The sequence below is a fragment of the Pristiophorus japonicus genome, unplaced genomic scaffold (assembly GCF_044704955.1).
Source record: "Pristiophorus japonicus isolate sPriJap1 unplaced genomic scaffold, sPriJap1.hap1 HAP1_SCAFFOLD_270, whole genome shotgun sequence".
NCBI classification, from domain to species: domain Eukaryota; kingdom Metazoa; phylum Chordata; class Chondrichthyes; family Pristiophoridae; genus Pristiophorus; species Pristiophorus japonicus.
Window position 1 is genome coordinate 721,307 of NW_027252450.1, and position 116,098 is coordinate 837,404.

The following is a 116,098-nucleotide window of genomic DNA, read 5'->3' on the forward strand; positions in this document are numbered from 1 at the left end:
CTATTGCGTGTTATTAGGGGTAATTGAGTGTTATTGGGGGTCAATCTTCTTCGTCTCCAGACCAGATCCAAGACCGTCCCAAACTCTGTCGTTGAGCTACAATACGTGGATGACGTTTGCGTCTGCACACATTCAGAGGTTGAACTCCAAGTCATTGTCAACATCTTCACTGAGGCATACCAAAGCATGGGCCGTACATTAAACATCTATAAGACAAAGGTCTTTCATCAACCTGACCCTGCCACTCAGCACTGCCCCCCAGTCATCAAGATCCACGGTGCGGCCTTGGACAACCTGGACCACATTCAGGAGCCTATTATCAGCAAGGGCAGACATCGACGACAAGGTTCTTCACCATCTCCAGTGCGCCAGTGCAGCCTTCGACCACCTGAGGAAGAGAGTGTTCGAAGATCAGGCCCTCAAATCTGGCACCACGCTTGTAAAGTCCTGATCTGCAGTACAGACTTACACGAGGCACATGCTGAAGTCAAGGTCACTCTGGACCTGCACCTTTATTTCACAGCTCTCGAGTGCCACACTTGCCTGAGACCTGCCTTTATATACCTGTGTGGAACGGGTATGCAGTGTCTCCTGCAAGTGCACCCCTGGTGGTAAGGTAAGCTTGTGGTTACAAGTCATATCTAGTTAGAGTTATGTATAGCATGGCAAGATACAGTTATATACAGTAGTGTGAGATACATCACATCACCCTCCCCCAAGGTCTTATTGTCTTTATAGATTCAGTCTCTCAGGTTGTCTACGCTCTTGCATTGAGCGTCTTAGTTGTGGTTCAATTGTTTGCCTTAGTGCCTGTTTTTCTTTCGGTGTGATTGTTGGTATCTCACCTGGGCTGTGTATTTCGTTCAGTATGATTGCTGGTATCTCGCCTGGGCTGTCTGTTGAGACTGCCCTTTCCTCAGGTTGTTCCCTCTGTCTGTCCAGCAGGTGTGGTGTGAGTTCCACATTGTAGTCTGCCTCTGGTTCCGCACTGTTGTTGGTAAATCTACTTTTTACTTGGTCTACATGCCTCCGGCAGGTTTGGCCATTGTCCATTGGTGCAACCAGTAGCCTGTTTCCTTCCTTGCCTGTTACTGTCCCTGCAAGCCATTTGGGATCCCTGCCATAGTTTAGCACAAAAACGTTGTCCCCTATCTCATTCCACTTCCCCCTCGAATTTCGGTCATGGTACTCAGTTAGCTTCCGGCGCTTTGCCTCAACAATTTCATGCATGTCTGGGAGGATTACAGAGAGGGGGGGACCCCAGTCAACGAATGCGGACGGGATCTGTATGCCAGCAGCAGTCGCGACAGGCAGCTCTGCAGCGTGGGACCTTCGATTTTTAGCATGCCTTGTTTAACGATTTGCACTGCTCGCTCCGCCAAGCCATTTGAGGCCGGCTTGACCGGTGCCGTCTTAACGTGATTTACGCCGTGGTCAATTATAAAATCTTGAAATTCTGCGCTGGTGAAGCACAGATCATCATCACTGACCAATATGTCAGGAATTCCGTGCGTTGCAAAGGTTCTAAGGCTCTCCACAGTGGTGGAGGTGGTGCTCGAGGTTAAAATGGTGCACTCGATCCACTTTGAAAATGCATCGACGACTGCGAGGAACATTTTGCCCATGAATGGACCCGCATAGTCTACATGCACCTGCGACCACGGTTTGGTGGGCCAGGGCCAGGGGCTCAGGGGGGCCTCCCTGGGGGCATTACTGAGTTGGGCACAAATGGTGCACCGTCGGACGCAGAGCTCCAAGTCCGCGTCAATGCCAGGCCACCAGACATGGGCTCTGGCTATGGCCTTCATAAGGACGATCCCCGGGTGCTCGCGGTGGAGCTCCCGGACAAATGCCTCTCTGCCTCGCAAGGGCATGACTACTCGGCTGCCCCACATCAGGCAGTCTGCCTGTAGTGATAGTTAATGCATGCGCCTATGGAAATGTTTAATCTCCTCAGGGCAGGCATCGCGAGCCTCTGCCCAGTCACCAGTTAAAACACATCTTTTGACTAAGAATAACGTGGGGTCGCTGGTTGTCCAGGCTCTGATTTGGCGAGCCGTCATGGGCGAACCTGTGGATTCAAAGGCATTGATTGCCATGACCATCTCACAGTCCCGTTCGTCGGACCCTTCCGTGGTCGCCAGGGGTAGCATGCTAAGCGCGTTGGCACAGTTGTCTGTGCCTGGTCTGTGCCTTATTGTGTAGTCGTAAGATGCCAGCATGAATGCCCACCACTGAATGCGCGCCAAGGCATTGGCGTTTATTGCCTTGCACTCAGATAGCAGGGACGTGAGGGGTTTGTGGTCAGTTTCTAACGAGAACTTGGCCCCAAAAAGGTATTGGTGCATCTTTTTGACACCATACACGCATGTGAGTGCCTCCTTCTCAACCATATTGTACCCACGCTCCGCCCGCGAAAGTAACCTGGAGGCATAAGCTATGGGTTGTAATTTACCCGCATCATTGACATGCTGTAAAACTCACCCGACCCCATACGCTGACGCATCTTATGTAAGAACTAGCTTTTTACCTGGGTCAAAAAAGGCTAAAACACTGTTGTAACATAGAAGGTTGTGTGCCTTATTGAAGGCGCGTTCATGGGCGTCCCCCCAAAACCAATTACACCCCTTTCTGAGTAGCACGTTGAGAGGCTCCAGCAGCGTGCTCAAGTTCTGCATAAAGTTCCCAAAGTAATTGAGTAGCCCGAGAAAGGCGCGCAATTCCGAGACATTCCGGGGCCTGGGTGCCAGACGAATTGCTTCGGTTTTGGATTCTGATGGGAGGATTCCATCAGCGGCAATCCTTCTGCCCAAAAATTCAACCTCGGGCACGAGAAACAGACATTTGGATTTCTTAACTCTTAGGCCTACCCAATCCAATCGACTTAGTACTTCCTCCAAATTGTGGAGATGGGAGTCGGTGACCCTGCCCGTGATGAGTATGTCATCTTGAAACACAACCGTCCACGGGATGGACTTGAGCAGACTCTCCATGTTGCGCTGGAATTTAGCAGCTGCCGACCTGATGTCGAATGGGCATCTATTGTACATAAAGAGGCCTCGATTTGTGTTGATGGTGGTGAGTAGCTTAGACTGTTCAGTCAATTCTTGCATCATATACAGAGATGTGAGATCTAGTTTCGAGAAAAGCTTTCCTCCGGCCAATGTGGCAAATAGGTCCTCCGCTCTGGGCAGCGAGTATTGGTCCTGTAGGAAGACTCTGTTTATGGTAGACTTGTAATCCCCACAGATTCGTACGGATCAATCAGGCTTGATGACGGGGACGATGGGACTTGCCCAGTCACTAAATTCCACGGGTGAGATAATGCCTTCCCGGAGAAGCCGGTCCAGTTCGTGTTCAATCTTTTCCCTCATCACATAAAGCACAGCTCTAGCCTTGTGATGGACCGGTCTGGCATCCTGCGTGATGTAGATTTTAACTTTAGCCCCTTTGAAGGTGCCCACACCTGGCTGAAAGAGATGTTCAAAACGACTTAGAACTGTTGAGCAGGAGGTCCGTTCCTCTGATGCCATGGCGTGAACATCATCACATTTCCAATTTAGTTTTGCCAGACAGCTTCTCCCCAACAGTGCTGGGAGATCTCCGGGGACAATCCACAGGGGAAGTCGGTTCACTGTCCCTTTGTGTGTGACTGAGAGCATGGTGCTGCCAAGGACTGGGACGATTTCTTTGGTATAGGTCCTTAGTTTGGTGTCGATACTTGTGAGTTTTGGTCTGTTGCTTTTGTGCGGCCACAGCTGTTCAAATTGTTGGACGCACATGAGAGATTAACTAGCACCCGTGTCCAGTTCCATGTTGACGGGTATCCATTGAGTAGGACCCTCATCATTATTGGAGGCTTCTTGTTGTAAGAACAGTGGACATTGATCGTGTTGACCCGCTGTACCTCGGTGTCCCGGGCACTGTCCCCACCGTCTTCTGGTCCGCTTTCCGACCCTTCCGATTCGTATACCAGCCGAGCTGCTGTTTTTCTGCACATGCGAGCCAGATGCCCTGTATAGTTGCAGTTTCTGCAAACAGCATGCGAAATCGGCACCCCCTTGTTGAGTGCCTTTGCCCACATCTCCAGCACAGACCACTTCCATTGTTTCCAGAGGATGAGCTGCGTCTGGCTGATCTCTCTTGAGCTTCTCTCAGTCTGTAGTTGATTGCTCGCATTGTGGGTTGATGAGGTGTGAAAGGCCGTTCCTGTGGCCCTTGAAGGCTTCTAACGCCACTGCCTGCTGTTGATGGCCTGCTCTCCTGCCTTTGTCTGTGTGTGGGGGTAGCGGCTCGTTTCACGCTGTGAACCCCTTGTTCTGGTGTTACGTTAGTTGTCATACCCGCAGTATAGATCAACCTCGTTTCTTCTCCTCCTGCCAAGAATGTCTGTATGACCAGTGCTGCTGCCTCTAGGGTCAAGTTCTTGGTCTCTATAAGCTTTCGGAATATGCCTGCATGGCCTATTCCTTCAATAAAAAAGTCTCTCAGTACTTCTCTCCTTAGTTCATTGGAGAACTCACATAAACTAGCCAGCCTCCGAAGTTCCGCCACAAAGTCGGGTATGCTGTGGCCCCCACAGCGTCTGTAGTTGTAGAACCTGTGTCTGGCCATGTGTAGGCTGCTCGCTGGCTTCAGGCAGTCTCTCACCAGTGTGCTCAACTCCTCAAATGACTTGCTAGCTGGTTTCTCGGGTGCCAGCAAGTCCTTCATTAAGGCGCATGTTTTCGAGCCACAACTGGTCAAGAGATGGGCTCTTCTCTTGTCTGCCTTATCGTTGCCCAACCAGCCTTTGGTTACAAAGCTTTGCTGGAGCCTTTCTTAAAGTTCTCCCAATTGCCTCCAGCATTGTATTTCTCATTTGAGCCGTTGGTAGCCATTCTGTGGATTCTGTGATCCCATCCTCGTCGCCACTGTAAAGTCCTGACCTTGCAGTACAGACTTTCTCGAGGCACATGCTGAAGTCAAGGTCACGCTGGATCTGCACCTTTATTTCACAGCTCTCGATTGCCACACTTGCCTGAGACCTGCCTTTATATACCTGTGTGGAACAGGTATGCAGTGTCTCCTGCAAGTGCACCCCTGGTGGTAAAGTATGCTTGTGGTTACAGGTCATATCTAGTTACAGTCATGTATATAGCATGGTAAGATATAGTTATATACAGTAGTGTGAGATACATAACATCGCTCATGGTCTACAGGGCTGTAGAGGACAATATACAGTAGACACCTCAAATCGCTGGAGAAATACCACCAATGATGTATCCGCAAGATCCTGCAAATCCCCTGGGAGCACAGAAGCACCAAGGTTAGTGCCCTCGATCAGCCCAACATCCCCAGCATCGAAATACTGACCACATTCGACCAGCTCCGTTGGGCAGGCCACATTGTCCGCATGCCTGACACAAGGCTCCCAAATCAAGTGCTGTGCTCGGAACTCCGACACGGCCAGCGATCCCCAGATGGGAAGAGGAAATGTTTCAAAGACACCCTCAAAGCCGCCTTGATAAAATGCAATACCCCACTGACACCTGGGAGTCCCTGGCCAGAGACCGCCCTAAGTGGAGGAAGAGCATCCGGGAGGGCGCTGAGCACCTTAAGTCTCATCGCCGAGATGTTGCAGAAAACAAGCACTGGCAGCGGAAGGAGTGTGCAGCAAACCAGGCTCCCCACGCACCCTTTCCTTCAATGACTGTCTGTCCCACCTGTAACAGAGACTGTAATTCCTATATAGGACTGTTCAGTCACCTGAGAACTCACTTTTCGAGTGGAAGCAAATCTTTCTCGATTTCGAAGCACTGCTTATGATGATTATGGTCGTAGTTGAGTGTTATTGGGAGTAATTGAGAGTTATTGGGGGTCACTGAGACTTATTGTGCAAAATAGAGTGTTATTGGGGGAAATTGGTAGTAATTGAGTGTCATTGGGGGAAATCGAGTATACTTTGGGATAATTGAGTATTGTTGAGGTTCATTGGGAGTTATTGAGTGTTATTGGGGATAAATGAGTGTTATTGGGGTAATGGGGGTAATTGAATGTTATTGGGATAATTTGGGGTAATTGAGTGTTATTGGAGTTTAATTGAATGTTGTTGGAGGCCGTTAACTGTTTTTGGGGTAATTGAATGTTATTGGTGTCAGAGACGGTCATTGGGCGTTATTGAGAGTTGTTGGGTAATTGAGGGATATTGGGGGTCATTGAGTGATATTGAGGGTGATTGAGTGTTACTGGGAGTAATTCAATATAATTGGGGGGGTGAGGAAGTTGCGGTAGTTAAAACCCCCAATGACTTTCTATGACCCCCTAATCACTCATTTTACCCCAATAAATAAGATGGACCCCCATTAAACATATTTGACCCCAATAACACTCAATTACCCCCAAACCATCTGTGATCCCCGAAGAACCCAGTCTGACCCCCAATCACAGTCAATGATCCCCAGTGGCCCAATTTGAACCCCCATAACCCAATCTGACCCCCCTAATAACTCTCAAATACGCCCAATAACTCTCAATAACCTCCAATAGCACTCAATGACCCCAATAACTCTCAATAAACCCCAATAACCCTCATTCCCCCAATAACTCTCAATAACCCACAATAATTCACAATAACCCCAATAACTCCCAATAAACCCTAACAACCCTCAAAACACCGCAATAGCTCGAAATAACCCCCAATAGCCCTCAATAAGCCCCAATAACTCAATAATACCCAATAAACCTCAATAACCTCTAATAGCTCTCAATAATGCCCAATAACCCTCAATAAACCCTAAAAACTCTCAATAACCCCCAATAACCGTCAATAATCCCCAATGATTCTCAATAACTCGCAATTACCCCAATAACCCTCAATAACACTTAATAACGCCCAATAACGGTCAATTAACCCCAATAACACTCAATTGTCCCAATAATACTCAATGACCCCAAAAACATTAATTTACCCACAATAACACTCAATGCCACCCAATAACCCTCTCTGGCCCCCAATAATGCAATAACCCCAATAACCCTCTCTGACACCTAATAACACTCAATTACCCCAAACAAATCAGTTTGACTACCAATAACGCCCATTTACTCCCAATGACCCTCTCTGACGCCCCACAGGAGGGTTGCAGCCCCCTCAGCCTCCTCACTCCCACTCCCCAAAAATCAGACAAACAATGTGTCCATCCTGTCTGTCTGTCTGTCCATCTATCCAGTTATCTATCTACTGAAGAACACTTGTCCTGTAATTTATCGAATACATTTTTAAACTCCATCTTGATATAATAAATATACAAGTGGAGGACACGTTTCAAATTTGAAATAAACTTCACTCGTGGGGGAAATGCCAGAATCTATTATTAAAGATGTGGTAACAAGGCACTTAGAAAATAATAGGTTTTGGCAGAGTCAACACGGATTTATGAAAGGGAAATCATGCTTGACAAATCTGTTAGAGTTTCTTGAGGTTGTAACTAGTAGAATAGATAAGGGGGGACCAATAGATGTGGTACATTTGGATTTTCAGAAGGCATTCGATAAGTTGCAAAAATGAGGGCTCGCTGGATTGGGAGTAATATACGAGCATGGATTGAAGATTGGTTAATGGACAGAAAACAGAGAGAAGGATTAAACGGATCATTTTCGGGTTGGCAGGATGTAATGAGAGGGGTGACGCATGGATGGACACTTGTGCCCCAGCTATTCACAATCTATATCAATGATTTGGATGAGGGGACCAAATGTAATCATCATCATAATCATAGGCAGTCCGTCGAAATTGAGGAAGACTTGCTTCCACTCTAAAAGTGAGTTCTCAGGTGACTGTACAGTCCAATACGTGAATTACAATCTCTGTTGCAGGTGGGACAGACAGTGGTTGAAAGAAAGGGTGGGTAGGGAGTTTGGTTTGCACACACTCCGTCCGCTGCCTGTGCTTGGTTTCTGCATGCTCTCGGCGACGAGACTGAAGGAACTCAGCGCCCTCCCGGATGCTCTTCCTCCACAGGGCGGTCTTTGGTCAGGAACTCCCAGGTGTCGGTGGGGATGTCGCACTTTATCAAGGAGGCTTTGAGGGTGTCCTTGAAACGTTTCTCTGCACACCTGGGAATCGCTTGCCGTGTAGGAGTTCCACGTAGAGCGCTTGCTTTGGTAGTCTTGTGTCGGACATGGGGACAATGTAGCACGCCCAACGGAGCTGGTCAAGTGTGGTCAGTGCTGTATTGCTGGGGATGTTGGCCTGATCGAGAACACTGACGTTGGTGCATCTGTCCTCGATGTGGCCGACTCTGAAGTCTGGCAAGAACAACCAATAGACCATTGCACCTGAGCATGCGCAACAAATTTATGTCATTGGCAGCAGACGTGTCCAATTATTTGGGACCTAACACTTAGGCCTCTGGGCAGCTTCCGGTAGCTGCGGTTCGTTGGCAGTAGTCACTCCGATCTTAATGTTATGTACGTGTCCATAGAATACTTTACTCTTTATTTTGATATTCCTTGATAATTTCATTTCGTAATTCCTGCTTGACTTCCTAAACATGGTAGGCGAATTACATTTCTGTTGCTCCAGCAATGACATGGGGCGCAGAATCTATGGATTTCCTTCAGCACGTGTAGATATAAAACATTTTAAGAAATTGTAATGTAGCTAGTTTATTTCCAGCCTTACACACTTCTGTAAAGGTGACCATGGAACTACTGGATTGTCGGAAAACCCCATCTGGTTCACTAATGTCTTTTAGGGAAGGAAATCTACCGTCCTTACATGGTCTGGCCGATACGTGACTAAAGACCCACAGCGAAGCGGTTGACTCCTAGCTACCCGGTAAACTGGCCTGGCAAGCCACTTTGCTCTGCCAAACTGCTGTGGCAAAAGCAACACTTTAGGAGTGCCATCACCACATGGACTGCAGCGGATCAGGAAGGCGGCTCACCACCATCTTCTCAAGGGCAATTAGGGATGGACGATAAGTGCCGGTATTGCCAGTGACACCCCAATCCCGAGAACGAATTAAAAAAAACACAGAGGCCGCATTTATTCCGGGTGTTATTCAGCAAGCCTCAACCTCACTCGCGAAGGGAAGTCTTCAAACCTCGAATTTGCTAATTGCCTGTGCAGTCCCAGCCAGAGTACAGAGGATAAGTTCACAAAGCCATCACTCTTAGAGTTACATAGAATATACAGAACAGAACTAGGTCTTTCGGCCCAACTATTCTCTACTGGTATTTATAAACCACACGAGTCTCCTCCATTTCTTCTGCATCATCTCAACACTTTAGCATATCTGTCCATTCTTATGCTTTCATGTACACGGGCTAGTTTCCTTTTGAACGCTATATGTCGCAACTATTTCTTCTTGTAGTGTATTCCACATTCTAAGCAATCTTTGAGTAAATACATATCTCCTTAATTCCCCATTGGATTTATTAATAACTGTGTTTTATTTATGGCCCCTGGTTTTGGATTCTCCCACAAGTTGAAACATAATTTCACATTTACCCTGGATAACCGATTCAGAATTTTACTGACCTCGGCCAGGTCAACTCTAATTCTTCTTTCAAAAGACTAAAAAGCCCCCAACTTTTCAATCCTTCCAGATTTCTGTAATCCGTCATTTCTGATACCAGCCTTGTAAATAATTTTTGCACTTTCTCCAGTGCTTCTGTGCCTTTTTCATAGTTTGGAGACGAGAACTGTGCACAGTGCTCCATGTGATCTAATCAAGGTGTATGGAGACCACAACTGTGCACAATGCACCAAGTGTGATGTAACCAAGGTATATTGTGACCAGAACTGTGCATAGTGCTCCAAGTCTAGTCTAACCAAGATATATGGGGACCAGAACTGGACAAAATGCTTCGAGTGTGATCGGACCTAGTCATATAGAGACCAGAATTGTGCACATTGATCCACCTGTGGTCTAACCAAGGTATATGGAGACCAGAAATGTACACAGTGCTCCAAGTGTGGTCTAACAAGGTATATGGAGACCAGAACTGTGCACAGTGCACCTAGTACGTTCTAACCAAGTTATATGGAGTTTGGAACTCTACACAATGCTCCAAGTGTGGTCTACCCAACGTGCATGGAGACTAGAACTGTATGCTCTACGTGTGTTCTAAGCAAGCTACATGATTACGAGAAATATGCAGTGCTCTAATTGTGGACTCAGCAAGGTCCTACAAAAGTTCAACATGGCCTCACAAATGTTAAATACTATACAGCTAGACATACATTCCAGTGATTTGTTGGCATTTGTAATTGCTTTGATGGCCTGCGATGCTACCTTTAATGATTTGTTCACCTTAATCCCGAGGTGCCTTTGCTCTTCTACCTCATTTAGTTTCTTATATTCTAATGTGTAGGTGACGTTTCTATAAATGCACCCCATCACATTTATTGATATTAAAGTTGCTTTGCCACATATTTGCCCAGTCTGCAAGTTTTCTACAATAATCAGGTAACCAATTCGACTTGAAAAATAATTTCTTGTACTTCAAAGGTTTTGCACACTTCTTGTGGATGTGGAAATAAACATTGCTTGTAAAGGCAATTTCTTCCTTGAAATGTAAAGCTTCTACAACTGAGAATAATTAAAATAGACTAATTTATTCTCTGTAGATTCTGTGCTGTTTGCCTTCTTCTCTACACTTTGCTCTCGTCACCTGACCTCCAAGCTCCTCTCCCAACTCGTCTCCTATATTCTTCCTTCCTCTGCACTGGTCTGATCTCCTTCAAGACCTCGCAACTCTTATCTGCTCACCACACTTCCCTCTATTCTTTTCTGCTCCTCATCTCCTCTTTATTCCGCTGTGGCTCAGTGGGTTCCACTCTCGCCTCTGAGTCAGATACGTGGTTGGTTCAAGTCCCACTCCATGGGACTTGAGCACAATAATCTACGTTTACACTCCAGTGCAGTGTTGAGGGAGTGCTTCACTATTGGAGCTGCCATCTTTCAGACCTGAAACCGTCTATACTCTCAGGTAGAAGTAAAAGATTCTATGGCACTATTTCGAATAAGGTTAGGGCAGTTATCCCATGTGTACTGGCCAATATTTAGCTCTCAATCATCTTTAAAAAAAAACAGATGATTTCGTTATTATCACGTTGCTGTTTGTGGGAGCTTCCTGTGCGGAAATTGGCTGCCGTTTTCCTACATTACACCAGTGACTGGACTCCAAAAGTTCTTCATCAGCTGCAAAGCGCTTTGAAATGTCTGGTGATCGTGAAAAGCGCTATATAAATTCAAGTCTTTCTTTCTCTTAGCTCACACATCTCCAGCCGTCGATCCCTATCCTCACTCCTGATTTCCTCCTCCTCTTTGAGCTACCTTGTGATCTTCTGCTCTCCTTCTTCCAGTCCCCATCTGCGTCATCCCCCATTTCCAACTTGCTTACAACCGTTCTAGACCTGAAAAGTGCCCTTGATCTTCAACCTTCTCTTGTAATCGCACAAATATCTAACCCATTTTCCTAGTTCTTGGTATAAAGCTTCGAGCTGCAGTTATAGTAAGAATCAGTAACTATAAACGGCAAATGCATTATTGGCCCATAAAGTAGAATGTGCTAATATCCGAAGACTGAATATGTTCTCATTCCCTCGGATACTTGTTCAAATGTATATTCTCCCAACTTCTATTAAATAAACATTTTCAAAGGAAGATATTGTTTATTGTTCCAGCTTCATGCAACTTGACATACAAACTTTGCCTCAAATGTATTTTCAAAAAAATGGTTCTAATAATCAATGCCACATATGATAAAATACACCCACAGCGTTAACTGTGGCTCAATGGGTAACACACTCGTCCCTGAGCTGACCAAAATGTATTACATCACATTTGGCTATATATAATTTGCCAAATACAGACGCATTATGCAAGTTTATCAATTTATTCCTATATTAAGTCACAGTCCTCCTCTGTATTAACTCACTGGGTAGCACACTCGCCTCAGAGTCAGAAGATTGTGGGTTCAAGTCCATTACACAGACTTGAGCACATACATCGAGGCTGACACTGTGAGTGCTGCACTGTCGTCGGTGCTGTCTTTGGGATGATATGTTAAACCGAGGTCCCCTCTGCCCTCTCAGATGGACGTAAAGTATCCCATGGCAGTATTTCGAAGAAGAACAGGGGAGTTTTACCTGGTGTCCTGCCCAATATTTGCCCCTTAATCAACATAACGAAAACAGATTATCTGGTCATTTTGCTGTTTGTGGGAACTTGCTGTGCACGAAGTGGATGCTGCGTTTGCCACATTGCAAGAGTGACTACAATCCAAATGTAGTTCTCGGCTGTAAAGTGCTTTGAAACGTCCGGTGGCCGTGAAAGGTGCTATATAAATGCAAGTCTTTCTTTCTTCCACTCTATGTTATTAGTGAAGCAAACTACTATAAAGTATGTTGATACATGTAACTACAGCGTGTGATAAGCATGCAATGTTATATACTTTCGGAAAAAAACAAGCAAGTCATGCAGCTAAACAAAAAGGCTATATAGATGTAGCTTTCCGTCTTCAGGGAATGAAACATGCTCTCAACGTAACTTCGAATTGAAAATCCGCGAGCCTGGAAGAGTCCCCACACCAATTTCCGTTCTGATATTAACAGAAAGGAATTCTAGCTAATTGTGTTCGAGTTGCGCCAAGTTTTCTATCGGAATTCCAATCCTTAAATTCGTGAAACATAGGACCATAGAAAATAGGCGCAGGAGTAGGCCATTCGGTCCTTCGAGCCTGCACCGCCATTCAATGAGTTCATGGCTGAGCATGCAACTTCAGTACCCCCATTCCTGCTTTATCACCATACCCCTTGATCCCGCTAGTAGTAAGGACTACATCTAACTCCTTTTTGAATATATTTAGTGAATTGGCCTCAACAACTTTCTGTGGTAGAGAATTCCACAGGTTCACCACTCTCTGGGTGAAGAAGTTTCTCCTCATCTCGGTCCTAAATGGCGTACCCCTTCTCCTTAGACTGTGACCCCTGGTTCTGGACATTGGGAACATTCTTCCTGCCTCTAACCTGTCTAAATCCGTCACAATTTTAAACGTTTCTATGAGATCCCCTCTCAATCTTCTGAACTCCAGTGAATACAAGCCCAGTTAATCCAGTCTTTCTTGATATGTCAGTCCCGCCATCCCGGGAATCAGTCTGGTGAACCTTCGCTGCACTCCCTCAATAGCAAGAATGTCCTTCCTCAAGTTAAGAGACCAAAACTGTACACAAAACTCGAGGTGTGGCCTCACGAAGGCACTGTACAACTGTAGTAATACCTCCCTGCCCCTGTACTCAAATCCCCTCGCTATGAAGGCCAACATGCCATTTGCCTTCTTAACCGCCTGCTGTACCTGCATGCCAACCTTCAATGGCTGATGTACCTTGACACCCAGGTCTCGTTGCACCTCCACTTTTCCTAATCTGTCACCATTCAGATAATAGTCTGTCTCTCTGTTTTTACAACCAAAGTGGATAAACTCACATTTATCCACATTATACTTCATCTGCCATGCATTTTGCCCACTCCCCTAACCTATCCAAGTCACTCTGCACTCCTCCTCGAAGCTCACACTGCCACCCAAGTTAGTGTCATCCGCAAATTTGGAGATACTACATTTAATCCCCTGGTCTAAATCATTAATGTACAGTGTAAACAGCTGGGGGCCCAGCACAGAACCCTGCGGTACCCCACTAGTCACTGCCTGCCATTCTACAAAGTACCCATTTACTCCTATTCTTTGCTTCCTGTCTGCCAACCAGTTCTCAATCCACGTCAGCACACTACCCCCAATCCCAGTGTGCTTTAACATTGCACATTAATCTCTTGTGTGGGACCTTGTCGAAAGCCTTCTGAAAGTCCAAATACACCACACTAACTGGTTTTCCCTTGTCCACTCTACTGGAAACATCCTCGAAAAATTCCAGAAGATTTGTCAGGCATGATTTCCCTTTCACAAATCCATGCTGACTTGGACCTATCATGCCACCTCTTTCCAAATGCGCTGCTGTGACATCCTTAATAATTGATTCCATCATTTAACCCACTACCGATGTCAGGCTGACCGGTCGATAATTCCCTGTTTTCTCTCTCCCTCCTTTTTTTAAAAGTGGTGTTACATTGGCTACCCTCCACTCGATAGGAACTGATCCAGAGTCTATGGAATGTTGGAAAATGACTGTCAATGCATCCGCTATTTCCAAGGCCACCTCCTTAAGTACTCTGGGATGCAGACCATCATGCCCTGGGGATTTATCGATGGAAATTACTGTTTAATTTCCAGGTGTTAAAGGTAAATATCGCGACCCTCCTTCCTTCATGCATCCCGAGGTGGCAGTTGTGTGCACGGGCCTTGGTGAAGAACATATATCAAAGCTGCTGAGAAGTGATGGCCAACACAACCAATCATAAATGGTATTCTCATTCTGCTTATGGAGATTTCATGTATGTACAGAATATGCAATAAACTTAACAGGAATCAAGCAAAATATACATGTATGCAAAATTCAAATAAAAAAATTATCTGTTTGAAATTAATTAAAATACAATTTCATTAAACATTCAAAGTGAAAATGTAATTTTCTGAAAAATAAATTGAAACATATTTATCAGGCCAAAAGTAACAGACTTATTTTACGTGTTTTTGAATGATTTAAAACAATTTATTTTAATATTTATTTTCACCGTTACGTTGGTAAAAGAAGGCCTCATATTTTCTTTTACCAGGTGTAAGAGGTTCAATGGGATTCTCAGGAGATGCGTTAGGCAAATAGCCCAACTCTCCACCAGCAGAAGACCATTTTCCGCGGGTGCGGAGGATATGCCCAAAAAATTCTTAACAGATTGCAAGTTTAAGATTTTGCGCAAGCGCAGATGATGCATAGACCCTGAACTTGTGAGGCACTTATGGACATTGAAGTGGGATTTTTAGAAACCCACCATAGCGATATAAGTGTTGCAGTCTTGGAAATGTGTTCAGAAATGGACAAGTAGTAATATAGAATTGCAGGCTGGGTAGAACAGGGGAAAAACATGTCAAGTAGATTTTGCCCAGCAACAACTAAGTAGGTCACATGCAAGAGGATGTGGTGGCAAGCTTAACAAAGATGGACATAGAATAACATGATGCTGCCTTGCGGTTAGGCTAGGTGTTGAATAACAGGAAACCTGTCTTGTTCCATCGTAGCTGAAAAGTGTAAAGCTCCCAATATAAAAGCGCCCAATGTAATTGATGACGGATTTGGGGTTTCGTCTTTATATTCTGTATGGCTGGAAGCCAAAGTTGAGTGGGCTGGTGGAGAGTTGAGGAACTCTAAGCCATGCTCCCTTGGCCAAGCTATAGGTATTTGTAAATAAACATATCTTTGATTCGTTATCACACTTGCGTTGAACCTTAATTTTGGTTCCACAACAGGCCTGCACCTGGTCATAGGCCATGGAAATTCCAGGCCGTTATTTCTTTTTCACATCAGCATACATGCTGGTCTCTGCAGCAGTGACCAAGGCAGCTTCCTTCCGATTCACAACTCCCATATTCAAAGTAGCATAGGTGATCTCCTGATGGTCACTCTCTGGTACTTCGGAATACACTCCCTGCAATGGATAACGTGAAGAAAGTGCAAATGTAGATAATACACGTATAATATGACTCTTACCTTCTCTCAAACCCTTGCACGCTCTCTATATCAATCTCTCTCTCACTCAGTCGCTCTCACCCACATCACATTTTTTAAATTTATTCATGGACTGTGGGTGTCACAAAGCCGGCATTTATTGCCCATCCCGAATTGCCTTTAGGAAGGTGGCGGTGATCTGCCTTCTTGACCCTCTGCAGTCCTTGTGCTGAAGGTGTTCCAAAAGTGTTCACTTTGTGTAGCAGTTTGGTACAACTGAGAGGGCAGTTAAGAACCAACCACATTGCTGTGGGTCTGGAATCACATATCTGTCAGACCGGGTAAGGACGGCAAATTTATTTCTCCTAAAGAACCACTAGTGAACCAGATGGGTTTATTACAATACTCCGGTCACCATTACTGATGTCAACTTTTTATTCCAAATTTATTTAATAAACTGAATTTAAATTCCCCAGCTGCCATGAACTCATACACCTAGATCATTAGCTGCAGCCTCTGTGCATTACTAATCCAATAACATAACCACTATGCCAGAGTCTCAGCGTCGCGTTCTTCCTTGCACTCTCGATCTTTCTCTCCATCGTTATGTCCCTCTCTGGCTCACACACACACATCCCCCCCCCCCTCTCTCTCTCTCTGTTTCTGTGGCTGTCTGTCTGATGGCTGGCTGTCTCTTTCTGTTTCTCTCTCGGAGTGATTCTCGTTCCTTCTCTCTATCAATATATCCCATTATGTCGCTCTTTCTTTCCCTCGGTCTTGCCTGTCTCTCTCCTCACTCATTCTCTCTATCGCGGCCTCTATCACTTTCCCTCACTCAATCTACTTCAGGTCCACCACTTTCTCCACAGGAGGTGTTTGCAGAGCGAGAAGCTTAATGACCAGTTTTTGAAAACAGAAATATGCTTACATTTGTGTCAGGATGTGAGGGATGATTTGCGGTGTCATCTGAAAAATAGAACATGTATCTTGTATTAGTTTCTGCCTGCTTTTCCAGCGAGAGTCAATAGGGTAGAAAGTCAACTTACTGCTCTGTTGTAGGTCATTCATTTGCGATTGCCCGCCCTAATAGTATACACCTAATTGACTAATTCCATTAAAATCAGTTGATGGGCGATCAACACTGGGATCAAGCCCGTGCAGCAAGCTCAACATCATCTCCAATATTATATAAGGGCAATAAGGCCAATTTAAAAGGGCAATCCCAATGCAATATTCTCATTGATAATAATGGTAGCTCCATTTGTACCATCTCTCATTACGATCAATGAGAGTACCCCAAAAACACAGAAACTCAACACAATAATTTAAAAAAACAGCTCACATATTTAAAATTAATTAAAATTGAAATGAAAGTTTTATATATATATCATTTAAAATGTTTTAACCTTGTTTAAATGGGTTAAAAAATAAGCTTACCTTAATAGACAGGGTATATACAATAGAAATTAGTGATACAATTTAATCATTCTATCCTTTAAAACTCAGGAGTAAGAGTTTGAAGGACATTCGCTGAGCAAATGGCCTAAATCTCCATCCGTGAAGGCCCCTTTTCCAGGAGATGATTGCGATGTGCTGAAACCCAAAACTTGCATTTCGACTTCGGGCGCGTGCGCACATCGTACTAACCCGGAGAGGCTGCAGTTTCCGCCCGGAGCATCTTTGGGATTTGGAGCATTTGCAAGCAAATCCGGAAATCTCAAACTTACTGTCTGTTTCTATGGCAAAATCTTGGCCATTTCTTGTTGATTAAAGCCAGCCACTACTGCCAACACTACACTTACACGTGTTATCAGCATCTTCGGCACTTGTAACGCCACCTGCAGAGGCTCTACTTCTGTAACATAAACAAAAATGCTAAATCCTAAATGTGCCCCCAAATTAAGGTGTACCCAATGCAGATGTAATAAATCATAGTTCAATTGAGTGATTAGAGTACAATTGTATATTTTGCATCAAGTTATGAGTATCCAAATAAAGCGTGTCTCATGATATCCTTACGGAGTAATTAACTGCAAGAACATTTCTGTGGCCTTCTGAACATGCGCAAGTCAGCCACGCTCCTTTTGTGCTCATGTGTGATGTCACGGCAGTGTGGCCGCACATGCACAGTACGCCACAGTTGCGGCTGTGGTGTGGCTTTGATCAGCTCTGTGGGAGAAGGTTCTTCACTGGATCTGTGGCGAGAATGGGGGTCTAAAGGGAGATCGGAGAGAGAGGGGTATTGGAGTGAGAAAAGGTTTGGAGAGGGGGTAAGAGAGCGAGGGGAGAAAGAGGGTTTGGAGGTAGAGAGCATGGGGAGAGAGAGGCCGGAGAGAGGGTTTTGGAGAAAGTGGAGAGGAGAGAGAGAAGGGAGAGGTTCGAGAGAGAGGGGTCAGAGAGAGGTGAGCGAGAGGGGTTGGAGAGAGGTGAGAGAAGGGGAGAGAGAGAGAGGTTGGAGAGAGGGTAGAAAGGGAGGATGGAGAGGAAGAGTGGTTGGAGGTAGAAAGGATGGCGGAGAGAGAGGTCGGAGAGAGAGGGGGTCAGAGACAGAGGGTTGGGAGAAAGTGGAGAGAGAAGAGAGAGGGTAGAGAGAGAGGGGTCGCAGCGAGGGGAGAGTGAGAGGGGTCAGAGAGCGAGACAGTTTTTCAAAGAGAGAGAGAAGAGCAATGGGTGGGGAGAGCGAGAGAGGAGTTAGAGAGAAGGGAAGCAGAGAGAGCGAGAGATAGGCGCGTCAGAGACAGAGAGAGGGTGGATTGGAGTGAAGGGGCAATCGGGAGAAGAGGAACTTAGGTACTCGATGGGGGAAGGGGGTAAACCGTATGGAGAGTACAGTGATGATGGTGGAAAAACATGATCCAAGTCTAAATGGGGAGGGGGGCGTGGTTGATAGAATGATCCGAATGGAAGAAATCCAGGTCAGGACAATGTCACTATTCACGATACGCAATGAACATGTTAACATTCCATGACCCACACACAATTCCCCCTCTGTGGTGGGGTGGGGGTGGGGGGTTGGGAGGATGTCTGGATGGCAGAGGACTTGGTCATGAACTTGGGTAAGGAACTTGAGGCAGGAACATGTCTGGGAGTTGAGAGAAGATGTAAACTCGTGAGAGAGCTCTAATCTGTCTGGAGTCAGCAGTCAGAATGGTCCGAATTGCACTTTGCAACGCCACTGATTACCTAGGCAAGGCGGTTCAAATTACACAATCCATAGAAACTGCTGGGTGTGTCTTATTCTGCAATGGGACTAATCAGCAATCAGCCATGTGATCAGGAGGACCCAATCAGAGCGTTAGTGTTACAAATAAGCTCGTCTAAATTCTTACCTCTTATTATTTTGCCTCCTTCTTTGTCCTGGAAGAAAAGAATGGGGATGTATAAAATAATTGTTACATTTCCCAGTAATGTGATCTAAACTATCAAAATTTCCACTGTTCAATACTTATTATAGATCAAGCAGATTCAAAGGTTTCATAGACAGCCTTCCAAAAAGAAAACAAGGAAGGGTGATTTGTACACCCAGAATGTTGCAAGAAAATATAGAATCAGGAAAAAGCTAACATGGAAACAATTTCCTCTCAATGGGATTATAGCAACACTGCTGACTACTTGCAGTTGTAGGTCTACAAATTCGTCTTTTCCTACTCCAAAGTGTCGGTAACAAAATCATAAAATATTGCCACTTTAAAAAGTATTGCGGCGAAATTTGCCGTCAGAAGCCTACATCTGGATTATGCCTCGCACAAAAATATGCTAAAATGCTGCTGGCTCCGGGTTTTTTTAGATTGCGGATCCAGGTCCTGTCGGCCTATCGCAGCGTAAAAGCCCACGGTTCTCAGGGACGCAGGCGGTTCAGAAGCCTCGTGATCACGTGAGCGAGATCCTCCAATTGGAAAGGCGGATTCCTCAGAACCTTATCGGGATTCCATTTAAAAACTGAGTCCCCATAAGTTCATGAGGCATCCCCAAATAAATAAGCTCATGAGAAATCGCCAAATTATTAAATCATTTACATGATTCTAATAAAAATAAATATTCCCACATTCTAAAGTAATTAAAAGTTCCTTTAATGAAGCAATTACAATGAAAATTTAACGTTTTGAAAAAATAATTAAATATATGTTAATCCAAGTCAAAATATACATGACCTAATTTTAAATGTCTTTGTCTGTTTTAATCATGGGACTGCATTTGAGGGTCGATGGAATTTTCTAACCCACCACGGTTGCAGCACAGCCGGGTCGCCAATCGTCTTGGATCCCCTTGCCATTGGACCAAGACCTTGCTCTGTCATGTTTGTGTGGTAACTGGTGTGCAACGGCCACCCGGCATTAAGAGAACTCATGCACAGGCATCTTCCACCCTTTAACATGAAGTTCGGGACCTACGGGTCTGTACGAGGTGCCCATAGGGGCCCCGCAAGTTCTGGATTAATGCATGCACTGTGCATGTGCTGAAACCCGCAACTTGCAATCTGTCAAAAATCCTCTTGAACGATCATAGGAATCTGAAAGAATAGGACATTCGCTGATGGAGAGGTCGGCTATTTGCCAAACTTCTGCCTTTGAATGCATTTTCAATTCATATGCTTTGTAAAAGGACGACTAAGACTTGCATTTTACCAGCGTAAGAAACGAAAACAAATAGTTCCATTAAATTTCATCACTCATTGATACATTAAAGACCCTGTGCAATAAGGTAAGGTTATGGTTAGCCCCATTAAATTGCATTAAACAAATCAAGTAATTAAATTTGAGTTTAAAATATTTAAATAAATGGAATTTTAATTAATTTGAAACATGTAATGTTCTTGTATTTCATGTGTGTGTATTTTTTAAGTGATCCCCATTCATACTTATGTGAGCTCCATGCAAACGGAATCAAGAGATATGAGGACAGTGCAGGAAAGTCGAGTTGAGCTAGAAGATCAGCCATGATCATATTGAATGGCAGAGCAGGCTCGAGGGTCCGAATGGCGTACTCCAGCTCCTAATTCTTATTTTATTATGTTCATATGTCATTGGCCATATGAACCATCACCTTACACAACCTTGATGCTGGATTGGGGTTGCAGGTTTTTATGCACAGTGTGATCATATTTTTTACTACATTAGTTTATATGTAAATTCGTATAGTGTTTCCATGATCACTTACTTCTCTTTATGATCAAGAGGCAGATAATCGCCACAAACAGTAAAACGATGATCACAACACCACATCCCAGGCCGACGTTAAGCAATAATCCATTGTCTGCATCTACACAGTGATTAAAAAAAGAGGACATTTCTAAGAGTTCATCTGCAACGATGAAATGTCAGCATTTTTTCCAGCAGAAAATACGATACATGAAGTGGCCCCAGATGTTCTTTTTGGGTTGTCTGGCTCATTTGCGTCAGTCGCACGTTATACGCCGTGCACAAAATTAAATGCCATTGACTAGAATATGAAGCTATGGGGGTCAGATTGAACATGGGTGGTTGAGAATGAAGAAGAAAGCTGTGGACTGCAGGCAGATATCTATGAACTGGCCAGGTGGACAGAACAGTAGTAAATGGTGTTCAAACCGGAGAAGTGTGAGGTAATTCATTTGAGGAGGGCTAACAAGGGTAGGAAATAAACATTAAATGGTAGGACACTGAGAAGTGTAGAGGAAAAAAGGGACCTTGGAGTGCCGGTCCACAGATCTCTGAAGGTAGAAAAGGTAATTAAAAAAGCATACGACATATATGCCTTTATTAGCCAAGGCATAAAATACAAGAACATGGAAGTTATACTTGAACTATATAAAACACAGCTGGAGTACTGCGTGCAGTTCTGGTCACCACATTACAGGAAAGATGTGATTGCACTGGAGAGGGTACAGAAGATATTACCGAGTATGTTGCCTGGACTGGAGATTTTTAGCTGTGAGGAAAGACTTGGATAGACTGGAGTTGTTTTTTTTTGAAATAGGAGATTAGCAAAACTAATTGAGGAGTATAAAATTATGAGGGGCCTGGATAGAATGGGTAGGATGGAACTGTTTCTCTTAGCCGAGGGGCCAATAACCGGGGGGCTTATATTTAAAGTAATTGCTAGGACGTTTAGAGGGGATTTGAGGAGGTAGTGGATCAACCGTCCCTTATGCACAGTGCCTGATACTCAGAAATGTTGGGGTCATGATTCAGTAGAGAACCAAGCTGAGCACAAAAAGTACAGGGGAGAACTGAAAAAGGAAATTAGAAGGGCAAATAGATTGTAGCAGAAGAGATTAGCAGGAAACATAAAGGGAATTCAAAGATATATTATAAGCATGTTGGGCCGTAAAGTGTGGTGTCTCTGGGTGCCCGAAGAGACCCCGCAAGTTCAGGGTTAAGGTGTGCACTGCACCTGCTCCTAAATCCAGCACTTGTAATTTGTTTTGACAGATCCCACGCAGTCTGGTGAGGACGACATCCAAGGGCAGAAATTGGGGCTATTTTCCCAGCTTCTGCCCAGCGAACGTCCTTAAAACTCTTAGGCCTGTTAAAAATCAAGATATGGGTTTCTTCTCCCAAAATAATTGTTTTCAAAGACAGAAAAAAAATAATGCTATGACTAATTTTAAAATATAAAACCCTGCCCATTAATGTCAGTTCATGTTTTACACCATTAAAACATGTTAAAAAAATGTTCAACAAATATATTTTTCTCTAAAACATTTAAATTAATACCATTTCTATTAATTTTAAACAAGTGAGATTTTTTTTTTATTTCCCTAGAGTGTTTTCTTTGTTTTTGGGGTTATTCCCCTTCATAGTAATGGCAGCTTTGTACAAGAAGACTGCGAAGTTTTTAAAAAATCAGGAGCATAGAGAGGCGGAGAGGTTTAGGGAGGGAGTTCCAGAGTTTGGGGCCCAGGCAACAGAAGGCATGGCCACCGATGGGGGAGCGATTACAATCAGGGATGCTCAAGAGGGCAGAATTAGAGGAGCGCAGACATCACGGGGGGTTGTGGGGCGGGAGGAGATTACAGGAAACCGGAGGGGGTGAGGGTCATGGAGGGATTTGAACAGGTGATGAGAATTGTAGGGGGCAAGGGGCCATGGATGGATTTGAACATAAGAAAAATAATTTTGAAATCGAGAGAAAGGTTTTGACAGGAGATCAATAACAAACCACCAGTTAACTGTTGCAGGGAAACTTGTACACCTCGGTTCAATTTTAAATGGCATTGGCTACCTTTATTAACGATATATGAACGAACGAGTCAGACTTTGAGATACACGAACATACAACCTGTTTTTGATATGTTTTGGTCCCTACCTTTCTCAGTAATCGCCACGTCTTTGCTGAACGGCGAGTCTCTCGAATGTCCAACAACCTCTGTTTGATATCGGCAACTATAATTTCCTCCAGAGCCTTCGCTTCGGGTATTTATGGTGAAGGTCACAATCTGCTCACCGCCGGTCACAGTACGAGACTGTACAGGATTTCCTTTGCGATCTTTGTACAAGTGAAATGTCCCCCCTCCAGAGCGAACGTCACCTTTGCAGGAAATGGCCACATTGTTTCCATTTGAAGCAGTGCCGGAATCTGGGTCCATGTCGATAGTCGGCACCAAGAGACTCTCTGTAACAAAAGTATTGTATGCAATTGTGCTGCAAAACTCGACTGAATAACTTATGAGGATGGTTTTAGAACAATATCTGTCCGATTGCACCTCATGGCATTTCGTTATTACCTACACGTTAAGGATGGCGAGAGAGCAGTATAAACCAGGAAGTACTGATTCTTTCTTTGGTTCCAGCATATTTTGTTCATTCTGTTTTTATCTGCTTTCAATAATGAAAACTGTGTAGCCGCTCACTGCACATCTCCATTCAATCTGCACAAACTGACTTTCCTTTAGCTCAACTCTTCAACTGCCTTCCCATTCTCAGGACGATCTTTCTCTATCGGATTTCAATTGATAGATTTGAAAACTAGGGAAGTTATGCTAAACCTGCATCGATACTTGGAAAGACCACACTTGGAGTACTGCGTACACTCAGGTCTCCATATACCTTGGTTAGATGACACGAGGAGTACTGTGTATAGTTCTGGTCTCCATATACCTTGGAGAGACCACACTTGGAGCACTGCGTACAGTTCTGGTCTACATATACCTTGGAGAGACCACACTTGGAGCACTGCGTACAGTTCTGGTCTACATATACCTTGGAGAGAACACACTTGGAGTGCTGCGTACAGTTCTGGTCTACATATACCTTGGACAGACCACACTTGGGGCACAGAATACAGTTCTGGTCTACATATACCTTGGAGAGACAACACTTGGAGTGCTGCGTACAGTTCTGGTCAACATATACCTTGGACAGACCACACTTGAAGTACTGCGTACACTTCTGGTCTCGTTATACCTTGGTTAGACCACACTTGGAGTACTGCGTACAGTTATGGTCTACATATACAGTTGTTAGACCACACTTCGAGCACTGCGTATAGTTCTGGTTTCCATATACCTTGATTTGACCACGCTTGGAGCATTGCATACAATTCTGCTCTCCATATACCATGGCCAGACCACACTTAGAGCACTGCGTACAGTTCTGGTTGCCAGATTATAAATAGGATACAGAGGCACCGGAGAGGGTGCAGAGAAGATTTACAAGGCTGATACCAGAAATACGAGGGTACAAATATCAGGAAAGGATGAACATGCTGGGACTCTTTTCTCTTGAAAAACGAAGGCTGAGGGTTGACCTAATAGAGTTCTTTAAAATATAAAAAGTTTTGATAGAGTGGATACTGAGTGGATGTTTCCACTTGTGGGGAAGAGCATAACTAGAGGCTATCAACATAAAATAGTCACCAAGAAAACCAATCGGGAATTAACAAGAAAATTATTTTCCAAAGAGTGATGAGAATGTGGAACTCGCTTCCACAAGAAATGATTGAAGCGAATAGAATAGATACATTTAAGGGTAGTCTAGACAAGCATATGAGAAAGAAGTGAATAGAGGGTTATGTGGATAGATTTAGTTGAAGAAAGACGGGAGGAGACTCGAGTGGAGCATAAAGACTGGCACAGACTGGCTATATAATCCTATGATTTTTTTGGCATATGTAACTAAATTTATTAAAAACTAGGCCCATACTCACCCATCCCAAAGTACCATGATAGTTTACTTTCTTAATTGCCTTCGTCATTCGTTTGGAGATAAGGGATATGATGTGACTGTTGCTACAGTAGCTGAGATTGCAGCAACACATATAACGTTAGTTGTAGTCATCAATTAGAGCACAGTGTTAACATCAGTGTAGTGATTACAAAATGAATGAATAACATCCCTGATCTCTCAGCACGTAAATTTACTACACATTCTTTCTGAACATGAATTTGATATGTTACACCATATATATGGTGTAACATATATATATATAAATTTACAGGGAGAAATTACACAAACTAGTCGGGTATTCCCTGGAATTTAAAAGGTTAAGGGGGGATCTGATCGAAGTTTTCAGGATATTAAGGGGAACAGATAGGGTAGATAGAGAGAAACTATGTCCGCTGGTTTGGTATTCTAGGACATGTGGGCATAGTCTAAACAGTAGAGCCAGACCTTTCAGGATGGCAATTCGGAAACACTTCTACACACAAAGGACAGTAGAACTTTGGAATTCTCTTTGGCAAACGGAAATTCATGCTCGATTCATCGTTAATTTTAAAACGGATATTGAGAGCTATTTATTAACCAAAGGTACTAAGGGATATGGGCCAAAGGCAGGTATCTGGAGTTCGGTCGCAGATCAGCGTGATCTCATCGAATGGAGGAACAGGCTCGAGTGGCTGAATAGCCTAGTCGTGTTCCTATGCTCCAAATGTAACTCGGTTAATTCGGTTGCTGAAATGTGTTCATGTTTAGTTATTTCAGTGCGCAGAAAAAATGTGGTTAGCATCAGTCGAGAGAGAAAGAGAGAGCGAGAGATATATATTACACTTTGCAACTGCCAGTGCTCAAGATTGAAGTAAGGCTGACTATAGTTGGCTTACTATAAACATGTAACCACATATTATTGCAGGTGACATGAGAGGTTGTTGATGGACAAACAATGTAAATTTGTGTGGGTATGAATCGGCTGAAGGACTGTGCATTGACGGGAAACTAGCGAATCTTGATGTACGATAAATGTGTGCGTATGAATTGGTGAAGGAAAGTGCACGGCCCGGAAGCTACAAAATAAGGACAGGCCAATTCCAGTTTGATAAAAAAAAGAATACTGTATAAAAAATAATGTATTTTGTTACAGTTTGAGAAAAAGAGAGAAACTTATTTAATGTATGCCTACACTCGGAACTGCTGACAAACTCTGCTTATAAACTGCATTATACTCTGAAGAAATTATACTCTGCGTTCAGGTTATTTGTTATGTAAAAGTAGAAAACAATAAAGTGATTTATAACCATAACCATTGCTACTGAACTGAACAACAGAAAACTGTTTACAACCAGCGGATTCCTGTAACTTTCTGACACGTGAGGCACTCATTTATTCCCCTGATACTCACAGTGTAAACCCTCTCTGTAATCAGTGCATCGATATTAGCACTCACTCACCCTATAAGACCCACCGTTTCACAAACGATTCTGCCTCGTTACAAACCACACTTCCAATTGCATCTGTTGCTGGTTTTCCCTGTTTGGCATACACAGTTAAATATTAAACAGGTTGTAAAAGAGCACCATGCACAATGGTGCTCATAGAAGCAGCCCTTCCCACTCCACATTGATCGGTGGTATCCGGTAGAGGGTGAGAATTTGTACACCAGCCTCTCAAAATACTATTACAATTTGCTCCCACGTAAAGGCAGCATTTAACGTCAAACAGATATGTGGACAATTTGCGGAAACTCGCTGTAAAATTCTCACCCTTACTCCCAAAGAGCATCAAACAGTGGCAGGCTACAATGATTCCCAATGACATAGAATTAAGCAACTGTAATTGATTTCCAAATGCCATAAGGACAGGGGACCTTACAGCATCGGAAATTATACATTTAGTGATATATTTATATAGACTCTCCCAATTCAAATTCATGTCCCGCTTCAGTAGAAGGTTTGGACTCCATGCGATTGGTTTTAACTTGAAAAACACGTTTAACCAATGCTTATATTCCGCTAGACCGATCAATGTGGAGTGGGAAGGGCAGCTTCTCAGACCAGAAGCATATTGAAGGCTTTTGGCGTCGGCCAGAGGCACTCTCTGTCCATGAATGAAAAGCGCTGGATTTTTCTATAGGTTGGAAAAGGCGGGGTGACATGTCTTCGCATAAGAAGAGAAAACTGGGGGAACTTTCGAGGATATGACATGCCTCTGCCACGTACATTAAATGCTAGACTGAACTGGAGCTGGAGTTTAAACTGAACTCCACCCAAATTTACAACATCAATTTCAAATCCATGTACAGGCCTTTGGATAGTAAACCAACCTCCAATGGCCAATATGAATTCAGCCCAAGTGACCTTCACGTCTGCTGGATCGCTCGGAAATCACAAACTGATGGAAGCCCATTGTGGAGAATTGATTTTGCTAACCTACCTCGAACAACTATCTGAACAGGGTCGCTCCTTTTTGAGTGTATCCATTGTCCATTCTCCGAGAGCAGACATTCACATGTGTAACCTCCTTCATAGCCCTTTTCTGCTGTTAAATTAAAAGAGGTCTCACATTGTCCTTTCTGAGGGTCCAGTTCCATCCAAAAATGATCACTGTTGTAATAATTGTTCGTTGTGAGGGGACAGCGACAGTGGCATTTCAAATTTATGTTCTCTCCTTTTAAGAACACTCCATAGTGTGGATTCAAATGCAAGGTTGGCTTTTCTGAATCGTCTGAGGAATACAAAGTCAACTCAGTTTATACAGGGAACGCATTAATCAATCGATGTCATTGGTATCATCAGCCAAGTACTACGTGTACAATGTGGCACCAAACTGGGAGGTGAAGTTAAATAACTAGTTGCCTTTATATAGCGCCTTTCACGACCACCACACGTCTCAAAGCGCTTTACAGCCACTGAAGTTCTTTTGGAGTGTAGTCACTGGTGTAATGTGGGAAACGTGCAGGCAATTTGCGCACAGCAAGCTCCCACACACAGCAACGTGATAATGACCAGATAATCTGTTCTGGTTATGTTGTGTGAGGGACAAATATTGGCCAGGACACCGGGGATAACTGTCCTGCTCTTCTTCCAAGTATTGCCATGGGATCTTTTACGACCACCTGAGAGGGAAGATAGAGCCTCGGTTTAACGTCTCAACCGAAAGACGCCACCTCCAATAGTGCGGCGCTCTATCTGCACTGCACTGGGAGAGTCACCCTATAGTTATGTGCTCAAGTCCCAGGACTGGGATTTTAACCCACAACTGATGACTCTGGGGCGAGTGTGGTCCACATTGAATTAACACAGAGGAGGACTGTGACAAAATACAGGAAGACATTAATAAATTTGCATAATGCGCCTGTAATTGGCAATGAACTTCATTATAGACTAGTGCGATGTGATACATTTTGGTCGGAAGAATAAGGAGGTCACATATATATTGAAAAGTTAATGTATAAATAGATTTGATGAACAGAGGAATCAGTGGGTGCACAGACACACATCACTGAAAGTTGTGACCCAAGCTAATATGACAATAAGATGGCAAACAGAGCACTGGTGTTCAATTCTAGAAGGGAAGAATTGAAAAGCTAAGAAGTTCATTAAACTTGTATACAACAATTATTATACCACACTTGGAGCGCTGTGCACAGTTCTGGTCCCCATGTACCTTGGTTAGACCTCACTTGGAGCACTACGCACAGTCCTGGACTCCTTATACATTGGTTAGACCACACTTGGAGCACTGTGCACATTTCTGGACTCCTTATACCTTGGTTAGACCACATGGAGCACTTGAGCGTCAGCTTAGATATTTTGTGCTCAAGTTCCTAGTGTGGGACTTGAACCCACAACCTTACCTACCAAGTAAATACTGAAGAGCACTGTGACAACATACAGGAAGACATTAACAAACATGCAAATTGCGCCTGTAATTGGCAAACGAAATTCGATCTAAACAAGTGTGATGTAATAGATTTCGGCAAGAAGAATAAGGTCACATATTCCTTGTAAAATAAATGTCCAAATTGAGTTGAAGAACAGAGATATCTGGAGGTGCAGATACACAAATCATTGATAGTAGCGACGCATGTTAATAAAACACGAAGAAAGCAAACATAGCACTGAGGTTCATTTCTAAAGCGATAGAATTGAAAAGCAGGGAAGTTATGTCAAACTTGTATCGAACCATAGCAAGTCCAAAAGTGTGCCACTGAGAACAGTTCTGGTCTATTATTATAAAAAGGACATATGGGTAGTAAAGAGTTATCAAAAACTTAGCTCGAATGATAACATAATGGAGACGTTTTATCTATCAGGATGGATGGAGCAGGCTGGAGATCTTTTATCTAGAAAATGGAAGATTGACGGGCGACCTAATCGAGGTATATAAGATTATGAAAGGGTTTGGTATGGTAAACATAGCGAAAATGTTTTCAGCTGAGGGCAAGACCAGAAGTAAGGACCATAAACATACAATAGGCACTAATAAATCTAAGAAGAAATGAAGGAGAAACAGGTTATTCACATTAATGTCAAATACTCACGAATGTTTTGTCCAGTCAGCACCTGCATATGAACTGAAAGAGAACCAAATGGAGAAAATCAACAATTCCACCCATCAATAACCTATTGATCTGCAGCAAAATCCAGCAATTCTCAGAGCTCGGATTTTACTACTTCCTAAATAGACATCAGAATTTTCTCAGTTTCATTTGTACCATTGTAATTCAGTACAAGTAAAGTGGAATATGAAAATTGAAAGTTATCAAACAACATCAAGCATAAATATATTACTACATAAAGCAACAAATTGTATAACCCTGGAAAAAAGGAACATTTTGAAATGTCCCGTTCTGTTTCGTACTGGATACAAAATGTTCTACATTTTCAAGACTAGCACAAAAACAGATATGCATAATTTGAGACAGACACATGAACAGAAAGAAAGAGATAAAAATAAATAAGGAGAGAAAGGATTGAAAGACAGAAAGAAAGAAAGAGAGAAAGAAAGATAGAAAGAAAGAAAAAATGGAGCAAGAACGAGGGAAAGAGAGAAAGAGAGAATAAAAGAAAGAAATAAAGAGAGACAGAAAGAGGTAAAACAAAAAAGAGAGAGAGAAAGCAAGAAAGACAGAAACAAAGAAAGATATTATGGGCCGGAAATTCCAATCGAGGTCTTCCCGTGGGCAAACTACTGAAAAAAGGGGAAAAAATGCGCACTTACCTGAAGGTGCAGCACCCGTTCGAACTTCCGATCCTGAGGCCTTCACGCCCTGCGCATCGGAGCGCATGTGTTGAGCTGTCCGTATGCTGGAGCTGGAGTCACATGTCTCTGGGCAGCCAATCTAGGTACAGTATTTTCTCATTCAGAATAATGGGAACTCCGTAAGTTGGATTTCCCATTATTATGAATGAGAAACACCTCTCCCCAAACACACAAAGCACTAATAAAAAATAGAAAAATACACTACATATTTAAGATTCATTTAAATTAAATTTCTTATAAAAAAAACTAGTTTCCTGATTTTTTAAAAGTTTATAAAATTATGCCTTTAAATAAACTTACCGTAGTAGGGAGGCTTTCTAACAATAAAATATGTTTTCATATGTGTTTATTTAATTTAATTTTAATGTTTATGTATGTTTTTAAACACTTGCGCCTGTAAAAGTTAGCTGTATACCTGCTTTTTCAGGCGCAAGATTTTTGAGTACATTTGCTGGGCAAGATATGCGTAAATAGCGGAAATATTGCCCTGCAAGTGTCCTCCCTCCCGATATGCGCGAGATCTGTCCAGCCAGAAACTTGACAGATCGGAAAAGCCCGGTTTTCAGCGCATAAGCATTGCGTGCTGAAAACCGGCTTTTCCGATGCCTTCCCGGCTCCATCGAAACTTCGATCGGACCCGGGACACCGGAATTTCAGGGCCATTGATAAGCCGGATAGATAACGGAAAAACTCTATGGATGCAGAAAATCGGACATACAAACAGTAAATGCAGGAAACACTCAGCGGGTCAGGCAGCATCTGCGTGGAGTGAAGCAAACTTGCCATTTTAGTTCGAATATTTAATCAGAACTCGAAGATATTAGAGATGAAGCGCTGTTAAAAATAAGGAGGGAAAGGGGATCCCCTCCCAGAAACCTATTTTTCCACACTTCCGGCATCGCCACCACCCTCCCAGTTCCCATTTCTAACTCTCTGCGGCCCTGGGGGTCTACCTCAGTCTCTTCTGCCACATTCCCGAACCGGGGAAGCCATTCCACTTTATTCAATGTTCCAGGGTGCCTTCCCCTCTGCTGTTCTACTGCAATCATTTAAAAAATACTGGACTCAATATGTGTTTCTACACTTGATCCATTAACCCTCCCATTTTCCTGACAGCATCATCCATTCTGGCATTGAATCAGTCATATCCTTCCCCCTGTCACGAAGCTGCCCCTCGGTCCATGCAGCAGAGATGATCTCCAGTCGTCTTGGGTAATCTTACCACTGGACCAAGGCCTAGCGCTTTCAAGCCCGTGTGGTGTCTGGTGTGCAACGGTCACCACACGTTAAAAAAAAATCCACGCACAGCCATCATCCACCCTTGAGGATGTAGTTCGAGTCCTTCATTGAAACACCTGTGAACTCATCCCTTTTTTGGCGTGGAAGCAAATCATCCTTGTTTCGAGGGACCACCTATGGTCATGATTATCCTGCCACATGTATTTGCTCAAAAGCTGCCCATCGCGAACAACTCCCAGTTCTGAAGAAAGGTCAGCGACCTGAAAGGATAGCTCTGCTCCCTCTCCACAGATGATCCCTGGCCTGTTGAGTGTCACCAGCACTTTCCGTTTGACGTCACTTAGATAAATAATTTGTATTTGGATTCGTTTCTTGGCAGCCACATATTCCTGGTTCATTCTTCCTTTAATAAGCTTTTTGTAAACTCTGCGAAAAGAGTCTGCAGATCATGAGAAACATCCGTGTGGTTTCTTTAAGCGAGCAGAGCACAGTTTGTACCCTGTGAATTGCTATTTCACGTTTCCACTTCAAAATATAGTTGGAATATAATCGAATCTGCTCATTCGTTTGCGGAACTCTCTATTTGAACCTTTCCTTGACATAGAGATCTTCGAGTACAGAAATATACCAGACACTAGACCCATACTCACCCATCCCACGAATAACCGAGAGAGGAATCATGTTGTAATTAGCTTGGCACACACTATTCAGATCTTTCAATGAACCGAGATAGTTTACTCTCTCAATAGTCTTGGTACTGCGTTTGCAGATAACGGATATGACGTGGTTGTTGCCATAGCAACCAAGATTGCAAACCAGATATCACGTCAGCTGTCGTCACCAATTCGTGCACTGCATTAACATTAGTCAAGGTGTCACTAAATGAATTAATAACATCCCTTAGTTGTAATGAAGGATTGTGGTATGCATTTGTGAGGACATAGTTTCCGAGGCAGGAGAGATGAAAGGAGGAATGATGATAGGGAGAACAGTCAGGGAAGGATAGAGAGAAATCAAAAGGTGACGTCACAGCCAAGAGGGTAAGTGATTGGCTGGTGATTGGTGAGTAGTTTTTCTTTTTTCTCTTCTATATCAGTGAGTAACTTTTAACACTGTTGTTGCCAATTTAAGTGTATATAAGGGTTAAGTCATGGCAGGAGAGCTCGGTCGGGTGTTATGCTCCTCCTGTACCATGTGGGAACTCGGGGACACTTCCGGTGTCCCTGACGATTACATGTGCGGGAAGTGTATCCGCCTCCAGCTCCTGACAGACCGCGTTGCGGAGTTGGAGCTGAGGGTGGATTCACTCTGGAGCATCCACGATGCTGAGAATGACGTGAGTATCACGTGTAGCGAGTTGGTCGTACCACAGGGAAAGGGTCCACAGCCAGATAGGGAATGGAAGACCAACAGGAAGAGCAGTGCAAGGAAGGTAGTGCAGGAGTCCCCTGTGGTCATCCCCCTGCAAAACAGATACACTGCTTTGGGTACTGTTGAGGGGGATGACTCATCAGGGGAGGGCAGCAGCAGCCAAGTTCATGGCACCGTGGCTGGCTCTGCTGCACAGGAGGGCAGGAAAAAGAGTGGGAGAGCAATAGTGATTGGGGATTCAATGGTGAGGGGAATAGATAGGCGTTTCTGCGGCCGCAACCGAGACTCCAGGATGGTATGTTGCCTCCCTGGTGCAAGGGTCAAGGATGTCTCGGAGCGGGTGCAGGACATTCTAAAAAGGGAGGGAGAACAGCCAGTTGTCGTGGTGCACATTGGTACCAACGACATAGGTAAAAAGAGGGATGAGGTCCTACGAAACGAATTTAAGGAGCGAGGAGCTAAATTAAAAAGTAGGACCTCAAAAGTAGTAATCTCGGGATTGCTACCAGTGCCACGTGATAGTCAGAGTAGGAATCGCAGGATAGCGCAGATGAATACGTGGCTTGAGCAGTGGTGCAACAGGGAGGGATTCAAATTCCTGGGGCATTGGAACCGGTTCTGGGGGAGGTGGGACCAGTACAAACCGGACGGTCTGCACCTGGGCAGGACCGGAACCAATGTCCTAGGGGGAGTGTTTGCTAGTGCTGTTGGGGAGGATTTAAACTGATATGGCAGGGGGATGGGAACCAATGCAGGGAGACAGAGGGAAACAAAAAGGAGGCAAAAGCAAAAGACAGAAAGGAGATGAGGAAAAGTGGAGGGCAGAGAAACCCAAGGCAAAGAACAAAAAGGGCCACTGTACAGCAAAATTCTAAAAGGACAAAGGGTGTTAAAAGAACAAGCCTGAAGGCTTTGTGTCTTAATGCAAGGAGTATCCGCAATAAAGTGGATGAATTAACTGTGCAAATAGATGTTAAGAAATATGATGTGATTGGGATTACGGAGACGTGGCTCCAGGATGATCAGGGCTGGGAACTCAACATCCAGGGGTATTCAACATTCAGGAAAGATAGAATGAAAGGAAAAGGAGGTGGGGTAGCATTGCTGGTTAAGGAGCAAATTAAGGCAATAGTTCGGAAGGATATTAGCTTGGATGATGTGGAATCTATATGGGTAGAGCTGCAGAATACCAAAGGACAAAATACGTTAGTGGGTGTTGTGTACAGACCTCCAAACAGTAGTAGTGATGTTGGGGAGGGCATCAAACATGAAATTAGGGGTGCGTGCAATAAAGGTGCAGCAGTTATAATGGGTGACTTTAATATGCACATAGATTGGGTTAACCAAACTGGAAGCAATACGGTAGAGGAGGATTTCCTGGAGTGCATAAGGGATGGTTGTTTAGACCAATATGTCGAGGAACCAACTAGGGGGGAGGCCATCTTAGACTGGGTGTTGTGTAATGAGAGAGGATTAATTAGCAATCTCGTTGTGTGAGGCCCCTTGGGGAAGAGTGACCATAATATGGTGGAATTCTGCATTAGGATGGAGAAGGAAACAGTTAATTCAGAGACCATGGTCCAGAACTTAAAGAAGGGTAACTTTGAAGGTATGAGGCGTGAATTGGCTAGGATAGATTGGCGAATGATACTGAAGGGGTTGACTGTGGATGGGCAATGGCAGACATTTAGAGACCGCATGGATGAACTACAACAATTGTACATTCCTGTCTGTCGTAAAAATAAAAAAGGGAAGGTGGCTCAACCGTGGCTATCAAGGGAAATCAGGGATAGCATTAAAGCCAAGGAAGTGGCATACAAATTGGCCAGAAATAGCAGAGAACCCGGGGACTGGGAGAAATTTAGAACTCAGCAGAGGAGGACAAAGGGTTTGATTAGGGCAGGGAAAATGGAGTACGAGAAGAAGCTTGCAGGGAACATTAAGACGGATTGCAAAAGTTTCTATAGATATGTAAAGAGAAAAAGGTTAGTAAAGACAAACGTAGGTCCCCTGCAGTCAGAACCAGGGGAAGTCATAACGGGGAACAAAGAAATGGCGGACCAATTGAACAAGTACTTTGGTTCGGTATTCACTGAGGAGGACACAAACAACCTTCCGGATATAAAAGGGGTCGGAGGGTCTAGTAAGGAGGAGGAACAGAGGGAAATCCTTATTAGTCGGGAAATTGTGTTGGGGAAATTGATGGGATTGAAGGCCGATAAATCCCCATGGCCTGATGGACTGCATCCCAGAGTACTTAAAAAGGTGGCCTTGGAAATAGTGGATGCATTGACAGTCATTTTCCAACATTCCATTGACTCTGGATCAGTTCCTATGGAGTGGAGGGTAGCCAATGTAACCCCACTTTTTAAAAAAGGAGGGAGAGAGAAAACAGGGAATTACAGACCGGTCAGCCTGACATCGGTAGTGGGTAAAATGATGGAATCAATTATTAAGGATGTCATAGCAGTGCATTTGGAAAGAGGTAATATGATAGGTCCAAGTCAGCATGGATTTGTGAAAGGGAAATCATGCTTGACAAATCTTCTGGAATTGTTTGAGGATGTTTCCAGTAGAGTGGACAAGGGAGAACCAGTCGATGTGGTATATTTCGACTTTCAGAAGGCTTTCGACAAGGTCCCACACAAGAGATTAATGTGCAAAGTTAAAGCACATGGGATTGGGGGTAGTGTGCTGACATGGATTGAGAACTGGTTGTCAGACAGGAAGCAAAGAGTAGGAGTAAATGGGGACTTTTCAGAATGGCAGGCAATGACTAGTGGGGTACCGCAAGGTTCTGTGCTGGGGCCCCAGCTGTTTACACTGTACATTAATGATTTAGACGAGGGGATTAAATGTAGTATCTCCAAATTTGCGGATGACACTAAGTTGGGTGGCAGTGTGAGCTGCAAGGAGGATTCTATGAGGCTGCAGAGCGACTTGGATAGGTTAGGTGAGTGGGCAAATGCATGGCAGATGAAGTATAATGTGGATAAATGTGAGGTTATCCACTTTGGTGGTTAAAAACAGAGAGACAGACTATTATCTGAATGGTGACAGATTAGGAAAAGGAGAGCTGCAACGAGACCTGGGTGTCATGGTACATCAGTCATTGAAGGTTGGCATGCAGGTACAGCAGGCGGTTAAGAAAGCAAATGGCATGTTGGCCTTCATAGCGAGGGGATTTGAGTACAAGGGCAGGGAGGTGTTGCTACAATTGTACAGGGCCTTGGTGAGGCCACACCTGGAGTATTGTGTATAGTTTTGGTCTCCTAACCTGAGGAAGGACATTCTTGCTATTGAGGGAGTGCAGCGAAGGTTCACCAGACTGATTCCCGGGATGGCGGGACTGACCTATCAAGAAAGACTGGATCAACTGGGCTTGTATTCACTGGAGTTCAGAAGAATGAGAGGGGATCTCATAGAAACGTTTAAAATTCTGACGGGGTTAGACAGGTTAGATGCAGGAAGAATGTTCCCAATGTTGGGGAAGTCCAGAACCAGGGGACACAGTCTAAGGATAAGGGGGAAGCCATTTAGGACTGAGATGAGGAGGAATTTCTTCACCCAGAGAGTGCTGAACCTGTGGAATTCTCTACCACAGAACGTTGTTGAGGCCAATTCACTAAATATATTCAAAAAGGAGTTAGATGAAGTCCTTACTACTCGGGGAATCAAGGGGTATGGTGAGAAAGCAGGAATGGGGTACTGAAGTTGCATGTTCAGCCATGAACTCATTGAATGGTGGTGCAGGCTAGAAGGGCCGAATGGCCTACTCCTGCACCTATTTTCTATGTTTCTATGTTTCTAAAAGGAAAAGGAGGGAACATAAATGGAAAGAGAGATGGCCGGCTCTGGTCCGGAGCAGTAGGCAAATGGCCCATGCTCTTGGACGCAGGGAAACAGTGATGGGCTCGTGCGAATTGTATTAGATGCAAATATTAAACTAGACACATAAATGAACCGAAAGAAAGAAAGAACGAAGAAAAGAAAGAAAGAGAGAATGAAAGAAATAAAGAGAGACAGAAAGAGAAAAAGCGAAAAAGAGAGAGAGAAAGCAAGAAAGACAGAAACAAAGAAAGAAAGAAAGAAAGAAAGATATTATGTGCCTGAAATTCCGATCGAGGTCTTCCCGTGGGCAAACGACTGGTAAATAGAAAAAAAATGTGCACTTACCGGAAGGTGCTGCACCCGCTCGAACTTCCGATCCTGAGGCCTTCGTTCCCTGCGCATCGGAGCGCGTGCGCGCTGGGATATCCGTCTGCTGGAGCTGGGGTCACATGGCTCTGGGCAGCCAATCCAGGTAGAGTATTTTGTCATTCATAAGAATGGAAACTCCGTAAGTTGGAGTTCCTATTATTATGAATGAACCCCACCCCACCCCCCCTCCCCCCGCAAACGCACAAAACGCTAATATAAAATAGAAAAATACACTACATACTTAAGATTCATTTAAATTAAAGTTCTGCTATTTCATCTTTTGCTTCTCTTAACAGCCTGGGATAATTTTCATTCGTATCTGGAGAATTATTCGCTTTCAAAGCTGTTAAGTCCCTTAATACTTCCTCTCTCGCTATGTTCATCTTGCCATTATTTCACACTCCTCCTCCCTCATTGCATTGTCTGCATCACTCTCTCTTTTGTGAAAACAGATGCAAAGTATTCACAAGACTCTTCTGCCTCCACAAACATATTTACATTATGGTCCCGCTCTTTCTTTAGTTATCCTCATGCTCTTAATGTATTTATAATACATCTTTGGGGTTTCCATGATTTTACTTGCCAAAATTTTTTCCTGCTCTCTCCGCTTTCCTGATATAGTTTTTAATTGCACCACTGCACTTCTTATATTCTTGTAGAGTTTCAGCAGTGTTGAGTTCTCGGTATCTGCATAAGCTTCATTTTTATTCTTTATCTTACACTGTATGTCCCTTGACATCCAGGGGGTTCTAGATTCGTTAGCCCCACCCTTTTTATTTAATGGAACAGACTTGACCTGTACCCTGAGCATCTCCTCCTTCAATGCCTCCCACTGCTCTGACACTGATTTACCATCAAGTAGCCGATTCCAGTCCACTTTGGCCAAATCGCATCTCAGCTCAGCAAAATTGGCTTTATCGCAATTGAGAACTTTTTTTCATGGAACACCTTTGTCCTTTTCCATAAATCCTACTGAATTACGATCATTCGCACTAAAATATGTTCCCACCGATATCCCTTCCACCTGCCCATCTTCAGTCCTCAAAACCAAGTCCAGAACTGCCCTCTCCCTTGCTGGGCGTGTTACATACTGGCTAAGGAAGTTCTCCTCAATGCATTTTAGGAATTCCGCACCCTTTGTACCATTCACAGTTCTTTTCCCAGTTAATATTCGGGTAGTTCAAATCTCCCACTATTGCAGCTCTACAGTTTTGGTAATTCGCAGCAATTTGCCAACATATTTGTTCTTCTATCTTACTCTGACAGTTTCGGAGTCTATTCTTCCAATATTATGATCGCCCCTTTTCTAATCTTCAATTCGACCCAAATGGCCTCGTTTGATAACCCATCTAACATTTCAACCCATCTAACATTTCATCCCTCCTCACAGCTGTAATAATTTATTGAATCAATCGTGCGGACACGTCCTTTTTTTAACCACCTCTCTTTCCCGTCTGATAACCTGTAAACAGGAATGTTCAGCTGCCCTTCTTTCAGCCATGCCTCAGTGATAGGTATAATATCATACTCCCAAGTGTCAATCTGTGATCTCTACTCATCTGCCTTATTCCCTATACTCCTTGCATTGAAGTATATACCATTTAGTGGTGCCAAACTCCCTTGTCTATTTTCCAGCCCTTCTTTCCTCTGTCTTCCAAATTTACTTTCTACTTTTTTACTGCCCAATTCCAGCTTTGCTTCTCTCGCCACTGAATTTACTCTCCGGTTCCCATCCCCCTGCCAAGCTATTTGAAACCCTCTTCTTTTAATACACTTTTTAAAATTCTACGAAAAGGGTGTCCAGATGATCAGAAACATTTTATCTTTGTGTTCTACGTTTCAACTACCAGCGCACATCATCCAGTTTTTAAATTGCTATTTCACGTTTTTACAATTTCAAATTATACATCAAATTTGAGTGACGTTGCTCATTAGAAAAAAAGATTTGCGAGCTACGCCCTGTGCAGGCACTTCCCCAATCGCAAACAGTTTGTGGAACTCTCTATTTGAACATTTTCATAACATAATGATCATCGTATAGTGAAAGGTACCAGACACTAGACTAATACTCACCCATCCCAAGAACAACTGAGAGAGTAAACATGCTCTAAGTTTGTCACACACTGTTCCGATCCACTAAAGTACTGAGATAGTTTACTTTCTTAATTGTCTCAGTCTTTGTTCTGCAGATAACGGATATGATGTGGCAATTGCTGTAGCAACCGAGTTTGCAAACTAGATATCACGTTATCTTGAATCATTCATTGGAGCACTGTACTATCACGAGTCAAGATGTTCTTAAAGGAACGAATAACATCACTTATTCAGAAACAGAGTTAGCATTTTAGTTCGATAAATTTCAAGGGAACTGAAAGACATTAGAGAAAAAGAGATTCTAAAATAAGCACTGGAAATGGGATCCTCTCACAGACACTTCTCTTTCCGCACATCCGGCGTTACTGCTTCCCTCCCAGAACACATTTCGAACCAATATCCATACCTTGTGTGTCTACCACCCTTTCTTCCACCAAATTCACAACCAGCTCAAGCCTCTGCGCTTGGTTTGTTTTCCATTATTCCTTTCCCTGTTCTAGTGCAACCATTTATAAATATCTGGACCCAAATATGTGTCTCTAGACTTGGCCCATTATCACCCCCATTTCCCTTACACCATTATCTATTTGGTCATTGCATCAGTCAAATCCTCTCCCCTATCACAACGCTATCTATGTTTGTTGTTTCCCTATCCCGTATATCCAGCCAGATGTATTTGCTCAAAAGCTGTCCATCACTAACAACTCCCAGTTCCGATGAAAGGCCATCGACCTGAAAGTTAACTCTGCTCCCTCTCCACAGATAATGCCTGGCCTATTGAGTGTTTACAACACTTTCCATTTGAAGTAATTTAGAGAGAATGTCTTTGGATTAGTCTTATAGCAACCAAAATTTCCTTGTTCTTTCTTCCTTTAATACGCTTATTAAAACTTGATGAAAATAGTGTCCAGATCATGAGAGACATCTGTGTGATTTATTTTTTAAGCCACCAGAGCACATCATCCAGTTTCTACCCAGTGAATTGCTATTTCACACTTTCACTATTTCAAAATACAGGTCGAATTTGATCGACTATGCTCATTCGAAAAAAATGCCACACCCTGTGTTGGAAGTTCGTCAATCGCAAGCAGTTTCTGAATCACTCATTTAAACTTTCCCTGACATAAAGATTTTCGAGGAGTGAAAGGTACCAGACATTAGACCCATACTCACCCATCCCAAGGACAACTGAGAGAGTAAACATGTTTTAATTAGATTGGCGCACACTGTTCAGATACTCCGAAAAAGCGAGATAGTTTACTTCCTTAATTAGCTTAGTCCTCGGTTTGAAGAAGACGGATATGATGTGGTTGTTGTTGTCGTAACTGCGATTGCAACACAGATATCATGAAATCTGAAATAATCCGTTAGGGCAATGTTAACATTAGTGAAGTTGTCACTAAATAACACCCCTGATCTGTCAGCACATATAATTACATATAAGAACATGAGTTTGAAAAGTGTGCACTAGTGACAGCTGTGGCTCAGTGGGTACCACACACGCCTCAGAGTCACAAGGTTAAGGATTCATATCTCACTTTTAAGCACAAATATCCAGTGAAGCGTTGATGGAGTGCTGCTCTGTCGGAGGGACAGTACGGAGGAATTTCTGCACTGATGGAGGGATAGTACTGAGGGAGTGCTGCTATTTTGGAGGGGCGGAACTGAGGGAGTGCTGCTCTGTCGGAGGGACAGTACGGAGGGAGTGCTGCACTGATGGAGGGGCGGTACTGAGGGAGTGTTGCTCTGTCGGAGGTGCCGTCTTTCAGATGAGATGTTAAACCGAGGTACCTTCTGCTGATTCAAGTTCCCGTATATGATCCCCTGGCCATTATTTAGAAGAAGATTTGGGGAGTTATCCTCGTGTCCTGGGCCAATGCTTATCGCGCAACAAAAACCAATTAACTGGTTATCACATTGCTGTTGGTGTGACTCCCTGTGTGAAAATTGCTTGCCGTGTTTCTCACATTACAACAGTGACTACACTTGAAAAGTACTTCCTTGGCTGTAAAGTGCTTTGAGACGTCCGGTGATCGTACAATGCACAATATAAATGCAAGTCCTTTATTTATTTATTTGTTGGTTTGTTTGTTTATTTATTTATTATTGTTTTATTATCTATCCATCTCTCCATCTATCTATCTATCTGTCTAATATCCCTTCAGCATATAGTAAGCAGTGCCTTGAAGCAATCACATACAATAGCAGTGCAGTCTAGTGAATTACACACAAGCACAACAATAAGACTTATTGCTACATTATTCACAGGGCAGTTGATTCCAACAAATGCCGCCAACAACGCAATTAATTGGAAGCTCTTTGGCTCCTTCGCAGAGACATAATGCATTTGGTAGACGCCCCCCGCCCCGCCCCCCCCCCCCCCCCCACACACAAAAACACAACCCTCTCTCTATATATATATATATATATTATTTATATATAAGATATATATATATATATATATTTATTTATTTTACTATTTATAGAGAGAGAAGGATCTACCAAATGCATTATGTCTCTGAGACGGAGCCAAAGAGCTATGCATATAGAGATGAAAGATTTATGTGTATATATATATATATATATATATTTATAAATAGTGAGAGCAGGGAGAGATGGAGAGAGACATTCATATATGATCTACAGAGAGACGGTATGGACACGATGGGCAGAATGGGCTCCGTCTGTGCCATTGTTACTCTATGCCTATGGTGGTGTTGCTGAGGAATTGCAAGCAACAGCTTTTAGCAGAGCTTTCAATTGTCACAGGAAACAGATTAAATTTAGCAATGACGGAATCAAGCTTGCACTAACTGCACGCAGCAGATGGGTCAGCCCAGAGAAGACTTTGAGTAATTATTCTGTTGCTGTATCTAGAGGACCACGATTGCTCAGTTAATTATCTCATTCACAAATTAATCTAAGGCCTCTATCCAAAATATGTCTATTGATCAGTTATCCTCCAATCTCATAATTATTTATCCTCAAATTTGAAATTCCTTTCCAAAGGATGGTTTTCAAAAAGCTTTGTATTTAGTACTTAAAGCCTAAAGTTTCACTTCTTTTCCCAAGGACAGACATTGATTAACAACTTAACAACATTAAAGTTAGGAGCAGAAGTAGGCCATTCAGCACTTCGTATAAGCTCACGGCTGATCTTCTACCTTAACCCCACTTTCCTGCACTGTCCCCTCATCCCTTGATTCCCTTAATATCCAAAAATCGATCCATCCCTGTCTTGAATATACTGAAATACTGAGCATCCACAGCTCTCTGGGGTAGATAATTCCAAATGATTCACCATCCTCTCAGTGGAGAAATTACTCGTCATCTCTGTTTCTTATTCTGAGAGTGCGACCCTGGTTCTCCCTGTATCTACCCTGTTAAGCCTGCTCAGAATTTGGCATGTTTCAATGATATCACCTCTCATTCTCCTAAACTCTAGAATATATAGGCATAACCTGTCCAATCTCTCCTCATAGGACAATTTCCACCCGCCCCCCATCCCATAAATCAGTCTGGTGAACCTTTGTTGAATTGCCTCCTAAGGGAAGGAGAACAAAACTGTACACAATACACCAGGTGCGGTCTCACCAGGGCCTTACATAAGTGCAGTAAGATGCATTACTCTTATACTCAAATCCTCTTGCAATAAATGTCACATTAATACCTAGATGTTCTGGTTCCACGGATGCTGGAAGTCTCGCCAATCTGTAGGACCAGATGGTGAGTGTCAGCAAGATCCTGGTTAGGTTGAGGGCTAAATAGTGAGCAGCACTCTAATGGAAATCCCCTGCTCTTCTTTGAATAACTCTGTGGGATAATTTGCATCCACCTTACAGGACGGAAGGGGCCTAGGTTTAACATCTCACATTAAAGGCGGCACCTCAGATCGTGTGATCCCTCAGGAACTGCACTGAAGTGTCAGCATAAATTTCACGATTAAGTCTGTTGTGCAGGAATTCTCACATTGGGCCTCTACTCAATGGAGTTTAGAAGATTGCGAGGTGATCTTATTGAAATATATGCGATCCTGAGAGAGCTTGCCAGGGTAGAGGCTGACGTTTCTCCTCATGGGGGAAACTCAATCTCGGGGACATAGCTTCAGAATGAGGGATCGCCCAGTTAAGACGGAAATAAGGAGGAATTTCTTCTCTCAGAGGGTCATTAATCTGTGGAATTATCTGCCACTGTGGAATCTGGGTAATTGAATATATTCAAAGCTGCGACAGACAGATTGTTGACTTACAAGGAAGTCAAAAGGGAGCAGGCACAGATGTGGCATTGAGGCCAAGATCATATTGGATGGCAGAACGATCTTGAGGGGCCGCATGGCCTACTCCTGCTCTTATTTCTTAGGTTCCCATGTTCTTATATTCTAATTCACCCCACAAGTTTATGGTTAAGATACAAGAGTGCTAAGATCTAGCCAAAGCTGACACCGAGGATAGACCTAAGTTCTTCTCTTGCCTACAACTATTACGGTGTTAATATATTACTAAAGCAAAGTAAAGATGACATCCCAGGGCATAATTCTACATGAATGAAATTGGAATATGAGAATATAAAGGAGCCAATATATTATTATTATGCACAAGATTGAATGAAAACGAGAGCACAGTGTGAACAACAAAGCTACTTTATTCGGGAAAAACCAACTTGAATGAAATAAAAGGGATGGTGAAAAACGGGAAGAGAGATTGGCAGTTAAGTCGGTGAACGAACAATGGGGGATATTTGGGAGAACAAAGAGACACATTCTCAATTATGTAAAGCAAATGAAGTAAAGATTGAGCATTTTGGATTAATAGGGAAAATCAAGGACATCATGTTAAAGCTTTAGAACAATAACAAGGAAGTTATATTCATGGTGAACGTTCATAAATGACGTAAGCCTCAGCGAGGGTATTGTGTCCAATTCGGGCACCGCATTTGAGGAAGCGAGCCAAGGCCTCAGAGAATGGTTCCAGGGATGAGGGACTTCTGTTATGTGGGGAGACTGGAGAAGCTGGCATTGTTCTCCTGAGAGCAGTGAAGGTTAAGGGGAGAGTGACCAGAATGGTACCAGGGATGGGGGACTTCAGTTATATAGGGAGACTGGAGAAGTTGGGATTGTTCTCCTTAGAGCAGAGAAGGTTAAGGGGTGAGTGACCAGAATGGTACCAGGGATGGGGGACTTCAGTTACATGGGGAGACTGGAGAAGCTGGGGTTGTTCTCCTTAGAGCAGAGAAGATTAAGGGGTGACGGGGGGGCGGGGGGGGTTGGTGGTTGCTGAAGGCATTACAAATTATGAGTGGTTTTGATAGAGTAAATTAATAGAAATTGTTTCCACTGATAGTAAGGTTGATAACCAAAGCACACGGATAGACGATAATTGAGAGAAGGACCGGCAGCAGATCAGAGGAAGTTACTCGCACAAAGAGATTTAGAAACCTCGAGCCATCCCACACAAAACGCTATGGATGCTAAGTTAGTTAGGGATGTCAAGTGTATGATAGAATCATTTTTGTTGTGTAAGTGTGCTAAAAGCTGTACAGCAAAGATGGGTAAAAGGAACTGAGCTTGAGATCATCCAATGGATTGGATGTCGAAACTGTCTCGTGGGGCTGACTGGCCCCATGTTCCAAGTGTTGCAATGTTTCATTTCTTCATTTCTGTTCTATGTTTGGCACATGAACAGATCAGAGACATAACCAACGGTATTATCAGGCCCACCCAGTAATTAGCTGTAAATTTCCCTGCACCTATACATTCCTTAAGTCTTTTTTAAAGAAATAGTACTGTTTCAAGTAATAGTTTTTTGGGGATCAGCAGAAATAGTTTTCATTTTATGAAATCATATACGTGAATAAATCAACAGAGGCCATTTTATATATATATATATTTATGTATATATATATATATATCTGCCTACTCTCTCTCTCTCTCTCTCTCTCTGTCTCTCTCTCTCCCTCCCTCTCTCACTCTCTCTGTCTCCCTCTGTATATATATATATATATATATATATACAGAGAGAAAGAGAAAGAAAGAGAGAGATTCATAAAAATTTACATATATACAGAACAAGTAAAAAATTAACCCGAGAATGAATACATTGTTTAAAAGGTATCGATTGATATCGAGAATAGATTCAATGGCATTTTCTCTCAGCAACTACTTGAGTTTCTACCGCTAATTTATTAGAGGGGTGTTATTTTACAAATTACAGCTTCTGTGAAGCTGATCTATCTACAAAGAAGACAGCGGGGGAAAAGATGAGTCAATAATCTTAGCTGTTAGTTTAGGCCATGTGGGTACAGAAATTTCACGTCTCTATCTGCACTGCCCTGCACAGCGCCATTTGTATTAAAAGGAACTAGAGGTGTTTCTGAGACACTGCGAGGCAGCAGTTCCAGCAGAGCTGTCAATTACCAAGGAACCCGCCAGAATTAGCAATGACTGACTCACGCTTGCTCTCACTGCAGGCATCTGGTGAGTCAACCCAGTGAAGAGTTTGATTAATTATTCTGCCTCTGTAATTCCAGGATCACTCAGTCAATTATGTCACTTCAAGCTTTAATCTCAGACCTCTACCCAAGATATACATGTTGATAAATAATTCCCCAATGTGTTTTATCTGATAGTCATTGACAATCCCTCACCAAACAGATGGATTTTCAAAATGCTTTTATTTGTTTTGGCTGAGGGCGGAATAATGACCTGGTCATCGGTGCAACTCCCCTGCTCTTCTTCCAATAATTATGTGGAATAATTTACATCCACCTGAGGGGGAAGACAGTACCTCGGTTAAACATCTCATACTAAAGATGGAACCTCTGACAGTGCAGCGCTCCCTCTGGTGCTTTTTGCCAATTGCACTAAGTGTGGAGCCTCTTTTTATACAGGCAGACTGCCTTCTGTGGGGCAATCGAGTAATTGTCCCCAAGAAGGGCAGAGAGACCTTCATCAATGACCTCCAGATCCCACGTGTGGTGGCCCGGTATCGATGCGGACTTAAAGTCCTGCATTCACAGATGTAATACATGCTCGCAGTTAAGCAATGTACCCAGGGAAGTGCCGCTAAGTTTATGGTCTTGGCTCTCCAAACCATGGTCTAGGGTACATGTCGACTATGCAGGCCCATTCTTGGGTAAAATGTTCCTTGTGGTTGTAGACGCGTACTCCAAGTAGATGCAGAGGATATTTCCGCTCATGGGGGAAATTAAAACTAGGGACATAGTCTCAGAATAAGGGGCCGCCCATTTAAAACTGAAATGAGGAGGAATTTCTTCTCTCAGGGGGTTGTAAATCTGTGGAATTCTCTGCCCCAGAGAGCTGTGGAGGCTGGGTCATTGAATATATTTAAGGCGGAGATAGACAGATTTTTGAGCAATAAGGGAGTAAAGGGTTATGGGGAGCGGGCAGGGAAGTGGAGCTGAGTCCATGATCAGATCAGCCAAGATCCTATTAAATGGCGGAGCAGGCTCGAGGGGCCAGGTGGCCTACTCCTGTTCCTATTTCTTATGTTCTTATGTTCTTATGTTGTAGACCTCTAGCCAGTGGAAACAGTTTCTCCTGATTCACTCTATCAAACCAATTTATAATGAAGAACACTTCTATTTAAACACTTTGCCCTTCTCTGCTCCAAGGAGAATCGTTCTTGCCTGTCTAGTATGTCCACATAATTGAAGTACCTCATCTCTGTTTGCATTCTTTTAAATTTCCACTGTATCCGGCCTAAGCCCTTATAAAATCATAGAATCATAGACAATTACGACACAGAAGGAGGCCACTCGGCCCATCGTGTCCTTGACCCTGTCGAAAAAGAGCTACCCAGCTTAATCCTACCTCTTAGCACTAGGTCCGTAGCCCTGTAGGTCACAGCTCTTGAAGTGCACATCCAAGTACTTTTTAAAAGTGATGAGGGTTTCTGCATCTACCACCCTTTCAGGCAGTGAGTTCCAGACCCCCACCATCCTCTGGGTGATTTTCCCCCCACATCTCGCCTCTAATCCTTCTACCAACTACTTTAAATCTATGCACCCTGGTTATTGACCCGTCTGCTAAGGGAAATATGCCCAGTTTATCCACTCTATCGAGGCCGCTCATAATTGTATACAACTCAATTAAATCTCCCCTCTGCCTCCTCTGTTCGAAAGAAAACAAATCCAGTCTATCCAATCTTTCCTCATAGGTAATATTCTCCAGACCAGGCAACATCCTCGTAAATCTCCTCTGTACCCTCTCCACTGCAATCACATATTTCCTGTGACAAGAAATGCACGCAGTACTCCTGCTGTGGCCTAACTAGTGTTGTATACATTTCGAGCAGAACCCCACTGCTCTTACATTCTATGCCTCGACTAATAAAGAATTAAAGCATTCAATATGCCATTTTAACTTACTTGTCGACCTGTCCTGCTACCTTTAAGTATCTGTGTACATACACTCCAAAGTCCCTCTGTCACAACACACCTCGCAGGGTACTCCCATTGATTGTGTATTCTCTGCATTGTTCCCTTTCCACAAATGCATATCCTTACACTTCCTTTGCATCCTTGGTAAATTGTGTTGTCCAGACTTGGATAAAGTGCACCAGCTGAGCCCCAAACGGTGATTTGTAAAGGTTTCACATTACTTCAATATTTATGTACACTACTAATGCCACTATTTAGAATCTCTGTTATCCCGAATGCTTTTTACCTGCCTTATAAACTTATCCTGCCAACTACAAAGATGTGTGTATGTGAACCTTCAGGTCTCTCTGTTCCTCCGACCCCTTTATATTGTAGCAATTAATGTCTATCACCTCTTCTCATTGTGACTACCAACATACGTCACTTCATGGCATTAAATTTCAGCAGCCATGTGTCTGCCCATTAGAAATCATACCCAGTAATCCTGGTCGTTAATATATAATACAAAGAGCAGTGGTCTCAATAACAGACCCATGGAGAACATCACAACACACATCCCTCCAGTGTGCAACAATAAGCCTTCATCTCTTCTATTTGACCCTGAGACATTGTATCCACTCTGCCATTGCCTCCTTAGCAATATGTGAGACATGAATGATTAGCTCCCAGAACTGTGCAAGTAACATGCAATAAATAGCAACTGAATGTCGTGGGTGAAAAGGAGTGACCCGGATACAGTAACAGGATCAACATCACCCCCAAGCAATTTATATGTCTTGTTTTATGGGGTAAGCGAATACATGTTTTAAGGAGAGGTAGATACAGGGTTATGGGGAATGGGCAAGATATAGCGATCCCGTATTGCTGCAGTAAACAACCAGCAGAGAGACGGAGAGTGAGAGCGAGACAGTGAAAGAGTTAATGAGAGAGAGAGAGAGAGAGAGAGAGAGTGAATGAGAGTGAGTGAAGAGAGACAGAGTGACAGAGAGAGAGATGGGGAGAGAGTCAGAGATGGAGAAACCGAGAAAGTGAGAGACAGAGAGGCAGACAGACAGAAAGAGAGTGAGACAAAGAGGGAGTGAGAGTGAGATAGAGAAAATGAGAGAGAGAGACAGAGACAGTGTCAGAGTCAGACACCGAGAGAGATACAGAGACAGAGAGAGATAGAGACAGAAAGTGACAGAGAGACAGAAAGAAATAGATACAGAGAGGTAGACAGCGAGGGAGAGACTGAGAAACAGAGACAGAGACATATCTGAATGGCGTGCTTGAGAGCTGCACACTTCGAAATGTGCAGAAAAGACAAAAGAAGCAATATCAAACGAAATAGAAAACACCTTAAACAGATTCAATGGTGACTGTGCTCAAGAATACACTGGGGCAGTGTCACACTGGTACAGTGTGGGGGCTGTATCCTGGCAGGAGGGGAAATGCGGCAGTATCAAGCACTGAGAGACGCAGACTGTATAAACGCACTGTCAGTAAGATGTTCAGATTATTCAAACAAAACGCAATCGGATTCCATGCATGAGTATTTTTTTTTAATGCCCGTGAGTCGATTTTGTAATACAACGAACTTAAAATAAGAATATGAGTGACTGATATGATATTGGAGCACTGTATAATATCTGCTTCACTATAAAAGCCACGTTGGGCTGCTAAAGATGACAGAAATGTTCAGGCTGGGTTTCTTTCCTCTTGAACAACGAAGGCTGAGGGGGGACCTAATAAAGGTCTTTAAAATTATTAAAGGTTTTGTTAGAGTGGACACAGAGAGAATGTTTCCACTTGCGGGGAAGAGCATAACTCGAGGCCATCATTCGAGGATAGTTACCAAGAAACCTAAAAGTTCTTTACCCAGAGAGTGGGAAAAACGTGGAACTCGCTACCACAGGGAGTGGTTGAAGCGAATGGTATAGATGCATAGAAGGGGAGGCTGGACAAGTATATGAGAGAGAAGGGAATAGAGGGTTATGCTGATAGAGTTATAAGAGGAAAATCGGGAGGAGGCTCGAGTGAAGCATTAACTCCTGCATTGACTGGTTGGGCCCAATGGTCAGTTACTGTGCCGCATCTCCGATGTAATCTTATGTAATACTATACAAGTTACAGTTTACCATTCCTGTCCTTCAATGTCCTTCTCCTCCCTCCAGGCCGCTGCCCCTCGATAAATGATTCTCTCGCCTCCGATTTCTGTAGCTTTTCTGTTCCTTTCCCCTTAAAACACATCCTGGAACCGCAATGTTGCCAGTAGACTGAACTGAGGCTGAGCAAACTGCTGGAAAGCTCACGGTTAATGAGCAGGGATCATGATTAAGCTGAGGTTACATTGCGACTCACATCAGGCAGTGGTGACACTGCAGTTCGAGTGCCACCTTCTGCGTGCAGAGTGCATTAACTGTCAATATTCACAATGTTAGGTGGCATGGTCAATGGAAGGGTCACATCTCCAGGCACAAGGCGCAGGGAAACGTCAAGGTCACAGTATGATCAATTCCCTCCTGGGTAACGGCCTCTTACCACTTCCCCAGTTGCGGTTTCCAACCTTAGCACGCTTCTGTTTAACATCCTGCTATGGGTGGAGTTATCTGGCCGGTGAGGCAACAGACATGCACTCAGTCATTCCAGAAAGGACATATTGTGGTCAATGCGGTCAAACAGTTTGGATAATTCTACTGCAGACTTGCCACCTTTTGAAAAAAAACTTTCAGCAATTTAACTGTTCCACTCCCGAATTACACTTGGATTGTCCTTCTCAGTATACAGAATTAATCCAGCTGCGTCTACCCGTGATCTTACCAAAATAAAGGTGCATGCAATTCAAAAGAGTCAACTGATATACCATCCATAGCAGTTCGAACAAGTGGTCTCCTTAGAATTTATTCCAGTCACTTTAACATCCGAGTTGCCAACGAGATGGGAGCGGGTACTGTACTGTTATTGCACTGACTTAGCAACCTGAATATCATGGCAGTGGGATAAAGTCACGTTATTCGTTGCTACAGCCGGGATATTGACCAATCTGGAGCCTTTTATGTGTCGAGTGCAATCAGCGTTTCCTTGCTCACCCTTGGAGTGAATCGAATTGGCTGAGGACTGAAAAGTGTAATGGTGGGGGACCTCAGAAGGAGATCAACAATGTTCATTCACTCGGCATTTCCGGATGAAGATCATTGTGGACACTTCAGCCTTATCTTCTCTGTTCACGTGCTGACCTCCACCTTTATTGTGTTGGATGTTCATGGAGCCTTCTCTTCCCTCAGTCCCTCAATGGTCCCTCACCATTGAGAACTGGATGTTGGAGGGCTACAAATCTCCGTTGGATGTGGAATCCCTCCCCTTGTGTTCTTTCTCTCACTGCCCGTTGTGAACAGACTGGGCCTGCTCGGTCGGCGATGTAACAAGGAGCCACTCTTGCTAATGGACAATCAACCCCCGCCCCCCCAGCCAGAGTACTTTCTTTGTCCTTGCTCTCCCCAGATCTTGCTCTAAGTGGGATTAACATGGAGCAGTATTGATCCATCAGCTGATGGAGGGCAGTCGGGGGCAATCAACAGATTATTTCCTTTCGTATGTTTGACCTGAAGTGACTTCGTTGAGCTGAAGACACTGTTGATGACTCCCAGGAACACTCTCTACGACTGTATTCCGTTTTGTCCCCCTCTCTGGTTGATCCCCCCTGTTGGTGGGACAGATCATAATCAACAATAAAAAGAGCAAAGTACCATGGATGCTGGAATCTGAAATAAAGAACAGAAAATTCTGGTAATACTCAGCAGGTCATGCAGCATCTATGGAGCGAGAAACAGAGTTAATGTTGCAGGTCGATGACACCGTCAGAACTGGAAAAAATTAGAGGTGTAACAGATTTTAAGCAAATGTAGGAGCAGGGAAAGGGGGGGATGCAGGAAAGAAGAAAAGGGAAGGACTGTGATAAGGTGGAAGGCAGGAGAGTTTAAATGACAAAAGGGAATGATGGTGGGAGGCAAAGGGAGATGGTAATGGGATAAGTTAAGAAACAAAAGATGTGTCTAGTTGGGGTAAAAATGTAGATGGCAGAATCATCAACAGCTGCTGTGGGAAAAAGAGAAAAACAGAAAAATATAGTGGCAGAAGTTATGTTTTGAAATTGTTGAACTCGATATTGAGTACAGAGGCTGCCTGGTGCCTAAATGATGCATGAGGCGTGGTTACTCGTAACCAAGAATGGTGAGGGAGGAATCTAGAAAGTGTGATTCTGACGATATGACTGTGTCGGACTGATAAAGAACTATATTTTGGGAGAGTTCTTTGGTATCAGGTAGTGAGGAGGCCTTTGCGGGATCCGACTGGGCTGGGTGTGCCCTGTGTCATGTCTTGCTTCGATGCGTGTCCCAGCTGTATGTTCCATCATGCACACTTATCTGTTTGCCTTTGCTGCGCTTTTATTACGCTGTGATTTTCTCTGCCACTTCAGAGGGAAGGTCAGAGTCGATGTGGGACAGGATTTACATGTAACCCAAACCGGTGAAGGAGGCAGGTTCCCCTCCCTAATGGACACTGGGCAATCTTGCTCACGTTAGCAAACAGTTACCCGTGTCAGGATAAGGGAACATCATTTGATGTTCACCTCAGACAACAATTACATAAAATTACATGAAATTAACAGAATGAAACTGGCCCATTCGGCTCCAACAGGTTTATGCCAGAGTTTATGACCCGCACGAACCTCCTCCCACCCTACTCCATCTAACTCTGTCAGCATATCCCTCGAATCCTTTCTCTCTCATGTTCTACTCCCGCCTCCATGTCAATGCAACTTTGCTATTCGCCTCAACTGCTGCACGTGGCAGGAAGTTGAAAGTCTACAGGAAAAGATTCACGTGATGTAATTCACTCTTACTCCTAAGGGAGATGTGTTCAACTCTAGCAAACATGAGTTCATCATTTAAATTTACAACAAAGACTTAACATAGTAAAACTTTTCAAAGTACTTCACAGGAGCGTTGTCAAACGACATTTGACACCGAGCCACATAAGGAGATCTTAAAGCAGATGACCAAAAGCTTGGTCAAAGAGGTAGGTTTTAAGAACCGTCTTCAAGGGGAAAGTGAAGTAGAGAGGCGCCGATTGCTAGACAGGGAAATCCAGAGTTTTAGGGCCTAGGAAGAGCTATCAATGGTGGAGCAATTAAATTCAGGGATGCTAAAGAAGGCAGAATTAAAGGAGCACAGATATCTTGTTGGGCTTTAGGGCTGGGGGAGATTCCAGAGATAGGGAGGGGTGAGACCATGGAGGGACTTGTGAAAAAGGATGAGAATTTTAAAATCGAGGCGTTGCTTAACCAGGAGCCAATGGAGGTCAGCGAGCAGAGGGGGTGATGCGTGAGCGGGACTTGGTGCAAGTTACGACACAGCAGCCGAGTTTTGGATGAACTACGTTTACAGAGCGTAGGCCAGCCAGGAGTGCGTTGGGATAGTCAATTCTAGATGTTACAGAGTTTACCACTTCTTCCTGTTATTCAGTGATCAGCCTCCCCATGCATATTAACACTAAAATCTGTTCTTAGTGCTGACGTTTAGAAGCCGGAAACAGTTCCTGCTTTGCATATCTTACCTTAGAAAGATTGAACCGGATACAGAAATCACTCGGTGAGCAAAGGTAATTTATTTGTGAAATGTTGAGACATGACACACAGCGGAGATTATATACGTCACATGTATCATATATATCAATGCAGATTCTATTTTCATTCCATAGAAACAATTTGAAACAAATTATATTTATTTAGCAACTATCACGGCCCCATGGAGCTGCCGTGTACTACCAATTACAACGATTCTGAAATATGGTCCCGAGAGCACTGTAGAGAAACGCGACACCCCATTTGCTCACTGCAATGTCCCACAAATAGCAAAGAGATAAATGATAAGACAATCGTTTTCAGGGATGTTTGTTAAGAGATCAATGTGCACCAGAATAGCCGGGGAGAACTACCCAGCTTTTAATCGACTAGCGTGATGGCATTTATTCCCTCCAACTGAGAGAGCGACCAAGACTTTGGTTAACCGAATTCTGAAATATGCAATTATATAGGGCCCTGGTAAGACCGCACGTGGAGTATTGTGTACAGTTTTGTTCTCTTTAGCTAAAGAGGGATAGTCCTGCCATAGAGGGAGTGCGAGGAAGGCTCACCAGACTGATTCCTGGGATAGGGGGATTGTCCTATGAAGAGAGATTGAGCAGACTAGGCCTATATCCTCCAGAGTTTAAAAAAATTAAAGGTGATCTCATTGAAACAGACAACATTATTACAGGGCTTGACATGTAGATGCAGGAAGGATGTTTCCCCTGGCTGGGGAGTCTGTAGCCAGGGATCACAGTCCCAGAATAAGTGGGCCGCCATTTAGGACGGAGATGAGAATACATTTCTGCACTCACTGAGTGGTGATCCTTTGGAACGATCTACCCCAGAGGGCTGTGGTGTGGAGGCTCAGTCGTTAAATATAATCAAGAGAGAGATCGATAAATGTTTGGATATTAAGTGAATGAATGGCTATGGGGATAGTACAGGAAGGTGAAGATCAGCCATGATCTCGTTGAATGGTGGAGCAGGTTCGACCGGCCGAATGGCGTACACCTGCTCCTATTCCTTCCGTTCCTCTGTTCTCACCTCTCATTTGAAACACTGCGTCTCCAAAAGAGCATCCCCCAAGTGTCAGCCTGCATTATGTGCTGACGTCTGTGCAAGTGTTCTACCAATGAGCCCAGGCTGACACTTCAGCTCAAAGTTGATGTTCCCAAGCATCAGAATAATAAGCTCAGGGCAGGATCAAGGCAGTCCTGCAAACTATTCAGCTCAACTGCAGGAAGACACGTTAGATTTACTCCGATTATAATGTGCAAACCAACACGAATTGCTTAAGAGATGAGATAGCAATGATCATCTGAAAGGCAGTTCCAAGAAATGAAATCATTCAATGAACCTTAACCCTGCACATTTCCAGTGCTAAGATTGTTGTTCAGTATAAGCCTGTGTTAATGGTAGAATTTCTCAGAAAACTCATCAACGAAATTGCGGCAATAAGGCACATCATCAGCACTGTATCATCAGCATCAGACCGCCCTGAGAGTCCGGGTACACTCGGATCTTCTGGGCTTCTGGTAAAGTCAGTGTAAGGTGCTCAGTCAGGAATTGTCGCTGTAGCCAATATATTAGAGAGAGAACATCACCAAAGCAGACATGGCTGTCCTTTAAAAGAAACAAATACGTATTCTGCAGGCAAGTAATCTCTTCTGCGAAATTTAAAAAAAAACACCTTTGAAACAGCGAATCAACCCATGGACATAGCCACCATGCTTTGTCTGCTGCGGCGGTCTGGCGAACACATTTTATCCAATGTCTCCTTTCCTGTATACGAAGCAAACATAACATTGCATTAGTAGAATGGAGGATAATTGTTGCAGGGTTTCTTAATAGCTTGGGAAGTCCTGTAATATTGACGAAAGGGACATCTGGGGTCAGGGACACGTCAGGAACATTCCCGATCTGGTTCCTGCCCACCTGCTCCTCTATAGAAGTACAACTTCAAACTTCTCATGTAACACAACATTGGTGATTGTAGATAATACAGAGGAGGACTGCAATATATACAGGAAGATATTAATAAACTTCCACATCTGGTGTGTAATTATACACTATATATGTGTGTGGTGGTAAATAGTGTTAGAAAGCAGAAAGAGGGTACACACTCCTTGAAAAATAAGTGTCTAAATGCTGCAGAGGAGGAATAGGACATGGGGGAAATAGACAAATCATAATATGGTGGAATTCTGCATTAGGATGGAGAATGAAATAGTTAATTCAGAGACCATGGTCCAGAACTTAAAGAAGGGTAACTTTGAAGGTATGAGGCGTGAATTGGCTAGGATAGATTGGTGAATGATACTGAAGGGGTTGACTGTGGATGGGCAATGGCAGACATTTAGAGACCGCATGGATGAACTACAACAATTGTACATTCCTGTCTGTCGTAAAAATAAAAAAGGGAAGGTGGCTCAACCGTGGCTATCTAGGGAAATCAGGGATAGCATTAAAGCCAAGGAAGTGGCATACAAATTGGCCAGAAATAGCAGAGAACCCGGGGACTGGGAGAAATTTAGAACTCAGCAGAGGAGGACAAAGGGTTTGATTAGGGCAGGGAAAATGGAGTACGAGAAGAAGCTTGCAGGGAACATTAAGATGGATTGCAAAAGTTTCTATAGATATGTAAAGAGAAAAAGGTTAGTAAAGACAAACGTAAGTCACCTGCAGTCAGAATCAGGGGAAGTCATAACGGGGAACAAAGAAATGGCGGACCAATTGAACAAGTACTTTGGTTCGGTATTCACTGAGGAGGACACAAACAACCTTCCGGATATAAAAGGGGTCACAGGGTCTAGTAAGGAGGAGGAACTGAGGGAAATCCTTATTAGTCGGGAAATTGTGTTGGGGAAATTGATGGGATTGAAGGCCGATAAATCCCCAGGGCCTGATGGACTGCATCCCAGAGTACTTAAGGAGGTGGCCTTGGAAATAGTGGATGCATTGACAGTCATTTTCCAACATTCCATTGACTCTGGATCAGTTCCTATGGAGTGGAGGGTAGCCAATGTAACCCCACTTTTTAAAAAAGGAGGGAGAGAGAAAACAGGGAATTACAGACCGGTCAGCCTGACATCGGTAGTGGGTAAAATGATGGAATCAATTATTAAGGATGTCATCGCAGTGCATTTGGAAAGAGGTAATATGATAGGTCCAAGTCAGCATGGATTTGTGAAAGGGAAATCATGCTTGACAAATCTTCTGGAATTTTTTGAGTATGTTTCCAGTAGAGTGGACAAGGGAGAACCAGTTGATGTGGTATATTTGGACTTTCAGAAGGCTTTCGACAAGGTCCCACACAAGAGATTAATGTGCAAAGTTAAAGCACATGGGATTGGGGGTAGTGTGCTGACATGGATTGAGAACTGGTTGTCAGACAGGAAGCAAAGAGTAGGAGTAAATGGGGACTTTTCAGAATGGCAGGCAGTGACTAGTGGGGTACCGCAAGGTTCTGTGCTGGGGCCCCAGCTGTTTACACTGTACATTAAAGATTTAGACGAGGGGATTAAATGTATTATCTCCAAATTTGCGGATGACACTAAGTTGGGTGGCAGTGTGAGCTGCAAGGAGGATTCTATGAGGCTGCAGAGCGACTTGGATAGGTTAGGTGAGTGGGCAAATGCATGGCAGATGAAGTATAATGTGGATAAATGTGAGGTTATCCACTTTGGTGGTAAAAACAGAGAGACAGACTATTATCTGAATGGTGACAGATTAGGAAAAGGGCAGGTGCAAAGAGACCTGGGTGTCATGGTACATCAGTCATTGAAGGTTGGCATGCAGGTACAGCAGGCGGTTAAGAAAGCAAATGGCATGTTGGCCTTCATAGCGAGGGGATTTGAGTACAAGGGCAGGGAGGTGTTGCTACAATTGTACAGGGCCTTGGTGAGGCCACACCTGGAGTATTGTGTACAGTTTTGGTCTCCTAACCTGAGGAAGGACATTCTTGCTATTGAGGGAGTGCAGCGAGGGTTCACCAGACTGATTCCCGGGATGGCGGGACTGACCTATCAAGAAAGACTGGATCAACTGGGCTTGTATTCACTGGAGTTCAGAAGAATGAGAGGGGACCTCATAGAAACGTTTAAAATTCTGACGGGGTTAGACAGGTTAGATGCAGGAAGAATGTTCCCAATGTTGGGGAAGTCCAGAACCAGGGGACACAGTCTAAGGATAAGGGGGAAGCCATTTAGGACCGAGATGAGGAGGAATTTCTTCACCCAGAGAGTGGTGAACCTGTGGAATTCTCTACCACAGAAAGTTGTTGAGGCCAATTCACTAAATATATTCAAAAAGGAGTTAGATGAAGTCCTTACTACTAGGAATCAAGGGGTATGGTGAGAAAGCAGGAATGGGGTACTGAAGTTGCATGTTCAGCCATGAACTCATTGAATGGTGGTGCAGGCTAGAAGGGCCGAATGGCCTACTCCTGCACCTATTTTCTATGTTTCTATGTCTATGTTTCTAAATAGCATGACAGGTAAACAAGCGAATAAAAAGCAAACAAACAACGGCGATGTTCTTTTCCGGGGGAATAGAGTTCTGTTAAAATGGCATTGGACCTTGTTTAGAGCACACTTGGAGGACTGTGCACAGTTGTGGTCTCCATTTTATAATATTGATATAGAGGCATGCAATAGGTATTAGAATGATACCAGAACCGAGAGGTTATCAAGAATGATTGATCAGGAGATGTTTTGTCTAGAAAAGTAAAGACTGAGGGTTTACCTGATAGAGGCCTTTAAATTTATGGAATGGTTCGATAGGTTAGATGTAGACTTTGCACTTATGGATCAGAACATTATTTTGGGCATGAATATAAGATAGTCACGAATAAATCCTATAAGGAATTAAGAAGGAACTTCTTACACAAAAGAATGGTTCGAATATGGGACTCGCTATCACAGGGAGAGGTTCAGGCAAATAGCACAGTTACATTTAATGGAAGGCTAGATATAAGCAATAGGGAGAAAGGAATATAAGAATATGGTTATGGGCTGAGCTGAAGATGGGTGGGAGGAGGCTGGTGTGGATATAAACACCGGCACGGATCTGATGTACCGAATGGCCTGTTTCTGTGCTGTAAATGCCATGCAATACTACGTGACTGGGTGTGTGCTTTTATCGAGCAGGCTCTGTATTAAGGATAACGATGTGGGCATGTCCTTTCCACAGAGTTCTACACAATAAGTCAAAACACAGGTGAGAAATCTAACACCAGCAACTGTATGTAATGTCTTACCTTGGGGAGACCTTGCACTAACAAGATGTTGAACAATGAATATCACCATCACAATTACCACTAAGGCACCGAGGCAGAGCCGGATTGCGGTCACCATGAGATATTGTTCTGTGGGAGAAGCCAAGATCATTGTAGCTCGTTGTGAGCACGTCTTAACTTAGTAATTAACGCTTCCAAAGTCAACTCAAAATGGAGGTGCATCGTAACTTTAATATTTATGCCATAACATTGTTAACACCCGCTGGCAGTTTCTCTATTGTAACATGAAAATAACCCCAGTAATAACAATTTAAGTTCAGGTAATCATTGTGGGAGTTTAACAGTTTTTCCTTCAAAGTGTTTAACCCATTCCTTTCGAACATATTGATGAATGGTGGGAATCTTTATTAATGCATTTATGATGAACTTAAACATGGTCATTGAAGCAATTGCTGGTATTGTTTGTGTGTAGTAAATTTTGACGAATTTTACAGCTTGCTCAATGCTAATTAGGTTTGATTCTGTTCTCACTTATTTATAGTCTTGTTGTAACTTTGCACACGTGTGTCACCGTGGCAGTACTGGGGACACAAAGGTAAGATTTAAGGCCGTTAACTGTGCACAGATTAGGCCTGAACTCGCTCTCCACATGGGTGAGGACGAGCTGCACACATGTCCGGTTTAAGTATGTGAAGCATGTTAAGAATTCTCTTGACAGATGCACCACATCCTACACTAAAGGGCGCTTATGAACGGAGAGATGAACTTTATGCCCAGCAAATGTCATTCAATTCTTACGCTGGTAACAGCAGGTGTAAGTCCTGCTCTTATCAGTCGTAAGACTTTTAAACTACAGAAAAATACTTTAAAAAAATAATTTAAATATTCCAAATCCTGTTGAATAAGGTAAGTCTACTTTTAGACTTTAAAATAAGTACATTTATTTTTCAAAACATCCATTTTTTGTTTTAAATAATTAATTAAATTCTATTTTTATTAATTTGAAACATGTGATGGTTTTTTGAAAAGTTATTCTCAGTGTTTCTGTAATTTGGGAGGATATTCCCATTCAAACTTATGCTGGTTCGAAACGTACGGAACTCACATAAATTTGAATGGGGATTCTCACAACCCTGAGAGGTTGGTCTGGCCCACGTGATCACATCGATGACGTATTGCGACCCAGCGTGAGATATTGTTCTGTACGAAGCCCGTACACTTCTGGGCCAATAACAATATTGGTCACAAATGGAAGAGCTTCAGTCCATCCATTTAACCGCATTGACAGTTTGCAGCCAGCCGCTCCCTGGTATGTGTGCTGTCTTCGTGGACCAACGCAGAGAGGGTGGACAATGAAATCGGAAGGTACCTGGAATTTCTACACCTGTAAAGCGAGTTAAATAACCCACACAGCGCTGATAGCGTGACATGTGTCTGTGGATAACGAGCAGAGGGTTTAGCTTCTGCAGGCTATGCAACACGAAGGTAAAGATTAAGACAGGAGATCAAGAACCGGCCCCAGTTAACCATTTCAGGGAAATTCGTGAATCTCGATTGCATGTTAAATGGAATTGGCCACCTATATTAACTATATATGAGCGAAACTGTCAGACATTGAGATAGAAGAACATACAACCTGTTTTTGATATGTTTTGGTCCCTACCTTTCTCAGTAATCGCCACGTCTTTGCTGAACGGCGAGTCTGTCGAACGTCCAACAACCTCTGTTTGATATCGGCAACTATAATTTCCTCCAGAGCCTTCGCTTCGGGTATTTATGGTGAAGGTCACAATCTGCTCACCGCCGGTCACAGTACGAGACTGTACAGGGTTTCCTTTGCCATCTTTGTACAAGTGAAATGTCCCCCCTCCAGAGCGAATGTCACCTTTGCAGGAAATGGCCACATTGTTTCCATTTGAAGCAGTGCCGGAATCTGGGTCCATGTAGATAGTCGGCACCAAGAGACTCTCTGTAACAAAAGTATTGTATGCAATTGTGCTGCAAATCTCGACTGATTAACTTAATAGGATGCTTTTAGAACAAAATCTGTCCGATTGCACCTCATGTACACATGGAATTTCGTTATTACCCAAAAGTTAAGGATGGCGGGAGAGCGGTTTAAACCAGGAAGTACTGATTCTTTCTTTGGTTCCAGGATATTCCGTTCATTCTGTTTTTATCTGCTTTCAATAATGAAAATTGTGTAGCCACTTACCGCACGTCTCCATTCAATCTGCACAAACTGACCTTCCTTTAGCTCAACTCTTCAATTGCCTTCCCATTCTCAGGACGATATTTTTCTATCGGATTTCAATTGATAGATTTGAAAACTACGGAAGTTATGCTAAACCTGCATCGGTACTTGGAAAGACCACACTTGGAGTACTGCGTACACTTCAGGTCTTCATATACCTTGGTTAGACGACACGTGGAGTATTGTGTATAGTTCTGGTCTCCATATACTTTGGAGAGATCACACTTGGAGTACTGCTTACAGTTCTGGTCTACATATATCTTAGACAGACCACACTTGAAGTACTGCGTACACTTCTGGTCCCGTTATACCTTGGTTAGACCAAACTTGGAGTACTGCGTACAGTTATGGTCTACATATAGAGTTGTTAGACCACACTTAGAGCACTGCGCATAGTTCTGGATTCCGTATACCTTGGTTTGACCACACTTGGAGCACTGCGTACAGTTCTGGTTGCCAGATTATAAAAAGGATACAGAGGCACTGGAGAGGGTGCAGAGAAGAATTACAAGGTTGATACCAGAAATACAAGGGTACAAATATCAGGAAAGGATGAACAGGCTGGGACTCTTTTCTCTTGAAAAAAGAAGGCTGAGGGTTGACCTAATAGAGTTCTTTAAAATATAAGAAGTTTTGATAGAGTGGATACTGAGTGGATGTTTCCACTTGTGTGGAAGAGCATAACTAGAGGCTATCAACATAAAATAGTCACCAAGAAAACCAATCGGGAATTAACAAGAAAATTATTTTCCAAAGAGTGATGAGAATGTGGAACTCGCTTCCACAAGAAATGATTGAAGCGAATAGAATAGATACATTTAAGGGTAGTCTAGACAAGCATATGAGAAAGAAGTGAATAGAGGGTTATGTGGATAGATTTAGTTGAAGAAAGACGAGAGGAGACTCGAGTGGAGCATAAAGACTGGCACAGACTGGCTATGTAATCCTATGATTTTTTTGGCATATGTAACTAAATTTATTAAAAACTAGGCCCATACTCACCCATCCCAAAGTACCATGATAGTTTACTTTCTTAATTGCCTTAGTCATTCGTTTGGAGATAAGGGATCTGATGTGACTGTTGCTACAGTAGCTGAGATTGCAGCAACACATATAACGTTAGTTGTAGTCACCAATTAGAGCACAGTATTAACATCAGTGTAGTGATTACAAAATGAATGAATAACATCCCTGATCTCTCAGCACGTAAATTTACTACACATTCTTTCTGAACATGAATTTGATATGTTACACCATATATATGGTGTAACATATATATATATAAATTTACAGGGAGAAATTACACAAACTAGTCGGGTATTCCCTGGAATTTAAAAGGTTAAGGGGGGATCTGATCGAAGTTTTCAGGATATTAAGGGGAACAGATAGGGTAGATAGAGAGAAACTATGTCCGCTGGTTTGGTATTCTAGGACATGTGGGCATAGTCTAAACAGTAGAGCCAGACCTTTCAAGATGGCAATTCGGAAACACTTCTACACACAAAGGACAGTAGAACTTTGGAATTCTCTTTGGCAAACGGAAATTCATGCTCGATTCATCGTTAATTTTAAAACGGATATTGAGAGCTATTTATTAACCAAAGGTACTAAGGGATATGGGCCAAAGGCAGGTATCTGGAGTTCGGTCGCAGATCAGCGTGATCTCATCGAATGGAGGAACAGGCTCGAGTGGCTGAATAGCCTAGTCGTGTTCCTATGCTCCAAATGTAACTCAGTTAATTCGGTTGCTGAAATGTGTTCATGTTTAGTTATTTCAGTGCGCAGAAAAAATGTGGTTAGCATCAGTCGAGAGAGAAAGAGAGAGCGAGAGATATATATTACACTTTGCAACTGCCAGTGCTCAAGATTGAAGTAAGGCTGACTATAGTTGGCCTACTATAAACATGTAACCACATATTATTGCAGGCGACATGAGAGGTTGTTGATGGACAAACAATGTAAATTTGTGTGGGTATGAATCGGCTGAAGGACTGTGCATTGACGGGAAACTAGCGAATCTTGATGTACGATAAATGTGTGCGTATGAATTGGTGAAGGAAAGTGCACGGCCCGGAAGCTACAAAATAAGGACAGGCCAATTCCAGTTTGATAAAAAAAAGAATACTGTATAAAAAATAATGTATTTTGTTACAGTTTGAGAAAAAGAGAGAAACTTATTTAATGTATGCCTACACTCGGAACTGCTGACAAACTCTGCTTATAAACTGCATTATACTCTGAAGAAATTATACTCTGCGTTCAGGTTATTTGTTATGTAAAAGTAGAAAACAATAAAGTGATTTATAACCATAACCATTGCTACTGAACTGAACAACAGAAAACTGTTTACAACCAGCGGATTCCTGTAACTTTCTGACACGTGAGGCACTCATTTATTCCCCTGATACTCACAGTGTAAACCCTCTCTGTAATCAGTGCATCGATATTAGCACTCACTCACCCTATAAGACCCACCGTTTCACAAACGATTCTGCCTCGTTACAAACCACACTTCCAATTGCATCTGTTGCTGGTTTTCCCTGTTTGGCATACACAGTTAAATATTAAACAGGTTGTAAAAGAGCACCATGCACAATGGTGCTCATAGAAGCAGCCCTTCCCACTCCACATTGATCGGTGGTATCCGGTAGAGGGTGAGAATTTGTACACCAGCCTCTCAAAATACTATTACAATTTGCTCCCACGTAAAGGCAGCATTTAACGTCAAACAGATATGTGGACAATTTGCGGAAACTCGCTGTAAAATTCTCACCCTTACTCCCAAAGAGCATCAAACAGTGGCAGGCTACAATGATTCCCAATGACATAGAATTAAGCAACTGTAATTGATTTCCAAATGCCATAAGGACAGGGGACCTTACAGCATCGGAAATTATACATTTAGTGATATATTTATATAGACTCTCCCAATTCAAATTCATGTCCCGCTTCAGTAGAAGGTTTGGACTCCATGCGATTGGTTTTAACTTGAAAAACACGTTTAACCAATGCTTATATTCCGCTAGACCGATCAATGTGGAGTGGGAAGGGCAGCTTCTCAGACCAGAAGCATATTGAAGGCTTTTGGCGTCGGCCAGAGGCGCTCTCTGTCCATGAATGAAAAGCGCTGGATTTTTCTATAGGTTGGAAAAGGCGGGGTGACATGTCTTCGCATAAGAAGAGAAAACTGGGGGAACTTTCGAGGATATGACATGCCTCTGCCACGTACATTAAATGCTAGACTGAACTGGAGCTGGAGTTTAAACTGAACTCCACCCAAATTTACAACATCAATTTCAAATCCATGTACAGGCCTTTGGATAGTAAACCAACCTCCAATGGCCAATATGAATTCAGCCCAAGTGACCTTCGCGTCTGCTGGATCGCTCGGAAATCACAAACTGATGGAAGCCCATTGTGGAGAATTGATTTTGCTAACCTACCTCGAACAACTATCTGAACAGGGTCGCTCCTTTTTGAGTGTATCCATTGTCCATTCTCCGAGAGCAGACATTCACATGTGTAACCTCCTTCATAGCCCTTTTCTGCTGTTAAATTAAAAGAGGTCTCACATTGTCCTTTCTGAGGGTCCAGTTCCATCCAAAAATGATCACTGTTGTAATAATGGTTCATTGTGATGGGACAGCGACAGCGGCAATTCAAATTTATGTTCTCTCCTTTTAAGAACACTCCATAGTGTGGATTCAAATGCAAGATTGACTTTTCTGAATCGTCTGAGGAATATAAAGTCAACTCAGTTTATACAGGGAACACATTAATCAATCAATGTCATCAGTATCATCAGCCAAGTACTATGTGCACAATGTGGCACCAAACTGGGAGGTGAAGTTAAATAACTAGTTGCCTTTATATAGCGCCTTTCATGACCACCACACGTCTCAAAGCGCTTTACAGCCACTGAAGTTCTTTTGGAGTGTAGTCACTGGTGTAATTTGGGAAACGTGCCAGGCAATTTGCGCAAAGCCAGCTCCCACAAACAGCAACGTGATAATGACCAGATAATCTGTTCTGGTTATGTTGTGTGAGGGACAAATATTGGCCAGGATACCGGGGATAACTCCCCTGCTCTTCTTCCAAGTATTGCAATGGGATCTTTTACGACCACCTGAGAGGGAAGATAGAGCCTCGGTTTAACGTCTCAACCGAAAGACGCCACCTCCAATACTGCGGTGCTCCATCTGCACTGCACTGGGAGAGTCACCCTATAGTTATGTGCTGAAGTCCCAGGACTGGGATTTTAACCCACAACTGATGACTCTGGGGCGAGTGTGGTCCACATTGAATTAACACAGAGGAGGACTGTGACAAAATACAGGAAGACATTAATAAATTTGCATAATGCGCCTGTAATTGGCAATGAACTTCATTATAGACTAGTGCGATGTGATACATTTTGGTCGGAAGAATAAGGACGTCACATATATATTGAAAATGTAATGTATAAATAGGGTTGATGATCAGAGGAATCAGTGGGTGCACAGACACACATCACTGAAAGTTGCGACCCAAGCTAATATGACAATAAGATGGCAAACAGAGCACTGGTGTTCAATTCTAGAAGGGAAGAATTGAAAAGCTAAGAAGTTCATTAAACTTGTATACAACAATTATTATACCACACTTGGAGCGCTGTGCACAGTTCTGGTCCCCATGTACCATGGTTAGACCACACTTGGAGCACTACGCACAGTCCTGGACTCCTTATACATTGGTTAGACCACACTTGGAGCACTGTGCACATTTCTGGACTCCTTATACCTTGGTTAGACCACATGGAGCATTTGAGCGTCAGCCTAGATATTTTGTGCTCAAGTTCCTAGTGTGGGACTTGAACCCAGAACCTTACCTACCAAGTAAATACCGAAGAGCACTGTGACAACATACAGGAAGACATTAACAAACATGCAAATTGCGCCTGTAATTGGCAAACGAAATTCGATCTAAACAAGTGTGATGTAATAGATTTCGGCAAGAAGAATAAGGTCACATATTCCTTGTAAAATAAATGTCCAAATTGAGTTGAAGAACAGAGATATCTGGAGGTGCAGATACACAAATCATTGATAGTAGCGACGCACGTTAATAAAACACGAAGAAAGCAAACATAGCACTGAGGTTCATTTCTAAAGCGATAGAATTGAAAAGCAGGGAAGTTATGTCAAACTTGTATCGAACCATAGTAAGTCCAAAAGTGTGCCACTGAGAACAGTTCTGGTCTATTATTATAAAAAGGACATATGGGTAGTAAAGAGTTATCAAAAACTTAGCTCGAATGATAACATAATGGAGACGTTTTATCTATCAGGATCGATGGAGCAGGCTGGAGATCTTTTATCTAGAAAATGGAAGATTGACGGGCGACCTAATCGAGGTATATAAGATTATGAAAGGGTTTGGTATGGTAAACATAGCGGAAATGTTTTCAGCTGAGGGCAAGACCAGAAGTAAGGACCATAAACATACAATAGGCACTCATAAATCTAAGAAGAAATGAAGGAGAAACAGGTTATTCACATTAATGTCAAATACTCACGAATGTTTTGTCCAGTCAGCACCTGCATATGAACTGAAAGAGAACCAAATGGAGAAAATCAACAATTCCACCCATCAATAACCTATTGATCTGCAGCAAAATCCAGCAATTCTCAGAGCTCGGATTTTACTACTTCCTAAATAGACATCAGAATTTTCTCAGTTTCATTTGTACCATTGTAATTCAGTACAAGTAAAGTGGAATATGAAAATTGAAAGTTATCAAACAACATCAAGCATAAATATATTACTACATAAAGCAACAAATTGTATAACCCTGGAAAAAAGTAACATTTTGAAATGTCCCGTTCTGTTTCGTACTGGATACAAAATGTTCTACATTTTCAAGACTAGCACAAAAACAGATATGCATAATTTGAGACAGACACATGAACAGAAAGAAAGAGATAAAAATAAATAAGGAGAGAAAGGATTGAAAGACAGAAAGAAAGAAAGAGAGAAAGAAAGATAGAAAGAAAGAAAAAATGGAGCAAGAACGAGGGAAAGAGAGAAATAGATAATAAAGGAAAGAAATAAAGAGAGACAGAAAGAGGTAAAACGAAAAAGAGAGAGAGAAAGCAAGAAAGACAGAAACAAAGAAAGATATTATGGGCCGGAAATTCCAATCGAGGTCTTCCCGTGGGCAAACTACTGAAAAAAGGAAAAAAAAATGCGCACTTACCTGAAGGTGCTGCACCCGCTCGAACTTCCGATCCTGAGGCCTTCACGCCCTGCGCATCGGAGCGCATGTGTTGAGCTGTCCGTATGCTGGAGCTGGAATCACATGTCTCTGGGCAGCCAATCTAGGTACAGTATTTTCTCATTCAGAATAATGGGAACTCCGTAAGTTGGATTTCCCATTATCATGAATGAGAAACACCTCTCCCCAAACACATAAAGCACTAATAAAAAAAATAGAAAAATACACTACATATTTAAGATTCATTTAAATTAAAGTTCTTATATAAAAAACTAGTTTCCTGATTTTTTAAAAGTTTTTAAAATTATGCCTTTAAATAAACTTACCGTAGTAGGGAGGCTTTCTAACAATAAAATATGTTTTCATATGTGTTTCTTTAATTTAATTTTAATGTTTATGTATGTTTTTAAACACTTGCGCCTGTAAAAGTTGGCTGTATACCTGCTTTTTCAGGCGCAAGATTTTTGAGTACATTTGCTGGGCAAGATATGCGTAAATAGCGGAAAACTTGCCCTGCAAGTGTCCTCGCTCCCGATATGCGCGAGATCTGTCCAGCCAGAAACTTGACAGATCGGAAGAGCCCGGTTTTCAGTGAATACGCATTGCATTGCCGAAAACCGGCTTTTCCGATGCCTTCCCGACTCCATCGAAACTTCGATCGGACCAGGGACACCGGAATTTCAGGGCCATTGATAAGCCGGATAGATAACGGAAAAACTCTATGGATGCAGAAAATCGGACATACAAACAGTAAATGCACGAAACACTCAGCGGGTCAGGCAGCATCTGCGTGGAGAGAAGCAAACTTGCCATTTTAGTTCGAATATTTAATCAGAACTCGAAGATATTAGAGATGAAGCGCTGTTAAAAATAAGGAGGGAAAGGGGATCCCCTCCCAGAAACCTATTTTTCCACACTTCCGGCATCGCCACCACCCTCCCAGTTCCCATTTCTGACTCTCTGCGGCCCTGGGGGTCTACCTCAGTCTCTTCTGCCACATTCCCGAACCGGGGAAGCCATTCCACTTTATTCAATGTTCCATGGTGCCTTCCCCTCTGCTGTTCTACTGCAATCATTTAAAAAATACTGGACTCAATATGTGTTTCTACACTTGATCCATTATCACTCCCATTTTCCTGACAGCATCATCCATTCTGGCATTGAATCAGTCATATCCTTCCCCCTGTCACGAAGCTGCCCCTCGGTCCATGCAGCAGAGAGGATCTCCAGTCGTCTTGGGTAAACTTACCACTGGACCAAGGCCTAGCTCTTTCAAACCCGTGTGGTGTCTGGTGTGCAACGGTCACCACACGTTAAAAAAAAATCCACGCACAGCCATCATCCACCCTTGAGGATGTAGTTCAGGTCCTTCATTGAAACACCTGTGAACTCATCCTTTTTTGGCGTGGAAGCAAGTCATCCTTGTTTCGAGGGACCACCTATGGTCATGATTATCCTGCCATATGTATTTGCTCAAAAGCTGCCCATCGCTAACAACTCCCAGTTCTGAAGAAAGGTCAGCGACCTGAAAGGATAGCTCTGCTCCCTCTCCACAGATGATCCCTGGCCTGTTGAGTGTCACCAGCACTTTCCGTTTGACGTCACTTAGATAAATAATTTGTATTTGGATTCGTTTCTTGGCAGCCACATATTCCTGGTTCATTCTTCCTTTAATAAGCTTTTTGTAAATTCTGCGAAAAGAGTCTGCAGATCATGAGAAACATCCGTGTGGTTTCTTTAAGCTAGCAGAGCACAGTTTGTACCCTGTGAATTGCTATTTCACGTTTCCACTTCAAAATATAGTTGGAATATAATCGAATCTGCTCATTCGTTTGCGGAACTCTCTATTTGAACCTTTCCTTGACATAAAGATCTTCGAGTACAGAAATATACCAGACACTAGACCCATACTCACCCATCCCACGAATAACCGAGAGAGGAATCATGTTGTAATTAGCTTGGCACACACTATTCAGATCCTTCAATGAACCGAGATAGTTTACTCTCTCAATAGTCTTGGTACTGCGTTTGCAGATAACGGATATGACGTGGCTGTTGCCATAGCAACCAAGATTGCAAACCAGATATCACATCAGCTGTAGTCACCAATTCGTGCACTGCATTAACATTAGTCAAGGTGTCACTAAATGAATGAATAACATCCCTTAGTTGTAATGAAGGATTGTGGTATGCATTTGTGAGGACATAGTTTCCGAGGCAGGAGAGATGAAAGGAGGAATGATGATAGGGAGAACAGTCAGGGAAGGATAGAGAGAAAAGGAAAAGGAGGGAACAATAAATGGAAAGAGAGATGGCCGGCTCTGGTCCAGAGCAGTAGGCAAATGGCCCATGCTCTTGGACGCAGGGAAACAGTGATGGGCTCGTGCCAATTGTGTTAGATGCAAATATTAAACTAGACACATAAATGAACCGAAAGAAAGAAAGAACGAAGAAAAGAAAGAAAGAGTGAATGAAAGAAATAAAGAGAGACAGAAAGAGAAAAGGCGAAAAAGAGAGAGAGAAAGGAAGAAAGACAGAAACAAAGAAAGAAAGAAAGAAAGATATTATGTGCCTGAAATTCCGATCGAGGTCTTCCCGTGGGCAAACGACTGGAAAATAGAAAAAAAATGTGCACTTACCGGAAGGTGCTGCACCCGCTCGAACTTCCGATCCTGAGGCCTTCGTTCCCTGCGCATCGGAGCGCGTGCGCGCTGGGATATCCGTCTGCTGGAGCTGGGGTCACATGGCTCTGGGCAGCCAATCCAGGTAGAGTATTTTGTCACTCATAAGAATGGAAACTCCGTAAGTTGGAGTTCCTATTATTATGAATGAACCCCACCCCACCGCCCCCCCTCCCCCCGCAAACGCACAAAACGCTAATATAAAATAGAAAAATACACTACATACTTAAGATTCATTTAAATTAAAGTTGTGCTATTTCATCTTTTGCTTCTCTTAACAGCCTGGGATAATTTTCATTCGTATCTGGAGAATTATTCGCTTTCAAAGCTGTTAAGTCCCTTAATACTTCCTCTCTCGCTATGTTCATCTTGCCATTATTTCACACTCCTCCTCCCTCATTGCATTGTCTGCATCACTCTCTCTTTTGTGAAAACAGATGCAAAGTATTCATAAGACTCTTCTGCCTCCACAAACATATTTACATTATGGTCCCACTCTTTCTTTAGTTATCCTCATGCTCTTAATGTATTTATAAAACATCTTTGGGGTTTCCATGATTTTACTTGCCAAAATGTTTTCCTGCTCTCTCCGCTTTCCTGATATAGTTTTTAATTGCACCACTGCACTTCTTATATTCTTGTAGAGTTTCAGCAGTGTTGAGTTCTCGGTATCTGCATAAGCTTCACTTTTATTCTTTATCTTACACTGTATGTCCCTTGACATCCAGGGGGTTCTAGATTCGTTAGCCCCACCCTTTTTATTTAATGGAACAGACTTGACCTGTACCCTGAGCATCTCCTCCTTCAATGCCTCCCACTGCTCTGACACTGATTTACCATCAAGTAGCCGATTCCAGTCCACTTTGGCCAAATCGCATCTCAGCTCAGCAAAATTGGCTTTATCGCAATTGAGAACTTTTTTTCATGGAACACCTTTGTCCTTTTCCATAAATCCTACTGAATTACGATCATTCGCACTAAAATATGTTCCCACCGATATCCCTTCCACCTGCCCATCTTCAGTCCTCAAAACCAAGTCCAGAACTGCCCTCTCCCTTGCTGGGCGTGTTACATACTGGCTAAGGAAGTTCTCCTCAATGCATTTTAGGAATTCCGCACCCTTTGTACCATTCACAGTTCTTTTCCCAGTTAATATTCGGGTAGTTCAAATCTCCCACTATTGCAGCTCTACAGTTTTGGTAATTCGCAGCAATTTGCCAACATATTTGTTCTTCTATCTTACTCTGACAGTTTCGGAGTCTATTCTTCCAATATTATGATCGCCCCTTTTCTAATCTTCAATTCGACCCAAATGGCCTCGTTTGATAACCCATCTAACATTTCATCCCTCCTCACAGCTGTAATAATTTATTGAATCAATAGTGCGGACACGTCCTTTTTTTAACCACCTCTCTTTCCCGTCTGATAACCTGTAAACAGGAATGTTCAGCTGCCCTTCTTTCAGCCATGCCTCAGTGATAGGTATAATATCATACTCCCAAGTGTCAATCTGTGATCTCTACTCATCTGCCTTATTCCCTATACTCCTTGCATTGAAGTATATACCATTTAGTGGTGCCAAACTCCCTTGTCTATTTTCCAGCCCTTCTTTCCTCTGTCTTCCAAATTTACTTTCTACTTTTTTACTGCCCAATTCCAGCTTTGCTTCTCTCGCCACTGAATTTACTCTCCGGTTCCCATCCCCCTGCCAAGCTATTTGAAACTCTCTTCTTTTAATACACTTTTTAAAATTCTACGAAAAGGGTGTCCAGATGATCAGAAACATTTTATCTTTGTGTTCTACGTTTCAACTACCAGCGCACATCATCCAGTTTTTAAATTGCTATTTCACGTTTTTACAATTTCAAATTATACATCAAATTTGAGTGACGTTGCTCATTAGAAAAAAAGATTTGCGAGCTACGCCCTGTGCAGGCACTTCCCCAATCGCAAACAGTTTGTGGAACTCTCTATTTGAACATTTTCATAACATAATGATCATCGTATAGTGAAAGGTACCAGACACTAGACTAATACTCACCCATCCCAAGAACAACTGAGAGAGTAAACATGCTCTAAGTTTGTCACACACTGTTCCGATCCACTAAAGTACTGAGATAGTTTACTTTCTTAATTGTCTCAGTCTTTGTTCTGCAGATAACGGATATGATGTGGCAATTGCTGTAGCAACCGAGTTTGCAAACTAGATATCACCTTATCTTGAATCATTCATTAGAGCACTGTACTATCACGAGTCAAGATGTTCTTAAAGGAACGAATAACATCACTTATTCAGAAACAGAGTTAGCATTTTAGTTCGATAAATTTCAAGGGAACTGAAAGACATTAGAGAAAAAGAGATTCTAAAATAAGCACTGGAAATGGGATCCTCTCACAGACACTTCTCTTTCCGCACATCCGGCGTCACTGCTTCCCTCCCAGAACACATTTCGAACCAATATCCATACCTTGTGTGTCTACCACCCTTTCTTCCACCACATTCACAACCAGCTCAAGCCTCTGCGCTTGGTTTGTTTTCCATTATTCCTTTCCCTGTTCTAGTGCAACCATTTATAAATATCTGGACCCAAATATGTGTCTCTAGACTTGGCCCATTATCACCCCCATTTCCCTTACACCATTATCCATTTGGTCATTGCATCAGTCAAATCCTCTCCCCTATCACAACGCTATCTATGTTTGTTGTTTCCCTATCCCGTATATCCAGCCAGATGTATTTGCTCAAAAGCTGTCCATCACTAACAACTCCCAGTTCCGATGAAAGGCCATCGACCTGAAAGTTAACTCTGCTCCCTCTCCACAGATAATGCCTGGCCTATTGAGTGTTTACAACACTTTCCATTTGAAGTAATTTAGAGAGAATGTCTTTAGATTAGTCTTATAGCAGCCACAATTTCCTTGTTCTTTCCTCCTTTAATACGCTTATTAAAACTTGATGAAAATAGTGTCCAGATCATGAGAGACACCTGTGTGATTTATTTTTTAAGCCACCAGAGCCCATCATCCAGTTTCTACCCAGTGAATTGCTATTTCACACTTTCACTATTTCAAAATACAGGTCGAATTTGATCGACTATGCTCATTCGAAAAAAATGCCACACCCTGTGTTGGTAGTTCCTCAATCGCAAGCAGTTTCTGAATCATTCATTTAAACTTTCCCTGACATAAAGATTTTCGAGGAGTGAAAGGTACCAGACATTAGACCCATACTCACCCATCCCAAGGACAACTGAGAGAGCAAACATGTTTTAATTAGATTGGCGCACACTGTTCAGATACTCCGAAAAAGCGAGATAGTTTACTTCCTTAATTAGCTTAGTCCTCGCTTTGAAGAAGACGGATATGATGTGGTTGTTGCTGTCGTAACTGCGATTGCAACACAGAAATCATGAAAGCTGAAATAATCCGTTAGGGCAGTGTTAACATTAGTGAAGTTGTCACTAAATAACACCCCTGATCTGTCAGCACGTATAATTACATATAAGAACATGAGTTTGAAAAGTGTGCACTAGTGACAGCTGTGGCTCAGTGGGTACCACACACGCCTCAGAGTCACAAGGTTAAGGATTCATATCTCACTTTTAAGCACAAATATCCAGTGAAGCGTTGATGGAGTGCTGCTCTGTCGGAGGGGCAGTACGGAGGAATTTCTGCACTGATGGAGGGATAGTACTGAGGGAGTGCTGCTATTTTGGAGGGGCGGTACTGAGGGAGTGCTGCTCTGTCGGAGGGACAGTACGGAGGGAGTGCTGCACTGATGGAGGGGCGGTACTGAGGGAGTGTTGCTCTGTCGGAGGTGCCGTCTTTCAGATGAGATGTTAAACCGAGGTACCTTCTGCTGATTCAGGTTGCCTTATATGATCCCCTGGCCATTATTTAGAAGAAGATTTGGGGAGTTATCCTCGTGTCCTGGGCCAATGCTTATCGCGCAACAAAAACTAATTAACTGGTTATCACATTGCTGTTGGTGTGACACCCTGTGCGAAAATTGCTTGCCGTGTTTCTCACATTACAACAGTGACTACACTTGAAAAGTACTTCCTTGGCTGTAAAGTGCTTTGAGACGTCTGGTGATCGTACAATGCACAATATAAATGCAAGTCCTTTATTTATTTATTTGTTGGTTTGTTTGTTTATTTATTTATTATTGTTTTATTATCTATCCATCTCTCCATCTATCTATCTATCTGTCTAACATCCCTTCAGCATATAGTAAGCAGTGCCTTGAAGCAATCACATACAATAGCAGTGCAGTCTAGTGAATTACACACAAGCACAACAATAAGACTTATTGCTACATTATTCACAGGGCAGTTGATTCCAACAAATGCCGCCAACAACGCAATTAATTGGAAGCTCGTTGGCTCCTTCTCAGAGACATAATGATTTGGTAGACGCCCCCCGCCCCGCCCCACCCCTCCCCCCCCCCCACACACACACAAAAACACACACCCTCTCTCTCTCTATATATATATATTTATTTATTTTATTATTTATAGAGAGAGAAGGATCTACCAAATGCATTATGTCTCTGAGAAGGTGCCAAAGAGCTATGCATATAGAGATAAAAGATTTATGTGTATATATATATATATATATATATATTTATAAATATTGAGAGCAGGGAGAGATAGAGAGAGACATTCATATATGATCTACAGAGAGATGGTATGGACACGATGGGCAGAATGGGCTCCGTCTGTGCCATTGTTACTCTATGCCTATGGTGGTGTTGCTGAGGAATTGCAAGCAACAGCTTTTAGCAGAGATTTCAATTGTTACAGGAAACAGATTAAATTTAGCAATGACGGAATCAAGCTTGCACTAACTTCACGCAGCAGATGGGTCAGCCCAGAGAAGACTTTGAGTAATTATTCTGTTGCTGTATCTAGAGAACCACGATTGCTCAGTTAATTATCTCATTCACAAATTAATCTAAGGCCTCTATCCAAAATATGTCTATTGATCAGTTATCCTCCAATCTCATAATTATTTATCCTCAAATTTGAAATTCCTTTCCAAAGGATGGTTTTCAAAAAGCTTTGTATTTAGTACTTAAAGCCTAAAGTTTCACTTCTTTTCCCAAGGACAGACATTGATTAACAACTTAACAACATTAAAGTTAGGAGCAGAAGTAGGCCATTCAGCACTTCATATAAGCTCACGGCTGATCTTCTACCTTAACCCCACTTTCCTGTACTGTCCCCTCATCCCTTGATTCCCTTAATATCCAAAAATCGATCCATCCCTGTCTTGAATATACTGAAATACTGAGCATCCACAGCTCTCTGGTGTAGATAATTCAAAAAGATTCACCACCCTCTCAGTGGAGAAATTACTCGTCATCTCTGTTCCTTATTCTGAGAGTGCGACCCTGGTTCTCCCTGCATCTACCCTGTTAAGCCTGCTCAGAATTTGGCATGTTTCAATGATATCACCTCTCATTCTCCTAAACTCTAGAAAATATAGGCATAACCTGTCCAATCTCTCCTCATAGGACAATTTCCCCCCGCCCCCCATCCCATAAATCAGTCTGGTGAACCTTTGTTGAATTGCCTCTGTGGCAATTATATCCTTCTTAAGGGAAGGAGAACAAAACTGTACACAATACACCAGGTGCGGTCTCACCAGGGCCTTACATAAGTGCAGTAAAATGCATTACTCTTATACTCGAATCCTCTTGCAATAAATGTCACATTAATACCTAGATGTTCTGGTTCCACGGATGCTGGAAGTCTCGCCAATCTGTAGGACCAGATGGCGAGTGTCAGCAGGATCCTGGTTAGGTTGAGGGCTAAATAGTGAGCAGCACTCTAATGGAAATCCCCTGCTCTTCTTTGAATAACTCTGTGGGATAATTTACATCCACCTTACAGGACGGAAGGGGCGTAGGTTTAACATCTCACATTAAAGACGGCACCTCAGATCGTGTGATCCCTCAGGAACTGCACTGAAGTGTCAGCATAAATTGCACGATTAAGTCTGTTGTGCAGGAATTCTCACATTGGGCCTCTACTCAATGGAGTTTAGAAGATTGCGAGGTGATCTTATTGAAATATATGCGATCCTGAGAGAGCTTGCCAGGGTAGAGGCTGACGTTTCTCCTCGTGGGGGAAACTCAATCTCGGGGACATAGCTTCAGAATGAGGGATCGCCCAGTTAAGACGGAAATAAGGAGGAATTTCTTCTCTCAGAGGGTCATTAATCTGTGGAATTATCTGCCACTGTGGAATCTGGGTAATTGATATATTCAAAGCTGCGACAGACAGATTGTTGAATTACAAGGAAGTCAAAGGGGCGCAGGCACAGATGTGGCATTGAGGCCAAGATCATATTGGATGGCAGAACGATCTTGAGGGGCCGCATGGCCTACTCCTGCTCTTATTTCTTATGTTCCCATGTTCTTATATTCTAATTCACCCCACGAGTTTCTGGTTAAGATACAAGAGTGCTAAGATCTAGCCAAAGCTGACACCGGGGATAGACCTAAGTTCTTCTCTTGCCTGCAACTATTACGGTGTTAATATATTACTAAAGCAAAGTAAAGATGACATCCCAGGGCATAATTCTACATGAATGAAATTGGAATATGAGAATATAAAGGAGCCAATATATTATTATTATGCACAAGATTGAATGAAAACGAGAGCAGAGTGTGAACAACAAAGCTACTTTATTCGGGAAAAACCAACTTGAATGAAATAAAAGGGATGGTGAAAAACGGGAAGAGAGATTGGCAGATAAGTCGCTGAACGAACAATGGGAGATATTTGGGAGAACAAAGAGACACATTCTCAATAATGTAAAGCAAATGAAGTAAAGATTGAGCATTTTGGATTAATAGGGAAAATCAAGGACATCATGTTAAAGCTTTAGAACAATAACAAGGAAGTTATATTCATGGTAAACGTTCATAAATGACGTAAGCCTCAGCGAGGGTATTGTGTCCAATTCGGGCACCGCACTTGAGGAGGCGAGCCAAGGTCTCAGAGAATGGTTCCAGGGATGAGGGACTTCTGTTATGTGGGGAGACTGGAGAAGCTGGCATTGTTCTCCTGAGAGCAGTGAAGGTTAAGGGGAGAGTGACCAGAATGGTACCAGGGATGAGGGACTTCAGTTATATCGGGAGACTGGAGAAGTTGGGATTGTTCTCCTTAGAGCAGAGAAGATTAAGGGGTGACGGGGGAGGGGGGGGGGTTGGTGGTTGCTGAAGGCATTACAAATAATGAGTGATTTTGATAGAGTAAATTAATAGAAATTGTTTCCACTGATAGTAAGGTTGATAACCAAAGGACACGGATAGACGATAATTGAGAGAAGGACCGGCAGCAGATCAGAGGAAGTTACTCGCACAAAGAGATTTAGAAACCTCGAGCCATCCCACACAAAACGCTATGGATGCTAAGTTAGTTAGGGATGTCAAGTGTATGATAGAATCATTTTTGTTGTGTAAGTGTGCTAAAAGCTGTACAGCAAAGACGGGTAAAAGGAACTGAGCTTGAGATCATCCAATGGATTGGATGTCGAAACTGTCTCGTGGGGCTGACTGGCCCCATGTTCCAAGTGTTGCAATGTTTCATTTCTTCATTTCTGTTCTATGTTTGGCACATGAACAGATCAGAGACATAACCAACGGTATTATCAGGCCCACCCGGTAATTAGCTGTAAATTTCCCTGCACCTATACATTCCTTAAGTCTTTTTTAAAGAAATAGTACTGTTTCAAGTAATAGTTTTTTGGGGATCAGCAGAAATAGTTTTCATTTTATGAAATCATATACGTGAATAAATCAACAGAGGCCATTTTATATATATATATATTTATGTATATATATATATATCTGCCTACTCTCTCTCTCTCTCTCTCTGTCTCTCTCTCTCCCTCCCTCTCTCTCTCTCTCTGTCTCCATCTGTATATATATATATATATATATACAGAGAGAAAGAGAAAGAAAGAGAGAGATTCATAAAAATTTACATATATACAGAACAAGTAAAAAATTAACCCGAGAATGAATACATTGTTTAAAAGGTATCGATTGATATCGAGAATAGATTCAATGGCATTTTCTCTCAGCAACTACTTGAGTTTCTACCGCTAATTTATTAGAGGGGTGTTATTTTACAAATTACAGCTTCTGTGAAGCTGATCTATCTACAAAGAAGACAGCGGGGGAAAAGATGAGTCAATAATCTTAGCTGTTAGTTTAGGCCATGTGGGTACAGAAATTTCACGTCTCTATCTGCACTGCCCTGCACAGCGCCATTTGTATTAAAAGGAACTAGAGGTGTTTCTGAGACACTGCGAGGCAGCAGTTCCAGCAGAGCTGTCAATTACCAAGGAACCCGCCAGAATTAGCAATGACTGACTCACGCTTGCTCTCACTGCAGGCATCTGGTGAGTCAACCCAGTGAAGAGTTTGATTAATTATTCTGCCTCTGTAATTCCAGGATCACTCAGTCAATTATGTCACTTCAAGCTTTAATCTCAGACCTCTACCCAAGATATACATGTTGATAAATAATTTTCCAATGTGTTTTATCTGATAGTCATTGACAATCCCTCACCAAACAGATGGATTTTCAAAATGCTTTTATTTGTTTTGGCTGAGGGCGGAATAATGACCTGGTCATCGGTGCAACTCCCCTGCTCTTCTTCCAATAATTATGTGGAATAATTTACATCCACCTGAGGGGGAAGACAGTACCTCGGTTAAACATCTCATACTAAAGACGGAACCTCTGACAGTGCAGCGCTCCCTCTGGTGCTTTTTGCCAATTGCACTAAGTGTGGAGCCTCTTTTTATACAGGCAGACTGCCTTCTGTGGGGCAATCGAGTAATTGTCCCCAAGAAGGGCAGAGAGACCTTCATCAATGACCTCCAGATCCCACGTGTGGTGGCCCGGTATCGATGCGGAATTAAAGTCCTGCATTCACAGATGTAATACATGCTCGCAGTTAAGCAATGTACCCAGGGAAGTGCCGCTAAGTTTATGGTCTTGGCCCTCCAAACCATGGTCGAGGGTACATGTCGACTATGCAGGCCCATTCTTGGGTAAAATGTTCCTTGTGGTTGTAGACGCGTACTCCAAGTAGATGCAGAGGATATTTCCACTAATGGGGGAAATTAAAACTAGGGACATAGTCTCAGAATAAGGGGCCGCCCATTTAAAACTGAAATGAGGAGGAATTTCTTCTCTCACGGGGTTGTAAATCTGTGGAATTCTCTGCCCCAGAGAGCTGTGGAGGCTGGGTCATTGAATATATTTAAGGCGGAGATAGACAGATGTTTGAGCAATAAGGGAGTAAAGGGTTATGGGGAGCGGGCAGGGAAGTGGAGCTGAGTCCATAATCAGATCAGCCAAGATCCTATTAAATGGCGGAGCAGGCTCGAGGGGCCAGGTGGCCTACTCCTGTTCCTATTTCTTATGTTCTTATGTTCTTATGTTGTAGACCTCTAGCCAGTGGAAACAGTTTCTCCTGATTCACTCTATCAAACCAATTTATAATGAAGAACACTTCTATTTAAACACTTTGCCCTTCTCTGCTCCAAGGAGAATCGTTCTTGCCTGTCTAGTATGTCCACATAACTGAAGTACCTCATCTCTGTTTGCATTCTTTTAAATTTCCACTGTATCCGGCCTAAGCCCTTATAAAATCATAGAATCATAGACAATTACGACACAGAAGGAGGCCACGCGGCCCATCGTGTCCTTGACCCTGTCGAAAAAGAGCTACCCAGCTTAATCTTACCTCTTAGCACTAGGTCCGTAGCCCTGTAGGTCACAGTAAGCCTTCATCTCTTCTATTTGACCCTGAGACATTGTATCCACTCTGCCATTGCCTCCTTAGCAATATGTGAGAAATGAATGATTAGCTCCCAGAATAATATCTGCTTCACTATAAAAGCCACGTTGGGTTGCTATTTATTGCAAGTAACATGCAATAAATAGCAACTGAATGTCGTGGGTGAAAAGGAGTGACCCGGATACAGTAACAGGATCAACATCACCCCCAAGCAATTTATATGTCTTGTTTTATGGTGTAAGCGAATACATGTTTTAAGGAGAGGTAGATACAGGGTTATGGGGAATGGGCAAGATATAGCGATCCCGTATTGCTGCAGTAAACAACCAGCAGAGAGACGGAGAGTGAGAGCGAGACAGTGAAAGAGTTAATGAGAGAGAGAGAGAGAGAGAGAGAGAGAGTGAATGAGAGTGAGTGAAGAGAGACAGAGAGACAGAGAGAGAGATGGGGAGAGAGTCAGAGATGGAGAAACCGAGAAAGTGAGAGACAGAGAGGCAGACAGACAGAAAGAGAGTGAGACAAAGAGGGAGTGAGAGTGAGATAGAGAAAATGAGAGAGAGAGACAGAGACAGCGTCAGAGTCAGACACCGAGAGAGATACAGAGACAGAGAGAGATAGAGACAGAAAGTGACAGAGAGACAGAAAGAAATAGATACAGAGAGATAGACAGCGAGGGAGAGACTGAGAAACAGAGACAGAGACATATCTGAATGGCGTGCTTGGCAGCTGCACACTTCGAAATGTGCAGAAAAGACAAAAGAAGCAATATCAAACGAAATAGAAAACACCTTAAACAGATTCAATGGTGACTGTGCTCAAGAATACACTGGGCAGTGTCACACTGGTACAGTGTGGGGGCTGTATCCTGGTAGGAGGGGATATGCGGCAGTATCAAGCACTGAGAGACGCAGACTGTATAAACGCACTGTCTGTAAGATGTTCAGATTATTCAAACAAAACGCAATCGGATTCCATGCATGAGTATTTTTTTTTAATGCCCGTGAGTCGATTTTGTAATACAACGAACTTAAAATAAGAATATGAGTGACTGATATGATATTGGAGCACTGTATAATATCTGCTTCACTATAAAAGCCACGTTGGGCTGCTAAAGATGACAGAAATGTTCAGGCTGGGTTTCTTTCCTCTTGAACAACGAAGGCTGAGGAGGGACCTAATAAAGGTCTTTAAAATTATTAAAGGTTTTGTTAGAGTGGACACAGAGAGAATGTTTCCACTTGCGGGGAAGAGCATAACTCGAGGCCATCATTCGAGGATAGTTACCAAGAAACCTAAAAGTTCTTTACCCAGAGAGTGGGAAAAACGTGGAACTCGCTACCACAGGGAGTGGTTGAAGCGAATGGTATAGCTGCATAGAAGGGGAGGCTGGACAAGTATATGAGAGAGAAGGGAATAGAGGGTTATGCTGATAGAGTTATAAGAGGAAAATCGGGAGGAGGCTCGAGTGAAGCATTAACTCCTGCATTGACTGGTTGGGCCCAATGGTCAGTTACTGTGCCGTATCTCCGATGTAATCTTATGTAATACTATACAAGTTACAGTTTACCATTCCTGTCCTTCAATGTCCTTCTCCTCCCTCCAGGCCGCTGCCCCTCGATAAATGATTCTCTCGCCTCTGATTTCTGTAGCTTTTCTGGTCCTTTCCCCTTGAAACACATCCTGGAACCGCAATGTTGCCAGTAGACTGAACTGAGGCTGAGTAACCTGCTGGAAAGCTCACGGTTAATGAGCAGGGATCATGATTAAGCTGAGGTTACATTGCGACTCACATCAGGCAGTGGTGACACTGCAGTTCGAGTGCCACCTTCTGCGTGCAGAGTGCATTAACTGTCAATATTCACAATGTTAGGTGGCATGGTCAATGGAAGGGTCACATCTCCAGGCACAAGGCGCAGGGAAAGGTCAAGATCACAGTATGATAAATTCCCTCCTGGGTAACGGCCTCTTACTACTTCCCCAGTTGTGGTTTCCAACCTTAGCACGCTTCTGTTTAACATCCTGCTATGGGTGGAGTTATCTGCCGGTGAGGCAACAGACATGCACTCAGTCATTCCAGAAAGGACATATTGTGGTCAATGCGGTCAAACAGTTTGGATGATTCTACTGCAGACTTGCCACCTTTTGAAAAAAAACTTTCAGCAATTTAACTGTTCCACTCCCGAATTACACTTGGATTGTCCTTCTGAGTATACAGAATTAATCCAGCTGCGTCTACCCGTGATCTTACCAAAATAAAGGTGCATGCAATTCAAAAGAGTCAACTGATATACCATCCATAGCAGTTCGAACAAGTGGTCTCCTTAGAAGTTATTCCAGTCACTTTAACATCCGAGTTGCCAACGAGATGGGAGCGGGTACTGTACTGTTATTGCACTGACTTAGCAACCTGGATGTCATAGCAGTGGGATAAAGTCACGTTATTCGATGCTACAGCCGGGATATTGACCAATCTGGAGCCTTTTATGTGTCGAGTGCAATCAGCGTTTCCTTGCTCACCCTTGGAGTGAATCGAATTGGCTGAGGACTGGAAAGTGGGGGACCTCAGAAGGAGATCAACAATGTTCATTCACTCGGCATTTCCGGATAAAGATCATTGTGGACACTTCAGCCTTATCTTCTCTGTTCACATGCTGACCACCTTTATTTTGTTGGATGTTCATGGAGCCTCCACTTCCCTCAATCCCTCAATGGTCCCTCACCATTGAGAACTGGATGTTGGAGGGCTACAAATCTCCGTTGGATGTGGAATCCCTCCCCTTGTGTTCTTTCTCTCACTGCCCGTTGTGAACAGACTGGGCCTGCTCGGTCGGCGATGTAACAAGGAGCCACTCTTGCTAATGGACAATCAACCCCCGCCCCCCCAGCCAGAGTACTTTCTTTGTCCTTGCTCTCCCCAGATCTTGCTCTAAGTGGGATTAACATGGAGCAGTATTGATCCATCAGCTGATGGAGGGCAGTCGGGGGCAATCAACAGATTATTTCCTTTCGTATGTTTGACCTGAAGTGACTTCGTTGAGCTGAAGACACTGTTGATGACTCCCAGGAACACTCTCTACGACTGTATTCCGTTTTGACCCCCTCTCTGGTTGATCCCCCCTGTTGGTGGGACAGATCATAATCAACAATAAAAAAAGCAAAGTACCATGGATGCTGGAATCTGAAATAAAGAACAGAAAATTCTGGTAATACTCAGCAGGTCAGGCAGCATCTATGGAGCGAGAAACAGAGTTAATGTTGCAGGTCGATGACACCGTCAGAACTGGAAAAAATTAGAGGTGTAACAGATTTTAAGCAAATGTAGGAGCAGGGAAAGGGGGGGATGCAGGAAAGAAGAAAAGGGAAGGACTGTGATAAGGTGGAAGGCAGGAGAGTTTAAATGACAAAAGGGAATGATGGTGGGAGGCAAAGGTAGATGGGAATGGGATAAGTTAAGAAACAAAAGATGTGTCTAGTTGGGGTAAAAATGTAGATGGCAGAATCATCAACAGCTGGTGTGGGAAAAAGAGAAAAACAGAAAAATATAGTGGCAGAAGTTATGTTTTGAAATTGTTGAACTCGATATTGAGTACAGAGGCTGCCTGGTGCCTAAATGATGCATGAGGCGCGGTTACTCGTAACCAAGAATGGTGAAGGAGGAATCTAGAAAGTGTGATTCTGACGATATGACTGTGTCGGACTGATAAAGAACTATATTTTGGGAGAGTTCTTTGGTATCAGGTAGTGAGGAGGCCTTTGCGGGATCCGACTGGGCTGGGTGTGCCCTGTGTCATGTCTTGCTTCGATGCGTGTCCCAGCTGTATGTTCCATCATGCACACTTATCTGTTTGCCTTTGCTGCGCTTTTATTACGCTGTGATTTTCTCTGCCACTTCAGAGTGAAGGTCAGAGTCGATGTGGGACAGGATTTACATGTAACCCAAACCGGTGAAGGAGGCAGGTTCCCCTCCCTAATGAACACTGGGCAATCTTGCTCACGTTAGCAAACAGTTACCCGTGTCAGGATAAGGGAACATCATTTGATGTTCACCTCAGACAACAATTACATAAAATTACATGAAATTAACAGAATGAAACTGGCCCATTCGGCTCCAACAGGTTTATGCCAGAGTTTATGACCCGCACGAACCTCCTCCCACCCTACTCCATCTAACTCTGTCAGCATGTCCCTCGAATCCTTTCTCTCTCATGTTCTACTCCCGCCTCCATGTCAATGCAACTTTGCTATTCGCCTCAACTGCTGCACGTGGCAGGAAGTTGAAAGTCTACAGGAAAAGATTCACGTGATGTAATTCACTCTTACTCCTAAGGGAGATGTGTTCAACTCTAGCAAACATGAGTTCATCATTTAAATTTACAACAAAGACTTAACATAGTAAAACTTTTCAAAGTACTTCACAGGAGCGTTGTCAAACGACATTTGACACCGAGCCACATAAGGAGATCTTAAAGCAGATGACCAAAAGCTTGGTCAAAGAGGTAGGTTTTAAGAACCGTCTTCAAGGGGAAAGTGAAGTAGAGAGGCGCCGATTGCTAGACAGGGAAATCCAGAGGTTTAGGGCCTAGGAAGAGCTATCAATGGTGGAGCAATTAAATTCAGGGATGCTAAAGAAGGCAGAATTAAAGGAGCACAGATATCTTGGTGGGCTTTAGGGCTGGGGGAGATTCCAGAGATAGGGAGGGGTGAGACCATGGAGGGACTTGTAAAAAAGGATGAGAATTTTAAAATCGAGGCGTTGCTTAACCAGGAGCCAATGGAGGTCAGCGAGCAGAGGGGGTGATGCGTGAGCGGGACTTGGTGCAAGTTACGACACAGCAGCCGAGTTTTGGATGAACTACGTTTACAGAGCGTAGGCCAGCCAGGAGTGCGTTGGGATAGTCAATTCTAGATGTTACAGAGTTTACCACTTCTTCCTGTTATTCAGTGATCAGCCTCCCCATGCATATTAACACTAAAATCTGTTCTTAGTGCTGACGTTTAGAAGCCGGAAACAGTTCCTGCTTTGCATATCTTACCTTAGAAAGATTGAACCGGATACAGAAATCACTCGGTGAGCAAAGGTAATTTATTTGTGAAATGTTGAGACATGACACACAGCGGAGATTATATACGTCACATGTATCATATATATCAATGCAGATTCTATTTTCATTCCATAGAAACAATTTGAAACAAATTCAATTTATTTAGCAACTATCACGGCCCCATGGAGCTGCCGTGTACTACCAATTACAACGATTCTGAAATATGGTCCCGAGAGCACTGTAGAGAAACGCGACACCCCATTTGCTCACTGCAATGTCCCACAAATAGCAAAGAGATAAATGATAAGACAATCGTTTTCAGGGATGTTTGTTAAGAGATCAATGTGCACCAGAATAGCCGGGGAGAACTACCCAGCTTTTAATCGACTAGCGTGATGGCATTTATTCCCTCCAACTGAGAGAGCGACCAAGACTTTGGTTAACCGAATTCTGAAATATGCAATTATATAGGGCCCTGGTAAGACCGCACGTGGAGTATTGTGTACAGTTTTGTTCTCTTTAGCTAAAGAGGGATAGTCCTGCCATAGAGGGAGTGCGAGGAAGGCTCACCAGACTGATTCCTGGGATAGGGGGATTGTCCTATGAAGAGAGATTGAGCAGACTAGGCCTATATCCTCCAGAGTTTAAAAAAATTAAAGGTGATCTCATTGAAACAGACAACATTATTACAGGGCTTGACATGTAGATGCAGGAAGGATGTTTCCCCTGGCTGGGGAGTCTGTAGCCAGGGATCACAGTCTCAGAATAAGTGGGCCGCCATTTAGGACGGAGATGAGAATACATTTCTGCACTCACTGAGTGGTGATCCTTTGGAACGATCTACCCCAGAGGGCTGTGGTGTGGAGGCTCAGTCGTTAAATATAATCAAGAGAGAGATCGATAAATGTTTGGATATTAAGTGAATGAATGGCTATGGGGATAGTACAGGAAGGTGAAGATCAGCCATGATCTCGTTGAATGGTGGAGCAGGTTCGACCGGCCGAATGGCGTACACCTGCTCCTATTCCTTCCGTTCCTCTGTTCTCACCTCTCATTTGAAACACTGCGTCTCCAAAAGAGCATCCCCCAAGTGTCAGCCTGCATTATGTGCTGACGTCTGTGCAAGTGTTCTACCAATGAGCCCAGGCTGACACTTCAGCTCAAAGTTGATGTTCCCAAGCATCAGAATAATAAGCTCAGGGCAGGATCAAGGCAGTCCTGCAAACTATTCAGCTCAACTGCAGGAAGACACGTTAGATTTACTCCGATTATAATGTGCAAACCAACACGAATTGCTTAAGAGATGAGATAGCAATGATCATCTGAAAGGCAGTTCCAAGAAATGAAATCATTCAATGAACCTTAACCCTGCACATTTCCAATGCTAAGATTGTTGTTCAGTATAAGCCTGTGTTAATGGTAGAATTTCTCAGAAAACTCATCAACGAAATTGCGGCAATAAGGCACATCATCAGCACTGTATCATCAGCATCAGACCGCCCTGAGAGTCCGGGTACACTCGGATCTTCTGGGCTTCTGGTAAAGTCAGTGTAAGGTGCTCAGTCAGGAATTGTCGCTGTAACCAATATATTAGAGAGAGAACATCACCAAAGCAGACATGGCTGTCCTTTAAAAGAAACAAATACGTATTCTGCAGGCAAGTAATCTCTTCTGCGAAATTTTAAAAAAAACACCTTTGAAACAGCGAATCAACCCATGGACATAGCCACCATGCTTTGTCTGCTGCGGCGGTCTGGCGAACACATTTTATCCAATGTCTCCTTTCCTGTATACGAAGCAAACATAACATTGCATTAGTAGAATGGAGGATAATTGTTGCAGGGTTTCTTAATAGCTTGGGAAGTCCTGTAATATTGACGAAAGGGACATCTGGGGTCAGGGACACGTCAGGAACATTCCCGATCTGGTTCCTGCCCACCTGCTCCTCTATAGAAGTACAACTTCAAACTTCTCATGTAACACAACATTGGTGATTGTAGATAATACAGAGGAGGACTGCAATATATACAGGAAGATATTAATAAACTTCCACATCTGGTGTGTAATTATACACTATATATGTGTGTGGTGGTAAATAGTGTTAGAAAGCAGAAAGAGGGTACACACTCCTTGAAAAATAAGTGTCTAAATGCTGCAGAGGAGGAATAGGACATGGGGGAAATAGACAAATCATAATATGGTGGAATTCTGCATTAGGATGGAGAATGAAATAGTTAATTCAGAGACCATGGTCCAGAACTTAAAGAAGGGTAACTTTGAAGGTATGAGGCGTGAATTGGCTAGGATAGATTGGTGAATGATACTGAAGGGGTTGACTGTGGATGGGCAATGGCAGACATTTAGAGACCGCATGGATGAACTACAACAATTGTACATTCCTGTCTGTCGTAAAAATAAAAAAGGGAAGGTGGCTCAACCGTGGCTATCTAGGGAAATCAGGGATAGCATTAAAGCCAAGGAAGTGGCATACAAATTGGCCAGAAATAGCAGAGAACCCGGGGACTGGGAGAAATTTAGAACTCAGCAGAGGAGGACAAAGGGTTTGATTAGGGCAGGGAAAATGGAGTACGAGAAGAAGCTTGCAGGGAACATTAAGATGGATTGCAAAAGTTTCTATAGATATGTAAAGAGAAAAAGGTTAGTAAAGACAAACGTAAGTCCCCTGCAGTCAGAATCAGGGGAAGTCATAACGGGGAACAAAGAAATGGCGGACCAATTGAACAAGTACTTTGGTTCGGTATTCACTGAGGAGGACACAAACAACCTTCCGGATATAAAAGGGGTCACAGGGTCTAGTAAGGAGGAGGAACTGAGGGAAATCCTTATTAGTCGGGAAATTGTGTTGGGGAAATTGATGGGATTGAAGGCCGATAAATCCCCAGGGCCTGATGGACTGCATCCCAGAGTACTTAAGGAGGTGGCCTTGGAAATAGTGGATGCATTGACAGTCATTTTCCAACATTCCATTGACTCTGGATCAGTTCCTATGGAGTGGAGGGTAGCCAATGTAACCCCACTTTTTAAAAAAGGAGGGAGAGAGAAAACAGGGAATTACAGACCGGTCAGCCTGACATCGGTAGTGGGTAAAATGATGGAATCAATTATTAAGGATGTCATCGCAGTGCATTTGGAAAGAGGTAATATGATAGGTCCAAGTCAGCATGGATTTGTGAAAGGGAAATCATGCTTGACAAATCTTCTGGAATTTTTTGAGGATGTTTCCAGCAGAGTGGACAAGGGAGAACCAGTTGATGTGGTATATTTGGACTTTCAGAAGGCTTTCGACAAGGTCCCACACAAGAGATTAATGTGCAAAGTTAAAGCACATGGGATTGGGGGTAGTGTGCTGACATGGATTGAGAACTGGTTGTCAGACAGGAAGCAAAGAGTAGGAGTAAATGGGGACTTTTCAGAATGGCAGGCAGTGACTAGTGGGGTACCGCAAGGTTCTGTGCTGGGGCCCCAGCTGTTTACACTGTACATTAAAGATTTAGACGAGGGGATTAAATGTAGTATCTCCAAATTTGCGGATGACACTAAGTTGGGTGGCAGTGTGAGCTGCAAGGAGGATTCTATGAGGCTGCAGAGCGACTTGGATAGGTTAGGTGAGTGGGCAAATGCATGGCAGATGAAGTATAATGTGGATAAATGTGAGGTTATCCACTTTGGTGGTAAAAACAGAGAGACAGACTATTATCTGAATGGTGACAGATTAGGAAAAGGGCAGGTGCAAAGAGACCTGGGTGTCATGGTACATCAGTCATTGAAGGTTGGCATGCAGGTACAGCAGGCGGTTAAGAAAGCAAATGGCATGTTGGCCTTCATAGCGAGGGGATTTGAGTACAAGGGCAGGGAGGTGTTGCTACAATTGTACAGGGCCTTGGTGAGGCCACACCTGGAGTATTGTGTACAGTTTTGGTCTCCTAACCTGAGGAAGGACATTCTTGCTATTGAGGGAGTGCAGCGAGGGTTCACCAGACTGATTCCCGGGATGGCGGGACTGACCTATCAAGAAAGACTGGATCAACTGGGCTTGTATTCACTGGAGTTCAGAAGAATGAGAGGGGACCTCATAGAAACGTTTAAAATTCTGACGGGGTTAGACAGGTTAGATGCAGGAAGAATGTTCCCAATGTTGGGGAAGTCCAGAACCAGGGGACACAGTCTAAGGATAAGGGGGAAGCCATTTAGGACCGAGATGAGGAGGAATTTCTTCACCCAGAGAGTGGTGAACCTGTGGAATTCTCTACCACAGAAAGTTGTTGAGGCCAATTCACTAAATATATTCAAAAAGGAGTTAGATGAAGTCCTTACTACTAGGAATCAAGGGGTATGGTGAGAAAGCAGGAATGGGGTACTGAAGTTGCATGTTCAGCCATGAACTCATTGAATGGCGGTGCAGGCTACAACGGCCGAATGGCCTACTCCTGCACCTATTTTCTATGTTTCTATGTTTATGTTTCTAAATAGCATGACAGGTAAACAAGCGAATAAAAAGCAAACAAACAACGGCGATGTTCTTTTCCGGGGGAATAGAGTTCTGTTAAAATGGCATTGGACCTTGTTTAGAGCACACTTGGAGGACTGTGCACAGTTGTGGTCTCCATTTTATAATATTGATATAGAGGCATGCAATAGGTACTAGAATGATACCAGAACCGAGAGGTTATCAAGAATGATTGATCAGGAGATGTTTTGTCTAGAAAAGTAAAGACTGAGGGTTTACCTGATAGAGGCCTTTAAATTTATGGAATGGTTCGATAGGTTAGATGTAGACTTTGCACTTATGGATCAGAACATTATTTTGGGCATGAATATAAGATAGTCACGAATAAATCCTGTAAGGAATTAAGAAGGAACTTCTTACACAAAAGAATGGTTCGAATATGGGACTCGCTATCACAGGGAGAGGTTCAGGCAAATAGCACAGTTACATTTAATGGAAGGCTAGATATAAGCAATAAGGAGAAAGAATATAAGAATATGGTTATGGGCTGAGCTGAAGATGGGTGGGAGGAGGCTGGTGTGGATATAAACACCGGCACGGATCTGATGTACCGAATGGCCTGTTTCTGTGCTGTAAATGCCATGCAATACTACGTGACTGGGTGTGTGCTTTTATCGAGCAGGCTCTGTATTAAGGATAACGATGTGGGCATGTCCTTTCCACAGAGTTCTACACAATAAGTCAAAACACAGGTGAGAAATCTAACACCAGCAACTGTATGTAATGTCTTACCTTGGGGAGACCTTGCACTAACAAGATGTTGAACAATGAATATCACCATCACAATTACCACTAAGGCACCGAGGCAGAGCCGGATTGCGGTCACCATGAGATATTGTTCTGTGGGAGAAGCCAAGATCATTGTAGCTCGTTGTGAGCACGTCTTAACTTAGTAATTAACGCTTCCAAAGTCAACTCAAAATGGAGGTGCATCGTAACTTTAATATTTATGCCATAACATTGTTAACACCCGCTGGCAGTTTCTCTATTGTAACATGAAAATAACCCCAGTAATAACAATTTAAGTTCAGGTAATCATTGTGGGAGTTTAACAGTTTTTCCTTCAAAGTGTTTAACCCATTCCTTTCGAACATATTGATGAATGGTGGGAATCTTTATTAATGCATTTATGATGAACTTAAACATGGTCATTGAAGCAATTGCTGGTATTGTTTGTGTGTAGTAAATTTTGACGAATTTTACAGCTTGCTCAATGCTAATTAGGTTTGATTCTGTTCTCACTTATTTATAGTCTTGTTGTAACTTTGCACACGTGTGTCACCGTGGCAGTACTGGGGACACAAAGGTAAGATTTAAGGCCGTTAACTGTGCACAGATTAGGCCTGAACTCGCTCTCCACATGGGTGAGGATGAGCTGCACACATGTCCGGTTTAAGTATGTGAAGCATGTTAAGAATTCTCTTGACAGATGCACCACATCCTACACTAAAGGGCGCTTATGAACGGAGAGATGAACTTTATGCCCAGCAAATGTCATTCAATTCTTACGCTGGTAACAGCAGGTGTAAGTCCTGCTCTTATCAGTAGTAAGACTTTTAAACTACAGAAAAATACTTTAAAAAAATAATTTAAATATTCCAAATCCTGTTGAATAAGGTAAGTCTACTTTTAGACTTTAAAATAAGTACATTTATTTTTCAAAACATCCATTTTTTGTTTTAAATAATTAATTAAATTCTATTTTTATTAATTTGAAACATGTGATGGTTTTTTGAAAAGTTATTCTCAGTGTTTCTGTAATTTGGGAGGATATTCCCATTCAAACTTATGCTGGTTCGAAACGTACGGAACTCACATAAATTTGAATGGGGATTCTCACAACCCTGAGAGGTTGGTCTGGCCCACGTGATCACATCGATGACGTATTGCGACCCAGCGTGAGATATTGTTCTGTACGAAGCCCGTACACTTCTGGGCCAATAACAATATTGGTCACAAATGGAAGAGCTTCAGTCCATCCATTTAACCGCATTGACAGTTTGCAGCCAGCCGCTCCCTGGTATGTGTGCTGTCTTCGTGGACCAACGCAGAGAGGGTGGACAATGAAATCGGAAGGTACCTGGAATTTCTACACCTGTAAAGCGAGTTAAATAACCCACCCAGCGCTGATAGCGTGACATGTGTCTATGGATAACGAGCAGAGGGTTTAGCTTCTGCAGGCTATGCAACACGAAGGTAAAGATTAAGACAGGAGATCAAGAACCGGCCCCAGTTAACCATTTCAGGGAAATTCGTGAATCTCGATTGCATGTTAAATGGAATTGGCCACCTATATTAACTATATATGAGCGAAACTGTCAGACATTGAGATAGAAGAACATACAACCTGTTTTTGATATGTTTTGGTCCCTACCTTTCTCAGTAATCGCCACGTCTTTGCTGAACGGCGAGTCTGTCGAACGTCCAACAACCTCTGTTTGATATCGGCAACTATAATTTCCTCCAGAGCCTTCGCTTCGGGTATTTATGGTGAAGGTCACAATCTGCTCACCGCCGGTCACAGTACGAGACTGTACAGGGTTTCCTTTGCCATCTTTGTACAAGTGAAATGTCCCCCCTCCAGAGCGAATGTCACCTTTGCAGGAAATGGCCACATTGTCTCCATTTGAAGCAGCGCCAGAATCTGGATCCATGTAGATAGTTGGCTCCAAGAGTCTATCTGTAACAAAAGTATTGTATGCAATTGTGCTGCAAATCTCGACTGATTAACTTAATAGGATGCTTTTAGAACAAAATCTGTCCGATTGCACCTCATGTACACATGGAATTTCGTTATTACCCAAAAGTTAAGGATGGCGGGAGAGCGGTTTAAACCAGGAAGTACTGATTCTTTCTTTGGTTCCAGGATATTCCGTTCATTCTGTTTTTATCTGCTTTCAATAATGAAAATTGTGTAGCCACTTACCGCACGTCTCCATTCAATCTGCACAAACTGACCTTCCTTTAGCTCAACTCTTCAATTGCCTTCCCATTCTCAGGACGATATTTTTCTATCGGATTTCAATTGATAGATTTGAAAACTACGGAAGTTATGCTAAACCTGCATCGGTACTTGGAAAGACCACACTTGGAGTACTGCGTACACTTCAGGTCTTCATATACCTTGGTTAGACGACACGTGGAGTATTGTGTATAGTTCTGGTCTCCATATACTTTGGAGAGATCACACTTGGAGTACTGCTTACAGTTCTGGTCTACATATATCTTGGACAGACCACAGTTGGAGTGCTGCGTACAGTTCTGGTCCACATGTACCTTAGACAGACCACACTTGAAGTACTGCGTACACTTCTGGTCCCGTTATACCTTGGTTAGACCAAACTTGGAGTACTGCGTACAGTTATGGTCTACATATAGAGTTGTTAGACCACACTTAGAGCACTGCGCATAGTTCTGGATTCCGTATACCTTGGTTTGACCACACTTGGAGCACTGCGTACAGTTCTGGTTGCCAGATTATAAAAAGGATACAGAGGCACTGGAGAGGGTGCAGAGAAGAATTACAAGGTTGATACCAGAAATACAAGGGTACAAATATCAGGAAAGGATGAACAGGCTGGGACTCTTTTCTCTTGAAAAAAGAAGGCTGAGGGTTGACCTAATAGAGTTCTTTAAAATATAAAAAGTTTTGATAGAGTGGATACTGAGTGGATGTTTCCACTTGTGTGGAAGAGCATAACTAGAGGCTATCAACATAAAATAGTCACCAAGAAAACCAATCGGGAATTAACAAGAAAATTATTTTCCAAAGAGTGATGAGAATGTGGAACTCGCTTCCACAAGAAATGATTGAAGCGAATAGAATAGATACATTTAAGGGTAGTCTAGACAAGCATATGAGAAAGAAGTGAATAGAGGGTTATGTGGATAGATTTAGTTGAAGAAAGACGAGAGGAGACTCGAGTGGAGCATAAAGACTGGCACAGACTGGCTATGTAATCCTATGATTTTTTTGGCATATGTAACTAAATTTATTAAAAACTAGGCCCATACTCACCCATCCCAAAGTACCATGATAGTTTACTTTCTTAATTGCCTTAGTCATTCGTTTGGAGATAAGGGATCTGATGTGACTGTTGCTACAGTAGCTGAGATTGCAGCAACACATATAACGTTAGTTGTAGTCACCAATTAGAGCACAGTGTTAACATCAGTGTAGTGATTACAAAATGAATGAATAACATCCCTGATCTCTCAGCACGTAAATTTACTACACATTCTTTCTGAACATGAATTTGATATGTTACACCATATATATGGTGTAACATATATATATATAAATTTACAGGGAGAAATTACACAAACTAGTCGGGTATTCCCTGGAATTTAAAAGGTTAAGGGGGGATCTGATCGAAGTTTTCAGGATATTAAGGGGAACAGATAGGGTAGATAGAGAGAAACTATGTCCGCTGGTTTGGTATTCTAGGACATGTGGGCATAGTCTAAACAGTAGAGCCAGACCTTTCAAGATGGCAATTCGGAAACACTTCTACACACAAAGGACAGTAGAACTTTGGAATTCTCTTTGGCAAACGGAAATTCATGCTCGATTCATCGTTAATTTTAAAACGGATATTGAGAGCTATTTATTAACCAAAGGTACTAAGGGATATGGGCCAAAGGCAGGTATCTGGAGTTCGGTCGCAGATCAGCGTGATCTCATCGAATGGAGGAACAGGCTCGAGTGGCTGAATAGCCTAGTCGTGTTCCTATGCTCCAAATGTAACTCAGTTAATTCGGTTGCTGAAATGTGTTCATGTTTAGTTATTTCAGTGCGCAGAAAAAATGTGGTTAGCATCAGTCGAGAGAGAAAGAGAGAGCGAGAGATATATATTACACTTTGCAACTGCCAGTGCTCAAGATTGAAGTAAGGCTGACTATAGTTGGCCTACTATAAACATGTAACCACATATTATTGCAGGCGACATGAGAGGTTGTTGATGGACAAACAATGTAAATTTGTGTGGGTAAGAATCGGCTGAAGGACTGTGCATTGACGGGAAACTAGCGAATCTTGATGTACGATAAATGTGTGCGTATGAATTGGTGAAGGAAAGTGCACGGCCCGGAAGCTACAAAATAAGGACAGGCCAATTCCAGTTTGATAAAAAAAAGAATACTGTATAAAAAATAATGTATTTTGTTACAGTTTGAGAAAAAGAGAGAAACTTATTTAATGTATGCCTACACTCGGAACTGCTGACAAACTCTGCTTATAAACTGCATTATACTCTGAAGAAATTATACTCTGCGTTCAGGTTATTTGTTATGTAAAAGTAGAAAACAATAAAGTGATTTATAACCATAACCATTGCTACTGAACTGAACAACAGAAAACTGTTTACAACCAGCGGATTCCTGTAACTTTCTGACACGTGAGGCACTCATTTATTCCCCTGATACTCACAGTGTAAACCCTCTCTGTAATCAGTGCATCGATATTAGCACTCACTCACCCTATAAGACCCACCGTTTCACAAACGATTCTGCCTCGTTACAAACCACACTTCCAATTGCATCTGTTGCTGGTTTTCCCTGTTTGGCATACACAGTTAAATATTAAACAGGTTGTAAAAGAGCACCATGCACAATGGTGCTCATAGAAGCAGCCCTTCCCACTCCACATTGATCGGTGGTATCCGGTAGAGGGTGAGAATTTGTACACCAGCCTCTCAAAATACTATTACAATTTGCTCCCACGTAAAGGCAGCATTTAACGTCAAACAGATATGTGGACAATTTGCGGAAACACGCTGTAAAATTTTCACCCTTACTCCCAAAGAGCATCAAACAGTGGCAGGATACAATGATTCCGAATGACATAGAATTAAGCAACTGTAATTGATTTCCAAATGCCATAAGAACAGGGGACCCTACAGCATCGGAAATTATACATTTAGTGATATATTTATATAGACTCTCCCAATTCAAATTCATGTCCCGCTTCAGTAGAAGGTTTGGACTCCATGCGATTGGTTTTAACTTGAAAAACACGTTTAACCAATGCTTATATTCCGCTGGACCGATCAATGTGGAGTGGGAAGGGCAGCTTCTCAGACCAGAAGCATATTGAAGGCTTTTGGCGTCGGCCAGAGGCACTCTCTGTCCATGAATGAAAAGCGCTGGATTTTTCTATAGGTTGGAAAAGGCGGGGTGACATGTCTTCGCACAATAAGAGAAAACTGGGAGAATTTTCGAGGATATGACATGCCTCTGCCACGTACATTAAATGCTAGACTGAACTGGAACTGGAGTTTAAACTAAACTCCACCCAGATTAACAACATCAATTTCAAATCCATGTACAGGCCTTTGGATAGTAAACCAACCTCCAATGGCCAATATGAATTCAGCCCAACTGACCTTCGCGTCTGTTGGATCGCTCGAAAATCACAAACTGATGTAAGCCCATTGTGGAGAATGGATTTTGCTAACGTACCTTGAACAACTATCTGAACAGGGTCGCTCCTTTTTGAGTATATCCATTGTCCATTCTCCGAGAGCAGACATTCACATGTGTAACCTCCTTCATAGCCCTTTTCTGCTGTTAAATTAAAAGAGGTCTCACATTGTCCTTTCTGAGGGTCCAGTTTCATCCAAAACTGATCACTGTTGTAATAACGGTTCATTGTGAGGGGACAGCGACAGCGGCAATTCAAATTTATGTTCTCTCCTTTTAAGAAAACTCCATAGTGTGGATTCAAATGCAAGATTGACTTTTCTGAATCGTCTGAGGAATACAAAGTCAACTCAGTTTATACAGGGAACACATTAATCAATCGATGTCATCAGTATCATCAGCCAAGTACTATGTGCACAATGTGGCACCAAACTGGGAGGTGAAGTTAAATAACTAGTTGCCTTTATATAGCGCCTTTCATGACCACCACACGTCTCAAAGCGCTTTACAGCCACTGAAGTTCTTTTGGAGTGTAGTCACTGGTGTAATGTGGGAAACGTGCCAGGCAATTTGCGCAAAGCCAGCTCCCACAAACAGCAACGTGATAATGACCAGATAATCTGTTCTGGTTATGTTGTGTGAGGGACAAATATTGGCCAGGACACTGGGGATAACTCCCCTGCTCTTCTTCCAAGTATTGCAATGGGATCTTTTACGACCACCTGAGAGGGAAGATAGAGCCTCGGTTTAACGTCTCAACCGAAAGACGCCACCTCCAATAGTGCGGTGCTCCATCTGCACTGCACTGGGAGAGTCACCCTATAGTTATGTGCTCAAGTCCCAGGACTGGGATTTTAACCCACAACTGATGACTCTGGGGCGAGTGTGGTCCACATTGAATTAACACAGAGGAGGACTGTGACAAAATAAAGGAAGACATTAATAAATTTGCATAATGCGCCTGTAATTGGCAATGACTTCATTATAGACTAGTGCGATGTGATACATTTTGGTCGGAAGAATAAGGAGGTCACATATATATTGAAAATGTAATGTATAAATAGGGTTGATGAACAGAGGAATCAGTGGGTGCACAGACACACATCGCTGAAAGTTGCGACCCAAGCTAATACGACAATAAGATGGCAAACAGAGCACTGGTGTTCAATTCTAGAAGGGAAGAATTGAAAAGCTAAAAAGTTCATTAAACTTGCATACAACAATTATTATACCACACTTGGAGCGCTGTGCACAGTTCTGGTCCCCATGTACCTTGGTTAGACCACACTTGGAGCACTACGCACAGTCCTGGACTCCTTATACATTGGTTAGACCACACTTGGAGCACTGTGCACATTTCTGGACTCCTTATACCTTGGTTAGACCACATGGAGCACTTGAGCGTCAGCCTAGATATTTTGTGCTCAAGTTCCTAGTGTGGGACTTGAACCCACAACCTTACCTACCAAGTAAATACTGAAGAGCACTGTGACAACATACAGGAAGACATTAACAAACATTCAAATTGCGCCTGTAATTGGCAAACGAAATTCGATCTAAACAAGTGTGATGTAATAGATTTCGGCAAGAAGAATAAGGTCACATATTCCTTGTAAAATAAATGTCCAAATTGAGTTGAAGAACAGAGATATCTGGAGGTGCAGATACACAAATCGTTGATAGTAGCGACGCATGTTAATAAAACACGAAGAAAGCAAACATAGCACTGAGGTTCATTTCTAAAGCGGTAGAATTGAAAAGCAGGGAAGTTATGTCAAACTTGTATAGAACCATAGTAAGTCCAAAAGTGTGCCACTGAGAACAGTTCTGGTCTATTATTATAAAAAGGACATAAGGGTAGTAAAGAGTTATCAAAAACTTAGCTAGAATGATAACATAATGGAGACGTTTTATCTATCAGGATCGATGGAGCAGGCTGGAGATCTTTTATCTAGAAAATGGAAGATTGACGGGCGACCTAATTGAGGTATATAAGATTATGAAAGGGTTTGGTATGGTAAACATAGCGAAAATGTTTTCAGTTAAGGGCAAGACCAGAAGTAAGGACCATAAACATACAATAGTCACTAATAAATCTAAGAAGAAATGAAGAGAAACAGGTTATTCACATTAATGTCAAATACTCACGAATGATTTGTCCAGTCAGCACCTGCATTTGAACTGAAAGAGAACCAAATGGAGAAAATCAACAATTCCACCCATCAATAACCTATTGATCTGCAGCAAAATCCAGCAATTCTCAGAGCTCGGATTTTACTACTTCCTAAATAGACATCAGAATTTTCTCAGTTTCATTTGTACCATTGTAATTCAGTACAAGTAAAGTGGAATATGAAAATTGAAAGTTATCAAACAACATCAAGCATAAATATATTACTACATAAAGCAACAAATTGTATAACCCTGGAAAAAAGGAACATTTTGAAATGTCCCGTTCTGTTTTGTACTGGATACAAAATGTTCTACATTTTCAAGACTAGCACAAAAACAGATATGCATAATTTGAGACAGACACATGAACAGAAAGAAAGAGATAAAAATAAATAAGGAGAGAAAGCATTGAAAGACAGAAAGAAAGAAAGAGAGAAAGAAAGATAGAAAGAAAGAAAAAATGGAGCAAGAACGAGGGAAAGAGAGAAAGAGAGAATAAAAGAAAGAAATAAAGAGAGACAGAAAGAGGTAAAACGAAAAAGAGAGAGAAAAAGCAAGAAAGACAGAAACAAAGAAAGATATTATGGGCCGGAAATTCCAATCGAGGTCTTCCCGTGGGCAAACTACTGAAAAAAGGGGAAAAAATGCGCACTTACCTGAAGGTGCAGCACCCGTTCGAACTTCCGATCCTGAGGCCTTCACGCCCTGCTCAACGGAGCGCATGTGTTGAGCTGTCCGTATGCTGGAGCTGGAGTCACATGTCTCTGGGCAGCCAATCTAGGTACAGTATTTTCTCATTCAGAATAATGGGAACTCCGTAAGTTGGATTTCCCATTATCATGAATGAGAAACACCTCTCCCCAAACACACAAAGCACTAATAAAAAATAGAAAAATACACTAGATATTTAAGATTCATTTAAATTAAAGTTCTTATAAAAAAAAACTAGTTTCCTGATTTTTTAAAAGTTTTTAAAATTATGCCTTTAAATAAACTTACCGTAGTAGGGAGGCTTTCTAACAATAAAATATGTTTTCATATGTGTTTCTTTAATTTAATTTTAATGTTTATGTATGTTTTTAAACACTTGCGCCTGTAAAAGTTGGCTGTATACCTGCTTTTTCAGGCGCAAGATTTTTGAGTACATTTGCTGGGCAAGATATGCGTAAATAGCGGAAATATTGCCCTGCAAGTGTCCTCCCTCCCGATATGCGCGAGATCTGTCCAGCCAGAAACTTGACAGATCGGAAAAGCCCGGTTTTCAGCGCATAAGCATTGCGTGCTGAAAACCGGCTTTTCCGATGCCTTCCCGGCTCCATCGAAACTTCGATCGGACCCGGGACACCGGAATTTCAGGGCCATTGATAAGTCGGATAGATAACGGAAAAACTCTATGGATGCAGAAAATCGGACATACAAACAGTAAATGCAGGAAACACTCAGCGGGTCAGGCAGCATCTGCGTGGAGAGAAGCAAACTTGCCATTTTAGTTCGAATATTTAATCAGAACTCGAAGATATTAGAGATGAAGCGCTGTTAAAAATAAGGAGGGAAAGGGGATCCCCTCCCAGAAACCTATTTTTCCACACTTCCGGCATCGCCACCACCCTCCCAGTTCCCATTTCTGACTCTCTGCGGCCCTGGGGGTCTACCTCACTCTCTTCTGCCCCATTCCCGAACCGGGGAAGCCATTCCACTTTATTCAATGTTCCATGGTGCCTTCCCCTCTGCTGTTCTACTGCAATCATTTAAAAAATACTGGACTCAATATGTGTTTCTACACTTGATCCATTATCACTCCCATTTTCCTGACAGCATCATCCATTCTGGCATTGAATCAGTCATATCCTTCCCCCTGTCACGAAGCTGCCCCTCGGTCCATGCAGCAGAGAGGATCTCCAGTCGTCTTGGGTAAACTTACCACTGGACCAAGGCCTAGCTCTTTCAAACCCGTGTGGCGTCTGGTGTGCAACGGTCACCACACGTTAAAAAAAAATCCACGCACAGCCATCATCCACCCTTTAGGATGTAGTTCAGGTCCTTCATTGAAACACCTGTGAAGTCATCCTTTTTTGGCGTGGAAGCAAGTCATCCTTGTTTCGAGGGACCACCTATGGTCATGATTATCCTGCCATATGTATTTGCTCAAAAGCTGCCCATCGCTAACAACTCCCAGTTCTGAAGAAAGGTCAGCGACCTGAAAGGATAGCTCTGCTCCCTCTCCACAGATGATCCCTGGCCTGTTGAGTGTCACCAGCACTTTCCGTTTGACGTCACTTAGATAAATAATTTGTATTTGGATTCGTTTCTTGGCAGCCACATATTCCTGGTTCATTCTTCCTTTAATAAGCTTTTTGTAAACTCTTCGAAAAGAGTCTGCAGATCATGAGAAACATCCGTGTGGTTTCTTTAAGCTAGCAGAGCACAGTTTGTACCCTGTGAATTGCTATTTCACGTTTCCACTTCAAAATATAGTTGGAATATAATCGAATCTGCTCATTAGTTTGCGGAACTCTCTATTTGAACCTTTCCTTGACATAAAGATCTTCGAGTACAGAAATATACCAGACACTAGACCCATACTCACCCATCCCACGAATAACCGAGAGAGGAATCATGTTGTAATTAGCTTGGCACACACTATTCAGATCTTTCAATGAACCGAGATAGTTTACTCTCTCAATAGTCTTGGTACTGCGTTTGCAGATAACGGATATGACGTGGCTGTTGCCATAGCAACCAAGATTGCAAACCAGATATCACATCAGCTGTAGTCACCAATTCGTGCACTGCATTAACATTAGTCAAGGTGTCACTAAATGAATGAATAACATCCCTTAGTTGTAATGAAGGATTGTGGTATGCATTTGTGAGGACATAGTTTCCGAGGCAGGAGAGATGAAAGGAGGAATGATGATAGGGAGAACAGTCAGGGAAGGATAGAGAGAAAAGGAAAAGGAGGGAACAATAAATGGAAAGAGAGATGGCCGGCTCTGGTCCGGAGCAGTAGGCAAATGGCCCATGCTCTTGGACGCAGGGAAACAGTGATGGGCTCGTGCCAATTGTGTTAGATGCAAATATTAAACTAGACACATAAATGAACTGAAAGAAAGAAAGAAAGAACGAAGAAAAGAAAGAAAGAGTGAATGAAAGAAATAAAGAGAGACAGAAAGAGAAAAGGCGAAAAAGAGAGAGAGAAAGGAAGAAAGACAGAAACAAAGAAAGAAAGAAAGAAAGATATTATGTGCCTGAAATTCCGATCGAGGTCTTCCCGTGGGCAAACGACTGGAAAATAGAAAAAAAATGTGCACTTACCGGAAGGTGCTGCACCCGCTCGAACTTCCGATCCTGAGGCCTTCGTTCCCTGCGCATCGGAGCGCGTGCGCGCTGGGATATCCGTCTGCTGGAGCTGGGGTCACATGGCTCTGGGCAGCCAATCCAGGTAGAGTATTTTGTCACTCATAAGAATGGAAACTCCGTAAGTTGGAGTTCCTATTATTATGAATGAACCCCACCCCACCGCCCCCCCTCCCCCCGCAAACGCACAAAACGCTAATATAAAATAGAAAAATACACTACATACTTAAGATTCATTTAAATTAAAGTTCTGCTATTTCATCTTTTGCTTCTCTTAACAGCCTGGGATAATTTTCATTCGTATCTGGAGAATTATTCGCTTTCAAAGCTGTTAAGTCCCTTAATACTTCCTCTCTCGCTATGTTCATCTTGCCATTATTTCACACTCCTCCTCCCTCATTGTATTGTCTGCATCACTCTCTCTTTTGTGAAAACAGATGCAAAGTATTCATAAGACTCTTCTGCCTCCACAAACATATTTACATTATGGTCCCACTCTTTCTTTAGTTATCCTCATGCTCTTAATGTATTTATAAAACATCTTTGGGGTTTCCATGATTTTACTTGCCAAAATGTTTTCCTGCTCTCTCCGCTTTCCTGATATAGTTTTTAATTGCACCACTGCACTTCTTATATTCTTGTAGAGTTTCAGCAGTGTTGAGTTCTCGGTATCTGCATAAGCTTCACTTTTATTCTTTATCTTACACTGTATGTCCCTTGACATCCAAGGGGTTCTAGATTCGTTAGCCCCACCCTTTTTATTTAATGGAACAGACTTGACCTGTACCCTGAGCATCTCCTCCTTCAATGCCTCCCACTGCTCTGACACTGATTTACCATCAAGTAGCCGATTCCAGTCCACTTTGGCCAAATCGCATCTCAGCTCAGCAAAATTGGCTTTATCACAATTGAGAACTTTTTTTCATGGAACACCTTTGTCCTTTTCCATAAATCCTACTGAATTACGATCATTCGCACTAAAATATGTTCCCACCGATATCCCTTCCACCTGCCCATCTTCAGTCCTCAAAACCAAGTCCAGAACTGCCCTCTCCCTTGCTGGGCGTGTTACATACTGGCTAAGGAAGTTCTCCTCAATGCATTTTAGGAATTCCGCACCCTTTGTACCATTCACAGTTCTTTTCCCAGTTAATATTCGGGTAGTTCAAATCTCCCACTATTGCAGCTCTACAGTTTTGGTCATTCGCAGCAATTTGCCAACATATTTGTTCTTCTATCTTACTCTGACAGTTTCGGAGTCTATTCTTCCAATATTATGATCGCCCCTTTTCTAATCTTCAATTCGACCCAAATGGCATCGTTTGATAACCCATCTAACATTTCAACCCATCTAACATTTCATCCCTCCTCACAGCTGTAATAATTTATTGAATCAATCGTGCGGACACGTCCTTTTTTTAACCACCTCTCTTTCCCGTCTGATAACCTGTAAACAGGAATGTTCAGCTGCCCTTCTTTCAGCCATGCCTCAGTGATAGGTATAATATCATACTCCCAAGCGTCAATCTGTGATCTCTACTCATCTGCCTTATTCCCTATACTCCTTGCATTGAAGTATATACCATTTAGTGGTGCCAAACTCCCTTGTCTATTTTCCAGCCCTTCTTTCCTCTGTCTTCCAAATTTACTTTCTACTTTTTTACTGCCCAATTCCAGCTTTGCTTCTCTCGCCACTGAATTTACTCTCCGGTTCCCATCCCCCTGCCAAGCTATTTGAAACCCTCTTCTTTTAATACACTTTTTAAAATTCTACAAAAAGGGTGTCCAGATGATCAGAAACATTTTATCTTTGTGTTCTACGTTTCAACTACCAGCGCACATCATCCAGTTTTTAAATTGCTATTTCACGTTTTTACAATTTCAAATTATACATCAAATTTGAGTGACGTTGCTCATTAGAAAAAAAGATTTGCGAGCTACGCCCTGTGCAGGCACTTCCCCAATCGCAAACAGTTTGTGGAACTCTCTATTTGAACATTTTCATAACATAATGATCATCGTATAGTGAAAGGTACCAGACACTAGACTAATACTCACCCATCCCAAGAACAACTGAGAGAGTAAACATGCTCTAAGTTTGTCACACACTGTTCCGATCCACTAAAGTACTGAGATAGTTTACTTTCTTAATTGTCTCAGTCTTTGTTCTGCAGATAACGGATATGATGTGGCAATTGCTGTAGCAACCGAGTTTGCAAACTAGATATCACCTTATCTTGAATCATTCATTAGAGCACTGTACTATCACGAGTCAAGATGTTCTTAAAGGAACGAATAACATCACTTATTCAGAAACAGAGTTAGCATTTTAGTTCGATAAATTTCAAGGGAACTGAAAGACATTAGAGAAAAAGAGATTCTAAAATAAGCACTGGAAATGGGATCCTCTCACAGACACTTCTCTTTCCGCACATCCGGCGTCACTGCTTCCCTCCCAGAACACATTTCGAACCAATATCCATACCTTGTGTGTCTACCACCCTTTCTTCCACCACATTCACAACCAGCTCAAGCCTCTGCGCTTGGTTTGTTTTCCATTATTCCTTTCCCTGTTCTCGTGCAACCATTTAAAAATATCTGGACCCAAATATGTGTCTCTAGACTTGGCCCATTATCACCCCCATTTCCCTTACACCATTATCCATTTGGTCATTGCATCAGTCAAATCCTCTCCCCTATCACAACGCTATCTATGTTTGTTGTTTCCCTATCCCGTATATCCAGCCAGATGTATTTGCTCAAAAGCTGTCCATCACTAACAACTCCCAGTTCCGATGAAAGGCCATCGACATGAAAGTTAACTCTGCTCCCTCTCCACAGATAATGCCTGGCCTATTGAGTGTTTACAACACTTTCCATTTGAAGTAATTTAGAGAGAATGTCTTTAGATTAGTCTTATAGCAGCCAAAATTTCCTTGTTCTTTCTTCCTTTAATACGCTTATTAAAACTTGATGAAAATAGTGTCCAGATCATGAGAGACACCTGTGTGATTTATTTTTTAAGCCACCAGAGCACATCATCCAGTTTCTACCCAGTGAATTGCTATTTCACACTTTCACTATTTCAAAATACAGGTCGAATTTGATCGACTATGCTCATTCGAAAAAAATGCCACACCCTGTGTTGGTAGTTCCTCAATCGCAAGCAGTTTCTGAATCACTCATTTAAACTTTCCCTGACATAAAGATTTTCGAGGAGTGAAAGGTACCAGACATTAGACCCATACTCACCCATCCCAAGGACAACTGAGAGAGCAAACATGTTTTAATTAGATTGGCGCACACTGTTCAGCTACTCCGAAAAAGCGAGATAGTTTACTTCCTTAATTAGCTTAGTCCTCGGTTTGAAGAAGACGGATATGATGTGGTTGTTGCTGTCGTAACTGCGATTGCAACACAGAAATCATGAAAGCTGAAATAATCCGTTAGGGCAGTGTTAACATTAGTGAAGTTGTCACTAAATAACACCCCTGATCTGTCAGCACATATAATTACATATAAGAACATGAGTTTGAAAAGTGTGCACTAGTGACAGCTGTGGCTCAGTGGGTACCACACACGCCTCAGAGTCACAAGGTTAAGGATTCATATCTCACTTTTAAGCACAAATATCCAGTGAAGCGTTGATGGAGTGCTGCTCTGTCGGAGGGGCAGTACGGAGGAATTTCTGCACTGATGGAGGGATAGTACTGAGGGAGTGCTGCTATTTTGGAGGGGCGGTACTGAGGGAGTGCTGCTCTGTCGGAGGGACAGTACGGAGGGAGTGCTGCACTGATGGAGGGGCGGTACTGAGGGAGTGTTGCTCTGTCGGAGGTGCCGTCTTTCAGATGAGATGTTAAACCGAGGTACCTTCTGCTGATTCAGGTTGCCGTATATGATCCCCTGGCCATTATTTAGAAGAAGATTTGGGGAGTTATCCTCGTGTCCTGGGCCAATGCTTATCGCGCAACAAAAACTAATTAACTGGTTATCACATTGCTGTTGGTGTGACTCCCTGTGTGAAAATTGCTTGCCGTGTTTCTCACATTACAACAGTGACTACACTTGAAAAGTACTTCCTTGGCTGTAAAGTGCTTTGAGACGTCCGGTGATCGTACAATGCACAATATAAATGCAAGTCCTTTATTTATTTATTTGTTGGTTTGTTTGTTTATTTATTTATTATTGTTTTATTATCTATCCATCTCTCCATCTATCTATCTATCTGTCTAATATCCCTTCAGCATATAGTAAGCAGTGCCTTGAAGCAATCACATACAATAGCAGTGCAGTCTAGTGAATTACACACAAGCACAACAATAAGACTTATTGCTACATTATTCACAGGGCAGTTGATTCCAACAAATGCCGCCAACAACGCAATTAATTGGAAGCTCTTTGGCTCCTTCGCAGAGACATAATGCATTTGGTAGACGCCCCCCGCCCCGCCCCCCCCCCACACTCAAAAACACACACCCTCTCTCTATATATATATATATATATTATTTATATATAAGATATATATATATATATATTTATTTATTTTATTATTTATAGAGAGAGAAGGATCTACCAAATGCATTATGTCTCTGAGAAGGAGCCAAAGAGCTATGCATATAGAGATAAAAGATTTACGTGTATATATATATATATATATTTATAAATAGTGAGAGCAGGGAGAGATAGAGAGAGACATTCATATATGATCTACAGAGAGACGGTATGGACACGATGGGCAGAATGGGCTCCGTCTGTGCCATTGTTACTCTATGCCTATGGTGGTGTTGCTGAGGAATTGCAAGCAACAGCTTTTAGCAGAGCTTTCAATTGTCACAGGAAACAGATTAAATTTAGCAATGACGGAATCAAGCTTGCACTAACTGCACGCAGCAGATGGATCAGCCCAGAGAAGACTTTGAGTAATTATTCTGTTGCTGTATCTAGAGAACCACGATTGCTCAGTTAATTATCTCATTCACAAATTAATCTAAGGCCTCTATCCAAAATATGTCTATTGATCAGTTATCCTCCAATCTCATAATTATTTATCCTCAAATTTGAAATTCCTTTCCAAAGGATGGTTTTCAAAAAGCTTTGTATTTAGTACTTAAAGCCTAAAGTTTCACTTCTTTTCCCAAGGACAGACATTGATTAACAACTTAACAACATTAAAGTTAGGAGCAGAAGTAGGCCATTCAGCACTTCGTATAAGCTCACGGCTGATCTTCTACCTTAACCCCACTTTCCTGCACTGTCCCCTCATCCCTTGATTCCCTTAATATCCAAAAATCGATCCATCCCTGTCTTGAATATACTGAAATACTGAGCATCCACAGCTCTCTGGGGTAGATAATTCAAAAAGATTCACCACCCTCTCAGTGGAGAAATTACTCGTCATCTCTGTTCCTTATTCTGAGAGTGCGACCCTGGTTCTCCCTGCATCTACCCTGTTAAGCCTGCTCAGAATTTGGCATGTTTCAATGATATCACCTCTCATTCTCCTAAACTCTAGAAAATATACGCATAACCTGTCCAATCTCTCCTCATAGGACAATTTCCCCCCGCCCCCCATCCCATAAATCAGTCTGGTGAACCTTTGTTGAATTGCCTCTGTGGCAATTATATCCTTCCTAAGGGAAGGAGAACAGAACTGTACACAATACACCAGGTGCGGTCGCACCAGGGCCTTACATAAGTGCAGTAAAATGCATTACTCTTATACTCGAATCCTCTTGCAATAAATGTCACATTAATACCTAGATGTTCTGGTTCCACGGATGCTGGAAGTCTCGCCAATCTGTAGGACCAGATGGCGAGTGTCAGCAAGATCCTGGTTAGATTGAGGGCTAAATAGTGAGCAGCACTCTAGTGGAAATCCCCTGCTCTTCTTTGAATAACTCTGTGGGATAATTTACATCCACCTTACAGGACGGAAGGGGCCTAGGTTTAACATCTCACATTAAAGGCGGCACCTCAGATCGTGTGATCCCTCAGGAACTGCACTGAAGTGTCAGCATAAATTCCACGATTAAGTCTGTAGTGCAGGAATTCTCACATTGGGCCTCTACTCAATGGAGTTTAGAAGATTGCGAGGTGATATTATTGAAATATATGCGATCCTGAGAGAGCTTGCCACGGTAGAGGCTGACGTTTCTCCTCGTGGGGGAAACTCAATCTCGGGGACATAGCTTCAGAATGAGGGATCGCCCAGTTAAGACGGAAATAAGGAGGAATTTCTTCTCTCAGAGGGTCATTAATCTGTGGAATTATCTGCCACTGTGGAATCTGGGTAATTGAATATATTCAAAGCTGCGACAGACAGATTGTTGAATTACAAGGAAGTCAAAGGGGAGCAGGCACAGATGTGGCATTGAGGCCAATATCATATTGGATGGCAGAACGATCTTGAGGGGCCGCATGGCCTACTCCTGCTCTTATTTCTTATGTTCCCATGTTCTTATATTCTAATTCACCCCACGAGTTTCTGGTTAAGATACAAGAGTGCTAAGATCTAGCCAAAGCTGACACCGGGGATAGACCTAAGTTCTTCTCTTGCCTGCAACTATTACGGTGTTAATATATTACTAAAGCAAAGTAAAGATGACATCCCAGGGCATAATTCTACATGAATGAAATTGGAATATGAGAATATAAAGGAGCCAATATATTATTATTATGCACAAGATTGAATGAAAACGAGAGCAGAGTGTGAACAACAAAGCTACTTTATTCGGGAAAAACCAACTTGAATGAAATAAAAGGGATGGTGAAAAACGGGAAGAGAGATTGGCAGATAAGTCGCTGAACGAACAATGGGAGATATTTGGGAGAACAAAGAGACACATTCTCAATAATGTAAAGCAAATGAAGTAAAGATTGAGCATTTTGGATTAATAGGGAAAATCAAGGACATCATGTTAAAGCTTTAGAACAATAACAAGGAAGTTATATTCATGGTAAACGTTCATAAATGACGTAAGCCTCAGCGAGGGTATTGTGTCCAATTCGGGCACCGCACTTGAGGAGGCGAGCCAAGGCCTCAGAGAATGGTTCCAGGGATGAGGGACTTCTGTTATGTGGGGAGACTGGAGAAGCTGGCATTGTTCTCCTGAGAGCAGTGAAGGTTAAGGGGAGAGTGACCAGAATGGTACCAGGGATGAGGGAACTTCAGTTACATTGGGAGACTGGAGAAGCTGGCATTGTTCTCCTGAGAGCAGTGAAGGTTAAGGGGAGAGTGACCAGAATGGTACCAGGGATGAGGGACTTCAGTTATATAGGGAGACTGGAGAAGTTGGGATTGTTCTCCTTAGAGCAGAAAAGATTAAGGGGTGACGGGGGGGCGGGGGGGGGGGGTTGGTGGTTGCTGAAGGCATTACAAATTATGAGTGGTTTTGATAGAGTAAATTAATAGAAATTGTTTCCACTGATAGTAAGGTTGATAACCAAAGGACACGGATAGACGATAATTGAGAGAAGGACCGGCAGCAGATCAGAGGAAGTTACTCGCACAAAGAGATTTAGAAACCTCGAGCCATCCCACACAAAACGCTATGGATGCTAAGTTAGTTAGGGATGTCAAGTGTATGATAGAATCATTTTTGTTGTGTAAGTGTGCTAAAAGCTGTACAGCAAAGACGGGTAAAAGGAACTGAGCTTGAGATCATCCAATGGATTGGATGTCGAAACTGTCTCGTGGGGCTGACTGGCCCCATGTTCCAAGTGTTGCAATGTTTAATTTCTTCATTTCTGTTCTATGTTTGGCACATGAACAGATCAGAGACATAACCAACGGTATTATCAGGCCCACCCGGTAATTAGCTGTAAATTTCCCTGCACCTATACATTCCTTAAGTCTTTTTTAAAGAAATAGTACTGTTTCAAGTAATAGTTTTTTGGGGATCAGCAGAAATAGTTTTCATTTTATGAAATCATATACGTGAATAAATCAACAGAGGCCATTTTATATATATATATATTTATGTATATATATATATATCTGCCTACTCTCTCTCTCTCTCTCTCTCTCTGTCTCTCTCTCTCCCTCCCTCTCTCTCTCTCTCTGTCTCCCTCTGTATATATATATATATATATACATATACAGAGAGAAAGAGAAAGAAAGAGAGAGATTCATAAAAATTTACATATATACAGAACAAGTAAAAAATTAACCCGAGAATGAATACATTGTTTAAAAGGTATCGATTGATATCGAGAATAGATTCAATGGCATTTTCTCTCAGCAACTACTTGAGTTTCTACCGCTAATTTATTAGAGGGGTGTTATTTTACAAATTACAGCTTCTGTGAAGCTGATCTATCTACAAAGAAGACAGCGGGGGAAAAGATGAGTCAATAATCTTAGCTGTTAGTTTAGGCCATGTGGGTACAGAAATTTCACGTCTCTATCTGCACTGCCCTGCACAGCGCCTTTTGTATTAAAAGGAACTAGAGGTGTTTCTGAGACACTGCGAGGCAGCAGTTCCAGCAGAGCTGTCAATTACCAAGGAACCCGCCAGAATTAGCAATGACTGACTCACGCTTGCTCTCACTGCAGGCATCTGGTGAGTCAACCCAGTGAAGAGTTTGATTAATTATTCTGCCTCTGTAATTCCAGGATCACTCAGTCAATTATGTCACTTCAAGCTTTAATCTCAGACCTCTACCCAAGATATACATGTTGATAAATAATTCCCCAATGTGTTTTATCTGATAGTCATTGACAATCCCTCACCAAACAGATGGATTTTCAAAATGCTTTTATTTGTTTTGGCTGAGGGCGGAATAATGACCTGGTCATCGGTGCAACTCCCCTGCTCTTCTTCCAATAATTATGTGGAATAATTTACATCCACCTGAGGGGGAAGACAGTACCTCGGTTAAACATCTCATACTAAAGACGGAACCTCTGACAGTGCAGCGCTCCCTCTGGTGCTTTTGCCAATTGCACTAAGTGTGGAGCCTCTGGTTATACAGGCAGACTGCCTTCTGTGGGGCAATCGAGTAATGGTCCCCAAGAAGGGCAGAGAGACCTTCATCAATGACCTCCAGATCCCACGTGTGGTGGCCCGGTATCGATGCGGACTTAAAGTCCTGCATTCACAGATGTAATACATGCTCGCAGTTAAGCAATGTACCCAGGGAAGTGCCGCTAAGTTTATGGTCTTGGCCCTCCAAACCATGGTCTAGGGTACATGTCGACTATGCAGGCCCATTCTTGGGTAAAATGTTCCTTGTGGTTGTAGACGCATACTCCTAGTCGATGCAGAGGATATTTCCACTCATGGGGGAAATTAAAACTAGGGACATAGTCTCAGAATAAGGGGCCGCCCATTTAAAACTGAAATGAGGAGGAATTTCTTCTCTCAGGGGGTTGTAAATCTGTGGAATTCTCTGCCCCAGAGAGCTGTGGAGGCTGGGTCATTGAATATATTTAAGGCGGAGATAGACAGATTTTTGAGCAATAAGGGAGTAAAGGGTTATGGGGAGCGGGCAGGGAAGTGGAGCTGAGTCCATGATCAGATCAGCCAAGATCCTATTAAATGGCGGAGCAGGCTCGAGGGGCCAGGTGGCCTACTCCTGTTCCTATTTCTTATGTTCTTATGTTCTTATGTTGTAGACCTCTAGCCAGTGGAAACAGTTTCTCCTGATTCACTCTATCAAACCAATGTATAATGAAGAACACTTCTATTTAAACACTTTGCCCTTCTCTGCTCCAAGGAGAATCGTTCTTGCCTGTCTAGTATGTCCACATAACTGAAGTACCTCATCTCTGCTTGCATTCTTTTAAATTTCCACTGTATCCGGCCTAAGCCCTTATAAAATCATAGAATCATAGACAATTACGACACAGAAGGAGGCCACTCGGCCCATCGTGTCCTTGACCCTGTCGAAAAAGAGCTACCCAGCTTAATCTTACCTCTTAGCACTAGGTCCGTAGCCCTGTAGGTCACAGCTCTTGAAGTGCACATCCAAGTACTTTTTAAAAGTGATGAGGGTTTCTGCATCTACCACCCTTTCAGGCAGTGAGTTCCAGACCCCCACCATCCTCTGGGTGATTTTCCCCCCACATCTCGCCTCTAATCCTTCTACCAACTACTTTAAATCTATGCACCCTGGTTATTGACCCGTCTGCTAAGGGAAATATGCCCAGTTTATCCACTCGATCGAGGCCGCTCATAATTGTATACAACTCAATTAAATCTTCCCTCTGCCTCCTCTGTTCGAAAGAAAACAAATCCAGTCTATCCAATCTTTCCTCATAGCTAATATTCTCCAGACCAGGCAACATCCTCGTAAATCTCCTCTGTACCCTCTCCACTGCAATCACATATTTCCTGTGACCAGAAATGCATGCAGTACTCCTGCTGTGGCCTAACTAGTGTTGTATACATTTCGAGCAGAACCCCACTGCTCTTACATTCTATGCCTCGACTAATAAAGAATTAAAGCATTCAATACGCCATTTTAACTTACTTGTCGACCTGTCCTGCTACCTTTAAGTATCTGTGTACATATACTCCAATGTCCCGCTGTCACAACACACCTCGCAGGGTACTCCCATTGATTGTGTATTCTCTGCATTGTTCCCTTTCCACAAATGCATATCCTTACACTTCCTTTGCATCCTTGGTAAATTGTGTTGTCCAGACTTGGACAAAGTGCACCAGCTGAGCCCCAAACGGTGATTTGTAAAGGTTTCACATTACTTCAATATTTATGTACACTACTAATGCCACTATTTAGAATCTCTGTTATCCCGAATGCTTTTTACCTGCCTTATAAACTTATCCTGCCAACTACAAAGATGTGTGTATGTGAACCTTCAGGTCTCTCTGTTCCTCCGACACCTTTATATTGTAGCAATTAATGTCTATCACCTCTTCTCATTGTGACTACCAACATACGTCACTTCATGGCATTAAATTTCAGCAGCCATGTGTCTGCCCATTAGAAATCATACCCAGTAATCCTGGTCGTTAATATATAATACAAAGAGCAGTGGTCTCAATAACAGACCCATGGAGAACATCACAACACACATCCCTCCAGTGTGCAACAATAAGCCTTCATCTCTTCTATTTGACCCTGAGACATTGTATCCACTCTGCCATTGCCTCCTTAGCAATATGTGAGACATGAATGATTAGCTCCCAGAACTGTGCAAGTAACATGCAATAAATAGCAACTGAATGTCGTGGGTGAAAAGGAGTGACCCGGATACAGTAACAGGATCAACATCACCCCCAAGCAATTTATATGTCTTGTTTTATGGGGTAAGCGAATACATGTTTTAAGGAGAGGTAGATACAGGGTTATGGGGAATGGGCAAGATATAGCGATCCCGTATTGCTGCAGTAAACAACCAGCAGAGAGACGGAGAGTGAGAGCGAGACAGTGAAAGAGTTAATGAGAGAGAGAGAGAGAGAGAGAGAGAGAGAGAGTGAATGAGAGTGAGTGAAGAGAGACAGAGAGACAGAGAGAGAGATGGGGAGAGAGTCAGAGATGGAGAAACCGAGAAAGTGAGAGACAGAGAGGCAGACAGACAGAAAGAGAGTGAGACAAAGAGGGAGTGAGAGTGAGATAGAGAAAATGAGAGAGAGAGACAGAGACAGTGTCAGAGTCAGACACCGAGAGAGATACAGAGACAGAGAGAGATAGAGACAGAAAGTGACAGAGAGACAGAAAGAAATAGATACAGAGAGGTAGACAGCGAGGGAGAGACTGAGAAACAGAGACAGAGACATATCTGAATGGCGTGCTTGGGAGCTGCACACTTCGAAATGTGCAGAAAAGACAAAAGAAGCAATATCAAACGAAATAGAAAACACCTTAAACAGATTCAATGGTGACTGTGCTCAAGAATACACTGGGGCAGTGTCACACTGGTACAGTGTGGGGGCTGTATCCTGGCAGGAGGGGAAATGCGGCAGTATCAAGCACTGAGAGACGCAGACTGTATAAACGCACTGTCAGTAAGATGTTCAGATTATTCAAACAAAACGCAATCGGATTCCATGCATGAGTATTTTTTTTTAATGCCCGTGAGTCGATTTTGTAATACAACGAACTTAAAATAAGAATATGAGTGACTGATATGATATTGGAGCACTGTATAATATCTGCTTCACTATAAAAGCCACGTTGGGCTGCTAAAGATGACAGAAATGTTCAGGCTGGGTTTCTTTCCTCTTGAACAACGAAGGCTGAGGGGGGACCTAATAAAGGTCTTTAAAATTATTAAAGGTTTTGTTAGAGTGGACACAGAGAGAATGTTTCCACTTGCGGGGAAGAGCATAACTCGAGGCCATCATTCGAGGATAGTTACCAAGAAACCTAAAAGTTCTTTACCCAGAGAGTGGGAAAAACGTGGAACTCGCTATCACAGGGAGTGGTTGAAGCGAATGGTATAGATGCATAGAAGGGGAGGCTGGACAAGTATATGAGAGAGAAGGGAATAGAGGGTTATGCTGATAGAGTTATAAGAGGAAAATCGGGAGGAGGCTCGAGTGAAGCATTAACTCCTGCATTGACTGGTTGGGCCCAATGGTCAGTTACTGTGCCGTATCTCCGATGTAATCTTATGTAATACTATACAAGTTACAGTTTACCATTCCTGTCCTTCAATGTCCTTCTCCTCCCTCCAGGCCGCTGCCCCTCGATAAATGATTCTCTCGCCTCTGATTTCTGTAGCTTTTCTGGTCCTTTCCCCTTGAAACACATCCTGGAACCGCAATGTTGCCAGTAGACTGAACTGAGGCTGAGTAACCTGCTGGAAAGCTCACGGTTAATGAGCAGGGATCATGATTAAGCTGAGGTTACATTGCGACTCACATCAGGCAGTGGTGACACTGCAGTTCGAGTGCCACCTTCTGCGTGCAGAGTGCATTAACTGTCAATATTCACAATGTTAGGTGGCATGGTCAATGGAAGGGTCACATCTCCAGGCACAAGGCGCAGGGAAAGGTCAAGATCACAGTATGATCAATTCCCTCCTGGGTAACGGCCTCTTACCACTTCCCCAGTTGTGGTTTCCAACCTTAGCACGCTTCTGTTTAACATCCTGCTATGGGTGGAGTTATCTGCCGGTGAGGCAACAGACATGCACTCAGTCATTCCAGAAAGGACATATTGTGGTCAATGCGGTCAAACAGTTTGGATGATTCTACTGCAGACTTGCCACCTTTTGAAAAAAAACTTTCAGCAATTTAACTGTTCCACTCCCGAATTACACTTGGATTGTCCTTCTGAGTATACAGAATTAATCCAGCTGCGTCTACCCGTGATCTTACCAAAATAAAGGTGCATGCAATTCAAAAGAGTCAACTGATATACCATCCATAGCAGTTCGAACAAGTGGTCTCCTTAGAAGTTATTCCAGTCACTTTAACATCCGAGTTGCCAACGAGATGGGAGCGGGTACTGTACTGTTATTGCACTGACTTAGCAACCTGGATGTCATAGCAGTGGGATAAAGTCACGTTATTCGATGCTACAGCCGGGATATTGACCAATCTGGAGCCTTTTATGTGTCGAGTGCAATCAGCGTTTCCTTGCTCACCCTTGGAGTGAATCGAATTGGCTGAGGACTGGAAAGTGGGGGACCTCAGAAGGAGATCAACAATGTTCATTCACTCGGCATTTCCGGATAAAGATCATTGTGGACACTTCAGCCTTATCTTCTCTGTTCACATGCTGACCACCTTTATTTTGTTGGATGTTCATGGAGCCTCCACTTCCTTCAATCCCTCAATGGTCCCTCACCATTGAGAACTGGATGTTGGAGGGCTACAAATCTCCGTTGGATGTGGAATCCCTCCCCTTGTGTTCTTTCTCTCACTGCCCGTTGTGAACAGACTGGGCCTGCTCGGTCGGCGATGTAACAAGGAGCCACTCTTGCTAATGGACAATCAACCCCCGCCCCCCCAGCCAGAGTACTTTCTTTGTCCTTGCTCTCCCCAGATCTTGCTCTAAGTGGGATTAACATGGAGCAGTATTGATCCATCAGCTGATGGAGGGCAGTCGGGGGCAATCAACAGATTATTTCCTTTCGTATGTTTGACCTGAAGTGACTTCGTTGAGCTGAAGACACTGTTGATGACTCCCAGGAACACTCTCTACGACTGTATTCCGTTTTGTCCCCCTCTCTGGTTGATCCCCCCTGTTGGTGGGACAGATCATAATCAACAATAAAAAGAGCAAAGTACCATGGATGCTGGAATCTGAAATAAAGAACAGAAAATTCTGGTAATACTCAGCAGGTCATGCAGCATCTATGGAGCGAGAAACAGAGTTAATGTTGCAGGTCGATGACACCGTCAGAACTGGAAAAAATTAGAGGTGTAACAGATTTTAAGCAAATGTAGGAGCAGGGAAAGGGGGGGATGCAGGAAAGAAGAAAAGGGAAGGACTGTGATAAGGTGGAAGGCAGGAGAGTTTAAATGACAAAAGGGAATGATGGTGGGAGGCAAAGGGAGATGGTAATGGGATAAGTTAAGAAACAAAAGATGTGTCTAGTTGGGGTAAAAATGTAGATGGCAGAATCATCAACAGCTGCTGTGGGAAAAAGAGAAAAACAGAAAAATATAGTGGCAGAAGTTATGTTTTGAAATTGTTGAACTCGATATTGAGTACAGAGGCTGCCTGGTGCCTAAATGATGCATGAGGCGTGGTTACTCGTAACCAAGAATGGTGAGGGAGGAATCTAGAAAGTGTGATTCTGACGATATGACTGTGTCGGACTGATAAAGAACTATATTTTGGGAGAGTTCTTTGGTATCAGGTAGTGAGGAGGCCTTTGCGGGATCCGACTGGGCTGGGTGTGCCCTGTGTCATGTCTTGCTTCGATGCGTGTCCCAGCTGTATGTTCCATCATGCACACTTATCTGTTTGCCTTTGCTGCGCTTTTATTACGCTGTGATTTTCTCTGCCACTTCAGAGGGAAGGTCAGAGTCGATGTGGGACAGGATTTACATGTAACCCAAACCGGTGAAGGAGGCAGGTTCCCCTCCCTAATGGACACTGGGCAATCTTGCTCACGTTAGCAAACAGTTACCCGTGTCAGGATAAGGGAACATCATTTGATGTTCACCTCAGACAACAATTACATAAAATTACATGAAATTAACAGAATGAAACTGGCCCATTCGGCTCCAACAGGTTTATGCCAGAGTTTATGACCCGCACGAACCTCCTCCCACCCTACTCCATCTAACTCTGTCAGCATATCCCTCGAATCCTTTCTCTCTCATGTTCTACTCCCGCCTCCATGTCAATGCAACTTTGCTATTCGCCTCAACTGCTGCACGTGGCAGGAAGTTGAAAGTCTACAGGAAAAGATTCACGTGATGTAATTCACTCTTACTCCTAAGGGAGATGTGTTCAACTCTAGCAAACATGAGTTCATCATTTAAAT

General features: G+C 42.9%; 3 protein-coding genes across 13 annotated transcripts; all 3 read right to left on the reverse strand.

Annotated features, from left to right (window-relative positions):
* Positions 1-14,586: 14,586 nt before the first annotated feature.
* Positions 14,587-40,164, reverse strand: LOC139247341 (leukocyte immunoglobulin-like receptor subfamily B member 3). 2 transcript variants are annotated; one of them, XM_070871628.1, is made up of 9 exons: positions 40,084-40,164; positions 29,285-29,317; positions 27,175-27,465; positions 22,895-23,200; positions 20,765-20,866; positions 18,937-18,964; positions 17,410-17,462; positions 16,536-16,573; positions 14,587-15,587 (listed from the first exon to the last, which is right to left on the reverse strand). In XM_070871628.1, exons 1-9 carry the CDS (start codon positions 40,112-40,114, stop codon positions 15,447-15,449), a joined length of 1,023 nt encoding a protein of 340 aa, XP_070727729.1. In that variant the 5' UTR covers positions 40,115-40,164; the 3' UTR covers positions 14,587-15,446. The 2 variants fall into 2 exon arrangements, with proteins under 2 accessions (XP_070727729.1, XP_070727727.1); XM_070871626.1 differs by lacking the exon at positions 40,084-40,164 and adding an exon at positions 38,890-39,267.
* Positions 40,165-52,936: 12,772 nt separating this feature from the next.
* On the reverse strand, positions 52,937-81,050 carry LOC139247340 (T-cell-interacting, activating receptor on myeloid cells protein 1-like). Of its 6 annotated transcripts, XM_070871625.1 has the most exons (7): positions 72,575-72,670; positions 69,298-69,407; positions 65,960-65,992; positions 63,849-64,139; positions 59,815-60,120; positions 58,173-58,280; positions 52,937-54,697 (listed from the first exon to the last, which is right to left on the reverse strand). In XM_070871625.1, exons 3-7 carry the CDS (start codon positions 65,985-65,987, stop codon positions 54,621-54,623), a joined length of 810 nt encoding a protein of 269 aa, XP_070727726.1. In that variant the 5' UTR covers positions 65,988-65,992; positions 69,298-69,407; positions 72,575-72,670; the 3' UTR covers positions 52,937-54,620. The 6 variants fall into 6 exon arrangements, with proteins under 6 accessions (XP_070727726.1, XP_070727722.1, XP_070727721.1 ...); XM_070871621.1 differs by lacking the exons at positions 69,298-69,407; positions 72,575-72,670 and adding an exon at positions 80,735-81,050 and having other exon boundaries at positions 52,937-54,538; XM_070871620.1 differs by lacking the exons at positions 69,298-69,407; positions 72,575-72,670 and adding an exon at positions 80,735-81,049.
* A 3,184-nt stretch (positions 81,051-84,234) lies between these two features.
* Positions 84,235-113,610, reverse strand: LOC139247337 (T-cell-interacting, activating receptor on myeloid cells protein 1-like). 5 transcript variants are annotated; one of them, XM_070871613.1, is made up of 7 exons: positions 103,939-104,030; positions 100,645-100,787; positions 97,306-97,338; positions 95,197-95,487; positions 91,112-91,417; positions 89,470-89,577; positions 84,235-85,995 (listed from the first exon to the last, which is right to left on the reverse strand). In XM_070871613.1, exons 3-7 carry the CDS (start codon positions 97,331-97,333, stop codon positions 85,919-85,921), a joined length of 810 nt encoding a protein of 269 aa, XP_070727714.1. In that variant the 5' UTR covers positions 97,334-97,338; positions 100,645-100,787; positions 103,939-104,030; the 3' UTR covers positions 84,235-85,918. The 5 variants fall into 5 exon arrangements, with proteins under 5 accessions (XP_070727714.1, XP_070727710.1, XP_070727712.1 ...); XM_070871609.1 differs by lacking the exons at positions 100,645-100,787; positions 103,939-104,030 and adding an exon at positions 113,295-113,610; XM_070871611.1 differs by lacking the exon at positions 100,645-100,787 and having other exon boundaries at positions 103,939-104,034.
* Positions 113,611-116,098: the final 2,488 nt, after the last annotated feature.

Bases quoted from the DNA above. Each gene is read 5' to 3' on its own strand.
- LOC139247337 (XM_070871609.1), bottom strand. From the start codon at position 113,406: ATGTGTTTCAAGGGGAAAGGACCAGAAAAGCTACAGAAATCAGAGGCG. The intron at 91,418-95,196 runs GTACGTTAGCAA...CTTTTGTTACAG, and splicing joins TGTTCAGATAGTTGTTCAAG to ATAGACTCTTGGAGCCAACT. The intron at 89,578-91,111 runs GTAGGGACCAAA...CTTCTCCCACAG, and splicing joins CGTGGCGATTACTGAGAAAG to AACAATATCTCATGGTGACC.
- LOC139247341 (XM_070871628.1), bottom strand. From the start codon at position 40,114: ATGTTTACTCTCTCAGTTGTCCTTGGGATGG. The intron at 20,867-22,894 runs GTAGGGACCAAA...ATCACTGTGTAG, and splicing joins CGTGGCGATTACTGAGAAAG to ATGCAGACAATGGATTATTG. The intron at 15,588-16,535 runs GTAAGCATATTT...TATCCATTGCAG, and splicing joins CCTCACATCCTGACACAAAT to GGAGTGTATTCCGAAGTACC.
- LOC139247340 (XM_070871620.1), bottom strand. From the start codon at position 80,846: ATGTGTTTCAAGGGGAAAGGACCAGAAAAGCTACAGAAATCAGAGGCG. The intron at 58,281-59,814 runs GTAGGGACCAAA...CTTCTCCCACAG, and splicing joins CGTGGCGATTACTGAGAAAG to AACAATATCTCATGGTGACC. The intron at 54,698-58,172 runs GTAAGACATTAC...CTTCGTATACAG, and splicing joins TAGTGCAAGGTCTCCCCAAG to GAAAGGAGACATTGGATAAA.